At 43.0% G+C, this 103,723-nt stretch overlaps 3 protein-coding genes across 8 annotated transcripts; 2 read left to right on the plus strand and 1 right to left on the minus strand.

The window, feature by feature from the left end:
* Positions 1-617: 617 nt before the first annotated feature.
* LZIC (leucine zipper and CTNNBIP1 domain containing) lies at positions 618-11,853 on the minus strand. Of its 2 annotated transcripts, none has more exons than XM_041771219.1 (7): positions 11,716-11,853; positions 10,101-10,209; positions 8,973-9,108; positions 7,062-7,160; positions 4,751-4,846; positions 4,495-4,576; positions 618-3,320 (listed from the first exon to the last, which is right to left on the minus strand). In XM_041771219.1, exons 1-7 carry the CDS (start codon positions 11,768-11,770, stop codon positions 3,262-3,264), a joined length of 636 nt encoding a protein of 211 aa, XP_041627153.1. In that variant the 5' UTR covers positions 11,771-11,853; the 3' UTR covers positions 618-3,261. The 2 variants fall into 2 exon arrangements, with proteins under 2 accessions (XP_041627153.1, XP_041627154.1); XM_041771220.1 differs by lacking the exon at positions 11,716-11,853 and adding an exon at positions 11,019-11,073.
* NMNAT1 (nicotinamide nucleotide adenylyltransferase 1) lies at positions 11,193-40,628 on the plus strand. 5 transcript variants are annotated; one of them, XM_041771218.1, is made up of 7 exons: positions 11,193-11,885; positions 12,833-12,956; positions 19,468-19,719; positions 34,337-34,504; positions 35,844-36,027; positions 39,420-39,562; positions 39,900-40,628. In XM_041771218.1, the coding sequence occupies exons 4-7, from the start codon at positions 34,393-34,395 to the stop codon at positions 40,298-40,300; spliced, it is 840 nt and encodes a 279-aa protein (XP_041627152.1). In that variant the 5' UTR covers positions 11,193-11,885; positions 12,833-12,956; positions 19,468-19,719; positions 34,337-34,392; the 3' UTR covers positions 40,301-40,628. The 5 variants fall into 5 exon arrangements, with proteins under 5 accessions (XP_041627152.1, XP_041627148.1, XP_041627151.1 ...); XM_041771214.1 differs by lacking the exon at positions 19,468-19,719 and having other exon boundaries at positions 11,199-11,885; XM_041771217.1 differs by lacking the exon at positions 19,468-19,719 and having other exon boundaries at positions 11,205-11,344.
* An 11,500-nt stretch (positions 40,629-52,128) lies between these two features.
* Positions 52,129-68,511, plus strand: RBP7 (retinol binding protein 7). Its single transcript, XM_041769783.1, has 4 exons — positions 52,129-52,283; positions 65,312-65,490; positions 65,610-65,711; positions 68,265-68,511. Exons 1-4 carry the CDS (start codon positions 52,211-52,213, stop codon positions 68,313-68,315), a joined length of 405 nt encoding a protein of 134 aa, XP_041625717.1. The 5' UTR covers positions 52,129-52,210; the 3' UTR covers positions 68,316-68,511.
* Positions 68,512-103,723: the final 35,212 nt, after the last annotated feature.

A 103,723-nucleotide genomic window follows, 5' to 3' on the forward strand; every position in this document is an offset into this window, starting at 1 on the left:
CTGTAATAATTTCAAACTATCCATCATTCACTGTAATAAGATACCATCCAGTGGTAGACTTGTACAGTCTCTTATTTTGCCTAAGATGACCGTTCTTTGGCTGACTTGTCTTCAAAAAAGGCCTAACAATCAAAGTTAATGATCTATCTGTCTCAACTCCAACTCTTTCCTGGGGACAGCTCATTCCACAGCTTGGTTTCCTCCTCTACCACCCACCCAGCATACCTCTCTTACCAACTCACAGGAAAAAATAAAGCACTGAAACACAGAAATTGTTTTACTTTTTAAAAGACTTTATTTTTAAGTAATGTATATACGTAGTGTGGGACTTGAACTTACATCCCCGAGATCAAGAGTTGCACACTCTAAAGACTGAGCCAGCTAGGTGCCCCTAAAAATTGTTTTATTATTCAATTACTAACTTTCATTAAACAGCCCAGTTATATATTTGCTTCTGCTTCAATCTGTCTTTGAAAAATGCAGGAATTCTCATTAAAATATTAGCTTGACCTAAGGATATCAAAAAGTTAGCTGCCTTGCATTAGTTATTGCAGTCTGAAACCTCTCAAGAAGTGTAAAAAACTAGATTAAATATAGTAAAATATGAACAGGAAACATAGTTTGCAAATCATTTAATAAATGTAAATGTACAGAATTTTCAAATTATTCACTTTTCAATTTATTTTTGAGTTATACCAAATTTGTGAAACAAAATACATCATATGGCCATTGAAAGCACTGTTAAATGGTAGATTAGCTCCAAAACTTCTTTCTGCATTAAGGGTGAGAGGGGAAACCACAGAAATCCTATGTGGTAGGTAGGTCGTACCCACTTATCTGCATTGAACAGAAGAGGAAAATGAGGCTCAAAACATTAAGTAACCTACCAAAGGTCAGATGGCCATAAATGACAGGGTCTTGCTAGGCACTGCAAACTTTGCAACTTTTTTTTTTTTAACTTTGCAACTTTTAAAGGAAGATTAATTTTAAGTTGATACTAATCATTACTTACAAAATGAACACACTAACATGATTAATGACAAAATATTTCACTGATGTTAGTCTTATAGAAAATCTTATAGAAAAGGAAACCAAAATTAAGGACTCCAGATTCATTTAGGCTCCTTTCAAATACCAAATATTCCTAATTTTCTTTATCCTACCAAATATTAATTTTCTTTATACTACTACTAGACGGGAAGGGGAAATTTTGTTATGGCTTAAAAACAAAACAAAAATTCCCCCTAAACACACATATATACAGCAATACCATTTCTAGGTTTTCTACCCAAAAGAGCTGAAAACAGGTATTTAAACAAATACACAAATATTCATAGCAGTACTATTTGCAATAACAAAAACAGTGGGAAAAAACAATGTTCAAGAGGTAAGTGTATAAGCACAAGGTGGTATCCATACAAGGAAATATTTTCATCCATTAAATGGAATAATGGCATGTGCTACAACTTAGATTAACCTTGAAAATATGATGCTAAGTGAAAGAAGCCAGACACAAAAGGTCACATACTGTATGATGCCATTGGGATGAAATATTCAGAATTGGTAAATCTAGAGATAGAAAGCAGATTAGTGGTTGCTGGAGGGCTAGGATGAGAAGGGCATGGGGAGTGACTGCTTAATGGGCATGGGGTCCCCTTTGGAGTGGTAAAAATGTTTTGGAATGAGATAGTGATGGTTGCACAACATTTGTGAAAGTACTAAACATTTCTGAATTGTATGGTGTATTTAAAATGGTGAATTTGATGTTAAGTAAGTTTCACCTTGATTCAGAAAAAAAAAAATTACAGAATAGGGGTGCCTGCCTGGCAGGCTTAGTCAGAGGAGCATGCAACTCTTAATCTTGGGATCATGAGTTCAAACTCCATACTAAGTGTAGAGATTACTTAAACAAACAAACAAAAATGAGAAATAATGATGATTGACCATAAAGTCCTAGGTGAATTGTAGGTCATTTGCTTTTTCTTGGTTCATTACAATTTCAATGAGTCTTTGACCATCGTAAACCAATATATAAAAAGTTACCCATTAAAAGTTCCAAATAAGGCATTAATGCAGCTGAGGTCCCTAATCTGTCCAGTTAGCAGAGCACCTAGTAGAGTTTACAGTATACAAGAAGCTTTAAAAATGTTTTTAATTTGTATAAAGTGCAAAGAAAAAGAAAACTGAGAAATACATGAAAAACCATAGTGGCCAGAGCCTAGAATATAAGCTAACATACATATGCATGAGGATATCTATATATTTGAGCATGCAGAGAAACATAAACACTCAAGAGTATGCTTTTCCTCATAACTTATTTTGTGTTTCTCCAAAAACTGAAGAGTAAATAATAGTTTACAGTCCCCACCCTCTGAGTTTCAGCAAAGAGGTCACACACAGGGAGGGCCTCTAGCTGCCACTTTCAATTACTTTCCTGGTGAAACAACAGCGGGAAGTTATGTTACTCCAGGAGACTCTCAACAGGGCTCCCATTGTTCCAAGCTCAAAACTCAGAGATACAATGGGCCCCATTCATACCGAGGCCTTACAGGCTAGGGAATGGTCCTTTAGTGACAACTTTCTGTTGGGACATCGAATTTTCATAAACACAGACTTGCCCAAATATGTGTTAATTGGTTTTTAAAGACAGCACAAAATACAGAAATAAAATTCAACAGACCCTAAGCTGAGAGTCAGGACACCCAGGTCTATCACAAGCTCTGTCTTAGATGTGACTTTAAGCAAGTCAACTTGCTCTTTCTGAGCCTCAATTTCCTTGTTTATAAAATGAAAACCATTTCTAAGATCACTTAGAACTCTAAAATTCTATGCCCGCTCATGAGGTCTATTGATGTTGGTACACTATTCAATCCAATAAGTAGGGACAAATTATCAACAGAGAAGAATCATTAGTTCACATCTTTTCATTTACTATCAGCACTTAAAAACAAGGAAGCTTAATAAAAACAGGCAGAGGAACCGTTTACTGTTCTCTCTCTCAAACACACCGCTGTAATGAATAGGGTCCAAAGGGTCCCTCATCCCAGGAAGTCTAGGATGACTCAGGCAGGCAGCCCTACACAAAGCACAATGATGAAGGGTATAACCAGAAGACACAAGTATGTTTTGCTGTCACCTTTTCTTAGGTTATCAGTGCATTTCAAGAATCTCTTTTAATTTCTTTGCAGTGATTCAAAATCCTTAGAAGACAAATGCCATTTATAGCAAGAATGTGATCAATGTCCCAAGCTCCACACCATGTCATTTTTTTGTTTTTTCAACCTCAAAACTTGCCAATGCAAGAACTTTGTCTCCAGAGCCTAAGGAGAAAGACACATAATAAACAAAAGGTTATTTCAAATACATTTACAGTTCTAGGTAACGAGGGGAAAATCTATCCCATAGGTACTGAAATAGAAAATATGGACTCCTGGGTGGCTCAGCAGTTTAGAGCCTGCCTTCAGCCCAGGGCATGATCTTGGAGTCTTGGGATGGAGTCCCACGTCCGGCTCCCTGCATGGAGCCTGTTTCTCCCTCTGCCTATGTCTCTGCCTCTCTCTCTCTCTCTGTCTCTCATGAATAAATAAATAAAAATCTTTAAAAAGAAAAGAAAATTAGCTTCTATTATCAGAGCATTACCCCTAAACCTTCCTAGTGCCAATTCCCAATTTCCTTTCCCCAGCCCAAACATCTCACATACATGGGGTGATTTATTGCTTATAAATCCTTACTCTAGGGTACGCCTGGGTGGCTCAGTGGTTGAGCATCTGCCTTGGGCTCAGGGCATGATTCCCTGTGTCTCGCATTGGGCTTCCTGCGGGGAGCTTGCTTCTCCCTCTGCCTGTGTCTCTGCCTCTTTCTGTGTGTCTCTCATGAATAAACAAATAAATAAATATTAAAAACAAAACAAATCCTTACTCTAGCTTGCTTTCTTTTTCTTTTCTTTTTTCTCTTTCTTTCTTTCTTTCTTTCTTTCTTTCTTTCTTTCTTTCTTTCTTTCTTTCAGATTTTATTTATTTATTCATGAGAGACACAAGGAGAGAGAGAGAGAGAGAGAGAGGCAGAGACACAGGCAGAGGGAGAAGCAGGCTCCATGCAGGGAGCTCGACGTGGGACTTGATCCCGGGTCTCCAGGATCACGCCCTGGACTGAAGGTGGCGCTAAACCGCTGAGCCACCGGGGCTGCCCGTTACTCTAGCTTTAAATGTGAAATAGAATATATAAAATTTTAGAGTAATTTGTTTTTATATATACATTTATATTTAGTTGACAAATATTTTTAAATGTTAATATCTTAATAATATATTAATTTAATTATCATTAATATAGTAATATATTAACTTAATTATTTTTAATCAAAAAGTATTAGGAAATAAACTCAATAACATACTTCTGGTTTTACCTCCAAACTCAAGAAAAGGCCATCCTATTATCTCACTCATAGGTGAGATAGAGCAATGCATGCTCAGCTTTCAGAAATACAAGGGTACTCACCAAGGTCTGTAGAGACTTTCTCAAATTGACTGAGTATAGCACCTGCATTTGCTGATAAGAAGGCCTCATCATCTGCAGTCAGCTAAACAAAACAAAAAAAGGCTCAAGGGAGTGAATTTAAATGTTCATAAGTGGTCCTAAGAAACACCATTAAGAATGTCTCAGGATTACAAGCTGGATCACAGATCAAGAAGTTCAGTACAAAATTCATTATACCTTTTCTTTATCTCTAATATATTAAATTAAATAGAGGTACCTTCTCTCCAAGTTTCCTGAGAGCTGTTAGTATCTCCACTTTCTGCTGAGTATACAGGCCTCTTTCCAGCTTTCCTACCATGAGATCTCTATCCATCTGAAATGGATGAATGCAAAGGATATGGTACTTAAGTTAACATTCTGCTCGTAAAATCCAGCTTTTGAGATCTACTACGACGACTTCTTTTTTTTAAAAGTAATCTCTACACCCAACATGGGGCTCAAACTCACAACTCTAAGATCAAGAGTTGCATACTCTTCTGACCAAGTCAGCCAGATGCCCCCAGATCTACTACTTCTTTTCTTTTTAAAGATTTATTCAACTAGGTGGGGGAGGTGCAGAGAGAGAGAATCTTCAAGCAGACTCTCTACTGAGCAGACTTGATCTCATGAACCATGAGATCCTGACCTGAGCTGAAACTAAGTGACAGATGCTTAAAGACTGAACCACACAGGCACCCCCAGATCTACTACTTCTTAAAAAAGTTCCTCTAGCTGATTAATATAGAGAACTATAGAAACAATTCAAGGCAAACATGCCAGCAATGCAATTACACAGCTCCAATAAATCTGTTTTCTTTTAAGATTTTATTTTTTAAGTAATCTCTACACCCAGTGTGGGGCTCAAACTCACAACCTTGAAAATAAGAATTGCATGTGCCACTGACTGAGCTAGCCAGGTGTCCCTCAGTTCTAATAAAGCTTAATGCTAATCATAACCACTGTTTTGATTATACACTCTATTGCGGAATGGGAGGCCAATAGCTTCCTTTAGAGAGAAGCTATCCTCTAAGAATTCATTCCCTTACACTCAAGTGTGGTCTACAGGCTTGAATGAGGTAACTGGTATCAGGTCTCTAGGAATGTTGGCTAAATTTCATCTCTACCATTAGAAACACTTATAGCATGCACTATGCCTAGGTGCTAGTCCACGTACTTGATATATATTACATATTACACATAGTATGTATTGTATACATATTACTTCATTTACTCTTCATAGCAACCATAAGAAATAGGGACTATCAATATCACCTTTTCACACATGGGGAACTGAGACACAAAGAAGTTGAATAAGATAACTTATCCAACTTCAGTAATAATAATATTTGTTAAAAAGATTTTTGTATTAAAACAATTAAAAATAACTTCCCCAAGATCACAGGCCTCCACAGTGGAGCAGGGATACAAATCCTGCCAGTCTGACCCAAGTTCATGCTCTCAACCACTATACCACTGGACTACCAGTGGTGGCAAATAACTTATTAATGCCTTAATTATATTCAAGTCTATAAACAGATTTTCTCAAGTATCAGGTTTATAGAAATGTTTGAAATTCTTAGATGACAAAAGTCACATGTGCAGAAAGCAATGCCGTGAATGGATTCTAGATGGGATTTCATCTCAGGGCTCCAGAAGTATATGGTAAACCTTAAAGGTGGGGTCCATGTAGAAGGAGTTTAAACTGTCATATGCTATTAAACCTCTATATTCATTAACAATAATAATTGCTCAAAAGACTAATTTTGTCAGAAAATGGTGGGTTGTGGCTCTAAAATGAACTGATCAGGGGCTCCTGCCTGCACGATTAAGGGTCCAACACTTGGTTTTGGCTTCAGTCATGATCTCAGGGTCATGAGATCAAGCCCTGCACTGTTGGGCTTGGAGCTCAGAGGAGTCTGCTAAAGTTTCTCTCTCCCTCTCCCTCTGCCCCTCCTCACACGTTCTCTCTTTCTCTCTCTCTAATAAATACATAAATATTTTTATTTTTATTTATTTATTTATTTTTTAAATTTTTATTTATTTATGATAGTCACAGAGAGAGAGAGAGAGGCAGAGACACAGGCAGAGGAAGAAGCAGGCTCCACGCACCGGGAGCCCGACGTGGGATTTGATCCCGGGTCTCTAGGATCGTGCCCTGGGCCAAAGGCAGGCGCCAAACCGCTGCGCCACCCAGGGATCCCTACATAAATATTTTTAAAAAATCAACTGATCAATCCTTTTGGTAACAGGCTATTTTTCAGAGCAGTTTTAGGTTCACAGTAAATTGTGTAAATGGTACAAAGATTTCCCATATATCCTTCATCCCCCCCCATCATAAACATCCCCCAGTAATGCATTTCTTACAACAGATGAACCTACCCTGATACATCATAATCCCCCAATTCCACAGTCTACACATTAGGGTTCACTCTTAGTGGTGTTGTACATTCTCAACTGATCAATTTTTAAACTTCAGAGTAACATAATGAAGTTTGGGGGCTGAGAAAAGAAATACACACAGCAATTAAATCAATTTAAAGAAACTTTACCTCTGCTAACCTTGTCCGAAGCTGACCTGGTTGTTTCTTTGCAAATAACCTGATGACCTCTGGAGTTTTAAAGGCCTGGCTGATAGCTGCCTGGATAGCCTAGAATACAAGGAGGTAGAAACTGAGCAAAATACTCCAAAGATTCAGATATTACAATAATTGATTGATGGGTCTTCAATTACAAATAGGTCTTCCTTGGTCATCAAACACTATTATAATCTTGGTTTCCACAAAAGCAAAAATGAACTATTGGGACTTCATCAAGATAAAAAGCTTCTGCACAGCAAAGGAAAGAATCAACAGGGGATCCCTGGGTGGCTCAGCGGTTTAGCGCCAGGCTTTGACCCAGGACGTGATCCTGGAGGCCTGGGATCGGGTCCCACGTCGGGCTCCCTGCATGGAGCCTGCTTCTCCCTCTGCCTGTGTGTCTGCCTCTCTTTGTGTTTCTTATGAATAAATAAAATCTTAAAAAAAAAAAAAAAAAAGGAAAGAATCAACAAAACTAGAAGGCTGGGACACCTGGGTGCCCGAGCAGTTGAGCTTTTGCCTTTGGCTTGGGATGTGATCCCAGAGTTCTGGGATCGAGTTCTGCATCAGGCTCCTGTATGGAGCCTGCTTCTCCCTCTGCGTCTCTCATGAAAAAATGAATAAAATCTAAAAAAAACCTAGAAGGCTGCCTATGGAACGGGAGATATTTGCAAACAACATACTGATGATTAGGGTTAGTGTCCAAAATCTACAAAGAACTTATCAAACTCAACACCCAAAACCAAGTAACCCAGTTAAGAAATGGCTGAGGACATGAATAGACACTTTTCCAAAGAAGACATCCAGACAGCTAACAGACACATGAAAAGATGCTTAATATCACTCATATCAGGGACATATAAATCAAAACCACAATGAGATACTATCTCACACGTGTCAGAATGGCTAAAATTAACAACACAAGAAACAATAGATGTTGGCAAGGATGTGGAGAAAGGGGAACCCTGCTGCACTGTTGGTAGGAATGGAAACTGGTCCAGCCACTCTGGAGAATAGTATGGAAGTTCCTCAAAATGTTAAAAATAGAACTACCCTATGATCTAACAATTGCAATACTAGGTATTTACCCAAAGGACACAAAATACAGATTTGCAGGGGTACACGTAACCCTATATGTAGAGCAGCATTAGCAACAATAGCCAAACTATGGAGAGAGCCCAAATATCCACCGACTGATGAATGAACAAAGGATTTGGTATCTATGTATGTATATGTGTGTGTAAATACACACACACACACACACACACACACACACACACTGGAGTTTTACTCAGCTATCAAAAAGAATGAAATCTTGCCATTTGCAATGATGTGGATGGAGCTAGAGTATATTATGCTAAGTGAAATAAGTCAGAGAAAGACAAATACCACGTGATTTTACTCATGCAGAATTTAAGAAAGAAAACAGATGAACATATGGGAAGGGGGAAAAGAAAAAAAAGAGAGAGGCAAACAAACAAGAGAGGCAAAACAAGACTCTTAATAATAGAGAACAAACTGAGGGTTGATGGGGGAGGAGGACGGGCTAGCTGGGTGATGGATATTAAGGAGGGCACTTATGATGAGCGCTGGGTGTTGTCTGTAAGTGTTAATTACTGAATTCTATTCCAGAAACCAATACTGCACTGTATGTTAACTATCTAATAGTTAAATTAAAAAAAAAAGTGTCCAATTGCTATTTATATGCATGTTACTGGAGCCAAATACATAACTAAATGAAGATCTGGAAGCCTATGCTGCTTTATCCATAAGTAGACACTTATCTAGAAGTCAAACCCAAAAACAAAGTTTCTTTTCTATCTTAAATATAAAAAAAAGAGAGAAAAACCACTTGTGTCACCAGTGTAAGTGAATTATGCTTACCAGTTGCATTCCACTTAGCTCATCCACCAAAGTCATGTTTCCAGACATAATTTTCTTCAGTGAATCATTAAATTCACTTAGTTGCTCCAGAGTTTCCTTTTTGGTTTCCTCATATTCATCTGCATCAAGTTCCTCTCTGAAGTACAGTGAACATAATATAGAAAAACACAAGAGTTCCAAGTGAAAAAAGCAATCTTAATATTTGTAGCCTAAGACTTTTGATACATATATTTACAAAAAGTATCTTGGGGAACAAGGCTGAAAGGAAATAACAAAATGCTAATAATGGATGTGTTCAGATGTTAGTAGTATGGGCGTTTTCCTGCCATGTGGTTACTTTGATAATTAAACACTTTTCTTTTACCAAAATGAGGCACATTTAACAAACCACATAATAACTTCCTTTTAAGCAGTCTATGAATCAATGCATAACCTTGGGCAAGATACCTAACACAGCCAAGCCTCAGTTTCTTGATCTATAAGCCACAGATAATGATAGTACCTACCTCCTAGGGTTGCTATGAGCATTACATGAACTCTGGAAGGTCCTTGACAAACAACAGGTACTTGACAAAATAGCTGTTACTTTTATCATCACTAACAGTAGGTAAAATTTTGTGTACCGTGAAATACAACAGCAACGTAGTACCTGTCATCTGAGTAAGAGGCTATTTTTATTCACTAACTGAACAAGCCATTTATTAAACATTTCTTACAAATAATGACAGCTACCATTTATTGAGCACCTACTCTAGGCCAAGCCTTGTTTGGCCTCTTCATTTGAAATACCTACAACAACCTTTCAAAGTTGTTAAAAAAGGCAATGAGCAGTTTTGGTCCTTTGAACAGTTAAGGCTGAAAATACACTAGAAGTTCAAGTATATACCAGGCAGGGCTATTTTATGTACTGAAGACAAGATAGGTGTTACTATTTCTACTTCGCACTCAAGGAAATGGAAACTAAAGGGGTTAGTTACCTTTACCAAAGCTCACACTGAGTTTATTTCTCCAACAGACAAAGCACTATAGGGGAAACCAAAATCACACACAGGCTTGCACCCACAGCTTGTAATCTAGCTACAGAAAAAAGCCACTTGACAGCCGAGAGGCATTCAGTTATGCTATTACCTGCATTCCTCCAGATCTTGTAATTGCTGCATTAGTCTATCCAATTGTTCTTCTAAATTCTGCTTTAATTTGCTTGTCTCTGTCTTTCCTCTGGAAGCCATTTTGATCTCTAAGTAGAACAACAAGCCCACATACAGTATATATTTGGTTATCTGAAATGATTCAACAAACCAGTATGATTTAAAACGGGCTATACTCTTTCTGAGCTATAGGTGTGGGAAAGATGGTTGTGCAAAGAGAATTTCATTTTATATATAAAAGTTTAAACTAAAAAAATAAAAATAAAAAGTTTAAACTCATATACTAGTAACATCCCACCAAAAAGCCTGGCAGTCTTCCTAAGTGACTTGACAAGTTAATTAGAAATCTTCACGATTAGTCCATTTTACTTTAAACAAATTTGAATGTTGAAAAAACAGTTTTAGACAGAAACAGATCAAATGCTTTACAAAAAGACTCATTAAAAGATTCGTTTTCATTTTTTTTAAAGGTTTTATTTATTCATTCGTGAGATACAGAGAGAGGCAGAGACACAGACAGAGGGAGAAGCAGGCTCCCTGCAGGGAGCCCGATGTGGGACTCGATCTTGGGTCTCCAGGATCACGCCCTGGGTCAGAGGCAGACGCTAAACCGCTGCGCCACCCAGGGATCCCGGTTAAACTATTTTAAATGCATTTCTGGGCTGATGGACACTTTGAAAGCCTTGACTTGGTGCTGTCTGTTAGGTGAAATTTATTCCAGAAAGACTAACTCGCTGGCACCACCTAGTATCCAATAAAGGCGGTGCACCTTTGGCAGAAACTGCCGAAAGGACCCTCAAAAACCGGAACCCGGACTGGGAGATCCTCCTTCATGCTCACCTGGTCTCTCAGTACTTTGAACTCTGCAGGCTGTCGACCCGCCCCAAAGTGCATAAACCTCCCGCTGCTGAAGGTCCAAGAGTCATGAGCTTGAGCAAAGCGAAATCGTTCATCAGGACTTACTAGAGGCTCAAAGTCCAAACCACTGGGAGGTGGAGCTAGCTGGGGAGTCCGAAACCATCAGCAAGTAGTTTCCTTTACTCCGCATGCACTAGCCTAAAGCGGTCCAGGTAACTGCCACGGGAGCAGCCCCGCCCCGGAAGCACACCCTCCTCTTCTGGGGGAGAGGGGAGCCGGGCCAGGAGAGAGGGGAGCCGTCTTCCCCGCGACTGCGCCTTGGGCAGCCTTTCTGGGGTGTTCCTGAGGATAACCCTGCACCCCCAGGTGACTGGAGGGCAAAGCCAAGTGCACCGACACGACCAGGGCGAAGGGCACACGTTTTCCCGCCTGGACCCGAGCGGCTACGGACCTCAGCCATCCCGGCGCGCTGCAGGGAGGGGGCGGCTCCGGCCACCGCCCCGAACCCCCCAGACCCCGTTTCCACCCGGGAACTCCGGGCTCCCGCACTGGGGGGCTGCGGCCGCCGGGCTCGATTAGGCCCCGGCTGCCACCAGAGGTCGCCACGAGCCCCCGCCCCCGAAACTCCTCCGGACCTGCGGGACCAGAACCCGGACAACCTCCGGGGCTCTCGGGGTCCCCGCCCCACCCGGGCTAAGGCCCGGTGCCGGGACTTCGGAGGCAGGGGCCCCGCCTACCTGAGGGTCCGGGCCTGGCGGACGCTCGCAGTAGGAACACTTCCGGCGGACGCATGCACTTCCGGCCTCCGGGAGCCAATGAGGGTGCGGCCACGGGTGTTGCTCAGTCTGGCGTCCGTGCTGCGCGGCGTCTCTCCCGGAGGATTCGGGCGGGTGGGCCCCAGGACGTGGTAAGCCCCTGCGGGCCGAGCCCCTGAGAGACTTGGCTCTGGGGAGTCGGCGCAGGTCCCTTCCTCGCAATCGGGGGACTCCGAGATGGTGGCGTCTTTGAGGGGCAGAAATAGCGGTCCTCGAGGCAAGGTCGTAGTCAGGTTAGGACAAGGAGTCCCGCGCCTCCAGTCTTTCCATCCTTCTGGGGAGCCCACGTCTTCGGTAGTTTCTCTTTCGAACAGGTGACTCACCCTGGAAAATGGAGAAAGATCCCTTTCCAGAGGCTCCTTGAGCGTGGCGGAGGTGGGCGGGGACGGAGGAGGAAGTGTTCCGTCCCGGAGGACTTCTCTTTCCCTCCTCTTTCCTCGGAAATCCGTCTTTGCAAATCCGTAGAGACGGGGTTTGGCGCTCACGCCCCTGAGGGCACCGCCGGCCGTTGGGCAGCTTGGAAAGTTACCGGGAAACTGGGCGGAAACGCTCCCCTCGCCCGCGGCCCCCCGAGTCCCAGGTCCCCGAGGTCGAAGTTCCCCGAGGTCGAAGTTCCCGGAGTCCGAGGTCCCAGAGTCCGAGGTCCCCCGAGTCCCAGGTCCCCAGACGTCGTGGGGCTGGCTAGTTGGGCTCGTTCTCTTTCAGCCCCCGACTCCTCCAGCCTTTCTTCCAACTAAAGTTCCCAGGGAAGTCGACCACAATGAATTACTTCCCCAGTTCTGATCCTTGGGTTTCTTATTTTTCTCTATTTTTTTTAAAGATTTTTAAATTATTATTATTATTATTATTATTATTATTATTATTATTATTCGTTAGCACAGGCTGGGGGACGGGCAGAGGAAGAGAACAAAGCAGACTCCATACTGAGCATGGAACCCCATGTGGAGCTCGATCCTGGGACTTGGGGATCATGACCTCAGCCAAAGGCAGAGGCTTCACCCACCAACCCATTCAGGCACCCCCCTGTGTTGTTTTTCAGAGTTAGAGTTCTGCTGTGAGACCCTGGTTCTGGCCCAGCTCCGAGAAGCCTTTGCTGTGGTGGGAATGGTTCCAGTGACCCACCTTGCACAACACTTCAGGTCCACAGAATTTCCTTTGTGAAAGTAAGTGCTGTGCTACTGTCATCAGGTCTCGTTTTTGATAACGGTAAATATGTGTGGACACATCCAGGCTTTCAGTAACGCAGATCTCTCAGGGACAGACAGGGTCAGTGCCAAAGCAAAGCACACCGAAAAAAAATATGCTTCTTTGCTTTAGCATTTGAAGAACTTGCTAAACAAACGTTTTCTCATTGTGTACTTCCCCTAATTTTGGTTATGACAATATGTGTTCTCTTCAGGCATTTGTGTGCGATCATCAGAGCTGTGCTGACCCAGACATTCTGTTTGCCTGCTCTTCTTTCTTGGTGACTTAGTCTGATTCGGCACTTCTCTGCTTAGGGTGTTCCCTGGATTCTTGTCTAGAGTTCAAGGATAATGAAAAAGTATCCCAGTGTGTAAGTAAGAGAAATTGGTTTGGGTTCTGGTTCTCAAACAAAAACAGAATCTAGGCTTTGGAGGAGGGTGAGGAGGGAAGAGAAGACACTGGAAAAAGAGGAATAACATGTTATATAGGTAGTCACTGGAGAGAGAGCATTGGGGGAAATAACTTCAGAGCTGGGTGGGAATCATAACTGGGAAACCAGAAATACTGGAGCAGTTTGGGACATTTAACACTCTTTTTTTTTTTTTTTTTTTTAAGATTTATTTATTGGATCCCTGGGTGGCTCAGCGGTTTAGCGCTTGCCTTCAGCCCAGGGCGTGATCCTGGGGTCCTAGGATTGAGTCCCACATCGGGCTCCCTGCGTGGACCCTGCTTCTCCCTCGGCCTGTGTCTCTGCTTCTCTCTGTCTCTCTCTGTGTCTCTCATGAATAAATAAATACAGTCTTAAAAAAAAAAAGATTTATTTATTGGAGAGAGAGAACATGAGCAGGAGGGGCAGAGGGAGAGGGAGAGAGAAATTCAAGCAGACTGCATGCCAAGCGTGGAGTCTATGGGGCTCAATCCCATGACTCTGAGATCACAACCTGAGCTGAAACCAAGAGTTGGACACTTAACCAACTGAACCACCCAGGCGCCCTGGAGTTTAGGACATTTTAACTTGGGCTTGGGATGGGAGCCCAGAGAGTGAAAGTTGCTCCAACTAGGTAGGGAAAATGCTAGGACAGATAAAGCTTGAGTGGTTAACTGGAAGGACATTAGCCTGAGGCACGGAGGTGGCTCAGTCAGTTGAGAGGCCGACTCTTGATTTCGACTCTTGATTTCGGCTCAGGTCATGATCTCGGCTCAGGTCATGATCTCAGGGTCGTGAGATGGACCCTGTGTTGGGCTGCACACTTAACTTGGAATCAGCTCGAGATCCTCTTCCTCTGCCCCAACCCACACATGCATGTGCACTCTCCCTCCCTCCCTTCTGCCTTCTCTGTCTCTGAAATAAGTAAATAAAATAAATCCAAAAAAAAAGAAAGAAAAAAAGAAAGGGGCTCTTGAGTGGCTCAGTCTGTTAAGCATCTGCTTTTCAAACCCAAGTTCCTGGGATTGAGCCCTGCATTAGGCTCCCTGCTCAGCGGAGAGTCTGCTTCTCTCTATCCTCCTCTACTCCTCTCACTCTTGTGCTCCTGCTTTCTCTCAAGTAAGTAAATAAAATCTTAAAAAAAAAAAAAAGAAGTACAGGAGCCAAAGGCTCTCCGAACATGTGGATCTCTTTCAAATGTCTACCAGTAGATAGTTTGTACCATTGTAAGTCTTATGTCATGGTTAAAGCATGAATTTTTATTTTAATTTTTTTTTTAAAGGTAGTTTGTTTTTTTTTAAATTTTTATTTATTTATGATAGAGAGAGAGAGAGAGAGAGGCAGAGACACAGGCAGAGGGAGAAGCAGGCTCCATGCACCGGGAGCCCGACGTGGGATTCGATTCCGGGTCTCCAGGATCGCGCCCTGGGCCAAAGGCAGGCGCCAAACCGCTGCGCCACCCAGGGATCCCAAAGCATGAATTTTTAGAGTGAAGGTTGTTACACAAACTGTGAGATCTTGAGCAAGTTAAGCAGCCTCTTTTAGCTTTTGTTTTCTCATGTTTGTTTAAAAAGGATGGTAGGAGCACCTGTCTGGCTCATTGAGGAAGACATGCAACTCTTGATCTTAGGGTTGTGAGTTTGAGCCCCATGTTGTGTATAGAGATTATTTATTTTATTTTATTTTTAAATATTTTATTTATTTATTTATTCATGATAGACACAGAGAGAGAGAGAGAGGCAGAGACACAGGCAGAGGGAGGAGCAGGTTCCATGCTGCTCCTGGGTCTCCAGGATCACACCCTGGGTGGAAGGCAGGCGCTAAACCGCTGAGCCACCAGCGCTGCCCTAGAGATTATTTAAAAATAAATAAACTTAAAAAAAGGAGATACTAGTAGTACCTACTTCATTGGAGTGTTGTAAGGATTACATGAGTGCTTAACCTATTGCTGAGCACACAGGAAGAAAGTGAATGTTAGTCATTATCACTTTAGTTAAATGAGCATAATTGGATATATATTTATAAGGAACAGGTCCATCCAAAGAGAAAGAGTGGAAGTATTGCCATTTAGTGAGGGACACACAAGATAAAATGAGGATACCATAAGCAAGAACCCTACAGCTTTCTGCTCCTCTTCTGTCAATTTCCCAACCCCAGGCAACCACTGATCTACCTTCTATCATTATAAATTAAATAATCTATTCGAGAATTTCGTATAGCTTGAATCATACAATGTGTGCCTTTTTTTATCTGGCTCTTTTCATTCAAAATAATGAGATTCATCCATGTTGTGTGTATTAGTAGTTCCTTATTTTTTTTTTTTAAGATTTTATTTATTTATTCATGAGAGACACAGAGAGAGAGAGAGGCAGAGACATAGGCAGAGGGAGAAGCAGGCTCTGTGCAGGGAGCCCGATGTGGGACTCGATCCTGGGACTCCAGGATCACACCCCGGGCTGAAGGCGGCCCTAAACCACTGAGCCACCCAGGAATCCCCAGTAGTTCCTTTTTTATTGCCTCGTAGTGTTCTGTTATATGGCTATACCAACTTTGCTTATTCATTCATTCATTTATTCATTCATCTGTTGATTAACATTTGACTTGTTTCTAGTTTTTGGCTATTATGTATAAAGCCAAACCATGTAATTCTTTGTATAGATAGATATTTTCGTCTCTTCCCATTATTATTTTTAATGTTCCTCTGTTTTGTTTTGTTTTTTTTAAAGGTTTTATTTATCTATTCATGAGAGACACAGAGAGGCAGAGACATAGGCAGAGGGAGAAGCAGGCTCCTTGTGGGGACTCCATTCTAGGACCCCAGGGTCATAACCTGAGCCAAAGGCAGATGCTCAACCACTGAGCCACTCAGGTGCCCCTGTTTTTTTGTTTTGTTTTGTTTTGTTTTTAAGTAAGCTCTACACCTAGTGTGGGCTTGATTTCATGACCTTGAGATCAAGAATTGCATATTCTACTACCCCGTTTCCCATTATTTTTAAGCTATCTTCTTACTTTATACCTAAGATCCTTTCTCTTGTCTTCTTAAGGACTTTCCTCTATCAATTATTTACTTTCTTGAAGCTTCTGTGACTTCTTCAACTTACTAATATTCTAATTCTTCAAAAAATAATTTAGTAAACAACCTTCTATTAATCATATCTTATGGAATATAGTGTTTAATATCTCTGGGTTCTAGTCTCTACATCTGCCTGCCTGTGAGATCTCTACTTGGATGTCTGGTGTGTGCCTCCAATTCAGTACCTATAAAACTGTAGCATCTGTGTGCCTTCCCGCTACACTCCCCCTAATATTCTTTGTTGACTGGTGGCACGCCATCTGCCCAGTCACTTGAGTCAGAGATCTTTCCCCTGCATTTGCTTTTCTCCTCCATTAGGAGAAAACTGATCCACTTGAGAACATTTGACATCATCCCTCCTGTTATTACCTCTTATGGTCTCTCATCTGAACCAATGGAGTGCTCCAAAGCAGTGCTTTGTAAACTTTCAAAAATCATACAGGTCACCTGGGGATCTTGTTAAGACACATTTTGATTCAGCAGGCCTCAGGTAGGGCCTGTGATTCTGCATTTCTAACCAGCTCCCAGGTGATTCCCATACTTGTGGTCCATTCTGTCTTCACTCACTATCTTGGTAATGTTATTCAGTCTCGACTTTAAATACCATTTATATATGGATGACCCCAAATCTCTCTAGTCTATATTTCTTCCCTGAACTTGACACTGTTCTCCATTTGCCTACTTAATATCTAATAGGCATCCCAAATGTAACTTCTGTATAAACTGAACTACCGATCTTCTCTCCTAAACCTGCTCCCTGGCCATCTTTCTGTTCTCTCTCTCCCTTTTTTTTTTTTTTTTTTAAGATTTTATTTATTTATTCATGACAGAGAAAGGGGGGCAGAGACACAGACACAGGCTCTCATGCAGGGAGCCCAATGTGGGACTCAATCCTGGAACTCTGGGATCACACCGTGGGCTGAAGGCAGGCTCTAAACTGCTGAGCCACCAAGGTGTCCCATCTTTCTGTTCTCAATTAAAGGTGATTCTCTTCTTTCAGTTGCTTAGGCCAGACGTTTTTGGAGTCATCCTTGACTCCTCTTTGTCTCACAGCCCACATTCCATTCATCATCAATCACATTGGCTCTATGTTTATAATATTTTGAGGTTCTAGTGTCTTGTCACCACTTCTGCTGCTGACACCCTGGTCGGAGTCAGCATCAACTCTCACCTGCCTAACTGGAGTAGCTTCCTGTCAGGTCTCCTTGGTTCCACCTTTATTTCTCTCTACATTCTGTTCTCAACTTCAACAACCAAAAAGATCCTTTAAAAGTATGTTAGATCATGTCACTCTTTTGCTCAAAACCCACAGTGGGGACGCCTGAGTGGCTCAGTGGTTGAGCATCTGCCTTTGGTTCAGGACATGATCCCGGAGTTCTGGGATCGAGTCCCGTGTCAGGCTCCTTGCATGGAGCCTGCTTCTCCTCCGTCTGCCTGTGTCTCTTGCCTCTCTCTGTCTCTCATGAATAAATAAATAAAAATCTTTATTAAAAAAAAACCCGCTGTGGTTTCCTTTCACCTCTTTGACTATATCTGCTACTCTTTTCCCCTGTTAACTCTGACTCAGCCATTCTGGTTTTCTGCTCCTAGAGCATGGCTTCTGCCTGAGGGCTTTTGCACGGTTACCTTTTTCTTTCAGAAATCGGCATGGCTCACTCCCTTTTCTTTTTAAATTCTTTGCTCATATGTCCCTAGTCGAGGCCTTTCCTGAGTACCCTATTTAGAATTCTACCTTTCCTCCTGGGTGGCTCAGCAGTTTAGGTTTAGCGCCTGGCCCAGGGCATGATCCTGGAGTCCTGGGATCGAGTCCCACATCGGGCTCCCTGTATGGAGCCTGCTTCTCTCTCTGCCTGTGTCTCTGCCTTTCTTTCTCTCTGTGTCTCTCATGAGTAAATAAATAAAACCTTAAAAAAAAAAAAAAAAGGCAGGTGGAGAACAGTCTTTCCCACTTGTCATAGATGTGTTGGGAGATGTTTGTATTGAATTTGATCCTCCTGCCAATAGATAGTTCTTTTTCTCAAAAAACATGGTTGTCTCCACTTCTTAAAAACATTGAGAACATCTATTATTAAATGGGTCCTACTTATAATGATTCAGAATCTGTGAATACACACAGAAAAAGCAAGAAAATGAACGTAACGTGGGTCAGTTGGTTATTTTCTCTAGAGAGCCTTGACGTCATGATGCAGAAGATTGTTGTCACCCATATGGCAGAGATTGTGGTTATTTTTACTCTAAAATTTCCCACTATATTTTTAAAGAACAATAAATTGTTCAGATACACCATCTGAATCACTGTATTCTTTTGAAACTAAACCTAAACCTTTGTTCATTACTAAGATTTATATTTCCCTTCTTCCTTTTCAATGCTTATTTCTATAGCAGCCACCCACCTGATAATAATACTTTCATAAAACAAAAAACATTCAGAAAGCGTCATGATCTTCAAAGTATTTAATAGAATATCTTTATTTGGGGTGAATTTGGTTATGATGTCAGTCTGGTGTTTGGATTGAACTGTTCCGTTTTACGCATTGTCAGTACTAATTGATACTTAAAAGACAACTTTCTTTCAGATGACTGGTTTTGATGTGCTTCTTGTAATTGTAGCTCTGATGTCAGCTGACCATTTCACTCAGGAGTAGCAGGGTAAGAGATGATCTCTTACTTGCTGACAGCAGTCAGGTGGCAGAGCTGCCGGGACAGGCTAACCTGCTGAAGACATCTGTGTGAGGCAGGAGACCGGAGGGCTCACCTGCCAGTGTCAGACCATTGGTTTAGTGTCAGGTTGTGCACAGGCCACACTGCCCAGCCAGATCAGCCCCAGGCCTGAGAAAAGCACTGCAGGATGAAGAATGAGATCTAATGAAATGGATTGGAGATCACGTGAAAAGGATGGCTTTTTATTTCCCGTTCTAACCCTCTGTATTTTGTCTTTTTTTATGTGCCTTTGTTTCTTAGAGCTCTTTTTTTTTTTTTTTTTTTTAAGGATTTTACTTATTCATGAGAGACACAGAGAGAGGCAGAGATACAGGCAGAGGGAGAGAACCAGGCTCCTGCGGAGAGCCTGATATGGGACTCGATCCCAGGACCCTGGGATCATGACCTGAGCTGAAGGCGGATGCTTAACTGCTGAGCCACTCAGGTGTCTCACTTCTTGGAGCTCCTGCTTTGAGAGGAACCAGGGCTTCTCTTTGCAACGTGACAACCCTAGTTGAGCAGTTACTTCCCAGAAGGACTGGTAAGCTTTTGACAAGGATGGATTATTTGGGAAGTTGTACTTACCTGTAGAAACCAAGCTGCTCACCGACAGCAGCACAGACAAGTAGTAAAGTTCAGGGGTTGTTTTTTCCTATATTTGGGAGGAAAAAAGCACTGTGAGGAATACTTGTCTTTTAATTGGAACCTATATTTATAATATTTTTGCCAAAAGGATTTATTTATTTTTTTAAAGATTTTATTTATTTATTCATGAGAGACAGAGAGAGGCAGAGACAGGCAGAGGGAGAAGCAGGCTCCATGCAGGGAGCCTGACGTGAGACTTGATCCTGGGTCTCCAGGATCATGCCCTGGGCTGAAGGCGGCACTAAACTGCTGAGCCACCCCGGCTGCCCGCCAAAAGAATTTAAACAATGGCACCAGCTTAGCAAGACATGGAAGGCTTACTGCACCAAATGCAATCCAGCACTTCCACTGTTGATTGATAGCTTACTTTTTTTTTAAAAGTCTAGTAAAGTGGAATTCACCCCACAAAAAGAAAAATTTCTCATGGAATTTTTAAACTTCCTCTGGTGAAATATTTTAACTGTGACGTTTGTCTAATTAGGAATTTTGCGTCGGGCTCCCGGTGCATGGAGCCTGCTTCTCCCTCTGCCTGTGTCTCTGCCTCTCTCTCTCTCTCTCTCTTTCTCTTTCTGTGTGACTATCATAAATAAATAAAAATTTATTAAAAAAAAAAAAAAGGATCCCTGGGTGGCGCAGCGGTTTGGCGCCTGCCTTTGGCCCAGGGCGCAATCCTGGAGACCCGGGATCGAATCCCATGTTGGGCTCCCGGTGCATGGAGCCTGCTTCTCCCTCTGCCTGTGTCTCTGCCTCTCTCTCTCTCTCTCTCTCTCTCTCTCTCTCTGTGTGACTATCATAAATAAATAAAAATTTATAAAAAAAAAAAAAGGAATTTTGTCTCTACATATCTCTATTTTTAGTGTGAGAAGAAAATAAATATTGAAGATTGATGATGTATTATATATAGACACAGTTTCAGAGTAAGATGAGCCGTTGAGAAATTTCATTATTTAACAACACACACAGTCAGTTGCCAAAACTGTTAACACCATGGTACAGACTCCTTCACCAAAGGATCCCACACCAAATACAGCAAATATCCTCTTTAGTGCCTGCGGGACTGGTTCCATCTGCGTAAGCAGCACAGTAAAACCTAGAAAGACAGCAGAACAGCATCCATTTACTGGATGTAATTATCTCAGAAAGAAATTCTTGAATGCAAACCTCGATAGGGGATGTTCCCTTGCCTCACTCCTGTGGAACACATGCTCAAAACCTAGCCAGGCTAAGGTTTTTCCTTTGACATGGGGTTGTGTTCTCATTATTGGCATTGAATGATGAGAACTCTGATTGCTTTTTTCATGATTTCATTGTCTCATTTGAACTTTAGCAAAACTGAACAGGTATTTTTCTCTCCACTTTATATTTTATATTTTTAAGATTTATTTATTTTAGAGAGAGAGCGTATGCATGCATATGTAGAAGGGGAGGGACAGAGGAAGAGCAAGAGAGAATCCCAAGCAAACTCCCTGCTAAGAGGGCTCAGTCCCACGACCCCTGAGATCATGACCTGAGCCGAAACCAAGAGTTGGATGCTTGACCAACTGAGCACCCAGCGGGCAACCTTTTATTTCCCTTTTATAAATGAGGATCAGGAAGCTCAGAGAAATTAGGTAACTCTTGTTGTTGTGGAGTGAATGTTTCAACTGGCCTTCCTCTGTTTCCAAAGCTGGTACTTTCTACCATCACATATGTTGCTTCTTGTTCAACTGGGATTCCGCAGGAGATTCTAGAACAGTGCCTGAGGCATTCAGTACCTTTTTATTATTTTTTTTTAAGTAGGCTCCATACCCAGTGTGGAGCCCAGTACTGAACCCAGTGCACGGCTTGAACTCACAACCTTGAAATCAAGACCTGAGCTGAGATCAAGAGTCAGACGTGTAACTGAGCCAACCAGGTGCCCCTCAATGGCTATTTTTTCATTAAAAAAATTTAGAGGCACCTGGCTGGCTCAGTTGGTGAACATGTGACTCTTGATCTTGTGGTTGTGTGTTCGAGCCCCATGTTGGGTGTAGAGATTACTTAAAAAAAATAAAACCTTAAAAAAAATTTAGGGGTGCCTGAGTGGCTCAGTTGGTTAAGTGTCCGATTCTTTTTTTTTTTTTTTAAATCTTTTTTTTTTTTTTAATTTTTATTTATTTATGATAGTCATCACACAGAGAGAGAGACAGAGAGACAGAGAGGCAGAGACACAGGCAGAGGGAGAAGCAGGCTCCATGCACTGGGAGCCCGACGTGGGATTTGATCCCGAATATCCAGGATCGCGCCCTGGGCCAAAGGCAGGCGCCAAACCGCTGCGCCACCCAGGGATCCCTAAGTGTCCGATTCTTGATTTCAGCTCAGATCATTTTCTCAGGGTCCTGAGATAGAGCCTTGTGGGGGTCCACACTCATTGGTGTGTCTGCTTCTCTCCCTCTCACTCTACCCTTCCACCTCCACCCCTGCGTGCATGTGTACACACTCTCTCTCTAAAATAAATCCTTAAAAAAAAAATCTTGGACATAGTTTTTATTTAAATCAGGCATTACTCTTAGAAGTACACACATAGAAAATGTAATCAAAATGTAGATTATTTAATTAAGATATTCCTAAAACTTCACATTTTAGAGTCCAACACTTCTCTGTCACTTTATGCATTTCAAATTGTCCCTGGTTTTCAATACAGTATTCTGTCCAGTAATCATTAAATGAATAAATGAATCTGGTATTTTTTTATAACTAAAGAATTTTATAATACCAACACAGCGTAGTTGTATTTAACTTAGTTTAGTTTCATACTCAAATTTTAGAACAACCAGGGATGCCTTGGTGGCTCAGAGGTTTGGTGCCTGCCTTTAGCCCAGGGCATGATCCTGGAGACCTAGGATCAAGTCCCACATCAGTCTCCCTGCATGGAGCCTGCTTCTCTCTCTCTCTCTGCCTGTGTCTCTGCCTCTTTGTATCTCTCATGAATAAATAAATAAATAAATCTTAAAAAAATTTTTTTTAGAACAACCAAAACTATTACTAAGGAACTTAAAAAATTATCCTTCATCTGAATTTCACTTTATTATTTTATTTTATTTTATTTTATTTTATTTTATTTTATTTTATTTTATTTTATTATGTTTTTATTTATTTATTTATTTGTTTGTTTTGTTTTAAGATTTTATTTATTTCTTCATGAGAGACACAGGCAGAGGGAGAGAGAGAGAAGGGCAGAGACACAGGCAGAGGGAGAAACAGGCTCCAAGCAGGGACCCTGATGTGGGACTTGATCCCAGGACCCCAGGATCATGCCCTGAGCCGAAGGCAGACGCTCAACCGCTGAATCACCCAGGGATCCCTATTATTTTATTTTTTAAAAGATTTTATTTATTTATTCATGAGAGACAGAGAGGCAGAGACACAGCAGGGGGAGAAACAGGCTCCCTGCGGGACTCATTCCCAGGACCCCAGAATCACAACCTGAGCCAAAAGCAGATGCTCAACCACTGAGCCACCCAGGCGTCCCTTCACCTGAATTTTATTTTATTTTATTTTATTTTATTTTATTTTATTTTATTTATTTTATTTTATTTTATTTTATTTTATTTATTTTATTTTATTTTATTTTATTTTATTTTATTTTATTTTATTTATTTTATTTTATTTATTTTATTTTTTTATTTTATTTTATTTTATTTTTTTCACCTGAATTTTAAATGTGAATTTTTTCCTAAGTTTCGATTTGAGCTCCCAAAGGGGCAGGAGGTCCAGTGTCTGGCAAATAATAGGCACTTAATAAGTACTTAATAATAATTATGCACACTTACCAATTGTGAAGAAAGTAAAGATGATATTACCAACCAGGTTGGTAAGGAGAGGTTGCCTGCAATATCGGGAAGATCTGGGCCTAAAATCAATACACTGGGTCATCTAAGTAATTCATCTATTACTGGAAGAAATTTACTCTATAAGCAAAATACAGAAGGCACTAACCCTTGAATTCTAATCCTAATTCTAGCCCAAGGTTCATTTGGCTCCAGGCAACTCACGAACCTTGGTTCCTCTACATGACTGCAAATTAATAGTCTGAAAACAGCCCGCAAGTAACATGAAGAGTTGTTAATATTTACAGTTGGTGGATGAATAATGTTTACCATTTTTCTAATTCATGTTAACTGGTTATTTTGGTGAGAAAATACATTGTGGAAATTCTGGCCTTCTGGAGTAAGGAAGTAGGCCTTACTGCACACAAAACTCCTATGACAGACATTGGCAAGTTTAAATTAGGCTAATTACAGTGAGTGTCACAGTTTCCCTTTCTTTCTTGTCACTTAAGTGGATTTTAAGATTGTTTTGGAATTTCCACATTTTTAGAGCTGCAATTTTAAAATTTTGATTGTATCAAATGGCATGTGCTTCATTTGTTCAGTTATTAGCTGACTTTTTCTGCCAAGGCTAATGTCCTCCATAGAATCTGAAATAATATGTCAGGTCATAATCTGGTCACATATGCCTGCATCACCCTCAGCCCTGGAGACAGTTAACTCATAACTCATGCTAGGCTGTCAGGACTGGTCTCTAGAAAATCCATAAATTATAACCTTGGTGCCTTTATTGTCTCGCATTTAATGGCTTCTAGTACTACAAGAAATAAGTGTTGACTAAGTTAAACTCGGTCTGCCCAAATCCCAACTATTCTTTTTGTGTTGAGATTTTTGACTTTTCAAAGAGGTGGAGCAGGTGACCACCATTGATAATAGGGGTAAGAACAATGGGACAGGCTGCAGTTAAACACCTAACAGGAATTGTAGAGCACAACCCACCTGTCTCCAGAGATAAGATAGGCATGCTGAGCTGCCAGGTGAGAGGTTGGCTGGTGAAAGAACTTACCTTAGCAGAACATAAAACTGGAGGACCAGAGCGATGGTCCCAAATAAGAACACTGTCACTTGGCTGCATGGGACACAGTGAGTTACATTTATTACTTTGTTAGTGATGAAATGGCTTCAAGAAACCAAATTTAGGTTCTTTTTTCTAACAACATTACATTATACCATGGAGATAAAGTTTTAAACACAACAAGGATGACTTGAGATCCATCCTATTAGAGCAAAATTATGTCTAATAATACTTCACTGAGGATAATAGCTACCATTTATTGAGCTCCTACTATGTAGCAGGCACTGTTGATACTGGTCTTTTTTTTTTTTTTTTTTTTAAAGATTTTATTGATTTATTCATGAGAGACAGAGAGAGAGAGAGAGAGAATGGCAGAGACACAGGCAGAGAAAAGAAGCAGGCTCCATGCAGGGAGCCTGACGTGGGACTCGATCCCGGAGCTCCAGGATCACACCCTGGACTGAATGCGGTGCTAAACTGCTGAGCCACCCAGGTTGCCCATTGATACTGGTCGTTAAGGAATCTTTAGAACCTTGGTTCCTTTATCATGACTGTAGGATAATGTTGTAAGACAACCCACAGGCACTAGTGAAAGTTAATAGCCATCATTAGTAGACAAATGTGTTGGGGATCCCTGGGTGGCTCAGCGGTTTCGCGCCTGCCTTTGGCCCAGGGCGCGATCCTGGAGTCCTGGGATCGAGTCCCATGTCGGGCTCCTGGCATGGAGCCTGCTTCTCTCTCTGCCTGTGTCTCTGCCTCTCTTTCTCTCTCTCTGTCTATCATACATCTTAAAAAAAAAAAGACAAATATGTCAAACATTTTTTATTCACTTTCTCATTTAATATGCACAAAATCCGGGATGCTAGGTAGCTCAATTGGTTGGGCATCTGACTCTTGGATTTGCCTCTGGTTGGGTTTGGTTGAGCCCGATGTTGGGCTCTGTGCTCATCGGGGAGTCTGCTTGAGATTCTCTCCCACTCCCCCTATCCCTGCTCGGTCTCTCTCTCTCTCTCTCTCTCTCTAAGTAAATGAATAAAATCTCTTTAAAAAGTATGCACAAAATCCTGTGAGGTAGGGACTGTGGTTCCCCATTTTATAAATGAGGCAAGCAAGACTCAGAAAGATGAAGCATCTTATCTAAGGACAAACAAAACAAGTCATAGAGCTAGAATTTTGAACCAGGTCCAAGAGTCCTAACCATGCCTCTGTGCTGTGCTAGCTCTGTCTCTGGCCAGATGGTTCATACTGAGTGTAACATATTGAGTGTAATAAACAGTAAACCTACCTACCGCAATTTACAGAATCAAATGAAGTCTGCTGTTTCTGCTCATTTTTGAAATTCTTTTTGAGATTACCTGTACATAGTTTCCATGCATATAAGTAGATCTTCTGCAATAACTAATAGTTCTCTTTCTTTACCATAAACTGTATTATTTACTTTGATTATTTCATTAATCAGATTCAGCACTGAATGACCTTAGGGTATTCATAGAAATCAAATCTGTCCTCCAAAGACAAAGATTTATCCCTATTGAAAGTACTAAAAAAAAAAAAAAAGACAATTTAAAAATATACCCTCAGACTGGCAATGGCACATTGTTATAACTAGGATATAGTTATAGGCCTAACATGACTATTTTGAAAGGAATAGCATCTTTTTAGAGGTATAAATTCTGATCAGTTGTCAAGTCAATCATGTTATTTTAATAGTCAACCAACATAGATTTAATCATTGAACACTTCATGTGACAAGAAAAGACAATTAACTATTTTTTAAAATGTTAACATTTTAAAAATTGGCTTAATGTTTCCCAAATGTTTCATTAATGTTTACATATTAGTTTTTAAAACTTAAGAAAGTGATTATTATGTCAAGTATACTTCAATTAAAGAAAAGGTTTTAAAAATTGAAAGTAAATTTTAGTTAAATGTCAAGACTATCTTAGGAAGAAATGGGCTTTTTGTCCTAGTGAGCTGGGGAGGGACACTCACAGCCTGAGCCTGCGTGATCTCGGCAGCCAGCAGTGCAGATGATATGCCATGTGCGCCAGACAGAAGTGAATCATGGGGACGGTGGTCCTTAAGCACCTGGAGCAAGGCAGAGGATCCAAAGCAGCCCTGTTAGAGCTTCCAGACTACTATATCCATTTGTCACCAGCTTGCCCCCCTTCCCAGTGCAAGTACTCTGTACCCTGCAGTGATAACAGAAGAAGTTCTTTTCCTTGGAGAGGGACAGATCCTTGTTCTTCTAAAGCCACCCTGGGCTATGATGGAAGCTCCCTGTAACTTAATTCTTGTGTGGTTTTGAAGGTTCAATTTCAGGCTGGCTGTGTTCACTGTGAATTAATAGAACTGAGCTGGATATTTGAGATGGATTGTGAACGTGACAAGAGCGAAGGCTTCCTTTATATGAGAGATCAGTTTCCCATAGTTCCTTCCCCAGCCTTTCTCCTGGGGAGGACCTAGAAACCTGAGTGCATCCCCAAGGCTGGGGAGGGGCTCCAAGCTGTTTGTTCAGTCCTTCCCTGAACAGCAGGCAGCTCCCTTGGGGGCCCATACCATCTGTTCTCAGCTTTATTGTTCTTGCTGCTCACAGCTCAGTCTCCTGTGGGGAGTGGTGCCTGAAACTTGAGGTGGGTGAGGCTGGAACTGCTCTAGTTACCCAGATTTCCATGTGGGCCTAGGGTGCTATTGGGGATGTTATAATCACCACCACCCCATAATGCCATAGGCACTTTGTATGGGAATTGGGGTTAGGGATGGGAGGAGTGGGAATGAACTTCAAGTGAATCCTGGTATCATCCTTAGGCTAATAATTGAAAGGACATTTAAATCATTCCTACAAATTAACTCATTAAAAAAAAATGTTTATTTCCATTCTCACTGACTACTTAAATTGAGGCACACATGACTTTGTAACTGGCCTTCCTGTCTTGTTTTGCCCCTTCCAATTAATCCCTTAGTTTATCCCATAGTATCACCGACATCAGTATTGTCACTTTCCCCATAAATAACAACTACCATTTATTTTTACACTGTGCTAGGCAATATGCTAAGCACTTTGCCATGTACTGTTCTCAGAATTCATCCTCAAAGTAACTGAAATTGGTTGTCATCGTCCCTATTTTACGGATGAGGAGGTTGCAAATGGAACCAAGTATTTGGTTAAGCTGGTAAAACTGAATAAAGGTTTTTGGGGTTTTTTTCAAAGTTTTGTTTTGTTTTAAGATTTTATTTATTCATGAGAGACACAGAGAGAGAGGCAGAGACATAGGCTGAGGGAGAAGCAGGCTTCCCACGGGGAGCCTTATGTGGGACTCTGGGATCATGCTCTATGTGGGACTCTAGGACCCTGGGATCATGCCCTGAGCTGAAGGCAGACAATCAACCACTGAGCCACCCAGGTGTCCCTGTATAATAGTTTCAAGTACTTATGTCTTCTTATTTTTCTAAAATTTGTTTTTATAGGACCCTATTGTCACTCCATTGCTCAGAAAGCTTTGAAGGTTCTCGTTGCCTAAGGGGTTCACGTGCATATTCCTCAGCTCCTCAGCTAGAAGGGCTCATTTCCAGTGTGTAGAGCTCTGGTTTATCTCCCATTTTTCTTCTCAATGAGAGAGCCTAAGAGCCAGGAAACTGAGATGCTAGCCCTGGTTCTGGCACTCCCTAGCTTTGTCCAATGAGAGCACAGAATCTGTGCAGAAGTGAATTGGTCACCCTAACAGTTGGGTCTGAACACTATATTGGGCTATAACACTATTGAGCTGTCCAGATACAGGTCTTGTGGGCATGGGCAAATTTTAGAAGTGCACAGAAAGGTGTTTTTATTTTTTAAAGAAACAGGTTTTTGTTTTTGTTTTTTTTTTTTAAGATTTTTAAATGTATCCATTCATGAGAGATACACAGAGAGAGAGAGGCAGAGACATAGGCAGAGGGAGAAGCAGGCTCCATGCAGGGAGCTGGACATGGGACTCTATCGCTGGACTCCAGGACCACGCCCTGGGCCAGAGGCAGATGCTCAACCGCTGAGCCAACTAGGTGTCCCCAGTGAGGTGTTTTATAGCCTTAATTTCCAGCTCATTCTCAACCATTTTTTTTTCTCTGAGATGCTTGTAATACTGAAAAATTAGAAAAACCTAAATGTCCAATGATAGAAGATTAACTGGAAAAATGAAATACCTAACAATAGCTTATTTTTTGTAACAGGCTCAATGACTTTGGCCAAATTTCTGTGTGTTTGTGTGGTGAAGAGTAAATGATCTTGTGTGTGAAAGCATTTTATTCATAGAAAAGTATCATGCAATTGTTTGTTTATTGCTGTTTATTGTATTTCTACATTAATTATAAAAATACTCTGACCCAACTATATGTTGACAAATTGAATTTAAATAAAATATTAAAAAAAAAAAACCAACTCTGACCTCTACAAGTAATTCTCCAAAGTCCCCAAAATACTTGAAGCAATTTGGCATCACTGAAATTATATTTAAAAGCTCTCAGAATAATTATTTTGAAACATAATTTGGATGTATAAGAGTATTTTTTAAAACTTTATAATAACAGGGTCGCTTGGGTGGCTCAGTGGTTGAGTGTCTGCCTTTGGCTCAGGGTGTGATCCTGGGATCCAGGATTGAGTCCCGCATTGGGCTCCTTGCATAAAGCCTACTTCTTCCTCTATGTCTCTGCCTCTCTCTCTCTTTCTGTATCTGTCATGAATAAATAAATAAAATCTTAAAAAAAAACTTTACAATAACAGCTAACTATTTTGCAATAGTAAGCAATATTTATAAAAAAAATAAAAAATAAATAAAAAATAAAAAAAAATAATAACCCAGAACTGAGTGATTTGACTTTGAGGGGATGGAAAGGTTCATTGTCGGAGAGCAAGAATTCCTGTTCTCTCAGAGGTCTTTTTTTTTTTTTTTAAATTTATTCAGAGAGAGAGAGAGAGAGAGAGAGAGGCAGAGACACAGGCAGAGGGAGAAGCAGGCTTCAAGCAGGGAGCCCAATGCGGGACTCCATCCTGGGTCCCCAGGATCACGCCCTGGGCTGCCGGCAGTGCTTAACTGCTGCGCCACCAGGGCTGCTGCCCTCTCAGAGGTCTTTCTAACAGGACTAAGAATCAGATTGACATGAAAGAGGTTAAGAGGAGAAAATAAAATTTAATAGAGTACATTTGGGGAATCCACATAGACATGGAAATTCCAAAGACAGACAGAATGAGGCATATTATGTCATTCTGAACTAAGGAGAAGGGGGTGGGGGTCTGGGTCTTCAGAGGAAAGGAATGTACTTCACAGATGTTTGGTAGTTAGATGTTTGCCCTGCCATTCAGATGGGTCACTCAGATAAAATTTATCTCTGATAATAACCCTTATTCTGGGAAAGACCCCCCAATTTAGATTCTTCTTTGTAGTTGGGAGGGGCAAGAATTTCTCTTGAGCCCGCAGGGTCTCACATGCCTTCCACTCAAAATAATCCATATGCCATAGTGGAACATTGAGAACCACTTCAACTGATTTCCAGCACAATGACTGAAAAATAACCCCACTAAGATATAACATTATGCCATTTTGGAGCACTGGGTATAAAGAGGACACCCCAGGGATGCCTGGATGGCTCAGCAGTTGAGCATCTGCCTTTGGCTCAGGGCATGATCCTGGGATCCAGGATCGAGTCCCTCATCAGGCTCCCTGCATGGAGCCTGCTTCTCCCTCTCCTATGTCTTTGCTTCTCTCTCTGTGTGTGTCTCTTATGAATAAATAAATAAAATCTTAAAAAAAAAAATAAAGAGGACACCCCACAAATCTGCCAAAAAAAAAAAAGTCATGGAAAAAAAAGAACAAGAATCAAAATGGCATTAGACTTTTAGCTGCACTGTTGGATGCTAGAAAACAATGAGAAAATGCATTCCTAATTTTACTTTTAAATTTTGTTTAAAGATTTTATTAGAATGAGCAGGAGGAGGGACAGAGGGAGAGGGAGAAGCAGGCTCCCTGCTGAGCAGGAAGTCCAACTGGGGCTCAACCCCAGGATCCCAGGATCATGACCTGAGCCAAAGGCAGACACTTAACCAGCTGACTCACCCAGGTGCCCCTTCCTAATTTTATTTATTTATTTTTTAAATTATTTATTTATTTATGATAGTCACAGAGAGAGAGAGAGGCAGAGACACAGGCAGAGGGAGAAGCAGGCTCCATGCAGGGAGCCCGATGTGGGATTCGATCCCGGGTCTCCAGGATCACGCCCTGGGCCAAAGGCAGGCGCCAAACCGCTGCGCCTCCCAGGGATCCCCCCTTCCTAATTTTAAAAGAAAATCATTTCATCGTACATTTTCTCAACTAAGGTAATCATCTCTGAAGGAAAGGAAAGACATTTCCCATGCACTCTTTATTATGAGGCTACTCATGGATACATTCTAGAAAAATTGGGACATAAAACAAGAAAGCCCTGATGTGGCCCTAAGAAATAAGGTATCTGACTCAGGAGAGAGAGGAAAAGGTTTCCAGATGACAGCTATACAAAGGATTACAGATTTTCGGCCCAGATTAGAGAAAGTTCCAGGAAAAAAAGCTTCCAGAAAGTGGATTAAATATTTGTTGAACCATTTGAAATTGATGGTATTTAAATTACAAAGAGTTGAACTGTAGCAACATGGTATGCAACATAATAGTAGCTATATTCACAGCTTATTTATTATCAAAGGCAGTTTTATGCACTGTGCATGTATCATTTATTGTTCACACAGTTGTGAGGTAGGTACTATTATTTAAGATTGAGACAAAGGAAGTTTAGGTTAGGGTCAGGTTGTCCAAGGTCATCCAGCCCAAGTAGGTATTAAAGCTGTGACTTCTCTTTTCTTTTCTTTTTTTCTTTTTTTCTTTTTTTTCTTTCTTTTTTTTTCTTTTTTTTCTTTTCTTTTCTTCTTTCTCTTTCTTTCTTTCTTTCTTTCTTTCTTTCTTTCTTTCTTTCTTTCTTTTTTTCTTTCTTTCTTCTCTCCCTCTCTTTCTTTCTCTTTCTTTCTTTCTTTCTTTCTCTCTCTCTCTCTCTCTCTCTCTCTTTCCTTCCTTCCTTCCTTCCTTCCTTCCTTCCTTCCTTCCTTCCCTTTCTTTTCATATGTTATTCATCCAGTTGGCAGAGAGGACAAGCAGGGCAAACAGCTGGCAGAGTGAGGTGGAGAAACAGGCTCCCCGCTGAGCAGGGGGCCGATGTGGGCTCAATCTTAGGACCCTGGAATCACGACCCAAGCAGAAGGCAGATGCTTACCCAACTGAGCACCCAGCTGCCTCAGAGCTGTGATATCTATGCAGGCAGTCTGAATTCAGAGCATAAATTCTCTACACCTAACATGGGGCTTGGACTCCCAACCCTGAGATCTAGTCACATGCTCTACTGACTCAGCCAACCACAGCCAACCCCAGAGAGCATGGGTTCTTATTATTGTGCTATAACAGAAAAGAGATTGGAGGATACTTTTCTGTAGAATCTGACCAGTCCAAGGGACGAGACCTGCAACATTGACTACCAGCTGACCATACAATTAAGCCCACTATGCACAGGCCTGATTCACTCACTCAGAACTTCCTATCAGCTCTTTTTGAAAGAAATTTAAAATTTATCATTCATGTTGGTAGAAAGATAAGAGAATACATTGGTGAAACAACAGAACACCATAAAAAGGAACATTTAGAGGACAAAGTTCTTAGAAATCAAAGAGTATAATAACAAATGAAAAGCTCGACCTATGGATTGGAAGGTGAAGTTGAGGATATCTAGAAATTAGAGCATGAAGGCAGGAAGGGAAAAAATAGAAGGGAAAAGAAAATTAGAAGACCAGTCTAGGTTTCAGTTTCAAATAATAGGCATTTCCAAAGATAACAGACAATGGAAGGTGGAAAGTCATCAGTGAAGTAATTCAAGGGCCTCTCCCAGAACTGAAGTCTATGAATTTTGAGATTGTAAGGGCCTGCGTAATGCCCAACACAATGGATGAAAATAGAACCACACTAGAGGATATCACTGTAAAATTTCACAACACTGGGGACAAAGAGAAGATTTCACAAGCTTCAAGGAAGGAAAAATGTTAAGTCACCTTCAAAGGACCCAGAATTGGAAGTGACGTTGGAGCTCTCACTGTAAACACAGGAGTCTAGAAGCAGTAACTTCATAGTCCTGGGAGAAGACGATGTTCAACATAGACTAGAAATTATGTAGAGATAAAAGTTTTGGGAATAGATAGTAAGGGTTTCTGACAGCTAATTCTCATAGGTAATTATAGAAAGTAAATAGGCACTGTTTACATTGGATAAATTTAAAATAGCATTATAAGTACATAATGTAGAATTATGGTAGAGTTACCAGAAGAAATAGTTGAAAAAGTTCAAAGTAGTTGCTTTTAAAGGAGATGCATTAAAAAAAAAAAAAAAAAAAAAAAAAAAAGGAGATGCATAGGGGAGTTGGTGAGCAGGATGTGGTTGAGGACTCTTGGTTTTTGTTATGGGTCTTTTGCTGCCCTGTGATTTCTAAATCTGTATACATGAATGCATTTAATAAAATTTTAGGGGGCAGCCCCGGTGGCTCAGCGGTTTAGCGCTGCCTTCGGCCCGGGGCGTGACCCCAGGGTCCCGGGATCGAGTCCCAAGTCCCAAGTCCCACGTCGGGCTGCCTGCGTGGGGCCTGCTTCTCCCTCTGCCTGTATCTCTGCCTCTCTCTTTCTGTGTCTCTCACGAATAAATAAATAAAATCTTAAAAAATAATAAAATAAAATTTTAAATTCATTGTCTTTACTTCATTAGGGTTGTGGAAGGGTCAAGTGGAATAAACGAAAAAGAGTTTGTAAACTGTTCCTGGGCCAAAAGTGATAATGTGATCATGTTGACAAAGAGGCCGACTACTGTTTTGAAGGGCAGGTTGTTGGGGAGTCCCATTTATTTGATAGTTGATAATGTCATTGTATCAGTTAACTATGACCACAGTAGTGTATCACAAAACTTCGCAGTGTCCAATAATAAGCATTTACTTTTGCTCAGGAGTTGAGGGTTAGCTTGTGAGTTTGTTCATGGAAGCCCGGCCCAGCTGATCTCACCAGGGCTTGCCTGTGTGTCTGAGCATGTTGTATGTGGTTTGGCTGGTGTGGGATGGCCTCCACCATATAGCTAATGAAGTTGGCTGGCTGTCAGCAGGAGTAGCAGCTCTCTGGCCTGTGTTCCATCATCCTCCACCAGGCTGGCCCTGGCTTATTTTCATGGCAGAGGCAGGAGCCCAGAAGAGTATGGAAGTGTGCAAAGCCTCAGAGGACTTGCTCAGCATTGGCACACTTAGGTTTGCCACATTCTTTTGTCCAAAGCAAGTCACACTGGGTGACAGGCACTGACGGGGGCACTTGACAGGATGAGCACTGGGTGTTATGGTGTATGTTGGCAAATTGAACTCCAATAAAAAAAAAACAAACAAAGCAAGTCACAGAGAGAGGAAAGGAGATGCTATCCCTTTATAGCAGGAGCTGTAGATGAATACCAAAAAAGGAAGTGTGGAGAAATGGGGCCATCTTTGTCATTGAAGCCACATGTCTTTGTCCATCCACTTGGAATGGGAACATGGAAGGACACCTGAAGACCTGTAACTGAACTTCCTGCCTTTCTTCTCTGCAGACAACAAGCAAAGTGTCGGAGTTTGCCATTCAGATCAGCAACTGCAAATTCTTAGCATGGAAAATTCAAAGATGGAAGTGGTTCTCCTTGCTTGTGGTTCCTTTAATCCTATCACCAACATGCACCTCAGGCTATTTGAGTTGGCCAAGGACTACATGAACGGAACAGGTAGGGTCCAGGGCACAGCCCCAAAATATGGCCCTTTGGCATGTTGGATATTTTAAGCTGAAGGAGTTTGAAAAAAATGGCAGAATCAGGAAGGTCCCTCTGACCCTCCCCACCCTTCTCCGCTGAAACAGCTCATAAAACCTTCATGTGAGGGTTGCCCTCCGTGTACCAGGAGGGAAGGAACATCCTTATTGCTAAGGACATAAGGATGCCTGGAAGATTGTAAACTAATGGCTTTGCTAAATTTCCCCGGGTTGACTACGCTTACCTCATACTCTCTGCCCTGTCGTGTTTTTCTTTTTTTTTTTTTCCTGTCGTGTTTTTCTATGGCTGTCCACTCTTCACCAAACCTCTCATTAAAATACTCAGGTCTAACTGTTTCTTGGGGTCTTCGTTTCTTTATGAAGGCACCGTGTCACATAAACCTTCTCTTAAGTAAATTTCTACATTTTTCTTATGTTTTTCTGTCTTTGTCAGTTTAATTTTCAGGCCCAGCCAGGGACCCAAGGAGGGTTGAGAAAAACTTATTTTCCTCCCCTACATAATATGTTCTGTTACATAAATTATCATGCTATATGCTAATAGATAGATGGATGGGTGTTCAATCTCACTAATAATCCTAATAGAGAACTAAGATAAAAAATGAAATCTCTTTTGCCCATGACATCAGTAAAAATGTTTATGCTTGATAGTGTCAAGTGTCAGAGGTTGGGGAGAAATGGGCTCTTGCAAACACTGTAGATGGACAATACAAATGGATTAAGGCTTTTTACAAGGCAATTTGGCAATATCAAAATTTACAGTGTGCAGGGTGATGGGGAGTTAGTGTTTCGTAGGGACAAAGTTTCAGTTGGAAAAGATGAAAAAGTTCTGGAGACAGACAGTGGTGAGGTCTGCACCACAGTGTAAATGTGCTTGCCACTGAAACATGTACTTAAGATGGTTAAAATGGTGAATTTTATGTTCTATTTCACCTTGTTTATAAATGAATTATGAATAAACCTGAATCCCTGTTTTATTTTATTTTTTTAAAGATTTTACTTATTCATTTGAATTCATTTGACACAGAGAGCACAAGCAGGGGGAGCCCCATAGGGAGAGGGAGAAGCAGACTCCCCGCTGAGCCAGGAACCAATGTGGAGCTCAGTCCCAGGACCCTGAGGCCATGACCTGAGCCGAAGGCAGACACCTAACCGACTGAGCCACCCAGGCACCCTGAATCCCTAAAAATGGGGGAGTGGGGGAGGAGGGTCTGTTATAAAACCATATCAATGATAATATTTTCTGTGCATAAAATGTAACTTGTTACACCTCACATGAAATTTGACTCTTTATCCAGGAAAATACAAAGTTATCAAAGGCATAATTTCTCCTGTTGGTGATGCATATAAGAAGAAAGGACTCATCTCTGCCCACCACCGAGTTATCATGGCAGAACTCGCCACCAAGAGTTCAGAATGGGTGGAAGTTGACACCTGGGAGAGTCTTCAGAAGGAGTGGGTAGAGACGGCTAAGGTGCTAAGGTATTCATGGTGAAGTCAGCTTTGTCAGTTGTGTGGAAATGGTTTGGGGGGTTTCTGCCATGTTTCACTACTTCCTGGGCTCTTGCAAACACTGTAGATGGACAATACAAATGGATTAAGGCTTTTTACAAGGCAATTTGGCAATATCAAAATTTACAGTGTGCAGGGTGATGGGGAGTTAGTGTTAGTGTAGTAGATGGGGAGTAGTGTTAGTGTAGAACATACAGATTTGCAAACTGACTCAGGTCGGAGGGCTTAGGCTGTGCTATTCCCATGTCCGGTTATTTCTTGGGTATGGAGCACAGCAACAGAATGTGGGGGGTCTGTTTACCTGTATGCCTTTCATCATGCGTTGAGATGTTTGCATGCTTGTTACTGTGTGTATCTTTATGAAAGAGAGCACATAGAGAAGACTGCCTGCCCTGTCTGTGCCCAAAAGTCCTAAGAAGATGTTGTCATTAATCTTAAGTATAAAAGAGAGAGGCAGCTAATTTAAGCAAGAGAAGCCATGGTGCTTGGTCATGGACAGCCCTGATTTTACGAGCCGCTCCCATGACCACATATGGGGGTTGTCTCAGACCTCTGTGCTCATACCTTTGAAACAGTTCCAGGTAAGGATTCAAAAACTAGAGGGACGCCTGGGTGGCTCAGTGGTTGAGCATCTGCCTTTGGCTCAGGTCATGATCCCGAGGTCCTGGGGTTGAATCCTGCATCAAGTTCCCCTTAGGGAGCCTGCTTCTCCCTCTGCCTATGTCTCTGCCTCTCTCTGTGTGTGTCTCTCATGAATTAATAAAGTCTTTCAAAACAAACGAGAGTGAATAATATCTAATTATTATGTGATATTAGCTTAATTATAGGAGAGCTTTCTGAAAAACCTTCATGTCTAATGTCTATTCTTACAGTTGAGCCTTCTGGTTCGAAACATATCAGTTAGGGTTTCGACAGGAAATAGAAACCACTGAGTGTTTTTTTTTTTTTCTTTAAGATGTTATTTAAGAGAGAGCATGCGCGCACACACACACTCAAGTTGGGGGAAGACAGAGGGAGGGGAAGAATCCTCAAGCAGACTCCATGCTGAGCACGGAGCCAGCCATGGGGCTCGATCCTCCAACCCTGAGATCACAACCCAAGCCAATATTAAGAGTCAAGACTCTCAAGTGAATGAGCCACTCAGGTGCCCCCAAACCACTCTGACTATTCTAAGCAGAAAGGGATTTAGGTGCGTCTGCAAAAGTGTCAAGGGGCTGACAGCAGGGAAGTGGGGTTTGTTCCAAGGTCATACCTCTTTAGCTGCAGTGAGTGTTCAGGAAGCTGGTCCTGTCTCTGCCACCACAAATGCTGCTGTTCAACTGTCCCAGTCTCCTAGAGTTGGTGGCTCGACAGTGGAATAGAGAGTCTGGCCACCATGCTTGTGCCATAAGAGATTGCTTCTCACACTCCACAGCCCAGAAAGATGGCCTCTGCCTCCCTTCTTCCTTCCGAGTCTTGTGAGTGAATTTCATTAGCAGAATCTCTCATATTGAGAACATGCCGTGAGATCCTCTGGGAAGTGTGTTTAGGGCAGGATTTGCCACTGAGCCAGCAGATAGTATCCAGCACGCAGCCTAGCAAGAGGAGCAACTTTTCAGGCTTGGCAGGGAGGTGTCTGCCCTTTTCATTGGCCAGAAATTCTCCTATCAAACACCAGGCTTGGGCAGCCCTGGTGGCGCAGCGGTTTAGCGCCACCTGCAGCCCAGGGCGTGATCCTGGAGACCTGGGATCGAGTCCCACATCAGGCTCCCTCTGCCTGTGTCTCTGCCTCTCTATCTCTGTGTGTCTCTATGAATGAATGAATAAAATCTTTAAAAACAAAAACAAAAACAAACACCAGGCTTATGCAGGCCCACCTTACTCCACCCTCCCTCTTTGGCTCTGCAGCAACCTCACTGTCTGTTACATATTAACTCAGTTGCTCAAGAGGGAAGGGAGTTAGAGGCACAAGGACCCACATTTGGCTCCCCTAAATTTAGCTCAAGTTACTTCACAGTTGTAAAGCAGTGGGCATCCTGCTGCCAGTCCACAAGAAAGCTACACATAAGCTGCCTGTGGTCCCTTTTAGGCTTCAGGCACCTGTCCCCTCTAGGACTTTATCCTTGGCGTGTGGCTCTCCATTAAGTGGGTCAAGCCACATTCTTCAGTGGTCAAGAGTATAGGCTCTGGAACCAGACTTCTGGGGTTCAAATACTGTCTTGGCTACTTATAAGCTAAATGGCCATGGGCAGGGGCACCTGGTAGCTCAGTTGATTGTCTGACTCTTGATTTTGACTCAGGTCTTGATCTCACAGTTGCAAGTTTGAGCCCCACTTTTTGAAAATATGGCCTAGGGCCAACTAATCAGGGCTCTCCTCTCTTAATAGGGATAATAATTCTGATATAATAGTGGGCAATAAGAGTTGCTTTGTAATAACTAAAACATTCACTCAATAAGATTGTTATTGGATGCCTCCCATGGGGGCACCTGAGTGGTTCAGTTCGTTGAGTGTCTACCGTCAGCTGAGGTCCTAATCCCAGCATCCTGGGATCGAGCCCCGAATTGGGCTCCCTGCTCAGTGGGGAGCCTACTTCTCCCTCTGTCTTTACCCCCTGCTCATGCTCTCTCTCTCAAATAAATAAATTAAAATCTTGAAAAAAAAAAAAAAAGAATGCCTCCTATGTCCCAGGGAGTCTACCAATAGCTGGAGTTGCAGCTCTAAGCCTTCACTTCCCTCCACTATTGGAATAATAATAACAATAATGGTATTTATGGCACGGGATATTGAGAAGATTTAATCAAATAATCCATGCAAAGGACTTAGTGTAATGCTTAGCACATAGTAAATAACTAATGTTAACTCTTGTTATTATGGAACACACATAAAGCTTAGAATAGTAATAGCTACCATCTGTTGTGCTCCCAGGATCTCCTTGCTTTCTGTTTCTGACAGCCAGTCCACAGCACTGCTGGCCAGTATCCATGCTGACCTGGTGGTACTGGGGACTGGTAAGCATCCCTTCTGACCGGTCAGGCATCAGGTGTACCTGTGGTTAAATGTTTTTATTTTTTTATTATTTTTTAAAGATTTTATTTATTTATTCATGAGAGACACACACAGAGAGAGGGGCAGAGACACAGGCAGAGGGAGAAGCAGGCTCCATGCAGGGAGCCCGATGTGGGACTCGATCCCGGGTCTCCAGGATCAGGCCCCAGGCTGAAGGGGTGCTAAACCGCTGAGCCACCCAGGCTGCCCTGGTTAAATGTTTTTAATATCACACAGCATTTAACTCTGGGTCAGAGGCTCTCAGACATCTCCAGAAGGACAGTATTTTAGCTGAACATTGTGAGAAGAGAAATGTTCTATTGCCTTGTTTTATAGACACCATCAAGAGAAACTAGAGGCCGGGAGCTGTGATCACCAGCAGGATTCACCTGTGCGGGGAAGGCCTGGACAGAAAAGGAAGTGGGCTGAACAGAGACAAGATTTTAGTCAAAAGAAATCGCTAGAGCCAAAAACAAAAGGTCTGTATGTTTCATCAGACTTACCAACTACAGTAGATAAGATTCTAGAGCTGAGCAAGCCCCTTTGTATTTTCATATTCAGTGTGTATGAGTGCCCACTAAATGCCCCTAGTTAGTTTTGTGAATGGAGGGAGGAAAGGAGAGGAGAGGGCACCTTGAGCTTATTTCTCCTGCAGTGGTCCTTAACTTTTGCATGTCCTAAATCTCTTCTGGGAATCTGATTCTGATCAGATGGGATCTATGAACCCTGTAGCCAGAAAAACACACTGCTGTGTTCATTTTGGTGCAGGGAGTTACTAGCAAAGCAGACCCTGAAGCTGTGTCTTCTTTTTCCCAGATGTGCCAAAGGTAAAGCTGCTGTGTGGGGCAGATCTACTGGAGTCCTTTGGCGTGCCCAATCTGTGGAAAAGTGAGGATATCACCCAAATTGTGGGAGACTATGGACTTGTATGTATTACTCGGGCTGGAAATGATGCTCAGAAATTCATCTATGAATCCGATGCACTGTGGCAGCATCGGAACAACATTCACCTGGTAAATGAATGGATCACCAATGACATCTCCTCCACAAAGATCCGGCGAGCTCTCAGAAGGGGCCAGAGCATTCGCTACTTGGTACCAGACCTTGTCCAGGAGTATATCGAAAAGCATGATCTGTATAGCTGTGAGAGTGAAGAAAGAAATGTCGGGGTCATCCTGGCTCCTTTGCAGAGAAACACTGCAGAAGCTAACTCATAAATCCTACAGCATGATATTTTGGACTTTGAGTCCAAAATAGTTTGGTAAAGATCAGTTTTATAGTAGATTAAAATCAGGTTTATAATTTATTGGAAATTCCTAAGATGAATGTTTTCAATATAGTCTCTGGGTGGCTCAGTTGGTTGAGTGTCTAACTCTTGATTTCGGCTTGGATTGTGATCTCCGGGTCATAGAATTGAGCCTGGCATCGGGCTCTGTGCTCAGCATGGAGGTTGGTTCAGATCCTCTCTCCCTTTCGCTCCTGCTCACTCTCTCTCAAATAAATAAATAAAACCTAAAAATAAAAAAATAAAAACCTATTTAAAATCCCCACTTTAGTGTTTTTTTTTTTTAAGATTTTATTTATTTATTCATGACAGACACAGAGAGAGAGAGAGAGAGAGAGGCAGAGACACGGGCAGAGGGAGAAGCAGGCTCCATGCAGGAAGTCCAATGTGGGACTCGATCCCAGGACTCCAGGATCATGCCCTGGGCCGAAGGCAGGCACCAAACCATTGAGCCACCCAGGCTGCCCCCCAATTTAGTTTTTTTTTTTTTGAAGATTTTATTTATTTACTCGTGAGAGACAGAGAGAGAGGCAGAGACACAGGCAGAGGGAGAAGCAGGCATCGTACAGAGAGCCTGACGTGGGACTCGATCCAGGGTCCCCAGGATCATGCCCTGGGCTAACAGGCGGTGCTAAACCGCTGTGCCACCAGGGCTGCCCCCCAATTTAGTTTTAAAGGAAATTAGCCTTTTACGAATGCCTGCATTCTTCACCAATGGTGGCCAAGGAAATAATTCTAAAAATAGTGATCTTGTAAAATCCACCATGACCAGTCATCTTCAGCTGTGCAAAATACAGGTTGTGAATGTGCCTGGCAGAAACTTGACGCTAATGGTTCTGTCTCTTTGGCGCACATCAGTTAAGCTTTGCCAAGACACATCTGCCTGGAGCTCCACCTTTGGAGACTTGGAGAAAGGTCCAAGCCCTCAAATGTTCAGAAAGGTACACCAGTATTTCTGCTCCCCACACGAGAGGTAGAGAAACAGTCTGGGTGCCGGTAACGGGGAATTGTGATTCTTTCATAAACTAAAGCATAAAAGTTTGGTAAAACCAGTGGTAATTTAAAATCAGGTTACACGTTATGGGTTTCGTCTTAGCACAGCCTCTTGTGGCTCTGGTTATCTGCCATCTTGCTGTCTTCAGGAACCGCTTCAGAAATGACATCATGCTACCTGGAACAGAGAGAACCACAGAGAGTGAGGGATCTTATGCAAGGATTTTATTAAGTTTCAGTGTTCTTGGCCTTTCTTGATAGCTTAATAGTAAAAAGATGAATGAAGATCCTACAAACATGAGAAATGCCACACTGGATGAGCTCACATTTACTCCAACTCAGAATTCGAAGCACTGAAAATGGCTGGTTGAAAGAACTCTCTATGATCTCAGTCCAAAATTTTCTCGAGTTTCTGAAGAGCCCTGCTGTTTTTGTTCCAGCTCACTGTGAATCTGCCATTTGTAAATTTAAGCAGAAAAAGTTTCTACTTTCTTACACTTTTTCCCTTTTACGTGACAAACACAAGTTTGTTACATGGTTGGATGCTGATTAAAATTCTGTGAAAGTTTTACCAATTGGTAAGGCAAAAGAACCAGAAATAGCTTTTATAGAATAGCTTTATGATCCATGAAAAATCATGTGGTAGAAAGAGGACTTAAGTTAAATTCCTCATGAAAATATAATACTTTTTGCAATTTATATTTCATACCTACATCATTCTAGATGAAGGGTTTATGACTTGAAGGAAAAAGTACTTAAAATTGTGCAGTTGTATGGTCAAATATGAACACGCAGTTTGAAAAGAGAAGGAGTGAAAGTGGCCAGCATCCATTCTACAGCCACTGACCTACTCTTACTGAGGCCAACAGGCCAGCCTCCTAAATCCCAGGAGGGTTGCAGAGCCTGGCACCAGTAGGCTTCAGTCTACTGATGGAGTGACAAGTTGGAGTCTCTGATCAGAGAGATGAGGGTCATTTCTCCCCCTCCTGAGCTTTTTGGAGTTGAGAGTTGAAGCAGTATTGAAAAAGAACCATCTAGAAGTAGATGAAGCTACCTAAGTGTAACTTTGATTTTTTTTCTCCTGGAAAACTGCACTTAGTTCACCTGATGTATGTACAGAGTGCAAAAGGCTTCCAATGCTATAACTTCTATTTATTTTGTAGAGATTTCTCTTATACCATGGTGCCTTTCTACCTAGAAGGGCCCACCCTGCTCAGCTGTGAGTATATGACTTCTGGACCCACTGGGTAAAGCGTTTGGGGACCTCCCAGGAGACTTCATAATAGTGAAATGATCCTATTGTGCTATTTATGGATCAATACCTTTGTACATGGAATGGGCTGCTTTTAGCTTTTTGTCTTAGTACCAAGGATGCTGCTAATGCCACAACATAATAAGTTTTGGGTGACCTCAAGGACAGAATTTCCTGTTTTGATAGTGGAAATTAGAACAATGAACTTCACAGGGGAATAAATATTAATAGTTGTTGTGACTTCCATTGAGGAAGAGGGAAATATGCCACTATATTTCCTATTATGGCTTTTTCATAATTTGCTTTTGTAATGTGAATTTTGGGTTTAGGAAATGTGTAAAGCTGGTATTTTGTGTGTTTGATGCTCGTGTTTTATATGTGTTATACTCCTTTACCCCTTACATTGCATAATTTGAATGCAGCCAAGGAACAAAAGTCCTTTACTGGCAGCTTAATTCAGCTGAATACACATCTGGAGAGATTTTTTTTGTTGTTTACCTGTTTAGGGGACAAGTGTGAACAGTAAACCATTTAGATAAGAGGAGTGGGTTCTCCTGGTGATCAGGGTAGAGAGATTGAGCCACAGGTATGATTTAGGCTCATCTTCTTGTATCAAAGGATGTTCTCTCTTTTTTTTTTTTTTCTGATATCTCGAGGGTCTCCCTGCAGGGTGGAAGGAAGCATTCCATCAGTGTCAGCATGTATGGTAGTTTTCTTTTTTCTTACCCCAATGTCTGATTCATTTCTGTCAGAGGCCAGAAGTCACTATCTTGTGAAATGGTGTGGCACCCAGAAGTAAATTTTAACCATTTGGATAATCAGTGGATAACAGGACATCCATTCCACTGCCATCCTCATACTTGTTCCCACAGGCCTTGTGATCTAGAACATTCACTGTGGCATCCACCCAACTGTGAGGCTGTACAGTGTCTGTCTCTGAAATCTGTACCTGGTTTACCAGTGGTGCTGTTTGATCTTCACAATGCCAACACTTACTGAGCACTTATGATGTGTAGGGTGTGTAAGTCATAAAGAAACTAAGCACAATTAGTTGATTGGTGTAAATGCCAAACCCTGAGGCTTAAGTGAGCAGTATGTCTTCTGAGCCTGCATTCTTAACCTCTTTATGCCTTACGTAACATCTTACTTTTCAAAGAATGAAGTTTTAGTCACATCTTGAAATTTTCATCACCCCAAATGGATGAGTACAAATAAAGAAAACTTTGAACATATGATAGTCTGATGGTGACGTGTGATGTGTCTGTCCACACAGAAGGACCAAGTGGAACCTGCCTGATGTACCAATTCCTTGGAATAGGAGAAGTGGATGCCCAGGAGGAGGAGGTGTTAGGAGCCCTAGTTCACTCTTCATTAGCAAAAAAAAAAAAAAAGAAAAAAAGAAAATGCACCCAGATCCATGAGGGTGCATATGAAATATGATCGACCTGATGGAGAATTGGCACTGGCTCCTCACCATACTGGCTTCTCACCACTCTGAGCTGCCACCTGTCCCTTCTCTTCTGTGTGACCAGGAAGCATATCTTGGAACAGTATTATGTGAAGTACCAAGGGGAGCACACAAGTACAATATAGTCTCTGCTGCCAGGTTGTCTACAGCTAGGTGGCAAGAAAAACAAGACTAGAGTTTGAGCAAGGAACTCTCCAGAATCCTGAACCCATCACGTTTCCTAAACATGAGCACCCTTGGGCCCTGGAAGTCAAGAAACCAGGGTGGAGAGCACTCCAGGAGGAGCTCCTTACACTGAATTCTTTGTCATTTATCTGAAGGTCAAGGAGTCCTGTTTCTGTTCTGTTTGGGGGGCTTTTGTTTTTCCAGCTTGGGCAGCCTTAGGTAGGAGGAACAACCCACAAGGAAGTACAGAGAACAGGCCTGCCTCTCACTATATGTTACAACAATTGCTCTCAGGTTGGCAGGATCTGAGGAGCGGAGGACAGTCAAGAGAAAGGTTTTTGTTTTTGTTTTTTTTTAATTGCTTGCCCTATTGTGTCCTCCCCAGGGTCTCCAGAACAACAGCTGCATAGGAAACCAGTGAGAATGAGTGAGCCCCAGATTTGGATGGCCTCGCTGGCATGTTTCACTCTGTGGCACAGCACAGGAGAGCAAGGCGGAGGGGCCTGGCTTATGGGGGCTAAGTCCCAGCTGCCTTCTTCAAGGTAGATTCTCGGCACCCAAAGTTTCTTTTGATTAATAGCCTTTAAAATAGTGTAGCTAAAAGTATCAGTGCCACCAAAGCAGAAGATCTGAGCTTCTGGCCACACTGTTCTTGTTGAAAGAGTAGTACTCATGAGATATATATTTTTAGTATTTATTTATTGAAGTAATGTATTTTTAAGATTTTTCTCCTTTTCTTTAAATTCAAATTTTAGGTAGTTAACATACACCACAATATTGATTTCTGGAGTAGAAGTCAGTGATTCAGCACTTCCGTACAACACCCAGTGTTCATCCCAAAATATGCCCTCCTAGATCCCCATCACCCATCTATCTAGCCACCTCCCCCACCGACCTGCCTCCATCAACCCTCAGTCTGTTTTCTTTTTTTTTTTTTAAATATTTTATTTATTTATTCATGAGAAACAGAAGGGAGAGAGAGGCAGAGACACAGGCAGAGGGAGAAGCAGGATCCATGCAGGGAGCCCAAAGTGGGACTTGATCCCAGGTCTCCAGGATCAGGCCCTGGACCAAAGGTGGCGCTAAACCCCTGAGCCACCTGGGCTGCCCAACCCTCAGCCTGTTTTCTGACGTTGAGAGTCTCTTATGGTTTGTTTTCCACTCTCCAAAGATTTCTTTATTTGAGAGAGTGAGAGCACATGAGTTGGGTAAGGGGCAGAAGGAGAGAATCCTCAGGCAGACCCTGAGCTAAGCATGGAGCCTGACATGGGGCTCCATCCCACAGCGCATGAAGTCACGACCTGAGCCAAAACCAAGAGTCAGATGCTCAACCAACTGAGCCACCCAGGGGCCCCATAGTGGTATTTTATTTAACATTTGCTAAGTACTCTCAGCAACTTAAATATGCTCAGGACTGAACCATAATTAGCTCTTCTGCCCTCAAAAAGGTTTAAAAAGGCAAATAAGTTACTTAAGGAGACAAGAGTAACCTAATTTTATTTATTTTCTATATCAGGGTATTTTCCACTGCGAGTAATATGAATTTCAACTCCAGGTTGAAACAAGGACACTTAAACCCAGAAGTACAAATGGAGGTCAGGGTCCAAGTCCCTGCTCCACTGTGTCGGGTATACTTGGACCCAAGCTCGAGCTTGTAAATAAACCCTCGTGTGTTTGCATCGGAAAACAAAACAAAACAAAACAAGAAAACAAATGGAGGGTACGGTTTAGGGTGCATGGGAACAATGAAGCAACAGTGTCATCAGGGACCCAGGGGCTTTCCATCCCTCCGCTCTGTAACTCAGTGTCCTAAGTCTGGTGCTCTTTGAGTTGTAGGGTGGTCACCAATAGCAAGTCTTCCTGGCTCATGTTCAAAAGTGGGGAAAGGCTGGCTCCCTAGGGCTTTGTTAAAATCAAAGAAACATCTTTCCCATAGGCTTTTTTTTTTTTTAAGATTTTATTTATTTATTCATGAGAGACACACACAGAGAGAGAGAGACAAGCAGAGGGAGAAGCAGGCTCTATGCAGGGAGCCTGACACGGGACTCGATCCCGGGTCTCCAGGATCACACCCTGGGCTGCAGGCAGCGCTAAACTGCTGCGCCACCAGGGCTGCCCCCAGTAGGCTTATCAAACTTATCATCATATATCCTTGGCTGATTCAAATTCATTGAAACTTGCTTGTCCCGAAAACCAATCACTGTCGGAGGAGGTAGGCTTTCTGTAATTGGCTTGGTCTTAAATGAATCCAGATCTTACTCCTAGACCTGGACCAAGCTCCTTGATGGCAGTGCATCCCTGCCTTAAGGAGTGGAAGTCTGGATGGCAAGAAGTGTTTACAGTATCCATGCCATTCTTTGCTAAGCCCGTACCAGACTCCATCAGGTGATACAAGAGTGGGTCGACTGCCAACTGTCCCTCTTCCATTCACATCCATTTTTGCCGAGGAGGAGCAGTGTTAGCACAGGTTTAGGATCATCTCATCTTGGCTATAATTTTATGACTTACTTTGCCAGTATCAAGTGGAGGAAAAGAAAAGCCTCGAATAAATTTCACCCCTCTTTCCAGAGATAACTTTTGGTCCTTGTCTAGAAGAAAGATGGGAGAATTGTGGAGGAGAAAATTACTCTATCCCATGGGCAAGCTCAGTCTATGTCTACTTCAACTGAATTTCAACTCTATCCATACTAGATGGCCCTTGTTTAAGCTGGCCCAAAGCCATACCAACCATCACAAATGCCAAAATTATTAGTAGTTATTTATGTGACTTTCATTTGCAGGCCAACATTTAGAACAATAAGATATTAAGGGCAGGAAGTAAGTATGACTTTTCCATGTCCTGTTCCCTTAGTTTTATGGAATTTAAACAGGCTTCATACTCCAGAAATCTGGTCAGAGTTCATAGTTCTGTGCCCATTAAATGGCAAGATACAGGGGCGCCTGGGTGGCTCAGTTGGTTAAGCGGCTGCCTTTAGGTCAGGGTTCTGGGATTGAGCCCCACATCAGGCTCCCTGCTTAGCTGGCAGCCTACTTCTCCCTCTTCCCCTGCCCCTCCCCCTGCTCATGCTCTCTCTCTCTCTCTCTGTCTCTCTCTCTCTCAAATAAATAAAATCTTTTTTAAAAATAAAATAAATGGCAAGATATAGGTAATCTAGGATTTGATATCAGCCTGTCATATCCCACCAAAGGAATCAATGTCTTATAGTTAGGAGAATCAACAGCCTTATTCTGGGCAAGGTGGTACTACTCTGATTTCTCAGTAAAAATGGCATTTCTCCTTTGGAAAAGGCTGTAGCCATTCATTCAACATTTATGGAGCACTTGCCAGCACATTCCCTAGGCCCTAGGGATGCTGTAGAAGAATGAGAGGAACATGTTTCTGCCCTTGAAATCTTAAGAAAAAAGGGAGTCAATAAACCAAAAAAAAAAGAAAATTGTGGATTATGATAATTATGAAGGAATTAAGCAGAGATGTGATGCAGAGTAAATAGCTATCAGAAATATATCAGAAGGCTGTTCATGACTCAGAGATTTTCAGAGTCAAGTATTTTTTTGTCTAAGATCTAAACCAACTGAGACGCCTGGGTGGCTCAACGGTTGAGCGTCTGCCTTTGGCTCAGGGTGTGATCCCAGTCCCAGGATCGAGTTCTGCATTGGGCTCCCTGTGAGGAGCTTGCTTCTCTCTCTGCCTATGTCTCTGCCCTTCTCTCCATGTCTCTCATGAATAAAAGGAAAAAAAAAAAAAAGATCCAAACCAACTGAAAAATAAGATGAAAAAAGCAACAAATGAAGAATAATAATAGCATCTTCAAAAAAAATTTCTAAAGTAATCTCTACCAGAAAAAAAAAAAAATATATATATATATATATAAAGTAATCTCTACAGGCAGCCCGGGTAGCTCAGCAGTTTAGTGCCGCCTTCGACCCAGGGCGTGATCCTGGAGACCTGGGATCGAGTCCCACGTCAGGCTCCCTGCATGGATGGAGGCTGCTTCTTCCTCTGCCTGTGTCTCTGCCTCTTTCTCTGTGTCTCTCATGAATAAATAAATAAAATCTTAAAAAAAAAGTAATCTCTACATCCAAGATGGGCTCAAACTCATGACCCTAAGATGAAGAGTCACATCCCCCATTGACTGAGCTGGCCAGGCACCCCTAAAATAGCATCTTTAGGACTGAGAAAGTCTGATAAAAGATCAAAGTTGAAGACTGGTGTGAGGGTCAAAGCAGAATAGGTAACCATGCCAGATTATGTATTTTCTAAGATGGGTGTTACAAGATCTCCCATTCCACTTGCTCTGCTTACGTGACTTTGAGAAATGAGGTCTAAGTTAACCTCCCTTTGGATTTGGGTAGGCATGTGACTCTGGTGGAAATGATGTCATTTGACTTCGGAGACTGTCATAAACGACAATATAGCTTTTTTTTTTTAAGAGTCCCCAGTCTAGACTTTGGAATAGTCTACCAGAGGGTTTGGGTCTGTTAAACAAATACACTCTCAAGTCCATGTCAAAAGGGCAGAAGGAAAAAAATTGAAATGCTCTGCATTTAGAACGTTTGATAGATTAAATCTATCTCTAGTAGAGAAAAACTCTTCAGTGGCTGTTGTCCCTAAGGCAGGCAATACATTCTGGTAGTGCCCATATATTGGGCACTCCTTTAGTCCTGGGGAAACCAGGATGGGTGGTTACCCTCATGGCCCCCCAAGCAGAGAACTCATCCCACTTCCATGAGAAGGAAGTAGGTTTGGAAAGAGGCCAGGGTGTTTAGGGGACATTCCTCTCCATGGAGAGCATGATTAGAAAAGACTGTTCCCCTAATTATGACTTTTGAACTGGAAACCAAAGCAGCTAACCTTGCAAAAAACAGGAGAAAAACATCCCAGGTAGAGGAAACACCATATATAAACACCCCGAGGAAGGAAACAAAACTGGTGGGGATCCCTGGGTGGCTCAGTGGTTTAGCGCCTGCCTTTGGCCCAGGGCTCATCCTGGAGTCCTGGGATCAAGTCCCATGTCGGGCTCCCTGCATGGAGCCTGCTTCTCCCTCTTCCTGTGTCTCTGCCTCTCTCTCTCTTTGTATCTCTCATGAATAAATAAATAAAATCTTAAAAAAGAAAGAAACAAAACTGGTGTGATTGGAATTCCTGAGTTGTGGAGACAGAATATAAAACTGTTGGAGAAGTATCCGGAAGCCAAATCAAGAAGGGTTTGATAGGAGAACCATAGGAGAGAGTGCAAATTCCTTTCCTTTTAAGGAAAATAGAACAACACCAAAAGAGTTTTAAGCAGAGGAGTGATAAGATCTGAATTTCTTTTCTCAAAAGCTTGCCCCAGCTGTAGTGTGGAGAATGGTTTGGTGGGATCAGAGTGGAAGCAGCAAGTCAGGGAGGAGGCAAGACATGATGGCAGCTTCGGTTAGGATAGCAGAACCAACAGGGCTTGCTAATGGATTGGAAATGGATGAGCAGAGAAGACAGAAATCCATAGTATCTCCTGGGTTTTTGGCTTGAGCGAGCAACCAGGTGACTGGTAAACCAGTCATGTGGTTTATTCAGATGAGGAAAGTGAGGAATAACTCTTGTGTACTGTCCTGGATGTGTTCAGTTTGAGATGCATTTCAGACATCCAAGTGGAGACATCAAGTAGGCAGTGAGAGGTGGCAAAGGAGCTCAGAAGTCAGGCTGCCTGGGTTTTTGTTTTTGTTTTTTAAGATTTTATTTAGGGATCCCTGGGTGGCGCAGCGGTTTAGCCCCTGCCTTTGGCCCAGGGCGTGATCCTGGAGACCCGGGATCAAATCCCACGTCGGGCTCCAGGTGCATGGAGCCTGCTTCTCCCTCTGCCTATGTCTCTGCCTCTCTCTCTCTCTCTCTCTCTCTCTCTCTCTCTCTGTGACTATCATAAATAAAAATTAAAAAAAAGATTTTATTTATTTACTTGAGAGAGTGAGCAACAAAGAGAGAGAGAGAGAAAGCACGACCTGGGGGAGGTAAAGGAAGAAGCAGACTCCCTGCTGAACAGGGAGCCTAATGTGGGGCTTGATCCCAGGACCCTGAGCCAAAGGCAGATGCTTAACCGACTGAGCCAGGCTGTCTGAGTTTGAATCTAGACTCTTCCATCAAGTGTATGACCTTGGAAATTTAACCTCTCTCCATCTCACTTTGTATCTCTGTCAAATGGACATAATAAATAACCACTGGAGAAGTAGTATTTTGTGACAAGTGATAACATACACAGTAAGCACTCAATAAATCTTGACTATTAATAGAGAGACTGTGGTGCCTGGCTGGCTCAGTTGGTAGAGCATGTGATTCTTGGCCTCCCAGTTGGAAGTTTGAGCCCCACATTGGGTGTAGAGATTACTTAAAAATAAGGCAACCCTGTTGGGACCCTTCTCACTGCTGAGAGCTTTCTCTGTATCTTTACTTAATAAACTTCTATCCCTTTACACACACACACACACACACACACACACACAGAGAGAGAGAGAGAGAGAGATTACTTAAAAATAAAATCTTGGGGCATCTGGCTGGCTCAACTGGTAGAATATGTGACTCTTAATCTCAGGATCATGAGTTCAAGCCCCACATTGGTTGTGGAGCCTACCTTAAATTAAATTAAATTAAATTAAATTAAATTAAATTAAATTAAATTAAGGGCACTAGAGTGGCTCAGTGGTTGAGCATCTGCCTTTGGCTCAGGACAAGATCCTGGGGTCCTGGGATCGAGTCCCACATCAGGCTCCCCATGGGGAGTCTGCTTCTCCCTCTGCCTATGTCTCTGCTTCTCTCTGTGTGCCTCTCATGAATAAACAAATAAATCTTTTTTAAAAATTAAATTAAAAAAATTAAAAGTAAATTAATAGGGCAGCCCCAGTGGCTCAGTGGTTTAGCACTGCCCTCAGCCCGGAGTGTGATCCTGGAGACCAGGGATCCTGTCCCACGTCAGGCTCTGTGAATGGAGCCTGCTTCTCCCTCTGCCTGTGTCTCTGCCTCTCTCTCTCTTTCTGTCTCTCATGATTAAATAAATAAAATCTTTTTTAAAAAATTAAATTAATAAAATCTTTAAATAAAAATATTTCGAGTATATTTTATATGTTATTACATATATATCAAATATACATATATTTGAGTCTGGAGCTGATGGGTGAGGTCAGAAATAGACTCTAAATTTTGGAGGCAGCCTCCAGGCATGGTGTTTGACTAATATTGTAAATTAGCCTACATTCCCAACCATCTTCTCTGTTGCCTTTCTCTACTGTCAAGACTGAAGAGGAGATGCCAGCTTCCTCGGGCTCCCTTCCAGTTGGAAGTGGGCACAGCTTTGGCCAATGACTGTAAACAGAAATGTAATGAAGGGATAGTGGCAGGTGGTGCTTCCCCCTTCCTTCTTCCCTTGAACATGGATGTCCTGGCTGGAAACCCAGCAGTCCATTCATGACGGTGAGGTTACCAGCAGGCATAAAAGGCCCGGAGAATCACAGAAATGCCACTTCCACCTTGTGGAGTTGCCAAATCATCAGCATCCCAGGACTGCTTGATAGGTAAGGAAAATAATGTATATGGAGACCACTAGAGTTGGGTTTATTGACTTATCCTTTGCAGCTGAAACGCTAATGCCGTGAGATTGGAGGAGCTTCCCTTGGTCATTTTCACTTTGGAGGCAGAGAAAAAAGTGTGGCTCGAAACGCGGTGTGCAGTGGGTCTGGAGTTGGAGAGGAGGACGAGGAGGAGGACGAAGAGGGGGAGGGGGAGGAGGCCAGGGGAGCAGGGGTGACCCCGCTGGCGCAGAAAACCGGGAGCCTGTGGCGGAGCAGGCAGCGCGGGGACGGGGTCCCCAGCAGGTGCCTCGGAGGCCGGCTCCTCGCGGCGCCGCCCTCGCCCCGCCCCCGCCCGCCCGCCCCCCGGGGCCCGCAGATAAGCCGAGGCCCGGCCGCCCGGCCGCCCGCCGCTGTCGCCCTGCCCCGCCATGCCCGCCGACCTCAGCGGCACCTGGAACCTGCTCAGCAGCGACAACTTCGAGGGCTACATGCTGGCCCTAGGTAGGGCGGAAGGGTCGGCGCTGAGGCAGCGGGGCGGCCCCCACCCCGGGCCCCACCTCCCCCTCTCCCCCTCCCTCGTCCATCCTCCGCGTCCTGGGTCTCCACTCCCGACCATGCAATAGCCCCGCACCCCGCCCCCGGCTCCCCGTCCCCGGTCGCTTCCCCCCTCCTCATCCTCCGTCCCTCCCGTCCATCCACGCCGCCACCATCCTTCCTGCTCCCGCGTCGCCCGTCCGCCAGTCCGTCCGCCTCTGCCGTCGGTCTGTACCCGCCCCGAGGGGGAGTCTCCTGTCCGGCCGACCGCAGACAGCTGAGGCTCGGCCACCTCCAAGGAGGACTGGGGCCCGGGGGGGGGCGTCCTGCCGATGGGGGGCGTCCCGGTGCCCCTGCGGTGGGGCCCTGGGTTTCCCTGACCTGGGAGGGGCGCTGCTAGGGTAGTCGCCGACCGCCCTCCCCGGGTCCGGAGCTCCCCGCTGCGCTCAGGTGCTGGAGATCCCGCCCCCCCGCCCCCGGCGACCCTGGTGGCCGCTGAGATCAGGAGCCGCTTTGGAAACCTTTAGTTTTCCGATTTCCCCTGTCCCTTCAAGGGCTTGAGGGGGCACCAGAAACCCAGACCCCAGGACGCAGTGCCAGCCCGGGGACCATCGTGGGTACCTGGAGGGGCTTCTCCCTCCCGCGTCCTGCTCCCCTCCGCCCCCCAGCGCTGAGCGGGGAGCCTGGTCTGCGCAGAGGGAAGGGGACTCGGGTGGCACCAGGGGTGTGTAAGGGGCGGGGGTGGGGGTTCTGGCCCATGTCCTTGCTTCCTAGAGGGCTCCGTGAGTGTCTCCCGCCCTGGAGGGTAGAAGCCTCCCTTCCTTACTGATTCCCAGTTTGTCCTGCTCTTTCCTTGTCATGCTTCAGATGTGGGGCACTGGAGCACCTGTGTGCCAAGTGCTTTCCTCTATGTGACACCAATCAGTGGCACTTTTTGACAGATGGGCTAGGGCTGCTGCGAGTATGGGGACCTGGGAGCCATTCTGGCTTTTAAAAATTTTTTCATTTATTTATGAGAGAGAGAGAGAGAGAGAGAGAGAGAGAGAAGCAGGCTCCTTGTAGGGCGCCTGACACTGGGTCTCCCAGGATGGGGCCCTGGGCTGAAGGCGGCGCTAAACCGCTGAGCCACCCGGGCTGCCCCATTCTGGCTTCTGATCTGACACTGGGCCTGTTTCCCCATCTGTAAATTGAGAGGGAGAGACGAGTCCAATTTTTTTTCTTTTTTAAAAAATTGTAAAAGATACATACATAAAATTGACCATTTTATTCATTTCTGAAATGTACAGTTCTGTGGCTCAGTTTTATTTTTAATTTTTTTATTTATTTATGATAGTCACAGAGAGAGAGAGAGGCAGAGACACAGGCGGAGGGAGAAGCAAGCTCCATGCACCGGGAGCCTGATGTGGGATTCGATCCCGGGTCTCCAGGATCGCGCCCTGGGCCAAAGGCAGGCGCCAAACCGCTGCGCCACCCAGGGATCCCTGTGGCTCAGTTTTTAAGAGTTCTGTGTTTGTGGTAGGCTTCTCCCTTCTCACACTAAATAGGGAAGTCTGGAGCTTCTCACGCTAAATCTGATTCAGATGGCATAAAACCCTGGAGTGAAGGAAAGAAGTACTTTCCTCTTCCTATCTTAGGTTCATTGGCTGGGGGGGCTTGTCAATTAGACTAACCAAAGACAGATTCACCACCAGAATTTGCACCTGCATGGTGAAGACCCCTGGTTGGAACTTGAGCCTGTCTGTAGAGCATCTTAGCCAAGAGTAGTAACTTTGTAGAGAAATGACAAGAGGGAGACTTGGAGCTTCTGGTGGGGGGGGGGGGGCAAATTGTGAGGAAGGTAACTAATTATATGAAGTGGAACTAACAGAAGATGCGGGCTGGTTGGGTATTATGTAGCTCTTCTGGCGCCATCTCCAGGCTCACTTCCCTAACTTCTACCTCTCCTGGAACAGAGGGGAGGGGAGACAATTCGACAAATTTATGTTCTGCTTTTAGGCAAATGGAGGAAGGCAGAGAGCTTTGCTTCTGTCAGCTTCTTCCCCATAGTTGTCGATTCGATGTGCTCAGTATGCCAGAGTGGCATCTCTTGGGGTGGCATATTCTGTTCACCCTTCAACCTGATTCCCATTTCCTTCCTGGTTCTAATGCGTAAGTAGGAATTTATGCTTACTTTTCCCAAAGGCAGTGGGTCATGATACTTTACTTACCTTCCCACCTCCAAATTACTGGTGGCATGTGACTCTACCTTCTTCCCTGACGTATCCGGCTGCTATATGGCTAGTTTATGGGGGAGAAAGGGCTAAATATCAGGTGATGGCTTTGAATGTTGCCTGGCTGTATTCTGCATTTGTGGCAATTTCATGGCTTTTAGAGCAAACCTCTGAGATAAAACAGGGAATGGAGGTCACCATTCCAAGTGTGGGAAGACCTCTTGTGCTAAGTCCATCAGGTATCACAAAGCAGCCTTCTGAGTGTTGCAATGGGTGTTTTTTCACATGTGTAGAGTATCATCCTTTACCTGTCCCCACACTGTCTTGCTTTTCTGTATGCTCTGCTAGGATCCCTTGATACTTTTTTTTTTCATGATGTTAGTAGGGGCTTGAAAATTATCTGCCACTGTATTAGATCCTAGAGGCTAACAGAAGCTATTTATCATCCAACTCACTTCGCAGAGGACTCAGCCATACAGTATTGAGTCAACATCCTGCCTCACAACCCCTATTCTTACTCTTGGTTCAGGCTCCAGAAAGATCTTGAATCCAGATAACACATGAACTCTTACTTGCAATCTGTTTTCCAAAAGAAATGTAAGTGTGAGAGGGATTTCTGGAACAGAGAAGCTGGTTAGTGTTAACAGATCGCCCCACCGGAAACCCAGCTCATTCAGCCATTGATTGTTGGTAATAGAACCAAAGTTACATAACTTCTGAGTTCCTTTAGTTTCCCCTTTTGTTTTTTTGTTTAAAGATTTTATTTATTCATGAGAGACACAGAGAGAGAGGGAGGCAGAGACACAGGCAGAGGGAGAAGCAGGCTCCATGCAGGGAGCCTGACGTGGGACTCGATCCTGGGTCTTCAGGATCACACCCAGGGCCATCCCAGGGCCGAAGGCAGGCGCTAAACCACGGAGCCACCCAGGGATCCCTCCCCTTTTGTTAAATGAGGTAGTTAGACCAGATCTGATATTCTAAGTATCTAAATTACAAACCAAGATATCTCATGCATTTTATACGATAGCTGAAATTAGACTTAAAACCTATTGCCAGCTCCTCACAAGCTTGGAAGAAAGTGATCTGGCACAAATCATAAAGAAGACAGACTCTAGGGTCATCTTGTATTCCCCTGGGCAGATTAGGGGTTCAGGATGAGATGAGTGTAGGGTTTTGTTACTCAGAACTAGCAGGAGCTTCTTAGCCTGTGGACTCTGAGCTCTCCTCCAAATCCCAGGTTCTCAGGTGATTCAGATGCAAATTAAAATTTAAGAAGTGCTTCTCTTTGATGCATCAAATCATCCTTGGGACAACTGCAGAATGTTGACTACAGTTGACTCTGAATACCCAGTTTGAACTATGTGGGTCTACTTATATGAGGATTTTTTTTTAAATTTATTTATTTATGATAGTCACAGAGAGAGAGAGAGAGAGAGGCAGAGACATAGGCAGAGGGAGAAGCAGGCTCCATGCACCGGGAGCCCGACGTGGGATTCGATCCCGGGTCTCCAGGATCGCGCCCTGGGCCAAAGGCAGGCGCTAAACCGCTGCGCCACCCAGGGATCCCTATGAGGATTTTTTTTTATAAATACAGTGTAGAGTTGTTCATGTATTTTCTCTTCCTTATGTTTTCTTTTGTTAAAGATTTTGTTTATTTATTCATGAGAGACATAGAGAGAGTGAGAGACAGAGACAGAGGCATAGGGAGAAGCCGGCTCCCTGCCGGAGCCTGAGGTGGAACTCCAGGATCACAGGCTGAGCCAAAGGCAGCCGCTTAACTGCTGAGCCACCCAGGCGTCCCTAAAACATATTTTTTAAACGCAGAGTTTATACTTTGGGTGAGTTCAGAGAGCTCCAATAATAAATACCAGAGAATCCTTATCTTTTTTCATTAGTTAGGAGGAATATACAACCAGGAAATCTGTCCCTTTTGGTGAAAAACTGAGCTTAAGCTGTCTATCCTGGATGCATATTTAACTTAACAAAGTGCTTAGTAAATTATACAATGTCTTATGTTTAGATTCTTTTTTTTTTTTTAAAAAAGAACTTATTTATTTATTCATGAGAGACACAGAGAGAGAGGCAGAGACACAGGCAGAGGGAGAAGTAGGCTCCATGCAGGGAGCCCGATGTGGGACTTGATCCCGGGACTCCAGGATCACGCCCTGGGCCGAAGGCAGGGGCTAAATCGCTGAGCCACCCAGGGATCCCTTTAAAAGATTTTATTTATTTATTCATGAGAGACACAGAAAGAGAGAGAGAGAGAAAGACAGAGAGAAAGAGAGGCAGAGACACAGGCAGAGGGAGAGGCAGGCTCCATGCAGGGAGCCCGACGTGGGACTTGATCCTGGAACCCCGGGACTATGCCTTGAGCCAAGGGCAGATGCTCAACTGCTGAGCCACCCAGGCATCCCTATATATATTATTTAAATTCAACTTACCAACATATGGTATAACACCCAGTGCTCATCCCATCAAGTGCCTTCCTTAGTGCCTGTCATCCAGTTACCCCATCCCCCCCCTCCCCTTCTGCAACCCTTTGTTTCCCAGAGTTGGCAATCTCTCATGATTTGTCTTCCTCTCTAATTTTTCCCCACTCAGTTTCCCTCCTTACCCTTATGGTACCTTTCACTATTTCTCATATTCCACAAGTGAGTGAAACCATATGATGATTATCTTTCTCCGACTGACTTATTTCATTCAGCATAATACCCTCCAGCTCCATCTACATCAATGTAAATGGTATTTGTCCTTTCTGATGGCTGAGTTATATATATATATATATATATATATATATATATGCCATGTCTTCTTTATCCATTCATCTGTCAAAGATCATTGTGACTCCTTCCACAGTTTGGCTATTGTGGGTATTGCTGCTATGAACATTGGGGTGCAGGTGTCCCATCGTTTCACTGCATCTGTATCTCTGGGATGAATACCATCCAACCGAGATGGATTGTAGGGTAGCTCTATTTTTAACTTCTTGAGAAATGTCCACACTGTTTCCCAGAGTGGCTGCACTAGTTTGCATTCCCACCAACAGTACAGGAGAGTGCCCCTTTCTCTACATCCTCTCCAAAATTTATTGTTTCCTGTCTTGTTAATTTTCGCTATTCTCACTGGTGTGAGGTATCTCATTGTGGTTTTGATTTTTATCTCCCTGATGGGAAGTGATGTGGAGCATTTTTTCATCTGTCTGTTGCCCATGTGTAGGTCTTTGGAGAAATATCTGTTCATGTCTTTGCCCATCCCAGTCAGACTGGATTGTTTGTTTCTTGGGTGTTGAGTTTGATAAGTTCTTTATAGATCTTGGATACTAGCCCTTTACCTGATATGTCATTTGCAAATATCTTCTCCCATTCTGTAGGTTGTCTCAGATTCTCTTCTTAAAGGGAGACTGATTATTCTGTTTTCACCTTCCTTCTTGGTTATAAATTCCTTAAGTACAGGGACTGTGCATTTATAAGTTTGATCTTTCTACCTTTATTCCCACCCCCAGTAGAAAGTATTTAACTATTTCATTTCCCTGCGAGAGGGAAGGTAGTGCCACAGCCATTAAGAAAGTATGTCTTTCCTTAAAGCTACTGTTCAACAAGCTCCAGGGGTCTCTTCAAGCTTCAATCCAATAACAAATATCACTTAGGCACTTTCTATGTATTAGGGGTGGCAAGAAGGTGTATAAAGAAGCAAAGTGCTTGCTGTCTGAGATTTCCTATTCCAGGGAGAGGCAGGGCACCTTCCCTGCCCTACGGCTTTGCATACATTAGGTGTGTGTTTAATAAATGCAACACAGCAAGGAAAAAGCAAATGATAAGAGACATCCTACAAGTGTAAGATATGACTCACATAAATGTGGGGGAGAAAATGGTATTCTTTGGATAAAGGTAGAAAATGGAAACCTTCCATTCTAGGTATTAAATCATCATCAATTTAAACTACCAGCACTTAACTTTCAGAGTGAGGACAGGAGGACAACCTACCTAGGTTTTATGAATAGAGAAAGCAGGGCTCCTAAGTTAAAAGGGCAATTATGGGATTTGTAGGGGCAAGTTATCTAAATCAGGAAGGCGTGTGCAGATTCTTTGCCTTTGGTTTAGGTATTGTTTTTCAAGATTTTATTTATTTATTCATGAGAAACAGAGAGAGGCAGAGATACAGGCAGAGGGAGAAACAGGCTCCATGCAGGGAGCCCAATGCAGAACTCTGTCCCAGGACCCTGGGATCACAACCTAAGCTGAAAGCAGACCTTCAACCACTTAGCCACCCAGCCACTGGGAGGTGTTCTTTTTCTTTTTAATTATTTTTTTATTTTTTTTTTAATGATAGTCACAGAGAGAGAGAGGCAGAGACATAGGCAGAGGGAGAAGCAGGCTCCATGCACTGGGAGCCTGATGTGGGATTCGATCCTGGGTCTCCAGGATCGCGCCCTGGGCCAAAGGCAGGCGCTAAACCGCTGCGCCACCCAGGGAATCCCTCTTTTTCTAATTAAAGTATTGGCTTAAACAATAAGGGAGCCATGCAGTTTTAGAATTATTCAGGATTAGGGTTAACTTGGCATCTTTTTCTTTTATAAAACAAGGATAGTTTTTCAGACCAGAATCTGGGAGATCAGTTTAATTGAAAACTATCTCCTGAAAGCCCAGCAACTCTGTCGAAGCCTCAGATCTGATTTAAGTACAAAGTCTTTACGTTATACTTTTAATACCAGAATGGCTACTTACATAATGCTATAAATATTAAGTTTTTTTTTAAGATTTTTATTTATTCATGAGAGATAGAGAGAGAGAGAGAGGGAGAGACACAGACAGAGGGAGAAGCAGGCTCCATGCAGGGAGCCACACATGGGACTCAATCCCAGGTCTCCAGGATCATGCCCTGGACCGAAGGCAGGCACTAAACCGCTGAGCCACCCAGGGATCCCCACCAGTTTTGTTTCCTTCCTCGGGGTGTTTATATATGGTGTTTCCTCTAAATATTAAGTTTTATCTTGAGAATTAAGCCAACAACCCTGGATGTTACTGATCTACTTGAATATACAGTGTATCGTCAATGGTTTGTTTTTTTTTTTTAATTTTTAAGATTATTTATTTATTTATTCATAGAGATGCAGAGAGAGAGAGAGAGAGAGAGAGAGAGGCAGAGACACAGGCAGAGGGAGAAGCAGGCTCCACTCAGAGAGCCCGACGCGGGACTAGATCCAGGGTCTCCAGGATCATGCCCTGGGCTGCAGGCGGCGCTAAACAGCTGCGCCACCGGGGCTGCCCTCATCAATGTTTTTTTTTCCACATACATATAAGGAAAGTAATTCCGTAAGAAAATCATAGAGAGAAGTGCCTGCATGGTTTAAGGTCTGCTCAGGTCATGATCCTGGGGTCCTGGGATTGAGTTCTGCATTGGGCTCCCTGCAGGAAGCCTGCTTCTCCCTCTACCTATGTCTCTGTTTCTCTCTATGTCTCTCAAGAGTGGATTGGTAAAATCTTAAAAAATAAAAAAGATAAGGAGGGGATCCCTGGGTGGCGCAGCGGTTTAGCGCCTGCCTTTGGCCCAGGGCGTGATCCTGGAGACCCGGGATCGAATACCACGTAGGGCTCCTGGTGCATGGAGCCTGCTTCTCCCTCTGCCTGTGTCTCTGCCTCTCTCTCTCTCTCTCTCTCTCTCTGTGACTATCATAAATAAAAATTAAAAAAAATTTTAAAAAGAGAAGGAAAAAAGAAAAAATCACAGAGAACACTAGTTAGATCTTTATACTGAATGGTGTAGAAAAATAAAGTGGGTGATGGCCTCTTTTTTTTTTTTTTTTTTAAGTAAAAGTGAGGTAAATTCCTGTCAGCAGCGATGAGTCAGGTAAGTAATCACAGAACACTCAGCAACACTTCCTGTGATGTGCCCCGGCCAGCGTCTCTCTTGAGGGGGGACAATGACTCCTATTGGAACTGATCTCGCAGCTCCCCAGCGTGGTTCTAACATTGCTCTTTCCTAGCTTCTGCCAAATTGCAGCGGGAGTTTGGACAAAGAAGAAAGTCACCTGTGTTTTAAAGTCTGGGGGAGCTAGCCTGGGGTTTGGGAGCTCCTGCTGGGCCCCACAGTAGCTAAGGGAGACCCAGGCAGGAAAGAACCAGTTGTTGATGCCTGCAGGTGCCCACTGCTTTGTCTCTGTCATCCTCCTCAATCCCACTGTGGCCCTGAGAAGGTGGTAGTGTGATCAGCTTGCCCAAGATCACCACATAAACTGGGATTTAAGACCACTTTCTTGGGCAGCCCTGGTGGTTCAGCGGTTTAGCACCGCCTTCAGTCCAGGGCGTGATCCTGGAGACCCGGGATCGAGTCCCACGTCGGGCTCCCTGCATGGAGCCTGCTTCTCCCTCTGCCTGTGTCTCTGCCTCTCTCTCTCTCTCTCTCTCTCTCAGGAATAAATAAAATATTAAAAAAAAATAAAACCACTTTCTCATGGCTCCCAAACCCACATTGCCTCAAGATTAGAAGTGGCTTTGGGATTAAAGGTTAATGTGAACAGCTGAAGTTTAGAAAAGTATGTGTGTGTGTCAGCTGCTTTGAGATCTTGCCCTAAAGTGTATATGCACACACACTTGTAATGGTACGAGCACAGTTAGATCCTCTCTTCCTTCTGCATGGATGTCTTCTTTCCTACTTAAACCTAATAGTGGGGCGCCTGGGTGGCTCAGTGGTTGAGCATCTGCCTTCAGCTCAGGACGTGATCCCGGGGTTCTGGGATCGAGTCCCACATCGGGCTCCCTGCATGGAGCCTGCTTCTCTCTCTGCCTGTGTCTCTGCCTCTCTCCCTGTCTCTCATGAATAAATAAATAAAATCTTAAAACAAACAAACAAACAAACAAAAAAACAAAACCTAATAGTATGGAAAAGCATGGCTTGCCGGGATAAAAGCCTTATGAGCACAAAAGCCATTTGGACCACCGAGGTCACAGCAAACCGGAACTGGAAGAAATTGACCAGACTTTAAGCTTATTTAAATTTTGATCTTCAGGGGCATCTGGGTGGTTTAGTCGGTTAAGTGCCTGACTTTGGCTCAGGTCATTATCTCAGGGTACTGGGATAGAGCCCCTTGTGGGGCTCTGAGCTCATTGGGGAGCTACTACTCCCTCTCCCTCTGGCCTTCCTCTCACACATGCTATCTCAAATATATAAATAAAATATTAAAAAAAAATAAATTTTGACCTTTAAAAAGGCCAGCCTGAAAACTGCAAACCTAAGTAACAATGTTACAACATGGTAGTACAGATTACAAATTACTGGCAACGAATCACTTTACACATTTTTAAAAAAAGATTTTATTTATTTATTCGTGAGAGACACAGAGAGAGAGAGAGAGAGAGAGAGAGAGAGAGAGAGAGGCAGAGACACAGGCAGAAGGAGAAGCAGGCTCCATGCAGGGAGCCCAATGTGGGACTCAATCCCAGGTCTCCAAGATAAGGCCCTGGGCTGAAGGTGGCGCTAAACCACTGAGCCACCGGGCTGCCCTTATTATTGTTATTATTTTTAAGATTTTAAAAATGTATTTATTCATGAGAGACAGAGAGGCAGAAACACAGGCAGAGGGAGAAGCAGGCTCCATGCAAGGAGCCCGACGACGTGGGACTCAAACCCGGGTCTCCAGGATCACGCTCTGGGCTGAAGGTGGCGCTAAATCGCTGAGCCACCCAGGCTGCCCAGCAATAACTATTTTAAATTTGCCTTGGTCTATTTAATAATGGGATAAATATTTTAAGGCTTTAGCCTCAATGCTTAAACATGGCTAAAAACCAGTAAAGAAAGAAAAAAAAAAACAGTAAAGACTGGATCACTTGTAGCTCAAGCTAAAACTTTGCATTCTAGGTGTGAAAAATAAAAATAGTTTTCTCAAAATAAGGACATTTATATTATTTTTTTAAGTTTTTTTTTTTATTTTTTATTTATGATAGTCACAGAGAGAGAAAGAGAGAGAGGCAGAGACATAGGCAGAGGGAGAAGCAGGCTCCATGCACCGGGAGCCCGACGTGGGTTTCGATCCCGGGTCTCCAGGATCGCGCCCTGGGCCAAAGGCAGGCGCCAAACCACTGCACCACCCAGGGATCCCCATTTATATTATTTTTGAGCTTAGAAATGGGTGGGGCTAATGAGATGCTGACGGAGCCCTGCTCAATGCTTGGCTGAGTTTTCTGAACTGGAAATGGCAGTGTGAAGTCCTGAGTGGCAGTTCATGTCAGATGAAAAGGAAATCTGTTAGGCAAACAAATTAAAACAGGGATCAGCACTTGGCTGGTTCAGTCAGTGGTGCATGTGACTCCTTCCTGATCCCGGGGTTGTAAGTTCGAGCTCCATGTTGGATGTAGAGATTACTTAAAAATAAATAAATAAATAAATAAATAAAACCTTAAAAAAATAAAATAAAAATAAGAAAATAAAACAGGAGTCAACCTTGGAACCAAACTACCTTCAATGAATCATGTAAGTTTCTGAAGAAGTGAAGATTCCTGGAACTTTATTTTACATAATAGGATAATCCCTAAATGGGAGAACCATGTGTGCCCTGTGGCTCATAGAAATGTCCAGGTGGGGAACCCTGGGTGGCGCAGCGGTTTGGCGCCTGCCTTTGGCCCAGGGCGTGATCCTGGAGACCCGGGATCGAATCCCACGTCGGGCTCCAGGTGCATGGAGCCTGCTTCTCCCTCTGCCTATGTCTCTGCCTCTCTCTCTCTCTGTGTGACTATCATAAATAAATAAAAATTAAAAAAAAAAAAAGAAATGTCCAGGTGGGGCAGCCCCGGTGGCGCAGCGGTTTGTCACCGCCTGCAGCCCAGGGCGTGGTCCTGGAGACCCTGGGTCGAGTCCCACCTCGGGCTCTCTGTGTGGAGCCTGCTTCTCCCTCTGCCTGTGTCTCTGCCTCGCTCTCTCTCTCTCTGTGTCTCTATGAATAAATAAAATCTTAAAAAAAAATGTCCAGGTGATGAGTCAGCGTACAGTGGTGGCTGCCTGCCAATTAGACCACGTCATCTGCTCCTAACAGTCCAGTGGTACCCATCTGACTTCATTTTCTTGGAGTTAGAGCTCAGTGGTCCTCATGGTAGCCCCACATTTCATCTCAAGATCCTTTCCCCTCATCTTCCTCCTTCTGCTCCAGCCATGCCAAACTCCTGGTGGTTCCTGAGACCACCTGGCACACCCGTCCTTGATGTCCCTGGGCTCCCTGTGACTTTTGCCTCTCCCCAGAAATCTGCATGGTTTGCTTCTTCACCTCATTTAACTCCTGACTAAAGTGTCACCTGGCTACACTACTTAAGATAGCAACAGTTGCCTGGCTGTCTTCATCAGTAGAGCATGTGACTCTTGATCATGGGGTTTTGAGTTTGAGCCCCAAGTTGAGTGTAGAGATTATGTAATTAAAAATAAAATAAAACAGCAACAGTTGCCTTTAGCTACATAATGTGCTCAAAGCTACTAAAAGGGAAATGGGGTTCAAATCCACTGTCTATATTAAAATCCGAATCTTAAAAAACAAACAAACAAACCTGGATCTTCTCAGCATTCCATGTTTCCTTGTGTAACTGTTTTAAAGTTTATTAAAGATTTTTTTTAGAAGATTTTATTCTAAAAAAATAAATAAAAGATTTTATTCTATTTATTCATGAGAGACACAGAGAGAAAGAGAGGCAGAGACACAGACAGAGGGAGAAGCAGGCCCCACGCAGGGAGCCCGACGTGGGACTCGATCCCAGGTCTCCAGGATCTCACCCTGGGCCACCTGGGCTGCCCTATTAAAGATTTTTAAATGGGGGTACCTGGGGGGTTCAGTCCATTGGACATCTGCCTTCGGCTCAGGTCATGATTCCAGGGTCCTGGGATTAAGCCCCCACCCCCCCATGCCAGGGCTCCCTGCCCAGTGGGGAGTCTACTTCTCCCTCCCTCTGCCCTTCCCCTAGCTCATGCTCTCACTCTCTCTCTCTCTTTCTCTCAAATAATTACAATCTTAAAAAAAAAAGATTTGTACAGAAGTATATGTATCTTTACAGTGGCTTTTGACTTTTGTTGTTGTTTAGAAACTGTCCAAATGCAGTCTTAAAATTTTTTTAAAATTTTATTTAAATTCAGTTAATTAACATATAGTATATTAGAAGTTCAGCGATCAGTAGAGTTCAGCGATTCATCAATTGTATATAACAAATGCTGTTTTGGGACGCCTGGGTTGCTCAGTGGTTGGGCATCTGCCTTGGCTCAGGGCATGATCCCAGTTTAGGGATCAAGTCCCGCATCGGGCTCCCTGCATGGAGCCTGCTTCTCCCTCTGCCTGTGTCTCTGCCTCTCTCTGTGTCTCTCATGAATAAATAAAATCTTTAAAAACAACAACGAACAAATGCTGTCTTAATTCAAAGTGTAAATACATAAAGCAGACAAAGGCAGAGTTGCTGCATTTGAGTTTGTTTGGGTTGGGGCCTGAGTCCTGTCCCCATGGCTCCTTTGTCCTCTTGTCTGCCTCTGGGGGAACTCCCAGAACTTCTTCCTTCTGGTCCAGCTTCAAATCCATTACCTAAGCCACAGCCAGCCAATGACGCTTCCCTGAAAGCTGTTCCAGGTTTTTGATCAAGCCTTTGAATGGAGCTTTGCCAGGATAACTCCCCACAGATCCAATTTCGGCAACAAGTGGCATTGAAATGCTAAAAGAAACACTAGCGATGAAATACAATGATTTTTGAGGACAGCTGCCAGATTCTTAGCTTTTGCATCTTGAGTGAATATTGAGACTTTTCTTTTTTAAAAATTGTTTTTAAGGTATTGACTTTGCTACTCGTAAGATAGCCAAGTTGCTGAAGCCACAGAAAGTGATTGAGCAGAACGAAGATTCTTTTACCATCCACACCTACAGCAGCTTGAGGAACTACCTTGTTACATTTAAAGTTGGAGAAGAATTTGATGAGGATAATAAAGGCCTGGATAACAGAAAATGCAAGGTAAAAAAAATTCAAATGATAGCATAGGCTCTTGATTTTGCAAGATTAACTGGGCCTTCTTGGTACCAGTTGAGGAGCCTGCCAGAGCAAACCAGCATCTTCTCCCCTCTCTCATCCAGAGCTTGGTCACTTGGGACAATGACAGACTCACCTGTATCCAGAAGGGGGAGAAGAAGAACAGAGGCTGGACCCACTGGATGGAAGGAGACAAACTCCACTTGGTACTTACTACATTTTGTTATTGCATCTAATGGGACTATGCGGTATGAAACCATGCCAGCGTTCCCACCATTCCAACCCACTGCTTTTGATTTGGCATGTGGGTTACCTCCCAGGCTCTGCCAGAGTGTTCTGCTTTTATCTTTTTCTTTAAAAAAATATTTTATTTATTCATGGGAGACACACAGAGAGAGAGAGAGAGGCAGAGACACAGGCAGAGGGAGAAGCAGGCTCCATGCAGGGAGCCCGATGCAGGACTCAGTCCCGGGTCTCCAGGATCACGCCGTGGGGGGAAGATGGCACTAAACCGCTGAGCCACCCGGGCTGCCCATAAAATAACTTTCTTGTTGAATTCATCATATATTAATTGAAAAAAATATATACTATATTAAAATATTTATATAAACATATATATGCATAATAAAGTAGCAAACTGGCTGCATAATATTCTATCAGGTTGGTGAACTATCATTTTTGGAAAACATTTCCATAATTTCAGTGTCCAGGCATATTGTTTAAGGGTGTTTTCTGCTATTGCTTATATTCATGTAAATAGAGCTTTTTGCATCCATGGACTGATTTCCTTAGGAAGAATCCACAGGGGGGGAAAAAAAAAAGAATCCACAGGGAGTATCATTGTTAGAGGCACACATATTATTGCTGCTCAACTTAGTTGCCATACCCATTTCCAAAAGATTGTCTCATTGCTGACGCCACCAGCACTTCATGAGCATACAGGTCACAGCTCAAGCTAATCAATAATTTCTAAATATAACTTAGAAGGTATAGAGGCACCTGGGGGGCTCAGATGGTTGAGTGTCCAACTCAATTTTGGCTCAGGTCTTGATCTCAGGATTGAGTTTAAGCCTCACATTGGGTTCCATGGTGGGTGTGGAGCCTACTCAAGAAAAATAAAAAAGAGAGAAGGTATAAAATTGTATATCAAAGCTTAATTATGGCTTTTTAAATGAGAATTGCTTCCTGCCATATATATCATAACAGCTTACATCCTTTGAGCGATGCTTTTGTGCTCAATTACTGTGCTAAATCTTTGTGTATTATCTCACTTGGTCTCCAAGACAGTCCTGTGAAAGGGACACTATTTTTCCCCATTTACAAATTTAGAGACTGAGATTTAGAAATTTCCCAAGGCTGCCAAGTAGAGATTCAAATCCTGGTCTGACAAAAATGTGTACTTTCAACTCTGTGCCTTTTTGCCTCAATGTACGTGAAATCTAAGCCAAAAGACCCGTGGAAACAAAATAAGAGCATTTATCTTAAAGCTGGATGTGGGTGGTCTTTGAGGGTCTGGGTAGATTACAAAGGCATTGGAGATATTTTGATTCTTGGGGTGCCTGACTGGCTCAGACATAGAGCATGCCATTCATGGTCTCAGGGTTGTGAGTTCACACCCCACGTTGGGTGTGGAGCATATTTAAAAAATTTTTTTTTTAAATTTTAGATCAATCTTACACTCTTCTGAAAATAGAAACAAAATTAAGAAACTTGCCATCACAAAAATGTAATACAGAACTTCAAAGAAAACACAAATACATTTGAGGATACAGATTAGTTGGCTCTAAGAAGTATGTTCAAATTGCATGCATCCTTCCATGGCATATCCGTGAACTCTGCCCAAGCAGAGGGGAGAAGGATACTCACAGGACAATCCCTCCATGCTGTGATATAATAGAGAATAAGTATTTGGTCTTTGTACCCGGCTCCTAAAACCCTTGGTGTCTCCAGAGTAATTAACGCGTGTCTCCTGTAGACTAATGAGATGATTGGTGGCTACAATCCCTCAGATGGGCAAAGATTTAATCAGTCATGCCTACATAGCAAAACCTCCAGAAACATCCCTGAGAGAATTCGAAGAGCTTCCTAGTTGGTGAAAACATTGACTTGCTGGGAGAATAGCATTCCTGGAGGGAGCATGGAATGCACTCCCATACTGTGTCCTGCATCTCCCTATTTGGCTGTATCCTTTATAATAAATCTGTAAATAGTGTTTCTGTGAGGTGTTCTAGCAAATTATTGAAACTGAGGAGGGGGTCACGGGAATCCCATTAATAGCTGGTCGATCAGAAGTTCAGGTGGCCTAGGACTGGTGATTGATGTCTGAAGTAGGGGCAGTTTTTTTTTTTAATATTTTATTTATTTATTCATGAGAGTCAGAAAGAGAGAGAGAGAGAGAGGCAGAGACACAGGCAGAGGGAGACACAGGCTCCACGCAGGGAGCCTGGTATGGGACTCGATCCCCGGTCTCCAGGATCACACCCTGGGCTGAAGGCAGGTGCCAAACCGCTGAGCCACCCGGGCTGCCCAGTAGGGGCAGTTTTTGAGACTGAGCCCTTAACTTGTGGGGTCTGCACTAACTCTAGGTTGTTAGTGTCAGAATCGAATTGAATTGTTGGACGCCCTGTTGGAAAAGATACCAAGTTTTTGGTGTCAGAAGTGTTGTGAATAATAATAATAATAATAATAATAATAATTATTATTATTATTACCATGTGCCCACTCATCTTCTTTCTCCTTCCATTCCTCCATATCCCTAGGAAATGTTCTGTGAAGGCCAAGTGTGTAAACAGACGTTCCAGAGAGCCTGAACTGCGTCCAGCAACAGAACCCACGTGTGACTGCAGTTGAATGTTGAATTCTATTCTAAAATGAAGAGATGCTAATCTGTCCTGGTTTGGTGATGGGAACTTGTGGTCAGAGACCTGTCCTACAGCCTGTACCAGAAGCCATTTACTCAGATTATGGGAAGACGCTCAGTTCAATAAACCTGTCCAATGACTCTGACTTTTTCTCCTAAATTTAGCATACCCCATTATTTTAAGTGTTTGAAAGCCTTCTAGGGGCACTATGGACACACTAATGAGCAGGATGTAATTCTGTCGTCAAGGTTTAGTGAGGAAAATGGGCAAAACAAGCAGTCTGAACATCCAGCAGTGATAAGTACGGGCAGCTATGAGAGCTCAGTAGGGGAAGCCTGACTTTTGGGGATGGGTGAGTGGTGGCAGGGGTCAGGGGTAGCGGAGGCGATCTCTAGGCTCCAAACTGAAGCAAAGGTAGGCAGGAAGCATCGGGAAGCATTCTAGGTAAATGCCTGGGGGGTAAGTTGGAGGCATGTTTGAGGAACTGAAAGGTTGTTTTTGCTAGAGCAGGGGTATACATGGGTGGAGCGGCAAGAGATGTCAGGGGAGACTGGCAGGGAAGGCAGGCAGGGGCACAATTAGGAAGAATCTTGAACACTGGCTTACAGAGGTAAGATTTGTCCCCAAAGTAATAGGGAGATGGTGACTGGCATGAAGCAGGAGATCTGCACAGCCAGCTGGCTCACAGAAGGGAACCCCAAATGCATGTGGAAAAAGGGACTAGCGGTGTGGGATGCAATGCAGGCACCAGTTTAGAAAGCACTGCTAGCAATCCCAGTGTGAGGTGGTAGTGGTCAGGAGCGCCTGGCGCCCAAGTCTCAAATACAGTGAATGGGCTCAGGGCTGGAGAGAAATAGCTAGGACTATTACTTATGACTCAGAATCCATCGTCCAAGGTTGGGATGATGGAAGGGGAAATCAAGGAAGATGCTCTATTTGGGGTTGAGGCGACTATAGGAAAGAAGGTTGAAGCTAATCAGAAAGAAGACAACACAAACAGAAGAATGATCTCTGGCTTTTGAGGGACCTGTGCCTGGTGTAAGATCAGCCATCAGGAGACAATGTCAAGCACATAAACTGCATATGGATGGAATTGCCTGGGACATTGTTTGTTTATGATTTTATTTATATGTGATCTCTACACTGAAGGTAGGCTTGAACTTACAACCCTGAAATCAAGAGTGGCGTGTTCTACTGACTGAGCCAGCCAGGCACCCTGAGGACATTGTGTCCAAGTAAGAAGAGACAAATTGAGGTACAAAAGGGTGCTAGCAGCGGGGACCAGAGGGGCTGGAGAAACAGGGTGGCATCCGGGAAGGGAAGGCAGGACACATTTCAGGGTCCAGGCAGTGGTGGGCGCTCGGGGAGATCCCCAAGGCAGCAATAAGTCAAAATGGATCCATCTGCCTCAGGGAGGAAGGGGGGGTACAGGGGTGGTTGCCCCTTAGGGTGTGCCACGGGTGGAGGTGAGCAAGGACAGACAGCGAGTGTGTAGCTGAGAATTGGCAGGATGTGGGGGTGGTTTCAGGGAGGCTTGTGAGGGGGTGACCAGTTCAGACGGGGGACTGCGGGATCATGGAGTCAGCAGGAAAGTCAGGAGTGCTCCTGATGTGCTAGGCCCTCGTGGGTGGAGGGGTGGCGGTGGGGCTGTTAGTGGCTCCTCCTCCCTCCGAGAGCAGTGAGGAAGGCTCTGTGCCTGTCAGGCGCTCACAGGCTGCAGGCAATGACAGATTAAAGTCTGAGTATCAGATACAACTCTTGTTTCAGCTAACGGAAACCAACTTGTTAGTGTGATCTCAGAAGCCATGACTTTATTTTCTTTTTAAGATTTTATTTATTCATTAGAGAGACAGAGAGAGAGAGGCAGAGACACAGGCAAAGGGAGAAACGGGTTCCATGTTTTGGAGCCTGATGTGGGACTTGATCCCGGGACTTCAGGATCACACCCTGGGCCAAAGGCAGGCACTAAACCACTGAGCCACCCAGGGATCCCAGAAGCCATGGCTTTAGAGCCAGAGAAAGTCAGAAGGCTGTTGTGGATCCCATTAGATATTGTGAACCCACCAAACAGAAAGACCATGAAACCAACTGGGGCTAGAATCAGGCGGTAAATGGATTAGCTGAGGTTGCAGATTGACAGCCGACTGGGGAATCATGCGGTAAGGTAAGTAATCTGAATCTGGGGCTGTGGGCTGTGCAGCCTCCCTTTTTTGGAAATCTCTTCCCTGATATGATGTCATTGCTTGGAGGCAATTCGAAACAATAGGCCCTTGCAGGAGGCAACATTTTCTCAGCATTTATTAATTTATCCAAACATGAGTAAATGTGCGAATGCCTGGAATTTAGCAGTGAACAAAATGAAAAATTTCTCCCCTCATGGACCTTCCATTCCCATGGGAGATAGATAGTAAATATAAGTTAAAAATAGAGCGAATCAGGGGTGCCTGGATGGTGCATTGGGTTAAGAGTCTGACTCTTGATTTCAGCTCAGGTTGCAATCTCAGGGTTGTGTGATCGAGCCTTGCATCAGGCTCCATGCTCAGCACGAAGTCTGCTTAAACTCCCTCTCTCTCTTATTCTCTCTCTCCTCCTCCCTCTGCACTCTCTCTCTCTAAAATAAATAAATCTTTAAAAAATATATAGCACATCAGATAGTGATAAGAGCTACAAGTAATAATAACAGAAGTCAGGACGTTGGTGGTACTCTTCAAGTAGGATGGTTAAGAAAGACTCAGAAAAGTGTGACATTTAGGCAGAGTCATAAGATGAGAAACAAGATGTGTGGATAGCTGAGGGCAGAGAATCAGTGCGAAGGCCCTGGGGTGAGGCGATATGTGGTGTGCTGGAGGTGCAGCCAGGAGGCTGAGGGAGCAAGGCCAGGAGTATGAGGAGACCAGGTTGCCTTTGGCAGAGCCGAGAACCTTCAGCAATCTTACCTGCTAAGACTCATAGCATTCTACTCCTGGCCCCTCCTCCAATTTGTTCTTAATTTAAAAAAGTAAAGAAGTAGAAGTCTTATCAATCAACTGCAATATGTGGAGCTTGTGTATATCCTAATTCAAAGAAAGCAAACAGGGGCAGCCTGGTTGGCTCAGTGGTTTGGTGACTGCCTTCAGCCCAGGGCGTGATCCTGGAGACCCAGGGTCGAGTCCCACGTCAGGCTCCCTGCATGGAGCCTGCTTCTCCCTCTGCCTGTGTCTCTGCCTCTCTCTCTTTCTGTGTCTCTCATGAATAAATAAATAAAATCGTCAAAAAAAAAAAAAAAAAAAGAGTCTCATGCTATTCCAGTTGAGCCAACCAGGGGCCCCTAAGATAGGTCTTTTTATGTTTGCTTTCTTTATTTTATTTTATTTTTTATAAGATTTTATTTATGTATTAGAGACACAGAGAGAGAGAGAGTCAGAGACACAGGCAGAGGGAGAAGCAGGCTCCATGCAGGGAGCCTGATGTGGGACTCGACCCTGGGTCTCCAGGATCACGCCCTGGGCTGAAGGCAGTCACCAAACCACTGAGCCAACCAGGCTGCCCTAACATGAGAATCTTGATCTCAGAGTCATGGGTTCAAGCTCCACACTGGGTGTAGAGATTACTTAAAAATAAACAAAACAAAACAAAGATTTGATATTTCTTTTAAAAATCACATCTTAGATACTTCGGGAAATTAGAACATGGAGTAGATATTAGATGATAAAAAATTATTCATTTCTCCACGTGTTAATGGGGAATGTTTTCTTTAAACTTTAATTTTTTTTTTAAGATTTTATTTATTTATTCATGAGAGACACAGAGAAAGAGAGAGGCAGAGACACAGGCAGAAGGAGAAGCAGGCTCCATGCAGGGAGCCTGATGCAGGACTCGATCCCAGGACTCCAGGATTAGGCCCTGGGCTGAAGGTGGCGCCAAACCGCTGAGCCACCCAGGGATCCCTGTTTTCTTTAAACTTACCTTTTAAAAACATGTTGACATCTTTACATGTAAGATTATGTTTGCAATTTCCTTTGAAATAGTTCAGCAAAAAAATCCAAAAAACAAAAGCAAAACATCAGGTGTATAAATGAAACAAAGGTTGCAAAGCTTTTTATAATTTATTGGAGCTGGGTGTATGTGAGTGCTGTGGACAGAATTGTGTCCCCCAAAACTCATGCTGAAGCCCTAACTGCAAAGTGACTCTATGTGGAGATGGAACCTTTAATAAAGTGGTTAAGGTTAAGTGACAGCATGGGGACAATCCTACAGAATCAGTGTTCGGGAAAAGACTCCAGAGAGGTCTCTGGAGAGTCCAGGTCTCTCCCAGGTATGTTACCTTCCTGTCTCCCTCCTTCCTTCCCTGTTCCTTCTCCCTCCTTCCCCTCCTTTCTTCTTTCTCATGTCTAGAAAAAAATTTTTTTAAACATTTTTATTTATTTATTTATTCATGAGAGACAGAGAGGGGCAGAGACAAGGCAGAGGGAGAAGCAGGCTCCATGCACGGAGCCTGATGGGGGACTCGATCCAGGGTCTCCAGGATCACGCCCTGAGCCGAAGGCAGATGCCCAACCACTGAGCCACCCAGGCGTCCCAAAAAGGTTTCTTTCAAAATCAGTTCCTGAGCGTCTGCCTTTGGCTCAGGGTGTAATCTCTGGATTCCGGATCAGGATCGAGCCCCGCATTGGGCTCCTTGCGGGGAGCCTGCTTCTCGTGTGTCTCGGCGTCTCTGTGTGTCTTTCGTGAATAAATCAACAACATCTTTAAACAACAACAATTCCTCACTTAAGCAGCACACATCACAGTGTATTGTTTACTTTCAATAGGACAGCGGAGATGTGTTTCTTCAGGCATTTCTTAGGAAAGTTTTAAGTGCTAGGAATCAAAGGGAAAAAGGCAACTTCCTGAGCCCGTCCGCCTTCCCGCTCTCCAAGGAAAGGATGGGCACCCAGCTTCCTGGGGCCTTAGTGCGGCCTCAGACGGACGCCCGGTCCCTCCCAGACCCCTCCCACCTCCCTCCTGCCCCTCCCCCCGTAGCCCCCTCCCCGGCCCGGGCACCCGCCAGGCCCCAGACGCCGCGCCCCCTCCACGGCGAGTCCGGGCAGGGCTGCATGGTTGGCCCGCGGCTCCGGCCCAGTGGAGCGCCTGCGGGGCGTGGGGGCCGCGGGGCTCCCGCCGTCGGTCCCGGGCCTTGCTGCCGGGCGCCCTGGGCGCCGCCTGGGGGAGCTGCAGCGGGAGCTGCAGGGGGAGCTGCGGGCTCCTCCGGCCGCTGAGGCTGCTCCGGGGTCCGGCGCCTGGCGGGGAGCGCCCCCTCCTGGCCCGCAGGCACCTCCGCCTCCGCGCCGCGGGCCGCTGCGCAGGCCGGGGGTGCGGGGTGCGGGGTGGGGGGTGGGAGGCCCTCGCTCTTCTTTAGTTTTTTCAGTGTTTAGATTTAGGATGTTTTGTTTACATAACATTTCATTTTATCATTTTTAACAGTTTTTAAGAGTGCAGGGCATTAATATATTTTATTCATTTATTCATGAGAGACATAGGGAGAGAGGCAGAGACACAGGCAGAGGGAGAAGCAGGGAGCCGGATGGGGGACCTGGATGGAGCCCTGAGGGGAAGGCAGTCGCTCAACCGCTGGGCCACCCAGGCCTCCAGAGCGCAGTGCATTTGCATTAAATACACTCACATTGCTATGCCACCCTCACCACCATCCATCTGCAGAATTTTCCACCCTCCCAAATTGAAACTCTGTCCCCATTAAACATTAACGCCCCATACCCTCCTTCCGCAGCTCCTGGCAACCACAACTCTGCTTTCTAGTTCTATGACTGCCTACTCATATCAGTGGAATCATAGTATTTGTCCTTTGGGGCTGGCTTATTTCCTATAGCTTTCATTTCCAAGATTCATCCATGTTACAGCATGTGTCAGAACTCCCTTCCTTTTAAAGGTGGAATAATATTCCATTGGATCGTCTGGATGTAGCCCATTTTGAGTATCCATTCATCCCTCTATGGATGCTTGGGTTGTTTCCACATTTTGGTGATGGTGAATAACACTGCTGTGAACATGGGTGTACAAATATCCGTTGGAATCCCAGCTTTTAATTCTTTGGGGTATAAACTCAGAAGTGGAATTTCTAGGTCATATGGTAATTCTATGTTTAACTTTTTGAGGACCTGCCAAACTGTGTTCCACAGCAGCTGCCCCATTTTACATTCTCTCTCACAGTGTACCAAGGTTCTCCAATTTCTCCACATCCTCCCTAACACTTGTTTTCTCTTTTTGGATAATAGCCATCCTAATGGGTGCCTTTAAAAGAAATTATGGTAAAATACACATAATATAAAATTTACCATTCTCTTTTAAAGTGTACAATTCAGTGGCATTAAGTACATTCACAATGTTGTACAATTACCACCATCCAGTTCTAGAACTTTCTCGTTACCTCAAATGGAACCTCCTTACCCGTTAGCAGTCAGCCCTTCCCACATCCCTGGCAAGCATTAATCTGAATGGTCTATTCTGGATGTTTCATATAGAAACATCATGTGGAAAAAATCATATGGAAAAAATCATATGGAATCATTTGATATGAAAATCACGGCCTTTTGTGTTTGGTATCTTTAGTTTGACAAGATGTTTTCAAGGCTTATCCATTTTGTAGCATCGCGTATCAGTACTCCATTCCTTTTTATGGCTGACAAATATTCCACTGTTTGGATGTTTTAGTAGCTCAGGCTGCTATGGACAAAACACCATAGACCAGGTGGCTTGAACAACAGACCAATGACACAACAATGTTCCACTCATAGCATTCTACTCCTGGCCCCTCCCCCAATCCATGTTCTTATCACATGCAAAATACATTCATTTTGTCTCAAAAGCCCCCACATTCTTAACTCTTTCTAGCATCAACTGCAAAGTCTGAAGTCCAAAGTCTCCTGTAACCATCACCTTAATCAGATACAGGTGAGATTCGTGGTATGCTTTGTCCAGAGGCAAAATTCCTCTCCAGCTATGAACCTGTACAATCAGATAAGTTATGGGTTTCTGAAACCCATAGTGGTGGACAGGCATAGGATAGACACTTCTATTCCCAAAGGGAGAAATCAGAAAGAAGGGGCACTGAGCCCCAAGCAAGTCTAAAACTTAGCAAGGCAAATTTCAAGAGATATTAAGTCTCAAGAATAATCCTCTGTGGTTGGATACCAACCCTCCAACCCCAAGGCTCTGCTAGTGGCCCCATGCCCTGAGGCTCTGGGCTGTTAGAACTGAGGCAACTACCCACACCCCACACCCAAAAAGGGAGCTCTGATGATATCTGAATAACCTTCAGGGTCATTCTTCTTTTTTCTTTTTAAGTAAGCTCTATGCTCAACATGGGACTTGAACTCATGACTCCAAAATCAAGAGTCATATGTTCTACAGATTGAGCCAGCCAGGCACTCCATTCTTGCTCACGGCCCATAGCAGTATGACCCCTGGTCCTGTAGGGTCTCAGAATCTAACAGTCTTCCTTCGTGTGCTCCTGCTTCCTCTGGCCCCTGTAGCTCCAAAGGGCAGTGTCTTTGCAGGTATAATTCCCTCTCTATTCCTGACCTCTGTTGAGATGATTGATTAGGTCCATGGTTCACACCCACACTAATCTTATCAAATGGTCAGTCAGCCACTTCCTTGATGTTTTCTTTTTATTACACATTTTCATGTTTTTCTCAATATGGACAGACTATTCCAAATCTTCAAGTTCTCTTTCCTTCTTACCTAGCAATTCTTCTTCAATTCCTCTCTCTCCTCTCTCGTTTTACTCTGAGTAGTCAGGAGGAACCAAGCTGCCCCTTTGACACTTCACTTAGCAATCTCCACAGCCAGACATCCAACATTTCCATTACTCAATGTTCCCTTCGGCAGAACACTAGAACAGGCACACAGTTCAGCCAAGTCCTTGTCACTTTATACATATACATATATATATATATATATATTTTTTAATTTATTCATGAGACACGGAGAGAGGCAGAGACACAGGCAGAGGGAGAAGCAGGCTCCATGCAGGAGCCTGATGTGGGACTCGATCCCAGAACTCCAGGATCACATCCTGAGCCAAAGGCAGACCGCTCAACCGCTGAGCCACCCAGGCATGCCTCCTTGCCACTTTATAATAAGGATGGCATTTTCCCCCATTGTCGAAAAACATGTTCCTCATTTCTGTCTGAGACCTCATCAGAATGACCTTGGCCACTCATATTTCTACCAACATTTTGCCTGTGAGAAGGTGGAGGGTTTCTTTCCAGCATGCCTCTCTCCTTCCTGAGCTCTCATCGGAATCTCTGTGAGTCTGGGCTTCTTCTAGAGGGCACCTCAAAACTCTTCCAGAGTCTTCCCATTACACAGTTTCAAAGCCTTTTCTGCTTTTGTAGGTATTTGTTGCAATAGTACCCCACCAATTAGGACCGATTTCTCTCTTTTAAAGATTTTATTTGAGAGAGAGCGAGAGAGAGAGAGAGAGAGAGATCACAAGCAAGGGGCAGAGGGAGAAGCAGGCTCTCTGCTGAGCAAGGACCCTGACTTGGGATTTGATCCGAGGATCCCCGGATCATGACCCAAGCCAAAGGCAGACACCCAAGCGACTGAGCCACCCAGGCACCCCAGGACCAATTTCTCTCTTAGTTTGGACTCCTATAACAAAATACCCTAGACTGGGAGGATTTAAAATAGACATTTATTTCTCACAGTTTGGGAGGTTGGGAAGTCCAAGATCAAGGTGGCAGATTCGGTGCCTGGTGAGAGCCTGCTTCCTGGCTTGTAGACAGCAGCCTTTTTGTTTTTTATTGCCTCTAACAACAAAATACATGGAGTTTTTTTCCCATACCAACAAACCAATTCTCTAATTCTCTGACACTCACTGAGTGTACAACTGTTCAACTCAATTCTGACATAATCTACCCGGAGTGAGCATCAGACCCTACAGGTTGAAGGGCACAGTCCTACAAGACTGCTTCTACTGCACATGCCAACTGCAAATGGGGTGCGAGGCTGCCTATACTTTGCCCAGTGGACTACAGATTTGGAGGTTCCCATGACAGTTGCCTCAGGTTGGATCTTGTGCTAGAATGACTCACAGACCTCAGGAGAGCACTCTACTTACTATTACTGGTTTGTTATAAACGAGACAACTCAAAAATAGTCAAATGGAAGAGATGCTTAGGGCTGGGTACTGGGGGTACGGGCAGGCATGCAGTTTCCATGTCCTCTCCAGCTGTATTATCCTCCGAGTACTTTCATGTGTTCACCAATCTGAAAGCTTCCCTGAATCTCATTGTTCGAGTTTTGTTTTTGTTTTTAGATTTTATTTATTTATTCATGAGAGAGAGAGAGAGAGAGAGAGAGAGAGAAAGAGAGGCAGACACACAGAGGAGAAGCAGGCTCCATGCAGGAAGCCTGATGTGGGACTCAATCCCTGGTCTCCAGGATCATGCCCTGGGCCGAAGGCAGGCGCCAAACCACTGAGCAACCCAGGGATCCCCCGTTCAAGAGTTTTTACCTAGCTCCAACTCCATTCCCCCACGTTCTTCTGGAGATTGGTGGATGGAACAGAGGGTTCCCAGCTTCCAGTAAAGTGTTTGGTCTTCAGGGAGGCTATTTCTGGGATCCAACCTAAGACACCTTCTTCTTCTTTTTTTTTTTTTTTTAAGATTGTATTTATTTATTTGACACAGAGAGAGAGAGAGAGAGCACAAGCAGGGTGAGTGGCAGGCAGAGGGAGAAGGAGGAGCAGGCTCACTGCTGAGCAGGGAGCAGGGGCTGGATCCCAGGATCCAAGATTATGACCTGAGCTGAAGGCAGACACTTCAACTGAGCCACCCAGGGGCACCCCCGCAACCCCCTCCCCACTTCCCACCCACAACAAGTCACTTCTTTAGCATAAACTTAGATGTGCTCAAAAGGGGCCCCTTAGGAATGATGATAGACACTCCTATCATTCAGGAAATTCCAAGGGTTTTAGGAATGCTGCACCAGGAACCAGAGACAAAGACTAAATATATATTTTTATATCCCATTGCTTTAGTCTCAGTTTGGAAAGACGTTTTGGAACAGAGACCGGAAAACTATAGGGACCCTATGAAAAACTGCTTTTTTCACTCCTTTTCCTGCTTCTATCCTTGCTAGATCATAGACTCCCGCTTTACACATGCCTTATAGCACAGATAATATATGTCCTCCTTATAAAGACCTAGGATTTAACAATTTCTTTAGAGTCTTCCAGCACAATAGATAACATCCAAGAAGAGACTGGGCAGCGTTGTCATGAACTTTTCCAGACCACTGACTCACCAAGACCCCTGGCTCCAGGGCTTAAATGACTTATGGAGAATACCTAAAACTAGTCTTTTTTCCTGGATGCCTGAGAAGACACGTCACCAGACCACAGTCCTCAATAAAAACCCTGGACCCCAAGCGAAGAAAGAATCTCTTTTTTTTTCCTTTCTGGTCTCCCAGATGCTCTGTCCATATCTACACTCTCTCTACATTTTAATAAACTATGCTCTCACTTCCTCTTGGCTCTTGTTTGATTTCTACCTTGTGTGAGGCCAGGGACCCTCTTGGCTGGTCCTGCTGGCGCCCCCTCTGGGTCCTAAGACCTAGCCAGCCTGCATCAGAACCGTCCAGTAAAACAAGTGAGAAAATGTAATATGTGAAGAATCTCTTTCTCATCTTAAAATGCAAGAGGCTACTTTTATGGTGTTTTATTATAGTTAACCATTAGAAACATTTTGTCACAACTTCTTAGACTGAATTCAATTCAGCAAACATTCAAAGAGGCTCACTAGGTTTAGAGAATATGAAACAAAAGCCGTGAAAAATAAATGACAAATTCAATAGAAATTATTCTAACATTAAGTGAATTGTGGGGCAGCCTGGGTGGTTTAGCACCACCTTCAGCCCAGGGCCTGATCCTGGAGACCCAGGATTGAGTCCCACGTCAGGCTCCTTGCATGAAGCCTGCTTCTCCCTCTGCCTGTGTCTCTGCCTCTCTCTCGCTCTTGCTCTGTATCTCTCATGAATAATTAAAATCTTAAAAAAAAATAAATAAGTGAATTATAACCAAAAAAAATTTTTTTTAAGTTATACCAAAAGCAGTAATTCATTATGACAATTCATGTTGAATATCTGTAGTGAATAAGTCTGGAATTGTTTAATAATCCAATTAATGGCAAAAAGTGAATGAAAAGATTTAAATTTTTGTTAATTTGCATAAAATATGCCAATGAGTTGATATGAAACATAACAAATCACGACGACAAAACTGAACTGGCTAATGCGTGTCATCAATTCAGAGTTACCACTAAGCACAGAATAAGAAAAAAACTTGAAATGCCCTGAAATCTTGCAGCTCATCTCTGAAGCTTCATAGAAATATCCACAAATTTAAAAACAGTTCTAAAAATACATATACTTACGAATAATGAGTTTTTTTTAATTTTTAAGTAATCTCTACACCCAACATGGGGATTGAATTTATAAACCTGAGATCAAGAGTTACGCACCCTACTGAATGAGCCAGTCAGGCACCCCACCAATAGTGAGTTTTGAAGCTAAAAGATACTTTCCAGAAACTATCAATAACAAGTAAATTTTGATCAACCATGCTAGCAGAAAGATTAATTTTTTAAAAGATTTATTTATTTATTCATGAGAGACACAGACACACAGAGAGAGACAGAGAGAGACACAGGCAGAGAGAGAAGCAGGCTCCTCACCAGGAGCTTGATGCGGGACTCGATCCCAGGAACCTGGGACCATGCCCTGAGCCAAAGGCAGATGTTCAACCACTGAGCCACCCAGATGCCCCAGAAAGATTAATTTTTGAACCTACAAATTATCTTATAAAATAGTCATATGGAGAGGCAGAGCTGCAGAAAACATTATTAAAGAGGCAGTTAAATTTCTGAGTTTTTAATATTTTTTTCATTCCAAATATTCATACTTACAACTAATTTTGTATTTATTTTCTAAAAGGAGACCCCTCCTCCTAATTTCTCATCCTTCAGTGCTACAAAATCCAGGGACACCTGGGTGGCTCAGCAGTTGAGCATCTGCCTTCAGTTCAGGGCATGATCCTGGAGTCCCAGGATCGAGACCCACATCAGGCTCCCTGCATGGAGCCGGCTTCTCCCTCTGCCTGTGTCTCTGCCTTTCTCTCAGTCTGTGTCTCTCATGAATAAATAAATAAAATCTTTAAAAAAATTCAGGTCCATTCCTGTACTGATACTAAAATAGCATCTTACTGGCGTGCCTGGGTGGCTAAGTCAGTTAAGCATCTGTCTTTGGTGCTGGTCATGATCCCAGAGTCCTGGGATCGAGTCCTGCATTGGGATCCCTGCTCATTAGGGAACCTGCTTCTGTCTCTACTCCTCCCCCAGCTTGTTCTCTCTCACTCTATCAAATAAATAAATAAAAACATATTTTTTAAAGATTTTATTTATTCATTCATGAGACACAGAGAGAGAAGCAGAGGGAGGAAGCAGACTGTCTGCAGGGAGCCCGATGTGGGACTTGATCCTAGGACTCCAGGATCATGCCCTGAGCTGAAGGCAGATGCTCAACTGCTGAGCCACCCAGGTGTCCCAATGAAAATCTTTTTTTTTTAAATTTTTTTTTAAAATTTATTTATAATAGTCACATAGAGAGAGAGAGAGAGAGAGAGAGAGAGAGAGGCAGAGACACAGGCAGAGGGAGAAGCAGGCTCCATGCACCGGGAGCCCGATGTGGGATTCAATCCCGGGTCTCCAGGATCGCGCCCCGGGCCAAAGGCAGGCGCCAAACCGCTGCGCCACCCAGGGATCCCCCAATGAAAATCTTTAAAAAAATAGCATCTTACTAGTACTGTTTATTTAGCCACTTTATTTCTCAGAAAAAGCTGTCTAAAAAAACTAGTGAGGTGGATAATGGGGCTTCCTTTCGGTGGGAAATCTATTTGGTTCTGCTGAAGTTAATTCTACCCAAGCTTCAGATGTGAAATACATGACGTGACCAAGACTAAGTCAGGTCCTGCTACTTGTTGTGGCATGTGGTCTAAGGTGATCTAATCTGAGTGGATTTTAGGATTCTAGCTGGGAATGATGAGGAAAATGATCTCTTCCTCGCAGGGCTTAGATAAGGCAATATGCCCCATCCTGGGGGCCATTTGAACATCCTGGAGGAAGCTAGCCAGGAAAAACAGCAGATATGGCAGAAAGCAGAGAGAGAGCCAAGAAGAAACTTGGGTCCACTGTTCAGCCTCCAGAATGAACCTGACCTGAAAATCCACTTCTGGACTTTGTAGTTCTGTAAATGAATAAGCTCCACTTACTGTTGAAGCCAGTTTGAGGTGTACTTTTCTTTCCTTTTTTAAAGATTTTATTTATTTATTTTAGAGAGAGAGTGAGAGAGTGAGGGGAGGGGTAGAATGGGAGGGAGAGGGAGAGAGAATCTCTCAGATTCCATGCTGAGTGCAGAACCTGATGGGGGGCTTGATCTCACGACCCTGAGATCATGACCTGAGCTGAAACCAAGAGTCAGATGCTCAACTGACTGAGCCCCCCACGTACCCCTATAGGTATGCTTTTACTTGCACAGAAGATGTCCTAAAAATTAAATACAGTGCAGTTACAGAGAAGCACCTGGGAATTCCCAAGCATTATTGAATATAAATTGTGAAAAATAGGCAGGAACTGATTCTCATTTTTCCTGGCCTCTTTGCCTTAGTTTATATTACCCAGTTATTGATAAGGGTAATGACCATGATAAAAATACAGATTTGTTCTCAATACAGGAACATGGTGGGGAATATGACCTCAAATATGACCAAACAAAATCTTTCAAACCAGGATTTCCACTCTGTGTGTCATGCTTTGTCAGACTGGTAGGTACTTGGGTGTTGTTACATTATTCTTTGCACCTCACCTTTTTGTTTATCTAAAATATTTCATAAGTAAGTAGAAACACTAAGCATTCGTGTTCTGCCAATGGGAAGAGACTCAAAACCCTGTGAAGTATTTACAGCAAATGTTCTTCCTGTTTCACAGATAAGGGCACAGTTACAAAAAGGGTAAGTGATTTACTTGGGGAGTCACTGAGGGGGCTAATGACAGAGCTGAGAGTAGAACTGTAGGCTTTAACCTCTATACTAAACATCTTCTGGATTGGTTTAATATCCTCAGAATGGTGGTCGGTATTAATATCCTTTGATGTAGATTATCAGATTTTTCCACTGTATACACTAGGAATCTGTAAGATTGGGTAAGATTCAGGCATAACTCACACTCCAAAGTGAGCATCTCAGCTAAGTACACATACCTTTGGTGGTGAAGTATAGGTTTAAGTGGGGAAGGGTATGGTGTACAAAGAAAGGCTGAAAAGTGCTATTCACTTAAAGGAAAGTTGAAAAAATAGGCAATAGTAATAAAACACTTCTATAATGCTTACTATGGGTCAAGCAATTTTCAAAGTACTTTATAGAGATCAACTCATTTAATTTTCACAATAAATGAAATACCTACTATTTTTACTCCCATTTTATAGATGGGCAATTCAGACCCTGGGTTGTGATGTGTAAGGATATATCTGGTTGTTCAGATGACCAAAACGGGTTGCTTATATATATCCAGTCTTCATTCACAGTTCTAGCTCATAGCTCCCCAAACTCTTGGAATTTCCTAAGTGTTGAATGTGATAAATGTGTCTTTTGCTGCATTAATAAAGGGGATGTTTGGACCTCACCCAAGGTGTGGGGCTGGTTAGCAGGCTGACCAACTATGCGATAGGAGGGTTGGAAATTTCAGTCCCACTTCAGAACCTCTGGGGAGGGGACAGAGACCGGAGGTTGAATCCGTCAATCCTGACTGCAATAAAGCCTCCACAAAACCCTGAAAGGACCCGATTTGGAGAGCTCCTGGGTTGGTGAACACAAGGAGAGTTGGAAGAATGGTGCTCATGGAGGGGGCATGGAAGCTCTGTGCCCTTTCCCCAGACCTCACCTTGTGCATGTCTTCATCTGGGCTGTTGATTAGTATCCTTTACAATATCCTTTAATACATTGGTAAGTCTAAATGTTTCCCTGAGTTCTATGAGCTGCTCTGGTTAAAGGGCCCTGGGGAGGGGAAGGGGGGTCACTGGAATGTCCTATCTCTAGCTGGTTGGATGGGTCAGAGGCACAGGTAATTGCCCCTGGGGCTTCCAACTGGCATCTGAAGTGTTGGGGCCGGGGTGCAGGGCAGGAGTGAAGTCTTGAAGGGCTGAGCCCTTAACCTATGGAATCTGATGCCATCTCTGGTGAACGGTGTCAGGATGGATTTGAATTCTGACACCAGCAGGGTGTCTGAGAATTGCTTGGGCTGTGTGTGTGGGAATACCTCTCCCACATCAGAATTGGGCCCGGGAACCCAAAAAGAGACACAAATTATTTTACATTAAGTAACTTGCTCAAGGTCACTTAGTAAAATGGGGAAGTCAATTTGAAATCAGGTAATCTGGCTCGAGTATGGGTTTATAATCCTATGCTGAATATACATAGTATGTTCCACATAATGAATCATTTCATCTTAGGTCAACCCTGCACCTTCAAAAAATGTTGTCCTTATATATGTTTTTCCTCTTACTTCTGCTATCTGGGCCGTCAGAGCACCAGGAAACCATTTCTATACAGAGCACTTTTATTTCTTTCTCTTTTATGTAGACTTTGGGCCCACCATGGGGCTTGATTTCACCACCCTGAGATCAAGAGTTGCGTGCTCCACTGACTGAGCCAGCCAGGTGCCCTGAGAAAACCTTTCAATTATTCATTTCTTCATTCCTTCAATACACTTTGTGTCTACTACATGCTTGTGCGTGTTGGTTGTTAGGAGCCCAAGGACATTTAACATTTCTAGCGAGTTACGCTTTGCAAATTCCAAAGCTCCATACACATAACATTCTCATCCCCTTATTCCAGGTCACTGCCAAATTCAGAGGTGTCGGTTCTGAATGTAGAAGCAAGGTGAGGAAAAAACTTGACAAGGAAGCTGCAAACACAACTCCCCATCTTTGGATACCGTTGAGTTATCTTTGTCAAGGCTTCACGTGGCAGCTTCACCCCATCATCTCCCAGGCAAGGGCATGACTTCAGATAAAGATGTGCCAGATTCTGGTTTGTTTGTTTAAGATTTATTTAATTTCTTTGGGAGAGAGACAGTGAGCCGAGTGCACAAGTTGGGGGAACGGGCAGAGGAAGAGAGAACATCCACAAGCAGACTCCCTGTTGAGCACAGAGCCTGACATGGGGCTCGATCTTACCACCTGGGCTGAAACCAAGAGGAGGCCACTTAACTGACTGAACCACCCAGGCACCCCCAGATTCTGGTTTTGATCTGCCAACCACGTAGGACAAATCAATAACATGATTAAGGCCACTATTATATAGGTCCATTATACCTCAATAAGGCTGAAGTTAAAAAAAAAAAAAAGCCCATTCCCCAAAACAGCCCTGGTTCAGAAATGTACAAGCTCAGTGTTTCTGCTGTTCACAAAGAAGGCTCACAGACTGTCTAGATCTCTCATGTTTTGGCTCCAAGGAGCACTGATCAAAGATCTTTCTACGAAATCACTACCAGATGTTGGCCCGTCAGACAACTAGCTGCACAGGCTCATCTTTAGCAAAGGAATGTCTTCTAGCAGGCACCTCCGTTATCTATCCCTTCTGAATGCACTTAAGGGAAAAACAAAAAACCAAAACAACAACAACAACAAAACAAAGGAAGAGAAGAAGATGGGTAGGAAGAGGAAAAACAGCATTTCAATTTTGCATGTAATAAAAATGTAATTCCTTGGAATGTGACTCTTGCGTTTTTAAATTTTTAACAGCTTTATTGAGTTATAATTTGCACGCCTTAAAATCCACCCATTTTAAGTGTACATTTTGATAATTTTTAGTAAATTTATATAGTTGTGCAGCCATCCCCACATACCCCAACATTCCAGATGTGCATCACTCCAGAAAGTTCCTTCCAGCTTGTTTGCTGACTACTGTTATTTTATAACCTCTTTGGAGTCTCAGACAGTGAACTCAGTGGATGTACTTGTAAAAGACACTTTTTATATTCACTTTATCTCTGCTCGGGGCAAGAGTCCTTACTTTATTTCCCCTGAGATCTTTTGTAGGGTGTCATTTCCCCTAATTTTCTTTCCTTTTGCACCCCTGCAAAATAGTCTTCTAATCAGTAACAACAAACCAACTTTTTTTTTTTTTTAAGATTTTATTTATTTATTCATGAGACACACACAGAGAGAAAGAGAGAGAGAGAGAGAGAGAGAGAGAGAGGCAGAGACACAGGCAGAGGGAGAAGCAGGCTCCATGCAGGGAGCCCGACGTGGGACTTGATCCTGGGTCCCCAGGATCAGGCCCTGGGCTGAAGGCGGTGCTAAACTGCTGAGCCACCAGGGCTGCTCAACAAACCAGCTTTTGATTGAGTATGAAAATAACAGGTACATTCCCAGTCCTAGTTATGCTATGAATATGTTTTCTGCAAATAGAAGAATTACCAGTCATAATTTTTTTTTCTTTCTATAAGGAGGTATAGATTTTTTTCACCACTTCGAAAAGTGCTTATCTTAATATTGAGAATGGCAGGGCAGATTATGGTGTTGGCAGCCCCGAGAGCAATGAGTGCTGTGGTCCTGCCCTGACATCCATTTTGCCCAGCCACAGACTTAGAATGGGATTGGCCACCTAGATCTAAGAGAGGGCCATGATTGGTTTGATTGTGGTTGGCATTTCCCATATCCCAGTGACTGGTTCAGAGTTGGGTAATGGGAGCACAGTTGACCCATTCAGAGTGAAAGATTTCTATTTATTGATGTTAGGAAGAAATCTCATTCTCCTGCTAGTGCCCTTTCCCTGCTTCCCACTTTTCCTTCAAGTCAGGCAGGTCAGTAAAGTCCTTTAGTATCTAACACAGTTTGATTGGACTTGCTACTTGCATTGTTAAGGAGTCCTGGTGGACATGCCTTACAATGACACTGTAAGGTAAGTATTATTCACATTTCATAGATTAAAAAATTGAAGATTGGAGAAGCTTAATTTGCCTAAGATTTGCTTAAAATCAACATGATTCTAGAGCCCACGTTATTTACCACTGTGCTACAGTAATTCTCCCATCTTGGGTAAGTGCAGGACAACTGGCTTCAGCATACTTTACAATTTCTTGGATTAGGCAAAACAATAAAATGAACCCAATCTTGAGTTGTAAGACACGGCTTGTATGAGAAGAAAACGATCTCAAGAAAAGAATAAACTTTTATACTGAAACAGAAGGAAGAAAGTCAGGGGCACTGCAAAGGGCACTGTTGCTTGTAACAAGCAGGAGCGATTCTGCAATGACTGCACAGCATTTCATCGAGAGGATTAACAAACTGAAAAAATGTAAAAAGAGTAAAGTGGATGAATAAGTTGTGGTGTACAATCGATACAATGGAATATTTTACAGCAATAAACATGAATGGACTACGCAGGCTAAATAAAATAACATGGATGAGGGACACCTGGATGGCTCAGTGGTTGAGCCTCTGCCTTTGGCTCAGGCTGTTATCCTGGGGTCCTGGGATTGAGTACTGTATCAGGCTCCCTGTAGGGAGCCTGCTTCTCCCTCTGCCTATGTCTTTGCTTCTCTCTCTGTGTCTCTCATGAAGAATAAATCAAATCTTAAAAAAAAAAAAAAAGGAAAAAAATATCAGCTAGAGATATAAGAAAACAGGTACTAAATACACTAATGGGTTGGGACGCCTGGGTGGCTCAGTGGTTGGGCGTTTGCCTTTGGCTCAGGGCATGATTGTGGGGTTCTGGGACTGAGTCCCACACTGGGTTCCTTGCATGGAGCCTGCTTCTCCCTCTGCCTATGTCTCTGCCTTTCTCTGTGTCTCTCATAAATAGATAAATAAGAATCTTAAAAAAAATACCAATGGGTATCAATATTCAAATAACATAGGTTCGGGCAGCCCTGCTGGCTCAGCAGTTTAGCGCCGCCTTCAGCCCAGGGCCTTATCCTGGAGACCTGGGATCGAGTCCCACGTCGGGCTCCCTGCAAGGAGCCTGCTTCTCCCTCTGCCTGTGTCTCTGCCCCTCTCTCTGTGTGTGTCTCTCATGAATAAATAAATAAAATAGTAAAAAAGTAAATAACACAGGTTCATTTTTAAGTCTTTTTAGTTTTTTTTAAAAGTTTAAAAAATATATGTTTTAAATATATATGTTTTAAATATATAATATATATGTTTAATATGTATGCGTGTGTGTATGCACATGTGTGTGCATGTGTGTAAAACACTGATAAAAATGTGATTTTTTTTTTTTGTGGGGAGAGAAGGCAGAGGGAGAGGGAGAGAATCTTAACCAGACTCTGTGCTGAGCATGGAGCCTGATGTGGGGTGCGATCTCACAGCCCTGAGATCATGACCTGAGCCAAAAACCAAGAGTTGGGACAACCAACTGAGCCATTCAGGCACTCCAAAACTTGTGCTTTTTATGTGGTTACATAAAAATAGAAATGTGTCTTATGTTTTACAATTTACATGGTTGACTTACCTCTACAAGTTCTTATACACACACACACACACACGCACACACACACACGCTATGCTGGAAGCTGGGGGCAGAGGGGATATGCTCTCTTTGTCCTTTGCTCACAGCAAACTTATATCCTTCTAAAACAAAACAAATTCTATCTTTTTGGGTGATTTTTCTAAATTTACTGTACAACTTCTTCCTGCCTCTCTTGGGTCTGCTGTGATGTCAGTCAAGTCACATTTGAAGATACTGGAAATATTAAGAGAAAAGAAGGGGGGGAAAGAGGCACAATTCATATTTTTTTAGTTTGTGATAATAGGTACCTTTCTATTCAGGGGGTCTATTTCAGGGGATCACCCCAAGCCCCCTGAATCTGATGTGATTGATTTACTCCCATGTGAGGTGGTAACCTTCCACCACGTCCCTTTCTTATGCTAGCTGACACATTCATCAGTCTTTTTTAAGTGAAAAAAGGAAGGTAGGTGACTTATGAAAAATATAGCAAGAGGTACAGTTTCCTTCAGATAACATTTTTCTTTTCACTTAATAAGGAAATAAAGATATTGAGTTGGTGAGTGGTTCACCTGATTAAAAACACATTCAATCTTTTTACAACAATGCAACTTCTCATTAGGTTTTAAAAATTCAACAAAACTCTTCTAATATTAAAATTTAAATATAATATTAAAGGGAAAATGTTATCAAAGAGGTGGAATCAATCCATTTGGCTATAAAATGAAAGTGGGATCAAAATATTCCTGTTTCTCAGGCGATTATAAAAAATAAAACATGTTTTAAAGTGTGAGGACATATTAATATAAGTTGAGATGATTATAAGGAAGGCTGATGGGTAGATTTCCTTCAGAATCCCTGCCTGCTTCAGTGAGTCAGAGTGCTGACCCCCAAACCAGAAGTAATAATCTCTTTTTCTTTTGGACTCTTTTAGTGTTTTCCTTGAATTTCCTTTGTGGCATTTACACGTTCTACTGTGTTATGATTCTGTATGTATTTTCTCTCTCTTCCTGATTGCAAGTATCTTCTAGGTCAGGTAATATCTGGGGTATCTTGATTCACCAGTCTGTCTTTTTTTTTTTTTTTTTTTTTTTTTTTTTTTTTTTTTTTTTTTTTTCACCAGTCTGTCTTTGTGTCTTGTACAATGCTTTACCCAGTTAGTGGTTACTGGATATGAGAATAGATGAGAGACTGAGCAGCATTCTTCCCCTCAGCTTTGGCAACCACATTTGCTGAGTGTATCCAACAACCCCAGATATTAGGCATGACCATGTAATCCCATGCAAATCAATTCCTACTCCAAGCAAGAGGAATTCTGAGGGATCCTTGGGTGGTGCAGCGGTTTGGCGCCTGCCTTTGGCCCAGGGCGCGATCCTGGAGACCCGGGATCGAATCCCACGTCGGGCTCCCGGTGCATGGAGCCTGCTTCTCCCTCTGCGTATGTCTCTGCCTCTCTCTCTCTCTCTGTGTGACTATCATAAATAAATTTTAAAAAAATTTAAAAAAAAGAGGAATTCTGAATCCTAAACCCAAGTGAGAATTAAAAGAGACAGATTAAGATAGTTAAATTTTAGAGGTGTTAAGTCATTCACAAGGCTCTACCTTTGACAACAGCCAGAAAGGACATATAGCTACCAAGGACTCATAAAGCAGGGGGCAGCCCTTGGCAGGCATGCTGCAGCATTTTGTGCAAGAAGAAAGTTAAACATCTAGAAAATTGCTAGATCAAGTCAATATTAAAGATCTAGTACTTAAAGACTTTTTGTAAGAAAAAAAATTGCCATTATTTTCCTTTCAAGAAGAAATAGTCTTTTCCAATTTATAAGATAAGGATGTGCTTCTTAGGAGGTAAAGAATTCAAAGATACCAATAGTGCACAGAATCTAACAGGGTTCCTATTTTCTCTTTTTCTTAAATCTTCACACTTTTTCCCTATGAATAATTCTCATTAACATACAAGATATATTACTTCTCTCAATCTTAAAAACAAAATAGTTGGGGTGCCTGGGTGGCTCAGTAGGTTAAGTGTCTGCCTTTGACTCAGGTCAGGATCCCAGGGTTCTGGGATCAAGCCCCGCATGGGGCTCCCTGCTCAGCCTGGAGTCGCTTCTCCTTTTCCCTCTGCCCCTTACCGCTTCTCATGCTCTCTTTCTCTCAAATAAATAAAATCTTAAAAAAAAAGCAAACCGAAATACTTTTACCCCACTTTTTGCTAATGTTTCATTTCTCCTCTCTTTTGCCCAAAGCTTCTCAAGAGAGTTGTCTATCTTTGCTATATTATTATTATTATTACCAATTTTTTAGGTAGGCTGTATGCCCAACATGGGGCTTGAACTCACAACCCTGCCATCAAGAGTCACATGTTCTCTCTGTGTCTTTCATGAATAAATAAATAAAACCTTAGAAAAAAAGAGTCACATGTCTACTGACTAAACCAGCCAGGCACCCACCTCACTTCTTTTTTTATCTTTTAAACATTTTATTTAAATTCAATTAATGAACATATAGTGTATTATTAGTTTCAGAGGTAGAGTTCAGTGATTCATCAGTTGCAGATCACACCTAGTGCTCATTACATCACATCACATGCCTTCCTTAATGCACATCACTCAGTTACCCCATTTCCCACCCACCTCCCCTCCAGCAACCCTGTTTGTTAGTTTGTTTCTGATAGTTAAAAATCTTATGGTTTGTCTCCCTCTCTGTTATTGTCTTTTTAAAAAAGATTTTATTTATTTATTCATGAAAGACACACAGAGAGAGGCAGAGACATAGGCAAGAGAAGCAGGGTCACTGCAGGGAGCTCGACGTGGGACTCCATCCCAGGACCCCAGGATCACAACCTGAGCCGAAGGCAGATGCTCAACCACTGAGCCACTCGGGTGTTCTCTGATTTAGTCTTATTTTATTTTTCCCTCCCTCTATGATCCTCTGTTTTGCTTCTTAAATTTCACACGAGTCAAATGACAATAATTATGATAATTATGTCTCTGATTGACTTATTTTGCTTAGCATAATACCCTCTAGTTCCATCCATATCGTTGCAGATGGTAAGATTTCATGTTTTGATGGCTGAGTAATATTCTAGTGTGTGTGTGTGTGTGTGTGTGTGTGTGTGTGTGTATACACCTTCTTTATGCATTCGTCTGTTGATGGACATCTGGGCTCTTTCCATAGTTGGCCATTGCTATAAATAATGGGGTACAGGTGCCTCTTTGGGCCACTACATTTGTATCCTTTGGGCAAATACCTAGTAGTGAAGTTTTTGGGTCAGAGGGTGGCTCTGTTTTTTAATTTTTTGAGGAATCTCCATACTGTTTTTCTTTTTTAAGATTTTATTTATTTATTCATGAGAGACACAGGCAGAGGGAGAAGCAGGCTCCATGCAGGGAGCCTGACATGGGACTCGACCCCGGGTCTCCAGGATTACGCTCTGGGCTGAAGGCGGTGCTAAACCCCTGAGCCACCCGGGCTGCCCTCCATACTGTTCTCTAGAGTAGCTGCACCAGCTTGCATTCCTACTAGCAGCATAAGAGGGTTCCCTTTTCTCTGCATCCTCACCAACATTTGTTGCTCCCTGACTTGTTAATTTTAGCCATTCTGACTGGGGTGAGGTGGTTATCTTGTGGTTTTTGATCTGTATTTCCCTGATGTTGAGCATCTTTTCATGTTCTGTTGGCCATTTGTATGTCTTTGGAGAAATGTCTGTTCATGCCTTCTCCCCATTTCTTAACTGGATTATTTGTTTTTTGAGTGTTCAGTTTGACAAGTTATACAAATATAGATCTTGGATACTAACCCTTTACTGATAAGACATTTACGAATATTTTCTCCATTCTGTTGGTAGTCTTTTGGTTTTATCTGTTTCCTTTGCTGTACAAAAGCTTTTTATCTTGGGATGCCTGGGTGGCTCAGAGGTTGAGCATCTGCCTTTGGCTCATGTTATGATCCCAGAGTTCTGGGATTAAGTCCTACATTGGGCTCCATGCAGGTAGCCAGCTTCTCCCTCTGCCTATGTCTCTGCCTCTTTGTGTGTGTGTCTCTCATGAATAAATAATTTTTTTTAAAAAAAGCTTTTTATCTTGATGGAGTCCCAACAGTTCATTTTTGCTTTTGTTTCCCTGGCCTTCGGAGATGTGTCTAGCAAGATGTTCTGCGGCCAAGGTCACAGAGGTGGCTGCCTTGTGTTCTCCTCTTGGATTTTGATGGATTCCTGTCTCACATATAGATCTTCCATCCATTTTGAGTTTATTTTTGTGTATGGTGTAACAAAATGGTCTAATTTCATTCTCTTTCATGTGGCTGTCCAATTTTCCCAACACCATTTGTTGAAGAGACTGTCTTTTTTCCATTGGCTATTCTTCCCTGTTTTGTCGAAGATTAGTTGACTATGGTGTTGAGGGTCCATTTCTGGGTTCTCTGTTCTGCTCCATTGAGCTGTGTCTGTTTTTGTGCCAGTACCATACTGTCTTGATGACTGCAACTTTGTAATATAGCTTGAAGTCCAGAATCGTGATGCCACCAGCTTTGGTTTTCTTTTTCAAAAACTTTCCTTTGGTTATATGAGGTCTTTTCTAGTTCCATACAAATTTTGGGATTACAGCTCTGTGAAAAATGTTGATGGTATTTTGACAGGGATTGCATTGTGTAGATTGCAAATGTGTAGATTGCTCTGGGTAGCATAGATATTTTAACAATATTTGTTCTTCCAATCCAGGAGCATGGAATGTTTTCCCATTTCTTTGTGTCTTACTCAATTTCTTTCTTTCTTTAATTATCTTTTTAAGATTTTATTTTTATTTATTAATGAGAGAGAGAGAGAGAGGCAGAGACACAGGCAGAGGGAGAAGCAGGCTCCATGCGGGGAGCCTGATATGGGACTTGATCCTGTGTCTTCAGGATCACACTCTGGGCTGAAGGTGGCGCTAAACCGCTGAGCCACCTGGGCTGCCCTCTTTTTTTTTCTTTTTTAAAGATTTTGTTTATTTACTCATGAGAGACACACAGAGAGACAGGCAGAGACACAGGCAGAGGGAGAAGCAGGCTCCATGCAGGGAGCCCGACATGGGACTTGATCCAGGGTTTCCAGGATCACACCCTGGACTGAAGGTGGCGCTAAACCGCTGAGCCATCCAGACTGCCCCCTCAATTTCTTTCATAAGTGTTCTACAGTTTTCAGAGTACAGATCCTTTACCTTTTTGGTTAGGTTTATTCCTAGTTATCTTATTGTTTTTGGTGCAATTGTAAATGGGATGGATTCCTTGATTTCTCTTTCTTCTGTCTCATTGTTAGTGTAGAGAAATGCCACTGACTCCTGTGCATCCCCACATTCTTTCTTAAGGACACTCTGAATCAGGTTCCTGCCCTGTCATTCTACCGAAACTGCTCTGAAGGTCATCAAAGAACTGCTTGTTGCTAAATTCAGTGGACAATCTCTGTCTTCATCTCATGGGATCAATCAGCAGCATTTGAAACACTGGATCATTCCTTCTTTCTTTAAATACTTTACTCACAGGACTTAACAGATACACAGTCCCCTGGTTTTCCTCCTAGTCCAGGCAAGGCCTTGGCAGTTTCCTTTACTTGAAGGAGTTAACTACTCCTTGCTTCTTAATGTTGGGGGCCCCAGGGCTCAGTTCAGAGACCTCCTCTCTTGCTGTAATCACCCCTGTGGTGATTTCACCCCATTTCATGACTTTAAATTTCATCTCTGCACCAAACGTGATCAACTAATGCCTTTGGTATAGACCCTTCTCCCAAATTCCAGGTCTATTACATCTAACATTTACTTGACATCCTTACTTCACATTCTTATATATATCCTAGATTTAGTTTGTCCAAAACGATTCGATTATTTTCTCCTCAATTCTACTCCACCCATAGTCCTCCCCATCTCAATGAATGGCAACATCATCCTACTACTCACAGTTGCAGTCCTCCTTGACCTCTGTCTCTTCTTTTTCATTCTCAAATCCACTCCCAAATTCTGTTGGCTCCTCCTTCAACATATATCCAGTATCCAACCACTTCTTCTTACCTTCATTGCTGCCACCTTGGTTCGAGCCCTGGCATCTCCTACCTAAACCATTCCTCTCCACTGGATCATTGTGCCTTTTGCGTAACTAGTCTCCATGGTCCTCCTCTTGTTCCCCTCCTATATTCCACCTAGCTGAGTGATCCTTTCAATACATAAGGGATCAGGTCACTCTTCTGTTTCAGAACTCTCCAGCAGCTCCCACCTTAGAGTCAAAATCCATAGATATCACCTTCTACTTTTCTAACACTCATTCGACTTTGGCCATACTGGTCCTTCCTTCCAGGCCTATTCTTGACTCAGAACCTTCTGTTCCCTCTGTTCTGAATGCTCTCCCTCTGATACCCTCTTGGGTCACTTCTTTACCCCCTTCAAGTCCTTCTTCAAATGTTACTTGCTCAGTCAGGTCTTCTCTGACCACTCTACTTAAAATGGAAACACCCATCTCCAGGATTATTCCCCTTTTTGGATTAGTTTTAATCTAGAGCACTTTTTTTAAAAGATTTTATTTATTTATTCATGAGAGACACACAGAGAGAGAGGCAGAGACAAAGGCAGAGGGAGAAGCAGGCTCCATGCAGGGAGCCTGATATGGGACTCGATCCTATGTCTTCAGGATCACACTCTGGGCTGAAGGCAGGCGTCAAACCACTGAGCCACCCAGGCATCCCTTAATACACTATATAATTGAAAAATATATATATAGTGTACAATTTATTTACTTATTTAACTTATGGTCTGTCTCCCCACTGTAGGATGTAAGCTCCACAAGGGCAGGAATTTTTTCCTTTTGTTTTGCCACTGTTACACCACTGTACCTTGTCAGTGCTCAATAAATACCTGTTGAAGAGTCATGTACTATTCTAGGTACTGGAATTTTAGCAGCAAACAAGGCAGTCCAGGTCTCAGACCTTAAAGGTTTTACATTCTCTTGGAGGGGGATAGTGCGGGGAGAATGGAAGGCTATAAATAAGTAAACAAGCAAATGAAATTATTTCAGATTTTGATTAAGTGCAATGAAAGAACTAAATAATAATAATAACCAATAAAAGAATGATGGAGAAAGGAAGGTGACTTAGGAAAGGACAGGAGGGCACACTCACTTATTAGAATGTAAGCCCCATGAGTATTTGGACCTTGCTTATCTTGTTTAGAGTGGTGATAGGATTTTCTAGGGTGGGGGTAGAGCTTCTCAATTTCCAACCTATTGAGAAATAGGGCCTAGGAGATGGAGAAGTAGAGATTTTTAAAAATCATCTTTATCAGGGACCACAGGTGGCTCAGTCGGTTAAGCATCAGATACTTGACTTCAGTTCAGGTTGATCTTAGGGTGGTTGAGTTTAAGCCCCACATTAAAAATAAATCATTATTACTAATCAAATAAGGTAAAACTTTATCCCTAAATAAGAAACACTAATGTTAAATGAGTTGGTGGTACAGTTGGACAACCATAGGCCTCTCCAGAGGGACAGACTGTCCCAGGTTGCTTATTTCCTCAAGGAGAGTAGACCAGAATTTCTACTTCTTGTAGACACACAAGTAGTAGGGTATCAAAGAAAAGCCCTGTGGCACTGAGTCTAGTATGCACAGTTCCTACTCTAAATTCAACAAGTAGCTAACTTCTCTCTTCCTGTCCTGGGAAGAGTGAGTTGAGATGATAGCGTGCAGCTAGAAGTGGCATTCAAATTCTGTCTTCCGTGGAAACCTAAGGAAGAAGATAAGTGTTTCCAGCTAGCATGCTGTGGCAGCAGGAATACTCAGATTCCCTGCTGAGAGAGGGAGGTGGATTTAGGACTCCAGGTGCTGCCCTCTGGATTCACCAGTGTTTTAAGAGGCCACCTGCCCTGGGCTGATCCAACCTGCAGGGTGCAATGCTAATTCAGGCTCCTTCCTGCAAGAGGTGGGGTTTTTCCAATGGGCAAGTTAGACCCATAGGTGGTGGTGGAAAACTTTCTCAGAACTGCTCTGCAGAGTGAGACTCTTTGTAGTCAATGCTACTTCCTCTCTCCTCCCCTTTCCATGGTAGCTGACCTGGATGCAGTCTGAAAGCTCTCCTCAGGTTCTCCTTTATCCCCATCCTTCACATGCAACTCCCCAAATAAATCTCTTACACATCTAATTCTATCTGCATGTCTGCTTCTCGGAGGGCGCACACAAACACGCATGTTGTATGCTCAGCACCTAGAACAGGGCCTAAGATGCAAGATGCTCGATAAATATTTGTTAAATGAATTAATGCAAGAATGAAGAAATGCCACTTGAGCTAAGACCTGAAGCATGAGGAACCAGCCACCCAAAAAAGCCAAGGGAAGAGTTTTTCAAGCAAACGAGATGCCAAGTACAAAGGCCTCTAGAAAAGAAAGAGCTTGTCTTATTGAAGAGCAAAAGCCAGTGGGATTGAAGCCCAGGAGGAGAGCAGTGTGGTAGATGAGGCAAGAGAAGCAGAGGTGGCCAAATGACATAGGGTCTTACAGGTCATGATAAGAGTTTGTGCTTGTATGGAAGACAATACAGGGAAAGTGTTTCAAAAGTGCTCAATTGTGCTGGATGCTGCTGAGAAGGCCAATAAGTACTGGACACAGAAATGGAACTGGTCTTGGCTTAAAGGAGGTCATTGGTGACTCTGACAAGAGAATTTTCTCAGAATGGTATAGGAGTAAGGGAGGGAGTGGGAATAATAAAAGATACCTCTTTTGAGATGTTTTGTTGTCAAGGAGGCAAAGAAAGAAGGCATAGGTCGAGGGAGATGTAGAATCAAGGTAGGTTGTTTTTTTGAATTTACTTTTGAGACAGAATGTGAGTGGTAGGGAACAGCCAAGGGAGAGAGAGAGAAAAAAAATCCCAAGCAGGCTCCAGCAACCTGAAGCGGTACTCAATCTCATGACCCCGAGATCATGACCTGAGCTGAAACTAAGAGTAGGTCGCTTAGCCACTGAGCCACCTAGGTGCCCCTAAGTTGTTGTTGTTTTTTTTTAAAGTTCGCCTTCCTAGAGCAGATAATGTGTCCAGCAGGGAGGGAGAAAATGATGGTACAGAATAAAGGGAATAAATACTGAAGTCCTTAAGAAGGGGGGAGGGGGGTGAATCCAGAGTCCGGGTGAAGGGGTTGGTCTTTGATAGCGGTAGAGAAAACAGAATACATTTACAGATGGAGGTAGTGTTGCAGATCCAAAAGGAGATCACCTAAGAGTAGATCTAGCTTTGTAGATTATTAGGAAGATATGTTTTGGTCCAGTGAATTCTCTATGTTCTGGCACTTGAATAAAAGCTATACTAAAAGACTTGAAGTTCTAGAAAAATAAAATAAAAACCCCACACAACTCCCCCCCCGCCCTTAAAATATAACAAAGTCTGCCCATAGTATACCTTTATTTTATGTTCCAGTACGTCTTATGGTCTCTCCTTTTTCTGTTACTAGCATTAAAAAGTATTTTTTTGTGGTGCATCTGGGTGGACCAGTTGGTTAAGTATTTGACTCTTGATCTTAGTTTAGGTCTTGATCTCAAGGGTTGTGAGTTCAAGCCCCGCACGGTGCTCTATGCTGGGTGTGGAGCCTACTTACAAAAAAAAAAAAAAAAAAAAAAGAAAAGAAAAGAAAAAGTATTTTTGCTTACTGCCAGGTAATTCTAAGCTAATTTGTCTTAGGCTCTAATGCTTGGTAGTTCCCAAGGGCAGCTGACATTATTTTGCAGTCCAAAGGGGCTGATGGAATGCTCAAATGAAAGACACTCAACAGAACAAGGAAAATATGGGCTAAGTATCATGAACGTCTCTGAGACACTGTTATTTATGCTATAATGGAAAGCTTTCCCTAAGGGACGTGGTAGGACTCCACTACTTATTTTATTTTTTTAATTTTTTTTCCAGTATTTAGTTTAAAACACAAATATAAAAAGCACAAAAACTGTATTCATCCTATAAATCACCCTGGGAGTAGAGTAGTATGTGACCAAAGAAATTTCATTTCTAATTTTTGTGATTCTACAAAATTATGTTATATTGGGAGGAAGTATCGCAGAGCTGAAGAAAGAGAAAGGGAGTAGAGTTCTCTTATAAATGGTAAAAACATACATATTGTGTCCTTGTAACACACAGAGATATTTGAGTGACAGGGAAAGCATTCAGGGAAGCAAGATTCCTAATCATTTTCCTGTTGGACTTGGGGTAGGCCATTTAACCCTAAAAGTTTTACTTTCTCCAACCACAAAATGGGAAGGATATTCCTTTTTTTTTTTTGGAAGGATATTCCTTATTTCAATATTGTTATGGACTGAATACTTGTGTCCCTTTAAAATTCATGTGTTGAAACCCTACCCCTACTCCCTGAAAGTGGTATTACAGTTGACCCTAGAACAATTTAGGGATTAGGGGGCACTAGCTACCACCCCCAGTCTAAAATTCACATATAAGCTTTGACTCTCAAAAAAAAAAAAAAAAAAAAAAAAAGCTTTGACTCTCCAAAACTTAACTATTAATAAAATAGCCTGCTATTGGCCAGGAGCCTTCCCAATAACATAAACAGTTTATTAACTTAATTTTGCATGTTTTGTGTATTTTATTATATATATTTTTTATTTTTTTAAAGGCTTTATTAATTTTTTCTTAGATTTTTTTTTTTTTTAATTCATGACAGAGAGAGAGATAGGCAAAGACACAGGCAGAGGAAGAAGCAGGCTCCATGCAGGGAGCCCGACGTGGGACTTGATCCCTGGTCTCCAGGATCACGCCCTGGGCTGAAAGTGGCGCTAAACCGCTGAGCCACCCGGGCTGCCCTTTATTATTTTTAAAAAAGATTTTATTTATTTATTCATGAGAGACACAGAGAGAGAGGTAGAGACATAGGCAGAGGGAGAAGCAGGCTCCCTACGGGGAGTCCCCTGATGTGGGACTCAATCCCAGGGACCCTGGGATCACGACCTGAGCCAAAGGCAGATGCTCAACCCCTAAGCCACCCAGGTGCCCCTGTATTATCTTTTTAAAAGATTTATTTTAGAGAGAGAAAGAGAGAGAGTATATGCACACAGGCGAGGAGAGGTAGAGGGAAAGGGAGACCGAATCCTTAACCAGACCCCTAGCTGAGCATAGAACCCAACCTGTGGTTCCATCCCAGGACCCTGAGATCATGACCTGAGCCAAAATCAAGAGCTGGACACTCAATTGACTGAGCCACCCAAATGTCCCTACTGTATTCTTACAAGAAAGTGAATTAGAGAAAAGAGGTTATTAAGAAAATCATAAGGAAGGGAAAATATACTTAAGAGTGCTTTCATTGAAAAAATCTCCATATAAGTGGACTTGTATATAGTTTGAACCCCTGTTGTTCCAGTGGCAGCTGAACTTCCGGGAGGATTAGATAAGGTCATAAAGGTGAAGTATTCATGAATGAGATTAGTGCCCTATAAGGACACTATAAGAGTTACTGGAGAGTTGTTTCCTCTTTCTGCTCAGTCACATGAGGGCACAGCAAGAAGTCAGCAGTCTGCAACCTGGCAGAGGGTACGCACCAGACATGGCCATGTGGGCACCCTGACTTTGGATTTCCAGCCTCCAGAACTGAGAAATACATTTTTAAAAAAAGATTTTATTTATTTATTCATGAGAGACACACAGAGAGAGGCAGACATAGGCAGAGAGAGAAACAGGCTCTATGCAGGGAGCCTTCCTGATATGGGACTTGATTCTGGCACTCAGAGATCACGCCCAGAGATCAAGCCAAAGGCAGACGCTCAACCACTGAGCCACCATGGCATCCCAAGAAATACATTTCAGTTGCTTATAAGCTGCTCAGTCCATGGTGTTCCATCACAGCAGTCCAAACTGGCTAAGACAATAATAAATTATTAAACATGCCTCATAAAAGTGAATGTGTTGTAGCAAAAGTGAAAATGATGAGAGAAAAATAGATAAACTGGACTACATAAAAATAAAAACTTTTGTGCTGCAAATGACATCATCAAGACAGTGAAAAGACCCCCCACAGAATGGGAAAACGTATTTGCAAATCCCAATCAGACCTATAGGTACAGAGAATCCTATAGGTACAGAGAACCGACTGGCCAGAGGAGAAGGGGCAGGAGGGGATGGTCCAAGTGGGTGAAGGGGAGTCGGAGATACAGGCATCCAGTTATGGAATGAATAACTCACAGGAAGAAAAGGCACAGTTTTGGGAATACAGACAGGCTTGTGCCTGTATGTGACAGACAGCAGTCATACGTGGTGAGCACAGCATAATGTAAAGAGCAGGTGAATCACTGTGTTGTATATCTGAAATTAATGCCACTCTGTGAGTAATCAACTGTACTCAACAAAATTTGCAACTTGTACATCTGATAAGGGACTTGTATCTAGAATATATAAAGAACTCTTACAACTGAAAACAACAAAAAGACAAGTAACTCAATTTAAAAATGAACAATATTTTGCTAAAGAAGATATACAAATGGCTAATAAATACACAGAAAGATGCTCAATTTCATTAGCCCTTAGAGAAATGAAAAGCAGAACCACAATGAGATACCACTTCACATCTATTAGTGTGTAGTAAAAAAGACATAGTGTAACAAGTGCTGGAGAGGAGGTAGGTAAATGGGAACCCCATAAATCGCTGGTGGAAATGCAAAATGGTGTAGCTGCTGTGCGAAATAGTTTGTCAATTGTTCAAAAAGTTAAACATATATGGGGCACCTGGCTGGCTCAGTCTGGAGAGCATGCAACTCAATCTTGGGATTGTGAGTTTGACCCCCACACTGGGTATAAAGATTACTTAAAAATTAAAAAAAAATTAAAGATTTATTTATTTGACAGAGAGACAGAGAGAGAGAGAGAGAGCACCGAGCAGAGGGAAGAGGCAGAAGCAGACTCCTTGCTGAGCAGGGGGCCTGACATAACATGGAGCTCTATCCCAGGACCTGGGCATTATGCCTTGAGTTTAAGGCAGATGCTTGACCGACTGAGCCATGCAGGCGCCCCTAAAGATAAAATTTTAGAGGAAAAAAAAAGTTAAACCATATAACCATATAACCCAGCAAGTCTCATTCTAGAATATACCCTAAAGAAATTAAAACATGTCTACACAAAAAACTTGTACGTGAATGTTTATAGCAGCATCATTCATAATAGCCCAAAGGTGCAAACAACTCAAATATCCATTAACTGACAACTGGATAAGCAAAATGTGATAAATCCATACAGTGAATGTTATTTGGCATTAGAGCAGTACTGATATATGCTACAACACGGATAAAACTGGAAAGCATATGCTAAATGAAAGCAGCTAGACACAAAAGGTCACATAGTGTAGGATTCCGTTGATGTGAAATGTCCAAATAAGAAAATTCATAGACAGAAGACAGATTGCTGGTTGCCCACAGAAAGGAGAAGGGAGAACAAGGAGTGACTGCTAATAGGTATGTAGTCTTTTTGGGTTGTGATGAAATTGTTCCAGAATTAGTGATGGTCACACAACTGTGAATATTTGTATACTTTAAATGAGTGAATTGTATAGTATGAGAATTATATTACAATAAGTATGTTTTAAAAAAGAAGTGAGAAGTGAATATATTAACATCAATGTCACTAAGAGTCCAAATTCTGTGTTATACAGAATTCCTTTCCTGGAGAGCAGATAATATGCAAAGCCAGCAGTGGTCTCATTTTACTCACAAATTCCTTGCATATCTAGCTGTCAGGTTACTATTCTAAGCAAGTACCAAAGGAGGGGGGGAAGAAATTCTTTTAATTCTGGAATACAGTCTTTAAGATTTTGGTTTAGTAAACCATCCAATACAGTATATTCTTCAGTATGTGGCGAAATCTGGGATTTCATGATACTGCTTTGTTGACTGCTCAATTTAGATTTCTGTATTACAAAATATTTGTATTCTAGGACACCTGGGTGGCTCAGTGGTCGAGCGCTTGCCTTCAGCCCAGGGTGTGATCCTGGAGTCCTGGGATAGAGTCCCACAGCAAGCCACTCCCTGCATGGAGTCTGCTTCTCTCTCTGCCTGTGTCTCTGCCTCTCTCTCTCTCTGGGTCTCTCATGAATGGATAAATAAAATCTTAAAAAAAAATTGTATTCTTCAGAGAACATATTGGTGATCGCTATAGTAGAGAAGAGGTGGGCCAAATGGATAAGGTGGTTAAAAGGTATAAAAGTTCTGGGGGGGATCCCTGGGTGGTGCAGCGGTTTGGCACCTGCCTTTGGCCCAGGGCGTGATCCTGGAGACCTGGGATTGAACCCCACGTCAGGCTCCCGGTGCATGGAGCCTGCTTCTCCCTCTGCCTATGTCTCTGCCTCTCTTTCTCTCTCATTCTCTCTGTGTGACTATCATAAATTAAAAAAAAAAAAAAAAGTTCTGGGGATGTAATGTCACCATGGGTACTACAGTTAAATCTATAATTCTCTATTATAGATTTGGTATATATATATATATATATATACACATATATACACACAGTACTGCATTGTATACTGTACTGAAAATTGCTAAGACAATAACTCTTAAAAGTTCTCATCACAAGAAAAAATAAGGTAACTATATGTGACAATAGATGTTAACTAAATAATTTTGGTAATAATTTTGCAATATATACATATAGCAAATTATTATGTTGAAATGCAAATCGAAATTACAACGAGATAATCATCTCACACCTGTCAGAATGGCTAAAATCTACAACACAGAGAAACAACAGGTGTTGGTGAGGGTGCGGAGAAGGGGAAACCCTTTTCCACTGTTGGTGGGAATGCAAACTGGGTGCAGCCACTGGAAAATAGCATGGAGATTCCTCAAAAAAGTTAAAAATAGAACTACCCTATGTTCCACCAATTGCACTACTAGGTATTTACCAAAAGAATACAAAAATAGTAATTCAAAGGGATACATGATGTTTTTTTAGCAGCATTATCCACAATGGCCAAATTATGAAACAGTCCAAGGCTTCATTAAATGATGAATGGATAAGGAGGTGGGAATAATACTCAGCCATAAAAAAGAACGCTATCTTGCCATTTGCAACAACATGGATGGAGCTAGAGTATTAAGCAAAATAAGGGCGCCAGAGAAACAAATACCACACAATTCCACTTATATGTGGAATTTAAGAAACAAAACAGATGAGCAAGGAAGAGAGAGAAAAAGGCAAACCCAGAACGAGACTCTTAACTATGGAAAACAACCTGATGGTTATCAGAGGAGAGGTGGGGTGGGGGGAATGGGTGAAATAGGTGATGGGGATGAAGGAGTGCACTTGTGTGTGTGATGAGCACTGGGTGTTACATGAAGTATTGAATCACTATATGGTACACCCCAAACTAATATTACACTGTATATTAAGTAATTGGAATTTATTAACGTATTTATTTTTTATTAACTGGAATTTAAGTAAAAACTTAAAAAAAGAAACCCTCTCTAAACCCCACAAATCATTACGTTGTACATCTAAAACGAATAGGATGCTATATGTCAATTATACCCCCATTGTATTCTTGAGCAGGGAAGGATTTTTTTTTCCATCGACTCCAAGAGTCTTTCTTGCATACGTGCAGGCACTTCAAAACCTTCCAGGTCTCTCAATCATTTATACTTTCATGTTTACCATCATTCTGGAACACGTTAAAAAAACAAACAAACAACCCAAACACTAAAGCAGAAACTCTCTAAAAGGTGAAAGTGGAATAAAATGAGGTTGTACTTGTTTTAGAGTTTTCTTCCGAACGGGCTTTCTCCGCGGGGGTGGAAGAGGGTCCAAAGGGTTTTCAGGATGTGAGCGGTCAACGC

This window comes from Vulpes lagopus, chromosome 10, assembly GCF_018345385.1.
Source record: "Vulpes lagopus strain Blue_001 chromosome 10, ASM1834538v1, whole genome shotgun sequence".
Classification (NCBI taxonomy): domain Eukaryota; kingdom Metazoa; phylum Chordata; class Mammalia; order Carnivora; family Canidae; genus Vulpes; species Vulpes lagopus.

What these genes read in the sequence shown, in the direction of transcription:
- LZIC (XM_041771219.1), bottom strand. Translation starts at nt 11,770, where the DNA reads ATGCGTCCGCCGGAAGTGTTCCTACTGCGAGCGTCCGCCAGGCCCGGA. An exon ending in AGCTAAGTGGAATGCAACTG is followed by an intron (nt 7,161 to 8,972) that starts GTAAGCATAATT and finishes CTTGTATTCTAG; the next exon opens with GCTATCCAGGCAGCTATCAG. An exon ending in TCAGGAAACTTGGAGAGAAG is followed by an intron (nt 4,577 to 4,750) that starts GTACCTCTATTT and finishes TGTTTTGTTTAG; the next exon opens with CTGACTGCAGATGATGAGGC.
- NMNAT1 (XM_041771218.1), top strand. Translation starts at nt 34,393, where the DNA reads ATGGAAAATTCAAAGATGGAAGTGGTTCTCCTTGCTTGTGGTTCCTTT. An exon ending in GGACTACATGAACGGAACAG is followed by an intron (nt 34,505 to 35,843) that starts GTAGGGTCCAGG and finishes CTCTTTATCCAG; the next exon opens with GAAAATACAAAGTTATCAAA. An exon ending in GCTAGAGCCAAAAACAAAAG is followed by an intron (nt 39,563 to 39,899) that starts GTCTGTATGTTT and finishes TCTTTTTCCCAG; the next exon opens with ATGTGCCAAAGGTAAAGCTG.
- RBP7 (XM_041769783.1), top strand. Translation starts at nt 52,211, where the DNA reads ATGCCCGCCGACCTCAGCGGCACCTGGAACCTGCTCAGCAGCGACAAC. An exon ending in TGGATAACAGAAAATGCAAG is followed by an intron (nt 65,491 to 65,609) that starts GTAAAAAAAATT and finishes TCTCTCATCCAG; the next exon opens with AGCTTGGTCACTTGGGACAA. An exon ending in AAGGAGACAAACTCCACTTG is followed by an intron (nt 65,712 to 68,264) that starts GTACTTACTACA and finishes CCATATCCCTAG; the next exon opens with GAAATGTTCTGTGAAGGCCA.